This window comes from Poeciliopsis prolifica, unplaced genomic scaffold (genome assembly GCF_027474105.1).
Source record: "Poeciliopsis prolifica strain line A6 unplaced genomic scaffold, Auburn_PproV2 SCAFFOLD003, whole genome shotgun sequence".
Taxonomy (NCBI): domain Eukaryota; kingdom Metazoa; phylum Chordata; class Actinopteri; order Cyprinodontiformes; family Poeciliidae; genus Poeciliopsis; species Poeciliopsis prolifica.
In genome coordinates, this window is record NW_026562378.1 from 18,038,346 (window position 1) to 18,182,524 (window position 144,179).

Consider the following 144,179-nt stretch of genomic DNA (forward strand, 5'->3'; position numbering starts at 1 on the left):
GACGCGATCGACTCTTTCCCCCTTCAGCAGAGATAGAGAGAGCGTTTCTTTGTCATCCTGACTCTGCCATCTGTGCAGAGGATGCTGCAGAACAGCCCTGAGATGAACCAGCCAATACGGAGACACAGAATGGTGAAGAGAGGGTGGGGCTTCGTGTGAAAGGGAGCGTAGTACAGCAAATGGGAGAGAAGGAGAGGAGAAGAGGTGTCCCTGGCTCAAAATGCCCTTGCCTGAACACTGAGGGCTTGGAGAGGCTGAGAGGAAGGAGAGGGGAGCTGGGAAAGACACGCCGGCAGGTGCTGACGACAGGACAAGTGTATAGGTCAGAAATAAGAAAGCTTATTAGGGGAAGGTAGGGCAAGAGATAGAATAAATAAAAACTAAGAAAAAAGAAACTGGCCATTTTTTGGGAAAAGCTGGAGCCCACTTCTTTTTTTTAAGCCTGGTTCAATTACCTCTGCACGGATTCTCCTCTTCGTCTTCTTGTTCTTGCTCTCCTCTCTGACAGACAGCACCACCATGGAAACTGGGAGCCCCAGAAAGATTCAATTCACCGTCCCCCTGCTGGACACCCACCTGGACCCAGAGGCAGCAGAACAAGTAAGACGGAAAGCAATGGAAAATTTAAAAAGGGAAAAAAAATGGGGAAGGAAAGCTGGCTGTGTGGATTATTCAGAATCTGGATGTCTTCATGAATGGATGTTTGGAAAAGTGAAGGATCTATACTTTCAAAACAAATTGTTCAAGATTATTAGTAAGAATAAATTATTAGATTCAGACAGTTGAGTGGAATTTAACCAAGATCCATTTTTGCTGAGCTGCTCAAGAGAGTGTGTCACAAATTCTGTGTAGTCTTTGATAAAAGCACAAGAAAAACCTTTAACACTTGATGTATGTCCTGAATGCAGAGCAGTTGTAAGGCCAATTAATTTATGATTGATTTTTCCACCTACCTAGACTCACAGCTTGGGATTTTAGTAGTTGGCACTTTGGGTCCTAGCAGTGTTGAAAGTGAGGTTGGAGTTCAAACATGCCTCCCAAGGGGTTTATCTGGCCAATTGAAATCTAACATCTTTCAGACAATCAACACTTCAACATAGGAAAAGACTGCAAAATATACCTTTATGCACGTTGATTTTGAAAAAAAAAAAAAGTATATTACCGCTTTTGTCAAGATCATCTATGTTTTTCTTAAATCTATGTAACCTTAACAGCATGTTTGGTTAGGTAGCTCAGCTGGTCAGAGAGTGCTGCTAATAATGCTGAGGTCATGGGTTCAATCCCCATACTGGCCAATTGAAAAAATAAAATCAACACTTCAAAATTGGAATAGGCTGGGAAAAAAAGATCATTCATGTTGATTTTGAAAAACTCAGATTGTGAACACTTATCTCAAATAATATTTATGGTAAGATCATGTAAGTTTTATCTTAATTTCATGAAAACTCATTTTTTGTTTTCACAGATTGACTGCTCATGGTTCCAACCTTTGAAATGCCAAAATAGATTCTGTTGCATCATAGTTTAAAATTTAAATCACTATTGCTGGTGTAAGTATTTCTCCTTCCAGCCTAATAGTAACATTAGTGTTTGTCATTAGCAAACTCATAATGTTTGTTTCAAAATATGGGGTGATGTAAGAAATCTGCATTTTATGAGATAGGAGGGAATAAGGCTTAGTCAGTGGAAAATCCCCATGCGAGCAGTTCTTGTGCCTGTGGAGAATAGCGTGTGAAAATATGTCAGGTTTTCTCCTTTTTATTAATATAGAATGAAGATGACGGCTCATTCATAATGAAAGAGAGTTGCGTACAGCCAGCAAAGCTTTAAGAGTCTGCCTACATCTTCTTCTTCCCTGTATCTTTCTACTTTTCAGTGTTTTCTTCACTCTGACTGAAAAACACTGGGGAACTGTGGATGCCTGGAGACTTCTCAATGCTTTTCTGTTTATTTATTTTTACCTGTGAAATGATTGTCAGGAACTGTGTGAGGTTGTAATCAATTTCAGGTTAAGGCCAAGACAGAACATTCATAGAAAGTTGAGTGGAAGGAAAAAGCATGACACAAAAAGGTACACCAGCATCAGGGACATCCACAGACTTGAGAGCATAATCCAGCTAAATTCATTCAGAAATTTGGGAGAACTTCTTACAGGGTTGATTGACTGCAGTTTGGATTCATTTAGAAACTAAGTCTGAAGGAAGAGTGAAAAGGCACAGAATCCACATTGCTTGAAGTTCAGAGCATTTCAGTCAGTGGTGATTGTTTCTATTACAACCCAGATCCATCAATTAAGGCATGTCTGTCAGGTTCTGAGGCAGCCAAGCCCCAGACCATCACAATGTCACCACTATGTTTGACAGTTGGCACAATGTTTTTTTTTTTTTCTGAAATGCTGCATTATTAGTCTTTCCCCTTTTGTGGAAGCTATTTTAGTCTCTTTCTCTATTGTTGAATTAAGAAGGCTGAGAAAACCGAGGCATGCAGCATATCAGATTTTGTTCTGTGTTCCTCATTGATCTCCTGGATGAGTTAGGGTCATTTTGGTATACACTATTCATAAGGTTCTCCACTCCATGGAAGAACCACTCCATGGTTCCTCCATTTCTGAAGAAAATCTCATTGTCTGAAAAAATCTCAATGTCTTAAAATTGCTGTTTATCTCATTCCAGACTAATAGATGTTATGATTTAATTTCTGATCTGTCTTTGAACTTATTTACTTTGTGGCATACTGATTTTGGAGGTCTTTTGCCAATAACATGTCAGGTATGGCAATTTTAAGGCTCTCATATCACAGCTCAACTTATTCAAAATGTGTTTATAGAGAGGCTCACAATATTCTCTGATCTTGTGTTTGCTTCCTTATACTCAATAGTACACATTTCCTTTTGGCTGTGTGCAAATAAAATAAAGTTTTCTTTGACCTATAAAACCCAGATGGATTTTAGCTCACAACCTCAATACAAGCATGATGAAACCTTTCATGATGTGCCAGTGGGACTCTTCCTTTTCAGGATGCATTTTCAATTTATTTCAGCATTACTAAGAGCATCTCGCTCTCCATGCTGGTTCTCAAGTGGCGTTGTATTTTTATTATAAGTATTACTGTGACCAGAAAGCCCAGAAGGGGCAAACAAACAGAGAGGAACCTCTGAATGTGAATAAAGGATCATGTTTATAAATTTCACACCAAAGGGGTTTCACTCATGCTTCAGTAATCCTTGCCCCCTGACACCTCTCAGCATTGTAAACCAGCCATATGGAGACCTGGGGTGTCAGTCAGGGCAGTCTCAGTGGGCTCCTGATAGATAGCAGCAAAAACAGCCTCATATTTCACCAATACGCCAACATTGCATAAATAGACCTAAAAGAGCAGATTGGCAAAACTGTATAAAGGCCTAATGACTAATTGAAGACTCTCAGTTTGGGAACTCAACCTAAAGCAGAGAGAGTAAGTCCTCTACTCCAGATAAAGACTAATTGAAGACACTTTCATTGGACGTTTTAGCTGAGTTGGTGCTGTGTCCGCTACAATTATTACATTGCAAATATGCAGAAAATTTAGATCCTCTGTTTTCTATCTCAAGCTGTTGGCAGTCATTTTATGACAACTTAAATCAGCATCTTACTGTGCCATGATACACTTAGAACAACATTGATTCAAAGACTGCTCCATAGTGTTTTGTGCTTTTTGTACTTTTGGATTTTGTTGAAGGATGGCAAAGGGTGTTAGCTTGAGGAGCAGTGTACCTGCTGATTTATGTTGAAGTATCAATGAAGAAGAAAGGTACCTGCAATACTTGCAGTAATATTGTGAACCTTATGCTCATTTAATTTCAGTATTTCACCCTCTGTGCAGCAGGCATTGCTGTAATTGGAAACAGGGACATGACTGAACCCTCCTGTAGTCCACTGTGCTTAAAATTTAGGTCAATATCAACAAAACAAAGCTTATAGAATTATGTATTCTGCTAGCAAGCAGATTCAGTGTATTACAAAAGTATTCAAACATTCTTTTTGGTCAAATCAAAACTTCAACTGAAAGTTTTTCACATTCTTCTAAAAAACTAATTTATGAATGGATGAAGAACACCTGTGAGCAGTGTTCAGGTTTTGCCAGAGATTCTCAATTGTATTTAAATCTGGACTTTGATCACTTGTCAGACTAACTATGTTATGTAGTTCCTGAAATGTCTTTGTGGTCTGATTTCATCTATTTATACATGATCATGTTTGTATAGAATATTTCATTTTATTTTTGTTCATTGCCACTAATTATGCTAGTTTCTCACAGATGTCTCTTCTTTGGGTTGAATGCCTGCTTGTCTCTGATTGGCTAAGATGCCCTTTAACCTCTATATAGACACATCGTTTGTCTGAGCTCTGTAACAAGCTGACGACAGCACTTGGGTGAGTTAAATACTATTCTCCAGTGCTTGCTATCCCTATTTTTTATGCGTCTTTCAAAGGGCTGATGATTCATTGGGATTTTTTGACTCCCTGAGGAATGTTTATGTCAAAAGTACTGAAATTTCCTTCGCACTTTAGACCATGTCAGAAAAGTTTTTTTTAAAGAAAAAAGTGTCCATAACTGGAATAGATGTTGAAAAACTGCAGTATTTCAGGTTGTTTTAAGTTGACAAAATGTAAAGACATTCTGAGGAGACCAGAAATAGATCAGTAATTAAGTTATGGATGAATATATTAAGTGGTGACTCTGGACACTGTAGGAGGCTGTATTTACATCAATGCAGAGTCTCAATGATGAAAAACCTGCTTGTTATCAGAATGTGTATGAATTTTTGGTTATTGTACTGGACAATGAGAGTAAAATTGAAGTTGCCTATAAGAATCCAGAAGGTCTTTATCAACTACAAAACAACCTACTACTCCTTCATACATATGGTTCAGTTTTTAAGGGTCCTAGTCTGTGTTGCATTCAGGACGAACAACGCCCCCGGTGTTGGATGGGTGTGAGTCTGGCATGAGTGACATATCAGAACTCACCACTGATCACAGCTTATGTGTCATACTATTTTGAAGTAATAATAACCACTTGCCACTTCACAATTTGCAGTTTTAGTTTAAAATGTTTGGATTTCCTTGCTAAAGTAGCTGAAACATGCTATGAAGGTAGATCTAAAGCTACAATATGGCTCAGGACAGCTAGCAAGGTTAGATGATTTCCTGCGACCCATGCTTTCTCATTTTCTGAGCATATTTTGAACTAAAACATGTTTTTCTTGTTGCTTTAATCACAGTTACCAAAAAGGTTCAGACATCAATTGGGGTCTTTCTACGTTAAGTATGGCTTGAGTTTTCTTGGTAACATCCTTTTTCTTCCACTCCAAGTCCATAAAACATTTACTTGCCAGGTTAATAGAAGTCACAGAGATTTCAGAATGGCCTTATGCTCATGGAGTGCTTCTCTGAGTGATAATGATGAACCTTAGGGATGGGTGAAAAATAAAAAAATTAACTGAAATGGCTGATATGCATTTAACTGTATAAAAATCCCTAATTATCTCTATATAAAGTTCTGAAAAAATAGAAAGTGAAAGCCATTTATTCAGTCCAGGGTCAGAAACCTGAATTTAATTAAGAACTTTGTCAGTACTAAATAAAAATAAGTCATTATTGAAATTTGCAGATGAGCTGTGGTTTCCTGTCCGTCCGTCCGTCCGTCCGTCCGTCCGTCCATCCATCCATCCATCCATCCATCCATCCATCCATCCATCCATCCATTATTTTCTGCACACCTTTGTCCCCAGTGGGGTCGGGAGAGTTGCTGGTGCCTACATTTAATTTCTGTTCTGCTTTTGTGTCTAGTGCTAAATTTTGTTCAATTACCAACGTTTTGTGCTGAATTTAAATCATTACACTTAGTACCCAGCAGTTAATGGTAGAAGGGAAATGTTTTGCTATCAAATGAAGTACAAGAGTTCCTGTACAGAAAAATGAAGGTGATGTATGTTCCCCCTCATTAAATTTATTGCACACTGACCTTTTCTAAAGCCATCACTAATGCTGAAAAATGTTTTAATATGATCTGGACTTTGTTTTCACCCCACTTTAAATCTGATTTATGAAGTTTCATTAATTAAACGATCTTATTATCAATCTGATATTAATTATGTTGTTTTCCTTTGAATGATTATAATATTTTTGTTATGCAAACCTATTATTTCTAGTGCTTTGTTGGCTGTAACAACACTTTTCTTTAATGCCAATTTATCCAAACAAGGATTTGAATGGGTTGAATTGAAGTTGTATTTCAGTTTTTTATTTCTATTTGTACATATGTCAGAGTGACTCAGAGTTTTAAAAAGGTATAAGCCGTGCTACTTGCTACAACATAAAATACATAGGGCTATAAGTTGTAGTTCAGGCTTTTATTTAATAAAACCAAACTTGTGAGTGCAACCCTAGCAGACCTGACAAATAAGCATTGACCTTATGTTTTGTTTTTTAATGCTTATTTTGCTCATTATATCTCTCATTACATATATTTATCTTTTGATTCAAAATCTTTAGTTGTTGTACATCATTTTACTTTAATTAAATGTGATTTCCCCCCCCCCTCTTGTTATTGATGGGGAAACATAATCTTAGTAAATCACAACATGCAGACATAAGTGCTTTTTAGAAAAACTACATATAGTTAGAAGTATGTTGTTTCTTAATGGGAAAGTGACTCATGACGTTAGAAAGCCATTTATTGCATGCAATTCAGCAATGAGACTTTGTACTTTAATGTTCCCTACAATGACTTTGTCTTTCTATCTTTGTCCTTCTCCAAGAACATTCAGACCATTTAGATCATCATTAGTCTTCAGTTAATGTGCAGACCTGAAAAGACTTAGAAAGACAGAGAAAAACTGAAAGGGTATTAGAGGAATGCAAAACCCTAGGTAGTGATGTAGATGTTTCTGGAGTAATTCATCTTAATCAAATCAAAGTGAGCCCACTGTTGGAGAGTCTGAGAGATTCATTATGGAGGAGCTCTTGTCTGAACAATGCCAGGATCACATGTCAAATGACAGAATGAAAGATGAGAAATCGTAATCATCCTCCTGGACTGATATATTCTCTCCATTTTGCACAATTTCTGATCTTCTTTGGCTGCCCCAGTGACAAGCCTTGGGGAAGGTAATTTCCCCTTTTATTGATGTAGATTGTTTTCTTCTTTGGAAATATTTCATCATTGACCAAACCCCTCTGAGGAGGGATGAATCAAACACCATCTCAAAAGAGCAAATTCCTGTTCAGACATTTTAACATAGATTTATCCCGAATCCACAAAGTTTACTAAGTTTGACAATCTCTTACTGAGAAGCTAATAAGATCATTAATGTTTGAAGCCATAAAATGTGAACAATAGATTTATTTTAATTAAACTATCCTGGTTCCAATCGACCAAGATTTAAGCCAATAAAGATGTTGAGCATTCCAAATAAATCAAAGCCTATGTCTGAAGCTGAACTAAAAACCACAGAAAAGCCAGATTTTTATTTTTTTTAGTAGTTGTAAATTTTATTTACCTACAAGTTTGCTCTGATCAATGTTCATTTGGGAATAAAAACTAAAAAAGATCATGAATAAATTTCATTGTTTAGCAATGGAAATATTACACATAAAAATTGAGTCAGTGTATTCATCACTGTAGTCATTAATCCTACATATCTAAGTGATAAATGAATGCAGGGGTCTACCATTTATCTGATCTAGAACATGAAGCACTTTTTCCTCAGTCTTGTCCTTGAATCTAATTTGAATGCATCACTTTGTAAAACCAAAGAGGACCGACTTTTGCGAGGATGACTTAGAGATCAGATAAGAAAACAGAATCATCTAGTTGTAAATAAATAAATCTAGAAAGTTTTAGTTGTCCTATGAAAATAAAAAAGCATTTTGATTTATTTCCCAAGATTTGTTCTTCAGGTATTTTTTTATTTTAGCTTGAGGACAAAGAAAAATAAAAAGAATGATTAAACCACTCTAAGGTCTATTTTTGCACATGAAAAATTACAAAGCAGAGCCATGAACATACTAGTGGAGTCACAACCCTGCCATTTTTGGCTTGACCTATATTTTACAGCTTCGGCTTTTCCTGCCCACCAGTTACTTTCAAACAATGCTGCTGTCCGTTGTTTCGAGATGTGACAGGCGTTCATTATTAACAGACTGTGGGTTGAAATGCAGGCATGGTGGCTTGAAGGGCAAGTCCGTTCAGTAAGTGCTGCTGTTTGTGCAAGTGGAAGATCAGGGAGTTTTCTCTGCTGCAGGGTGAGAAGAATAACAATGACTCTGGTTGTAATCAGTGCAACACAGCCATGGTTGTCCTTTAATGTAGGCCAGTGGGTTGACTTTTTGGAATGGAAAAAAGACACAAAGCTAAAACTGTTAAAAGTGCTGTGTATATTGCACTAGATTTACAATCCAAGTGTATAAGTACTCTCATGACTGACATGGATGTCATAGGACAGATTGACGCTACTTTTAAATATCAGTAATGAATTCTCATTAACTAAACAATCTAATTATCAATCTGATATTAACTATTTTTGTTTCCCATTGAATGATTAGTTGCTTAGATATTTAAAAAGACCCGGGGTTAATCCATTTTTTAGCACTGTAATTAATTTCTGTCAGAGATAATCACTTAAGCCAAGATCATAGAAATAAAAACCCAAAACAGAAGAAGCCGCTGCTTCAATTAAAGTGTAGATTTATTTGCAATCAACATAATTTATGATTATAGAGCTTTACTGATGAGAAACATGGGCAATGGACTAAAGTAAGAAAAGCATAGAAATGCAAGAAAATACTTCATTCAAACAGCTTTGGCTGAAACAATTAACTGACCTTCATCTAATCAGTCAATAGATTCACGCTCTACGAGCTGTAAGACCTTCACAGACATTTTCTTGATCCTTTGTTTAAAGGCTTCTTGTCTCTTCTGATTACTTGTTGGTTTGTGTTTTAAACTAAAAGCATGTGTTGTTGATTCTTTGAGCAGACTGACCAGCTATTAATACTTTATCCGTCATGACTTGTGAGTGGAGGGTGGATCAAAGTCCAAAATGAATTTTGGACAAATATAAGAAAAAAATTTTTTAACAAAGAATCCAAAAATGAAGCAAACACAAAAATTATTGAGAACACAGGGAGCCAGAGCAAAAAACACTGGAGCTGGGTAAAAAGATAGGGTAAAACAAAGAAATAAGATCCAGCTAGGACTGGAAGAATAAATAGAGAAGACTGGGACTGATTAGATAATGGTAATGCTAAAGAAAAAATAATGACGCCAAAGTAAAACAACAGTTTAAACATGTTTTAAGCCAGCAACATTTTGGGTGATTGAAACAAGAATTACTTTTAGCAAGCATAACTGTATATTTAATGACACCAGAAACAAGCTTTTGTACCTGAGTTTTGATCAGACTTTCCACACATCTTGACTGTACGCATTAATATGCAACATGGTCACAATGGCTCAAATCAAAGGATGCAATCATTACAGTTAATAACTGACATCTGTTTTAAAGTGAGAATCTGGCAACTTTCTCAGAAATTACATGTAATTGTGCGCAGGAGCTGCATACCTCCGCCTGGCTGCTATCAAAAAGAAAATTCATTTATCATCACATATTCACACCCTTCTTGTTGGGCAAGGTTGTGTTTTTCATATCTGAATCACATCTCTTTGAATGTACTAAAAAGATTGATCTCACTCTGCTTCTTTTTTTTCTTTTAATCTGGTCACATTTGAACCTGGAGTCACAGAGTGAAGCTTATCAGTTCAGGTCTACAACCTTGTGAAGCTCCAAAATCTAATATCTGCAGCACATGTAAGAGAGAAAATATAAAATAAATATTAACTTGTGTTTGAAGAGAGACAGAAAGAGAGTGAAAGATTCAAGCAGCAATGAAGATTAATAAAACTGAAAGCAACAATGTTTGTTTACCACTATTAAATACATTTAGGTGCAGTTCAGAGTGATTTTACATGGTGGAAAAAAGTAAGACTTTTTGATTTCTGGTTCAGATGGATATTTTTAAGCATAATTTTAAACCATCTAATTTTAAAGTTCCTTTTTGATCATAAAAACTGATTATGTTTTGATGCTGCTTTGTTTTGGATGAGTTGTTGCGAAGCAGGCTTCCAGAACGAAGACCAGACTCGACACCCAGCATTACTCAGCAGCCTTGTCAGCTGTGGTACAATTGTTTACGCTTGTGTAAATCAAGAGGAGGAAATGTGACGGTGCTAAAATAATTAATGCTATTTAAACTAACCTTATTGTGGGGCTTTACATTAATTGAGCAATGAAATTAAAAGTAATCTCCTGCTGCTGGATTTGTCTGAGGAATAAAAATTTTTCTCTCAAGAGCATTTGAAAGAACGTATTATCAAGCAGTTCAGAAAGGTTTTTGTTTTTATTATTTAATTTTCTAAATATGTATTGATGCACATGATTAATACTGCTCTGAAGAGGCGATATTTTATTTGTTCTTGCAATTTTATGTTGATTAAGTCTCCTATATATTGATAGTTCCAAAAAGGCCTTTCTTTTATGAATGCTCTTTTTTTTTTCATTCTTCATAACACAAAAAAAATCTCAACCCTCACATTGCAACTACCCTTTCCATCTGCAGTGATCAAATAATACACTCTAAAGTTCTGCACCACTTCAGAGCCGTAATCTTTAAACATCACTGCTCAGTTATTTTCCTCTCTAAGTGAATGTTCACTAGTGAAAATCTTTCTGTAGTCACTGCATGTTGCCACTTCTGATCCCAGAAACAAGCAGGAGGTGGAGAACTATCTGATCTCAGTGCTCAGTGCAGCAGAATACAGCCTTGCGCTGGTCCAAATCAGCCATCTTCAAAGTCTACAGATTCCCAGTTTTTCTGGCCCTCCAGTCGTCTGAAAGCAGCAGGACCTGGATGCTGGGCTGACCTTATTAAGTGCTCATACTGGAAAAGGGCTGCAGCCATGCTGATAAAATCTATTCAAATAATTTGGTAAATGCAAAGCACTGCTTTTCTGACCATTGTTTTATGATTGACTGTGTGTCAAACTGAACACCTTCTGAGAACGAAGATCTCAAGAATATCGACAGAAAATGGAGAGATTTGTGAGAACGTTCATACACCCATCTGTTACTAAAACTGTGTCAATAATAATTAAATAAATTCCTGAACAAAACATTATTTTTTTCAGATCAGAAGACGCAGACCCACGCCTGCAACTCTGGTGGCATCCAGTGATCAGTCCTCACCAGGTAGGAGACACATGAAAATAACATCCTATAAAGAGACATTTTTTTTTCCCTATTTTTAGTTGTGTTTCACACACACACACACACACACACACACACACACACACACACACACACACACACACACACACACACACACACACACACACACACACACACACACACACACAAAACACAGTTTGAAATAAAATGCTTGAGTATCCTGAGTCACTATTAAATGCAACTTCATTGACTGAAGTCATTACTCCAAAATCTTGCATATTCTTCAGGCTAACATTTTAAACACAAATGAGGAAAACATATTCCTGTTTTTCAGGTTCACTGCACTTATTCTGCATCTCATTCCTTGTAACCACGAAATGAATCTTCCTGCAGCATCACAGCACCAAAACCAGCTAAGAGTTCTCTCGTGGGAACTTGACGATCAAACATAACAGCGAACCTCTGAGGACTTTTCTTGCTGTATGAGTCATCCTCCCTGGTTTCCTCACTCCCTCTGTTGATTTGGGAATATATTTATGTGTAAAGTGACCCACAACAGAATTAAAAGATGAACGCAGAGAGAATAATTTTCTCCTGCTGGTATTCTCTGAATGAGGCATGAAGTGATGAGTCATGATAAACAGAAGACTATTAGTATGCTCAAATCTCACAATTTGATATTTTCCCCACAGAAAGTCCCTCAAGGCAAACATAAATCTTGATGCATATTTAAAATTGTTTCCTTGTATATAAAAATAAAATTTTAAACCATAAAAGCCATTTTAAGAAAACCAAAGACCATCTGAAATCAATTTGCTGAATAAGTTATAACAAACTAAGGAAGCTGAGCTGAATATCTGCAGAGAATGATTAATTACATACAGGTGAGGTCAGAACATCTTAGTTTTATTCACGAGTCTCACCCAGGGCAATTTTCTCTTTCTAAGCATCCCTTAGAGTAGGACAACAAAAACAAAAAAGTGTTTTCGGTGCTTGACTCAATCCCAGGTAGCAAAAATACCACACAACATTTTAATTAGGTTTTAATGTAACCCATTCTGGGTCAAATATCTTCGCTTGGATCTGAGTTGCTTTAAATATTTTAGGTTTTCAACTAGATATGAGCAAAATGCAATCCAGATTACTAAAAAGGGTGGCCTTGTGAACAAGCACTTTGCTTTGCTGCAGAACCGAAAGCTTCACATTAGATCCAAAACATGGTTTCATTACCCAGTCTCGAGGTGCAGCAGCCATAGTTTCTATGCCGCACCTGATGGGATGTCTCTCTGGGACTTAATATATTGTTGACGTTAGTGGGTATGATGATTAGCAATCAGGAACAAGTCAAAATGGGATCAGCAAATAAACAGCAATTAAAGGTAGCCGTGAACAAATTGTCTTAGATGAAAATTATGTTGTTTTTGTAGACATTGCTCATTGTTCACAGCTATTAATGTGCTTTAAGTTTGTTTAAATTTCTTTTTAAATAGTTAGGTAAAAACCCTCACAGTAGTTTAAAGTATTAAATCTTTCTCATATTCATCTTGAGGGGATCCGTAATCACTTCTAATTGCCACAAGCAGCTAAAGAAGTTTCATTGTCGTTGAAGTGCAGCTATGTGGCTTGCTTCTTGCTTAGCTCTCATTAAACCTCCCACAAATGTCAAAACGAAATTAAAAACTGAACTAATGAGGTGGACTAAGTCAAGCAGATGCAAAGACACACTGAATCAGATGCAGACACACAATATCACAGCTGTCGTGATCAGCTTTTATGTGCTTTTGTGTGAGAGAGTAAAAGCTTGTGGGAGGGGGATGGGGCTGAACAGTTATGATGATCAGAAAGAAGAGCTGCACTGGTGCAGTAATGGTGTGCCCCACATCAGATAAATCCCTGCATTATTAAATGCGCTGCATATTGCTCTTCTCTATGCACTGTGATCCCCAAAAGCACATCAGAGGAGCAGAGACAACCAAGATACACACTGAGCATAAAATAATGAAGATCATGAAGAGACTGAGGGTGACTTCGGTTTTCTTCAAGCCTGACCCTACAAACTGGAGGGTTTCTTATGTTCACCGATTCTTGAAGTAACTCGATCAAATATGTGTGGAAGAAGTGCTGACTTGGTTCTCTCTTGAAGATTTATTAGTGAAATCTAAATTGCTTCATGCAAGTGCACAGAATTAAAAATAGCCATCATTCCTCCTAATTCAGAAAGTGTTAAATATTTTCAGCTGTCTTAAGAAATGTTATGAACATTGGAGTTGCCTGTCATATCACTTTGCTTTATATGCAATTTGTAAAACCTAAGTATTTTACATAGTGCCAGAGATTGCAAGATCTTCCTCAGTCTTGCAAAACAAAATTGATTTGTTTTTTTTTATTGGATTTTGTAGCACTTTAAAAAAATAAAGTACATTTATTACTCCCCCCGGGCCACAGATCAGTAAATAATAAGGGATTCAGTTTCCCTCCAAACTTTCAGTTATCAGTCAAATTTTCTTTGCCACAGATTCCCACCTGTCTAAATTGCAAATGTTGTGTAACCTAAGGAACGGTAAACTTAGTGAGACCGTATTCATTTTAGGTGAAGATTGAATCATAAGACAAAGAAAAAGTGAGAATTTGACTTGTCAGCAGTTTAAAAAATTTTTAATAGTAGTTTGTGTGTTTTCCATCAAAATTAAAAACATCAACAGATGTTTTGCAATGGAATATATGTTTATTATTCAATTCTTACCATCTTAGATATTAGATTTAGAGTCCTGTTTAGGATTTGTTGAAATAGCTATAACAAATAAAATGTCCAAAGGTCCACAATCTTCCCACAGTTTTCTTCTAGTTTTAGCTGATTTGTATATGAAAGGAGACATGAAGACATGAGATAAATCATGTTTCTATTTTCTTCATTGCTATCATTAATTCTGTTGTGAGCTTGCATCTGCTGCAGAAGTACACTTGGTGGTTCCAGCTTCAGCATGAAAAGAAAGGAGCCACTTCTTTGCAACAATAGACAAAACAGGCTCTTCCTTTCATACTCTGAAGGAGAAGCAGGATTACACACGAGACATTTATTCTTTAGTTTATCAAATACATCAATATTTCACTGCAGCACGAATTTTCAATCGTTTGTCAGACAATGCAATTGGTTGTATTTTCTCCTGAGCATCTTTGAACTGAAAGTAGTTTATAGTTTAAACATATTAGAGGCGACTGGCTGCGAGTCAGAGGAGTGTCTCTGTTTTCATCTTGTTGTGTTTCATCCAGTCGGCTGGGAGTTGCAGTGATGGACTCATCACTACTGGAAAAAAATTTTTTACTGGCTTTTTTCCTCATTCAGCAGCACAGATGGGCCGCACACAGAGATGAAACAATCTGATAAGCAACCATTTTAAGGCCAATCTTTATTTTTGTTGACCCAAATTGTTTTCAATTTTTGTTATAACTCAAAGTACAGCTTCTTGTTGTTTTCAGGATTTCATTCAATCTACTGTGATTTTAGCAATTGAACCATGACCACTTTGATCCTGTATAAATGCATCTGCATTTGATTATAATTTCTTAATTGCCCAGCTCCCACTATGTTGCCCATTTCCATGTTTTGATGATGAAGGCAGCTCGTCTTCTTCCACAATAATGTCTCATTTGGCTCTCAGCAGGTGTCTGATTAATTGAAATACTTGAAAACAGCTGAAAAAAGGGAACTGAATTTGCATTTTTTAAAAATGACATTCAAATGAGATTCAAAGCAAGGTTGACCCATTTCACACTTTATAAACCAGTTGTCATAAGGACCTGAAACAAGAGCAAACTCATTATTATACAGAATATAGAAAATTTTAAATGAAGGGAGAAGAGTAAATGTGGCTTTTTTGTCCTATGTTGCTTGGTTGTTGTTTAATGAACCATATTCATGTTGCTTCTCCATAGCTTTATGCAAAAGTATGAATGAAACTGAGAGAAAATTGAACTTTTCCAAAATATTTAAAACAATACTGAATTGAGTGTATTTTTGTAAAGAAAGAAAAAATGCATAACAAATATAATTAAAATAACATTTAGTAGCATTTCTGAAGGTCTTTATTCACTTCTGGATTAGAGTTTAGTGCATAAAGAAAATGAAAGAAATAAAAGCACTATCTTTTTGAACAGAGCATACGTTTAAGTAGGAATATTATATGCAAGTTGGCACGCAAGCACACTCACACGCAGACGAACATCGTTTGCAGTGCCGAGGGATGCGTAGGTTGCCAAGCAACTAGGTGGTGTCCTAGAAAAAAGTTTCAAGGCTGTAAAGCAGATTTTGATGTAAGTTAAAGATGCTCACTGTTGATCAGAGGTTTTACTGTAACAGAGTCAGCTATTTCATTTAACATGTTTTACCGCGTCAGCTCTAAGGCCTGTACTTGTACAGCACTTTCTCAAGTACAGAGAACTCCAAAGTAATTTACACCATTCAGTCATACAGATGGTGCTAAGCTACTTTGTAGCCACAGCTGCCTTGAAACGAGGCTGCCATGCATTTGGGGCCACAGGGCCAAACGGTGTCATGTAATTTGAAATTTAATCACATTTTAGAATCTCATACATCTTGTGATTTTGCAATTTTCAAAGTATTAGTAATAATTCTCCACTTTACATGGTGGAAAGTTAATTTTTTGCAATTTAATATGGAAACATGTTAAACAAGTTGAACATGCTGAACCACAAGACAGACCCAGCTCAAATATTATGTTTAAATTCACTTAAAAGGGACAAAACTAAACTGAGTTTGAGTGCCAGATGGCTCAGCCGGTAGAGTGGGGTCCTTGATGTGGTCGTCCCGTGTCTGACTCCCAATTTTGGGCAATTAGCTGGAAGTCTTTTCTCTCTCCCTGCTTCCTCTTCCTCTTATTTCATGGTCATTTACTGCTAAATAAGGGCCACTAGAAATAAAAATATCCTGTAAAATATGACAGGACAGTTAGTTGTCCAGATGTTGTTTGCGTAACTTTGGTTAAAAATGAAATACAAAAATGACAAAATTTTTAAAAAGTACATTTAAAAAGTCAAACATGATCAACATCATAGCAAATAAACTTGTCTTTTCTGACTACATAGAAAATAGGTTTACACGACTCATAAGTTGCAGGAAAGTTTTTTTGTCTTTGAAGGTGGATGTAATCGACGTGCGTCGTCGTGTTGTGAGGCTCAGTGCTGGGCAAAAATCAGGCCCTTGTATCAGATATGTGATGTGGGCGGAGGTCATCTTCTCCTCTCTGCTCTCTCTGGATGCACAGCTCCATCTACGAACACAAAATCTGAAACAGTTTTTTTTTTGTTGCAGTATTGTGTTTTTTTCTATTTCTGTATCCAGAACTAAAGTGATTGTTTGCTTTGTGACAGAAATAGATGAGGATCGGCTTCCAAACCAGCTGTACAAGGTAATTCAACCAAGCTTTCTAAAACACAGATTCACTGAAATGTGATTATTAAAAATAATTTAAAAAAAACTCCCTCGACTCAATTTTCATTAAATTGAGTTTCAGCTCTATTCCGTCTTAGTCGATATGAAATGTTGATATTTTCCAGGCTGCTCTGTTGAATTCTCCCCGACAACGAAGAAAAGGACAAAAGGGGACACCAACCATGAAAGGTACACTGTTTTATCAACCTTACTGTCTCTGTCGCATGTGTGAACTTTAAATAAATTCCTCTCCCTGAATTAGATTTTTGTTTTCAGTATGAATGACTTTTGTTTAATGAAAACATGAAGTAACATGACCAAAAAGAAGGTGCTATTGTTGCATCCCATTTCCACTTTTTAGGTTTAAATCACTTCTAGTCACTATTGTCAGCACAGTACAATCTGCATAGAGTTGGCTGGTTAGTGAGGGAAGTTATTTCTATCTTTAGGGTCCAATTTTTAACTTGGTCTGTCATTGTGGCTCTTGCTTCGCCGAGAACTCATTATGCGATTTTTAGACTGGATCTCCCCTCCAGTCTCTATGTTTTGGATTATAAAATTGGCCTACATTAGAAAAACTCTATTGGTTTTTGGAACTTTTATATGATGCTAACAGTGGAGGAAACGAATGCCAGGGAAAATGAGCAAGTTGATTTACAACAAATCAATAAAGAGGCTAAAAAAGTGCACAGTTCTGAGGGAGGGACGATCATATGTAGTCAAAGTGACAGAATTTTTTATTAGGATGAAGAATAAACATTTGGAGACATATATTTGAATGTTTGTCTTTTTGACAATTTGTTTGGGGTAATCTCTGATGGTCAGAAAATTTTAGTGGTTTAGTTTTGAACATGTTTAATCAGTGGTACATTTTTTCCCCCCTTAATAGTGCAGGTGGTTAATTTAATAGAAAACATTTTAAGCTGCTAAAAGTCTTCAGCTGGACTTCTTCGTCCTACAACAAACTCTTCATCCTTAAACTTCTTTTCTCTGTTTGGTCTTTTCGTCCCCTAATGTCTTTCTTGACGTCCCTCCTCACAGAGCTGCAGTTTCTTGTAGAACATCACCTGTACAGGCAGCAGCAGGGAGCTGGAGACGAGTGCTCCTCAGAGAGCTGCTTGTCTGACCGGCCCAGTCCCGACTCTGTTCCCACTGGTGAGGAGCTCCCACATGATGACGATGCCACTGCAGAGGCCTTTGAAAAGCTGCGCTGCCAAATGGAAGGTAAGTTAGAAACCAAAAAAAAAAAAAAAAATGCAGGGAATAGATAATAAATTGGTTATGTATGTAGTTCTTAAAACCCACTTTATAAGCAGTTATTGCGGGGTACTTTGATTGTACACTAAAATGTTAAGTCGTTATTTTTTGACACTGATTTCTTCTCTTCAAGCTATAACATTGCAAATGTTTTTGTTAAAGCCACTACATGCATAAACATCTTTGCAGATGCTGTCTGTCTGAGCTAAATTATTTTACTTTCTCTGACAAAAATAGCCTTGCCTGGCGCAACCAATTCAATGTAATGGGAGGTAGAGTTAATAGCACACACTAACAATATTTGTAATTGCCCTCGACTAATGCATTCTGAGTGTAATGGGCTTATTTTCCTGAAGCAGTAGCAGTGTTTAAATTTTATATCAGCCCACAGTGTTACATACAATACAGAAAGCCGCCTGTCAAGATTGCAAGATGATTGTCCTTTCTTTGAAACTTTCGCCAGTGGAGGCTTAAATGAAGTTCTCCGTCTGGATGAAGGAAGCAAAGCGGAAGCTGGGGAAAGCAAATCAATGACCATTAACACCAGTTCTGTCGAGTATGGATTCACTCAAAGATCAGTGGTTTAAATTTGTTGTAAGGGGTAAACAACCTTCAACTGTAAATGCCAGCTGGCATTGACTGATGAAAGGTGGAGCAGCTCTGTTCATCACTTGAAAACTACTGCTGCAGGATATCGTTTCGTCTTTAGCACGTTGAGTTTTGTCTCTGGCTGTAGTTTCTCTCTGATCAACATTCATCTGACTCTCTGCTCCCTGCAGAGTTCTCCAGGGAGAGCCTATTAGATGCTGGCGGTGAACTTGAGTGCCCCCTTTCCAAGGAGAAAAACGATTGTGTGGCCTCTGTAGCAGATCCCTCGTCCCAGAAAGAAAATGCACTAACAGGTAAACAAAGATCAACCTCGCTAAGACGCAAATCTTTTGCTCCCACATCTGTTTCTGTTTCACAAAGGGACACTTTCACTGTCCATTTACCAAGTACACATGGTTTATTTATGCAAGGTAAACAAGATTTGGTCAGTGTCAAGTAATCATGGCTTGTCAATAAACAACTGGAAAGTGGCCTTGACTTCATGTGTGAAATATCCAGGAAGAGAGTCACTCAGCTGCTGGAGGCATGTAACTGAATATCAAGGTTGAATATAGATAGATGCTAATATCTAAAGTGTTTAAACAAAATCTAAAAAATATTTGTCCTTGCCCCAGGTAAAAATCTTCAGTTTACTATTTTAAAATAATATTCCAGCTAATATGTTACTAGCTATTTTACAGGATCCTAAGCAGGACTCAAACACTCTGCAGACTGAAATAATTATTACCTTATGCAGCAGATGGCTTAAGAAACCAACAGACTATCACTGGAAAAAGGACAAAGATTGTGTGATACTTGACTGGATGCAGGATTTGCAAATCAACATGTATCAATAGGTTCTTTAAACAGTAAAATCTGCAAACATCTTGATGAAATAGCAAGGAAATAATGCTTCTTTCAACCGAACCAGAAAATGTATTCTTCATATTTTTGGTTTTCATGCATTTAAATTCCCTGGGAAAATTGAAACTTTGACATATAATCCCATCAACAGGTTCCTAAGGAGATGTCGGAAACTGTAAATATGCAAAAAGGACAAAATTTGTTTTTTCATGAAACATTGTGTGGTCTAAAATAAGTAAAATTTATTTATGTAGCACCTTGTGCAGTTGCGGATCACTAAGTAAGTACCTCACAAAGAGAAAGTAACAATTAAAAAAGAATTAAACATTGACAAAAGACAAATAATGTATTCAAAAATACTAACAATGAAAAACAAATGTTGCAATTTTTAAGTATGCTGGAATAAAAATGTTTTTGCTGCCTTTTGAATAGGGCAAAACCCTGAAGGCAATGGAAAAACAAAACAAGCTTGTTTGCTTGTTGTAAAAACAAAAAAGACTATAAGGGGATACAAGACCTGTGGTTTTACAATGAGTTAATATTGAGCATGAATATTCTTCAATAGGAAAATATTCTTATCAGTAATGTATTCAAAATATATCTGATGCTATGGAATTGACAAAGAATGCAACAACTACATATATTTATACAAAAATATTAAATGAGGTAAGATACACTTTCAAAAGAATAATATGTTACCAAATATTCATTCACTTTTCATGAAATTTCTCCAAAGAGTATTGAATCAAAATCATGCCTCCGTTTCTCAACTCTTAGTATTCGTTTGTCTGCATTTTCAGACACAAAGGCAGGAGCATCCAGTGAAGATCAGCCCTCAGGGAAGAAGACGAAGAAAGTCAGCCTCGAGACAAAGAAATAAAGACGTCTGTGGAGCCAAATGTTGTCCAGTCTGCTCAACACACTGACAAAAGATTGTCCATGCAGATTGAGGAACATCAGGGCATCGCTATACCTCTGCAGCCAGGCTTTAGTTACCACCTCAAGAATAAGACAAAATATTTCTTTATCTGTTTGTGAAAATTAAACCACATTTTTAATAGTTTTTACTGTACTGCTCTGAAGCTTGCCAATTGTGTGTCTAATCTGAGATTCATGCATCAGTGACATTCATAACTGTGCTTCATACATGATATTCCCTCGTCTTGATCAAAACAAACAACCAAAAATAGGACAAGACTTTCTTTTAGAGATGTTTTAGTTTGTGTTATGAGTTTCCTATTTCACGTCGGATCAATAAAATGGATCAGCACATCATAAACAAAGGGATCTAATGAAGTTTAAATTGTAATTAGAATAATTAGGGCCTAATTATGTGAGCAGTGTGTTGAGCGAAATTTATGCGATCACCTAAAACACATGCATCACCTAAAACACATGAGCAAATCATAACTTGCTGAGCTATGATAACTGATTAATTATTGAGTTCAAAAAGTGGCCCCCCCAAAAAGTAAAATGACTTTTAAAAATCAATTTTTCCCCATTTTTATAGTTATGCAATCCTTTTATTTATTTTTTTAACCAAACATGCACCTACATAAAAAGTATCATCACAAAGCCAGTGTTTTTTTGTCCAACATTGTTCTGAGCATTTTTTACTCATTACTGCAATGATTGTTTAGCATGATTAATAATGCTTCTGAAAGAAAAATTTACTACTTAGTAGAACTGATGAAAACATTTTCTGTGACTGGTATTAGCATTCAACCGTGCTACTAATTTTTTCCAGCAGCTACGCAAGTTTGATTAGACTTTATTTTTCCGACTTTATTTTTCCATAATTAGCATGTAGTTGCTTAAACGAGGAAAGATAGCATATTTTAAGATGAAAAACGTAATTTCTAACATTTCCCTAAATATTGCTACCACCTCACAGCATAACATACTAAAAATGTTTACTTACAGTACTGTATCAAAATCCTGATGAGGATTTTTTTTGTCCTGATGTCAACCAACTTAAGCATATAGACTGACAATTACAGCCAGTTCAATAGATGTAAATGTTTGTAAACTAACACACGACACTTAATCAGTAACAAATCACAGTTTTAACTGGACAGTCTGAAAATGCTGCTCTAATATGTAAGTTCACAAAACACTTCACACATTCATAGCTTCATTTCCTTCTGAAGATGAATCTGGATCTGGTCATACAGAAACAGTTTTTAATGAACTTAATGTTTACATTTTTGCTCCCTGTTGAACTGCTGTTCATTCCATTTTGATTTTTTATTAATTCATCATCTGTGGTTCCAGTAATTTCTGTGCACAACAAAAACAGTGGTTGTCACCGCTTTGTTTTACTTGTCCTGCAATTTAATGTCAAATGTTTAAGTTGCAGTGTGTGCAACAGTCCCCTTCACTGACAGCTGTGTGTCCTTATTCAACAAATCAAGAATACCAGGCCTCCTGACACACACAGTGACCCACTGCAACCTCTTTCTCTCTGTACAACCATCTTGGTAGATTCTCAAGTAAAAACTAGATTTGAACGACAAAATAAAGTGCATGAATTATGTTTTTCAAGTTGTAATGATTAATGAAAAATTGGCCATGCAAAAGACATTTAGTTGGTGTGGCAATAAATCAAGGAGAGGAGATAACAATGAGGAGAGTTTTGATGATTTTGTCCAAAATCAAAATGGATACTTCTCTCAAATGATTTATTTCAAATTGAACACTTGAGTTTGTGCATGTATTTTTGTGTCTGTGGTGACTCTGTGAAGGCCTGGAAACTGGCTCAGAGTTTATCTCAGTCCTGCCTAGTGACTGCTGTAATAAGCTCTAGCACACTTTTTAACAGACAACAGTCAAGTGTGGAAAATTAATCCTTTGAGTTGGACCCATGAGTATTGTACTTTCTGAAAAGAGTGACTTTTTAATGAGTATTTTATTTCACTGCATAGACAGAGTTACATGTTGCTCCTCCATATGGAAAGCAATTTAACCACCAGATTGTAAATGTGTGGCTGACAAGTTCATTACATTGGGATAAATCTGAAGATTAATTTACATATTTTGGATTAGCAAGGGGAAACTCATCTCCACTAAGCAAACTGCACCATCATTCTGAACATATCATTGCTTATTGGGAATCAGAGCAGGCCATAATAAACATCTAAATGCATGGCACTGAATGTAAAGTGATGATATTTTTAGGTCTGAATTTGAGGGATTTACTATACATTGCTGTATTTTATACAACAATCTAAATATTTAAATATGGGAACAAATTGTAATTGCTGCATTCTCTGTAAAATATTCTTCTAGTTTTGTACGTGCTAAAGAAATTATGAAGCGATCACCACTTTTTGAATTGTTCTCATCACGTTCTGAGGTCTTTGTTTCATTGCAGTGGCATTATCATGTAGATTATGTGACAATCCCTCCAAAACCTTCCCATCATATTTACCATGTCTGAAAGTAACAGAACATCTTTAGTTAACAGTTGCAGCACTGGCAATTTTCTCAACAACAAACAAAGACTGTAAAACATTCCTGTAAAAGCTTTCATTTCCCCTCCCCTGTATTTATGAACCCTGTAATGTTTGTGTTTTGGATGGTAACTGTACTTTAAATGAATTATATTTGGAAGTTTTTGTTTCTGTTTTAATTGAATGGATAGCTGATTTGGGTGTGTAATCTAGATTTGTTTGATACAATAAAATGTTTAAGTTGGTGATGGGTTATGTTTCTTTGACTCGTATCCAGGGTCACTTTCTATGGCTGACACGTTATTTCAGAGTCGCTGTCAGAGTCAGGATGTGTGCCGTAAGCACAGTTGGTCAAAAATGTCTCCTAAATTGTCAAAAATAAGAGCGAGGCTAAACTTACCACTGCACCATTTGTTGTGGGTTTACTTGGGGTAGAGTTTGACTTAACCCTAAAAATAGACCTTTTAGCTTAAATAATTCATTATATTTTTACCCAAGAGTATAAAACCACATAAATTTTTTATGAAGAAGGCAGGATTCAACAAATGCATTTTGTGACACTGCAGCAATTTAAGTTACAAGTGATACCCCTACAGACAAAAAAAACACACTATTTTTAGAGCATTTGTAGGCAAAGTACATCATCATATATACTGTATTTTTATCAGATCTATTCAGAAAAAAGAAGAGTTGTGGTTAAAATATGTTGCAAAAATTACAAAATTATGTAGTTTAGATCTATGCATGACTTACAACTTTGAGTAAACTGGAGCGCTGTGGTTATTGTTTGCATTCTTAAATCATGAACACCAGAAAATGTTTGTTATAAGCAATGAAGTGAGGTGTGAGGCAATGGTAATCTTACAATAAATGTACTACATTTAAAAAATTAAAAAAGTATTTACATATTGGAAACCATTTACATCTTAATGTCTTTAGCTTAACCTCTGCTGAAAACAATCTGAAGTTTAATACTCAGTTGTGGCAGGGTTAGAGTAAAATATGTTCCTACTCTATGCCTCCTCCTGCTGGGGGAGTAGAAAATGTCAGAAAATGGTCACATTACTTGTAAATCCTGTTTTAGTGTCACTAGTTCCTGCTCAGTACAGAAGATTGAAAGTCACAGTACCTAACATTTTACACAGCTTGTGTTTCTGCCTTTGTCCAAGTTGAATTAATTGATTTAAAATTCTTGTCTAAATCCAAATGCTGAAAGTTAGTTTTGGTTCGACTGCATACTGCTACTACTCCCCAGTCATGGATTATCTAGAGCTATGATTAAATAGTTTTTGTTGTTGTTGTTTTGTTCTTCATAGTAGTTGCAACTTGCTCAACATTTCTGAATAGCTATGGCGCCTTATTGGAGCAGCCGAATCACCAGAGCTATGGTTGCTTAAATTTCTCTCTGAAAAAAAATTGTATGTTGTCCTGTGTTTACACTTTCCAATCCTTTGGGAAAACCCAGTGAAAAACCATTTGCATCCACTAACTATAAGTATCTGTTTTTAATCCCTCAAATATAACAACTGGCTCAGTTTAGCTTTGTTTCTCTCCCAGATTAAGCCACTAGAGACTCCTGGGCCAGGATTAGAATGTTGAGTTAAGACCAAAATATTTATTCCCCTGCAGATTTAGGTTCAAAATTATCTTTGTAAATCTGCCAAAGTTACTAATTTTTGGAATGGTCCACCCAGAGACCTGGCTTTAATCACATCTAGTCCATACAACAAACCTCAGTTTTCAGCAGATCTAGAAAATAAATGTCTTTCTAGTTTTACAATCATGTAAACCACCGAACCAGAATGTATCTGTGAACTTTAAATCAGTAAGGGTGTTTAAATGTTAATATATTATTACAAAACATCAGCTTCTCCTCTAAATTCTGAAGCACAAGTCCCTTTTGCTACATTTGTAATGTCGATAGTGGAGCAAAAATATGTGACTTGTGGGTAATTAGTATGCCCGTACAGCAGGAGGCGTTGTTAGACTCAGTATTAACAAACTGTAAAAACACCTTGCTTAAAATTGTGGAGACTGAGAGTTTTGTTGGCATCTTGCAGCTATCCATCAGCCTTTCAGCACATATTAAATCACCAAACATTGCATAAACTCTTTACAAGTTTATGGATAAATATTTATTAAATGTTTATTTAACAGAACGGAGAGGCCTCAAAATCATACAGAGTCATGCAAAGTTGAAAGTGGCTTCTAGTTTTAGTCTGCCTTGGGAAAGAGCTAAATGGTGATTTCACCTGATTATACCTTGAGTGTATTTAAAAGTTGTATTAACTACAAAGTAAAACCTTACTTTGAAGTGTCAGAACTACAAAGTTTTGACACTTGAAACCTGGGCTAAATTGTTCTACACTAATAGAATTACTCACACCCAGTTCTATCTGACTTCACAGTTACAAGGTACAAATACTTTCCACCAAATACCTCCACGTGGTTACTTCAGATAAATATTAGCAAACCACCAATTTAAATGTTAGAAATATATAAAAAGTAAAAGGCCAGAATTTGAAACCAGGCATTATAAATCTGAAAACTGGTGCAAAATAAGTAAAAGTACTGCACTCAGCCCCCATAGAAACTGTTAAATAAGTCACATAAGTCAAAATGATGTATGTTTAGAGTTTAATGCAAGATAAATATGTCTGTGTAGTTCTATAACTACAACTGGAAAAAAATGTTGTGTTTAAGTGGAAATTTAAATTAAAATGTCTGACAACTAAATGACATGACCAGCATGTCGACTTTCCATTTAAATTACTGTGGTGTACTTCTTACTCTTGAAATAAGACACAATGACATAGTATGTATTGCACATCATCTTACCTTTGGAAGATGACCTTAAGTCTAATCATGCCTCCTTTTCTGCCACACATTACAACAAAAAATTGTGTGCTTTTTACAAAAAGTGATTCCCAGCCTCAGTTTAACAGTGTAGAAATTCTTGGTAACAAGCCCAAATCATAAGAATGTCTCTTCTACTGTTTTGTATTTTCACTGCTGTCTTGCAGAGATTTTTCTGACTGCTCCTCCTCCATGGATCGTTGTTCTTTTGTAACGCTGGAGTCAGAAAATCCTGGAGGAAATAAAAGGTTGGAAAAGGCATTGGAAAATTTTGATAAGCTGAAAGAAAAACAAAGAACGTTTATCTGTTAATCTCAGCATGAGATCACTCCAAAATGAATTAAGATAACAAATCAAATCAAAGGGATGGAGCCAAGATGCTTCAGCTTTGCCAGGATGGGGGATATTTTTTTTTTTACAACAAATCATCTATCAGACTGCAGAAGAAGTTTTCAAAATTGCATTTCTGGTACCATGAATTATTTTTTTACATCAAAAGAAAACATGTCAGAGTTGAATTACTTAAAAAAAAGCATTACAAAAGTGCCTATATTTTTGTTCTTTTTGTGAAGTATGTGCTTTTAGAGAAAGCAGCCATACACAGAAACCTACCATTTGAGCCACTCTCTTTCCATTTGAGCTTGTTGTCTTCTGTGTGTCGAGTCCAAGTCGAGCGAAAGCTCACCAGCTCAGCTGTGATGTGTGCCAGACTCCACTGCAGACCCCTGGAGCTCTCCTTCCAGAGATTACTGAGAGCAAATAACAATTGATTTTCATGCTGACATTCAAATGAATCCTGAACACTAAAGCAGTCCAGACTTTTATATGGACGTCCCAGGAATAGATCAATCATACATTGTTTTCCCACTGAAGAAATAGAGGAAGATCTTTAAATATGCGACAAACAATTAAATCATGGACTTTTCTATAAGTAAATTTCCCAGTATTTGTATAATTTTTTATAATTCAATTCCTAAAATACTATAAAGGAATGAACCATTGACAAAACAGTTCCAAATTGATTTTTGTCCCTTTCCAGTATAATTTATTCAGAAGTAATTAATTCACATTTATATAATTACAATAATAAACCTTTAAAGTGTAAAAGAAAACTGCTGGAACATTTGGCTTGGGGAAAAAAGAAAGAAAAGAAAAAGAGTGCAATATTGTTGATCGACTTTTTGTATTGCATAACAAAAGTAAATGAGAAAAAATGAATTCAGTTGAATTGATAAATAACATTATTTCATCATGCAAGGTAGAGTTTGGATTTAAAATTCAATTAATTTGCTTCGTTTTGGGGATTTTGTTTGGGCTGCTCAATTTTGACCTGTAGGAGAAAGGGAGTAAACAGAAAGTTAGGATCGCAAGAGAATTGCATTTTATCTTGTTAGGCCAAAAGATAAAATATGTCTATCTTTCATTAATTTTTACAATAAACATAAATATTTCCATGTCTTAATTTATCCTTATTTTTCTTTTAAAAAATACTCAGACAATTAAGTTCAGTCAAGAATAAATTATCGGTCAGTTTTTTTGTTGTTGTTTTGTTTGTTTTTATTTATTGATGGCCTCATTTCTGTGCATTGATACCCTCTTTACATTCAATTCCGTTGAACAGCAACTAAACAAAATCTAATTTACATACTGTCACATCCTCTTTCTTTCAGAGCATGTAAATGTGGGGTAAAATTGTCTGCCGTGTCTCGCTCAGTTCGGACTTCCCTTTGTCAGCAGCTGTCGTTCTCAGGCTTGGATCGGGTACATTTTGTCGACAGTGCAGATAATGTTATTGTGAAGGAGACTACAGTCTAAAGGCCCCCACATACTGAGGCGTGCTGTGCCTTAACTCACCTCTCAGTGCGGCACAGAGAATGGCAGTCACATATCAAGCACAACTGTGATCGGTGTAATAATTTGTGCAGCAATGGAAATTGAGCACAAACCCGATCATTCTTTCCTCGCCATTGTTCGAGAAAAAAAGAGAAAAGTCAGGCTCAACTTATTGGACCACCTCTCTGCTCTGCTATAAAGAAGTCTGGCATGATGTCTTATTTTTTGTTCATAGAATTCTGCATAATTCACCGTGTCAATATCGGCAGGAATTTATAAAGCTTGTTGCTGTCAAGCATTTTCGCTTACATGTCTATCACATCCCCATGACAACTTTATGTTGACTTTTATCATGTTGATGTTAACTTTGAAACAATATGAACTCACATAACCCTTATTCTGAACCTTAACAGGCCGGTGTAACATGAAAAACAGGTTGATATGAACACTGTTTTCCACCGGGTGGTTTATTGTATGACACCGAGTATGCCTACGAGGTCATAAAAATTATGCTTGCACGGACTGAAGTGTGTCCGAGTACGTTGGGGCCTTTAAGTTTCTAAGTTATTTCTGCTGAGAAAGAGACAAGTGTCTCACTTCTTTGCTTGTGGTCTGCAACAACTTTTACCGGAAAAGCATTCTGGCTTTGGTAATAATCATAGATCTCTAAAATGTTATGACCAAGTATCTCTGTCAAAAATGTTTGCATTTGGTTCACTTAAAATTCAAGCTATGGTTGAATTTATATAATAAATGCAAAACAAGTCAAAGACCATATTTCAAGACAAATAAACTTTTAAAGCTTTTAATGACGTATCTCACAAGACTAGTAAGTGTGAAAGAAGCATTTAGGTTTTGTTAATACTTTTTGTCTCTCCCTAAAGCTTGTTTCTTGTGGTTTCTACATATTAACCCAGCCCTGTTTAATATGAATTTAAATCCAAACCTTCATGTTTCAAATATAACAACTCTGGAAAGCCGTTACATTATGATCCAACTTAAGAATCAAATGTAACTTCATTCATAATTTTACAGTTTACTCACTGAGAAAAAGTTGAAATATGCCTTGTTTTACTTATATGTAATTCTGTTTTGTTATACATTAATCTGTAGGCTTAACAACATTTTGGCATGGTTTCTTTAATCTCTATTACTACATGTTCAGTCTATTTTAGGTTTAATTTTTCTGAATATTTCCACCCCTCTCCTTTCTTCCACCAGATTATTTACTTTACAGATGTTTTTTCCTACAGTACCTGTGTCTGTTGCAGGGATCTGGGGGACCTGGGTTTTCCTCCACCAAAGGAATAACAATTTTCTCTGCCATGTCCGTCAATAGGGAAAATGTAGGATACACAATGAAGTCAATGAAACCTGCAAGAACAAACGTCAGCATATAGTTACTGAGGTATCTACAGTACATCACATTATAATTAATCTATTTTGAACTACTGGGATTATGAGTTGCACACAAACACATTGTAGTTCTTAATTCTGAGATAGAAGAGAATTGTTGCACAATTTTCAAAATTTTTACAAATAATAAAAAAATCTGTAAACGCCACATTTCAGGCTTTGCCACAGTCTTTATGAAGCTGTTTGTTCACAAATGTCTGCCAACAAACCACACACAGAACAGCTGTTTTTTATACTGGTTAAATCACAAACAGGTTGATTATTTACTCTTTGGGCAAATTATAAAGGCAAATTTTTAATGTGAAAATATTTTAAAAAGTTCAACAGGTGGGGATTTATGAAGGTGACGAGAGCTGATGTGTTCATAAAGTACCTTTTGCATCAGTAAAAATAAACATTTAGAAGTTCAAAGTAAATGTTTAGACCTCAGTTAATGCAATAATGCTTGCATTGCAAGAAAGTATCATGAAGCTACAGGCTTCTTCAATTTTGAAAAATAATGACAAACGAAAAACCTGGCAAATGAGAGCATGTGTTTGTTCTTCTGCAGATGCATTGTGGACAACAAGTATATCCAGCTTAAAAGACAGGAACATAATTGAGTCATACCTATTTGGGACTCGGCTATTAAGGTACTTTTTCGATCACACAGTGGAGAGAAGGGAAGGCCGAGCTCTGCCTCTCTATCGCCCTCACAAAGATAGAGAGAACAAGAGAAGATTCAATGACATCCCACACATGACCTGAAAATAACTTTCTAAGGTTAGCTTATTCCAACAAACACCAACTGAAACTTTTAGACGGAGCATTTTGTGAGCAGGCGGTTCTGTATTTTTAGAGGTACAAAAGAGCCTATTCAGAGTTTCCACATCTTGTTTTCACAGAGATAGAAAACCTGCCCAACATCTGTCAAAAAAAAAAAAAAAAAACTGTCAAAATAATTACAAGTCTCACATCAGATTCAAGTTGAGGTAGCCTTTAAGCAAAATATGTTTTGCTTTGTTTGTAAACTGTCACTCATTTCCAGATGCACACATTTATATAGACTGACTTTCTTGTATTTACATACGGTGAATAATTACACTGTAGTTAAGACAAGTGCCATAAATATAATGATGAAAAGCTTGCAAAATTATTGTAAACATTTCAAACGTTAAACTAAAGTAGAGTGCATCTCAACTGTGTAGAGTTTTAATGGTCCAGTTGTACCCTGGTGCTCTAGTCTATTTTTGTCATTTCCTGCAATAACGTTGCTTCAAACCATACCAAAGGAAATTCTTAAATAAATCCCAGCGATTACCAGACTTTATAAAGACAACAAAACATAAACTCAATATTATTCCTGAAGGTTTTTCAGACTGTGAAACAAGAAAACTCATTTTCTCAGTACAGAAAATCCACTAACAAAAGAAATAAAAGATTCAAAGGAAGAATTCAAACATGTTTTACATTTCCAAAACTAAAAGTCTTATATCACAGGTTAGCCTCTTTAGCAACATATGGTGGACATCAGACAAAACAGGAAACAATTGGAGAGATAGTGGAAAATGTTTATAAAGTTATAGTTATCAGTTATCAGTCATCAGTCGGTGAGTTTTCAGACAACATTTGTTTTTTTAAATAATAGGAAATCTTACTGCCCTTTTTACTTGTAGATCTAGATTTACAAAGTTCTTATCACATGACAGCATTGAAACTTGGTCATGTGAACTAGTGAAAAAAGATTGAGTGATATTTCCACAACTTTGAACTTTCATTTTATCCAGGGTGAACATGACAGCTTTCTAGGAATCCCTCTGTTGCAAATGATGAAATCAAATTACTTGAGCCAAAATCTAATTGTGATCATTTAAATTAGGAGGTGAAAAGGAAAAAAAAAAAAAAAAAAAAAGCTTGTGTTAGATTAGGTCTATTCAGATGCTTACCTGTCTGAAAAACTCCTCCATTAAGGCTTTGGTCCAGCGAGAGTGCAGGGCCCAGGGCTTGGATGGATGGCTGATGTCAGCCGTGTGCAGTAACAGAGACAACGCTTTGGGCTTATCCATCCTGATGGAAAAAGCATAATACTTTGTTTATGCTGCCTGCAGAGAAAGCAGAAAAGCAGCTCTGACACAGTTCAGTAAGTATAAGATACACAGTGCTTTCATCCAGATTTTTGTTTGAAACATTTCAAACGCCTCTAAAGAGCCAATACATAAATTCTGGGTTTTGCACCTACCGCTCTTGTTGTTGTAGACAAGATTTCATTGCTTTTACTTGAAGTAGGTGGGAGGACATGTCAGTGGCCAAAACCATCTCTACAACAAGTGATCGCATCTCCCTGTAAACACACACAGACATACACAGACTTGCAGTTAACTGGCCGGCCTTGAATGATGTGACAGAACCATATAAAGTAAAAGTGGCAGGCGGGAGGACTCTGTGAGGTTGTAACCTTTTTAACTTTACTGATGGATTTCCTTGTTCTCATGGTAACACTAACTGCAAAAGGAGCCTGTTGCGGCATGCTGCTGCGTTTATTCCTGCACAGCTCCACAGTGAATATTACAGACACACCGGGTGTGTGAAGTATGAAACAAATGACTCCATTAATGCAGACGGTGTGGATGTTGTAAATTATTTCCCGACACAAACTCCACTGATGATGTTTAGGAGGCATCAGTTTTGCCTTAAAGTTAGGCATTAGTCTTTACTGTAATGGAAACTCAGCATTGCAATATCATTAACAATATCTGAGAGACGTAGATGCAGACTTAGTTGCTAGTGAACAGCTCGTTATTATAAAATTATCCTTTACAGACTCTTAGAAAATTTAAGGTGAATGTAACGTGGTAGTGTAAGAACTGATGTAATTTATTGACAATTGTGAGCCATCTTTCTTAAACACGCTACTTCAGTTCTGCCAACAAATTTTCTGTGGGACTGAGATCAGGCCTTTCTGTCCTAGACCCACTTTGTAATCAATTTGTCAGTTTAATTAATAAGATCTTTATCCATTAGGGAGACCCAGTTGTGGCTGAAATCTTGTGATGATGGTTCAACATTTCTCCATAATTTTACCTATTCATTACCTCACTCAGCTTGTGAAGTGCACTAGAATGTTCTGCAGAAAAAAACAAAACAGCCACAACAGCTTGCCACTGAGGTTCTCACACTCACAAACTTCCTCTTTTTTCTCCAAATGTAACATTATGGTCAAACACTTCTATTTTAGTTGTTTTAGACGATAGGGCCTGTTCCAGTTCACATTTCATGTTGCCTTTGGGGTGATAGCTTCTTCCTCTCTCTAGCTTTGCAGCCTATGTTGTTACAGGAATCATTTCACTGCTGCTTTGGGTAATCGACAATAGTATAGCTATGATAAAGGCCTGTCATGTTTAATGCATTAAAGTAGTCAGCTAATATCAATCATAAAGTCAGTTGAGATCTGTTTATTTTTTAGTTGACAATAAAGTAGAAATGTCACAGCCCCTCTTTTGACAACCAGTGTAAAAAACATTATGCTCGGCTTGTTTCATTATGCAGTATGATCTACCTACATTTTATCTTTCCTGTTCTCTCAAAATTAACTATAAATGTTGATCAATTTTAATATAGAATAAATGCAATTATCTTACATCCACTCTTCTCGTGTCAAATTAATGAAGATGTTCATCTGGTCGTCTTGCAGCAGGCGGAATGCTGCACTTAGGTGATGACTTTCCTGCACAGCTCTGTCATTGTAAATCAGAGCAAACTCTGATCTGGAACACAGACAGAAATATACAGACGAATTGGCAACAAACAGAAAATCTTGTGCTATCAAGGCTTTAAAATGCTTAAATGAATAAAGACACAGTCAAACAGTAAAGGGACTGTTTGGTTTTAAGAGTTTGGAAAATGTGATTAAAAGTAAAAACCTTAGGGAGCAATTAAATAACTGTGACTGCAAAACTATAATGATGACTTTCACACTGAAGAGAGCTTGAAATGTTGGGAAAAAAGGTCAGCCATGTGCATGAATGACTCACTATTATAAAGATAATTAGCAAATTATTTGATTACCTGCTTCATGTTAGGGTCTTAAAATTTGAATTAAAGGAGATTATGTGAAATTTTCTAATCAGGACGATGGAGGTGACGGTGTCAGGAGTTCACCCTGCAATTAGAGGGTTGCTGGTAAGATTCCTGTTCCACCCACCTTGGCCATTGTGTCCTTGGGTAAGACATTTCACCCGCCTTGAGGTTAGGTGAATAAAAGCTTCACATGACAGTCTGGACTTGATAAAGTGCTTTACAGACACAAACCATTAACAAGAAGGTTTTATTTCAGAGCCTCTGAAAAACTTTACACTTAAAGAAATAATTGGAAAAGAAGGACTATATGTTTGGAGATCTACACTTTTAGCAAACAAAGGCAGTTTTTGCTTTTATTGTAAAGCATCCTGTTATTTTAAAGGGGAGAATACTGAAAGTAGAAAAGTTAACAGTAACTATTGACTGACAGCAATAAACCAACATAACAATATTACATTGGACAAAAAGAACATTATTTTTCCAAGGCACTCTATTATGTTAATCACAATTTGATGTCTGCAACAACTGATCACAAACATAATGCCAAGGAAGCATGACTGACATAGAGGTAAGCATAGAAAAGTAAAGCAATTCAGAAAATATTTTAAAAGCATTAAAAAAATCCTATAAGAATAATAATTACACTGCAACATTATTCTTGTCTAATAAACTATATTCTTATATGACTTTTACATTCTTATATTACTTTTTCAGTACTGAAAGTGTTTATGTTACCCTCATTAAGATGTAATTTAATCCTTATGATGTAATGTATGATTATTGTAGACAGACATCCTCATGTTTCTTATTGTATTCCCAAAATAAGAAGCACTGAAAATGGGTGCTTGGAGGCTGTGTTGGAAAAATCTAAAAATACTGTATTTCCCTCCATGAAGCCATGTTTGCTTTAGAAAGATCTCATCTCATTCCCGAAATTCCTTAAAAGCTATATGTATATAGTTGTCCTTACTATTTCTAAATCTACTTCTATCTCTAGCTCTGTTCTAAAGTTTCATAACAGGATGTGACATTTATGCAACAGGCACTTTACAAACAATACGCAAGGTTTATAATAGATAATAAATATATAATAAAGCCAAAAAATAAATAAAAGCCAAAAAATAAATAAAGCCAACCTTGTGTGGATGTGAAAGTTGTTTGTGGTTCCAGTGTGTTCGAAGTCGTGAATGGCTGCAGCAAACAGAGAAGCCATCACTTCAAGCTCTGTCAGCCAGTGCTTGGTGAACAAAAGGGACACAATTAATGGATAAGCAACATCTCAGTTCTGAACAACATAAGAAGAAGCTTTTCAGACAAGACAAAAAAGAAGAAACATCAGAATAACCAAGAATTTGCTATGATTTTTCTGGGAAATGGAAAGAAAATGTATGGAAAAACTCAAATTTTGGGGGGCATTCTATTAACATGCTGGCTGAAATTTGATTTTTCCATCCAAGCCCTCTTTAAAGAACTACGTAGTTAATAGATGAAAAAATGAACAAACCCTTTTCAATTCAAGTCAGTCACAACTTCTGACACAATTTTGCCAATAAGAATCCCTGATTCCTATTTTGGCTCTAAGGAGTGCTTTTATAAAAATGTTTTTGAATGCTGAGTGTTTTAATTCTACATTCAGTTGAGGATCACGCTATTGAAAGCACCACTTTGAAATAAATTCTCTTGAAGCCACTCAGTGCTGACCCAGAAATCATGGATCATTTATTGAGTCTGACACTCAAAGGATAAATCAGAGGGGTTCTTCTGAATACAAAAAAAAACTTAGAAAAATATAATTTCATTGATGCGTGTTATGTAATGTGTTCTTATTTCTGAATCACAGACAAAATGTAAAACAGAGAATTTTGGTAAACGTACATAGGTAAACAGAAAGATGAGTTTTGTGGGCGATATTAGCCACAAATATCCCTCCGAAAACAGACGATTGAAATAAAGTGGGTGGAGTCAGTGATAATTTTGAGTGAACTGTACCACGAGTCCAGAGCGCAGCAGCAGACAGTGCATGGTCTGAGTCACATCGGCCGCATGAACGAGGTTGTGATAGGGATTGCTGTATTTGCAGTATCCTTTTTCCAGGGCAGATAGAAATTCAGTCAGGCATGAGATGGGAATCTAGAGAAAGCGTTATGTAATCAATTAACATTTGTGCCTGGATTAAACTCAGAAAACAACCTGAATTAGGTAAAAATGTTAAAAGGTGCACATGATACAAAGATCATTTTCAAGTACTATAAAATGGAACAATCCTTCTATCTGAATATTTTCTACATATTACAAACAATTAGTAGTGAGAGTTCATGTCTCTGAGGGACGTTTTGTCCAATGTCATGCTTGCATATTAAAAATAAATTTGCTAAAAGTCAGCTCGATACAGCATCAGTTACAGACCTTAAAGCGGCTGTTGAGGTCATATCTTGTGATCAGTTCAAAGAACAGAGTTTGTAGTGCGTGATCAGAGCTAGCGGAGTTCAGAGCAAAAACATCAAAGCTCCAACGGTCCACATCCTGAAGAGAAAGAGGGAAAAAGTGGCAGCCCCACTGGAGCATACCTGCACTGATCCTTTTTCTAAGAATGTGCCATTTGTCAAATAAACATGCTGCACACTCTGAGGTAGCAGATTAGTGTGGACTTACCCTAAGGCAGTTTACGACTGCCTCAGGTTGGTCTGGCATAGTTGCTGTGTAGGCCCTCTTGAACATCCTGGAATAATGCAGTGTTTATGTTGAGTTCAGTTAAAGTTCAGATGTTGACATTGTGCAGCAAACTTGACTCAGGAGGTGTTTATACTAATCTCCTAAAGCCCCTGTTCTCAGTGTAAGAATGTTTTCCAGGAAATAAATGAAGGCTAATGTTTCACAGTTTAAATCTGCAGTTGTAAAATGAACTTAATGAATGTTACGAGTCAGAACACTAAGACAGGAAACAAATAATTCACAGCTTTAGCAAAATGGCTTAAAGAATACAGCCAAGTGGTACTGTTGGTTTCCTGCAGGAGGTTGTGCTGTTTGCAAAACACCCACTTATATCCTTGATTTGGTGACACAGGTCCAAATGGAAAGTTTGAACTAACATACCTCTCCACAAATATGCCAGCCTGTACTGCATGCACAATGCTGCGAAACTTGGGCTTCTCATCTGAACGTCTCAAAGGCCGTCGAATCCTCTGGGTGAAGGTGGATGCCAGCCAGTCAGTGACCTCCGATGGCACCCCGTCTGACTGCAGCTGCTGAAGATCGTCCTCTGATTCCAGACACTGTCTAAGATCACACATTGATTATTTGGACGGAAACAGGAGTAAGATCAAAAAATAATAAAGGAACAATCTGTTCTCATTGGACTAATTTCTGATCGCAAAGGTCAACGTATTGAATAACAAGCAAAACCTTGGCTCATGAAAAATATGCACTCTTCTTGTCTGCATTTCACACAGACAGCCACTCACTCCTCCCAGGTGACAGGTACAGGATTAGACTGCATGTTTCCAACAGTGTCAGCAGGGTTCCTGGGGTCTCTACCTTTTGTTTTGAGCAAGTAGGAGAAATTGTTGGTGTCATGCAGTTCCACCAGCTGTCAGCTATCAGTCCTTTGCAAGTGATGCATGATCCTTCTTTCAAACTGATGCAGAGTTTTATTGTCTGAAGTAGTCTTGAGTGCTCATATCATCCCCTCAAACTTAGTTGGTGTGCAAATCTATGAAACATCCAGAACCTAAGTCATGGTAAAACCTTTTTTATCTAGACTTTTCAAGATTTTATAGTTTTATGATTCATACATCTGAACTTAGAAACACTGGAGATACAACTGTAAACAAATGGTAGAAAGTGAGCAAACAACGTAATACAATAACTTACTGTAAAACCAAAGCTGTTCTATGAATGTCCTGAGGTGCTTCACATGTCGATACAAATAACATTTGAGATAATCTGTTTTTAAAATGTTTACAAGGGAACATGTGATTATTATTTAGAGAAATCCTGCTGTTGATTCTGATGTCCAGGAGTTAATACTGGCGTAGCAGAGACAACCATATTGCCGACACAGATTTTTTTATTTGTACATTTGTAACCCTGACCTTTGGTGCAGCTGTTAAAATATTGGGGGTGTCCTCTTGGTGTGGTGCACCAAAGGATTGTTTTTTTAACAAGCATCATGGACCTGTTGACGTGCCTTGATAACCTTGATAAGGATTGTGGTCTCCTCAGCTGTAAAGTAAATCAAGTTGAGCTGCAGGATTATTTGTAGATTTTAGTTTTCACTGAAGATGCATTTTAGGACAGTATTTTTAAATTATGCCTAAATCCATAAATTTTTGCAGCCCTATAGCTTTATTTTGCCTACGCATTGTAATCTTCATAAAGCCAAAGCTGCAGCTACATAATAATAAGTGCTACTTTGGACATCAGACCACATCTTAAACAGCAATTTGAGCAAATAATTTATTTTCTATTTTACCAATTAATTGCACAGTTTATTTGAACCATTTCCAAAAAACTCCACACACTTTGACTAGGATCGGTCTGGTGAGCAGCCGAGGTGGGTCGACAGAATCGACACATAACAACCTTACATAATGAGTGCTACTGTGATTTGAAGGCTCCCGTAGTTTTGTGAATCACAGATACTTCTGAGGAGTTTTTTATTGGTAAATGTAAATTTGCATTTGCAGATAATCTTGCCAGTTTTACTCCAACAAGACTGAGATGGAAAGTGAGACTGACATTAGCCCTTTTTACACAGAAGAAGATGAAAAATCACCATCAACCTGTCTTGATTGTTCTTGATCAGCGGCTTGTAGTTCATGCTGTGAAAGTGTCCCATTGCAATTTTGAATTTTAAATATGTTAAGAGCCTCAAATAGCTTGCAGACTCTTTCAACACATCAAGTTCAAAAGGCTCAGAAATTAAGAATCACAAGAGAATAAGTCTTGAAAATTGTAAAATGTAATTTCAATAAGGATTTTTTTTCCTTTTTTTTTCAAAATTACATGATCGTTGTGTAAAATGTCAGTTTAGGACATATTTAATACATATTTAAGTCCAATGAAGTTTGGAGTATTTTTTTTTTAATTGTAAAGAGTGACTGACTGGTGACCTTGTTTCCTCTTGTTTCCTCTCAATTAACTGAATAGTAGGATCCTCTTTGAATTTCTATTTATTGTCTTACCTTGATCCATCAAGATATACTGCCTCCAGTAACGATGCTGTGAAATCCAAATTTTTTTTTATTTCTTCAAAATCGACATCCTTCTCCTCAATCTGCTTTAGCATGCTTCTCAGCCTGAAAACAGAAATTACAATCAAGCTCTGGGGAATTCATATCAGCTAAATGAAATGGTAGATTGACCAGCTAAATGTACCAGCGCTCACAACAGTTGAGATAAGGAGGAACAATAAAAACCTTTTGAAGAACTTTGTATTGCATAACGCAGTCCTTTATAAATTAACTTAAACTTTGAGAAATTCAATAAAATAAAAGCTTTATAAATTGACAGCTCTTTCTTTTTGCCATGATCGAGTGAAAAGTGCACTGCAATCTCAACAAGCAGAAATGAATCATTGGGAAATTACATAAATGTCAAACTATCCAGAGACAGCCGGTGGTAAAAGGGCACCATCAGAGCCAAGTTTTCCATGAGAGGGAAAACATTCCCTTGTTTAGGGTATTATGTAACAAAGGTTAAGTCAGAATATACTGAATAAAGAAAAATAACCCTGCTTGAATTTTGAGGACCTTTCAGGCCAAATTGCTCATTCCAAATTGGTTTTGAAACTTTTTAATCACGTTATGACTGAGAACTGAGGGGGAAAAAAATAAGTCCCCTGCAGTGGAACAAAAAGCAAATGCTTGCAGCATGTGTCACCTACATTTTAACCACCTCCTGTTTTTAGGCTTAATTTCAAATGTGACACGTGATAAAGAAAAAAAGGTGTCTCAGTTTGCAAAACAAGACGTTTTTACTGTCATAACAATTATCTATCATTAATAATTTTTCTAAAACACTCTCATTAACCACCCATATGGCGTTGAAACTGCGCTGGGCCCATATATGGGAGCCAGTTCCTGCGGATGAGATGCTTGCAGGTTTTTCAAGTGTTTATCACACTGGCAAGAGCTTTCAAAAGCTGAGGAGTCATAAAAATAGAATGCCTCAGAATGCTACGGCTCACTTTCAATCTCACATAATCTCTCCTGATAAGCTAGTCTTTTTTGTTTTGTCTGGCCAGAAGTGGAGAACCTCTGACAGGACTTTTGCTGGAGATTACCAGTCAAGAACGCTCATACAACCATGTGCATTGAAAATAAATAGAAATCCGCTTTTGTCAGATAATTTAAGTTTGTGCTGTGTCATCCTGATATAGTATTAGTTGCAATGTGTGGAAGATAAGGTGCAGAGTCATTTCACTTTCTCTGTCTTTTGCAAGTAGATCAAGAAAAAAAATACTATTGTTATACATGAATAAATTATACATAAGAATTTGCATCCAACCTATGCTGTTAAAATGCATCCCAGCATTATGTATTACACAGAAAGCTTTGAGCTGTGACCCTTACCTACAATTGTACATCAGTGTGTAACCAAAACAAAAACCACATGACCCACCACTTCTGCAGCAGCTTTTCCTCCCACACCAAAGGCATGGGCAAGACAAGTTTTTACGCCTGCAGCAAGTGATATAAAGAACTTTTCTAAGAAATCCACTTACACCTAAAGCAAACAGCAGGCAAGCGACTTTCTAAGGTAGAAAAATACTATCTAGTTCTTTGCTCCTACGTGGCAGACTTAATATCTGCTGAAAACATCTGTACCAGAGTTTTTTTTTTGAGTCACAAGTTTCCATTTCTGCTAAACAAGAAACCGCCACCTGGAGAGATATGAAACTTATGGGAAAGAACATTTGCTGTGTCTCCAATTCAGCTCTTTAGCATTTTCTGTCTTATAGTATGTGCAGATGTTGAATTCAGTTTAAGCGTTTAATTTCATCTGTATTAATGAAAACCCTACGTCTTACCTAGAGATAGGTATTTGGAGCCTTTTCTTTCGAATTCGCACCAGTTCAGCCATTCCACACTCAGGTTCTGATCTAATGGACCCCAGAGTTCAATAAAAAAAAATCAAGTTGATGAAAAGGAAAGTTGTTTTAAAGGAGTAGTAAGCTGAAAAGTTCTGCAAACCACCAACGCAAACTTTATGAGTCCTGAAACAGCTGCAGCAACTCTCCCACCCACTTCTTGGGGGACTTACTCCACTTCTCTCTGATTGGTTAGTCAGCCCCAAACTGTGTCAGTATGCGTGTGCTTGCGTGTGTGTGAAAGAGAGAGACACAGAGAGGGAGAGAGAGAGCTGCTGTTTTTATTTCTTCAGTGACTGAGTGTTTGTGTATCTGTGTACACCCGTTGTATGAAGTGTGAGAGAGTTGACCTCACTTACTGATTAAGTGTTGACTGCAAAGCTTTCAAGCTGTGTACGCGGGTGCGCATGTGTGCCTGCGTGCGTGAGTGTGTGTGTGTGTGTGTGTGGGGGGGGGGGTGTGTGTGTGTGTGTGTGTGTGTGTGTGTGTGTGTGTGGGTGTGGGTGTGTGTGTGTGTGTGTGTTTGTGTGGGGGTGTGTGGTGTGTGTGTGTGTGTGTGTGCGTGTGTGTGTGTGTGTGTGTGTGTGTGTGTGTGTGTGTGTGTGTGTGTGTGTGTGTGTGTGTGTGTATATCCAAATCCCCAAGGAGAATTTTCCACCATAGCCACAAAACAGGGAAGTGCACAAGGAGGCTTTCACTGACACCCACCAGAGCCACCCAAAACCAAAACACACAAACAAATATTGTCTAGGAAAGAAAATCCAAGATTTACACCACTTAAATGGTTCATTTTAATTAAAAATGTTAATACATTGATATGTAATTGCATATGACAGACAAACATAAACTCTTGCTTTTTCTTACACAAAAGAAAAATATCACAATTTTAAGTTTGTTTTTTTTTCTAATTAAGAATCTAAAACATACAGAGTACGTCAAGTCTGTGGGGGTATTTTTCTACCAGTTTTGCGTGTTTAGAGGGTTTTTTATTCTTTATTTTCAAAGTAGCTCAAACTGAGTCTGATTGCATGAAGAGCATGTGCAAACACCAATTTTCTAAAATGGATGAAGTGGTTGGCTTTGACTAGACCATTCTGACATATGCATATGATTTGATTTGAACCATTCCATTACAGCTCTGACTTTATGTTTAGTTTTGTCCTGCTGGAAGGTGAAGCTGTTTTAAAATTTCTGGTGGATTTTTTTTTTTTTTGAGAATTGCCTGTCCATCCTCCCAGTAGAACTGATCGGCTTTGTTGTTGCTACCGAAGAAATGCATCACCACAGCATGATGCATCCACTACCATGATTCACAGGATTGTGTGTTCACACAAAAAATCAAGTTGATGAAAAAGAAAGTTGTTTTAAAGGAGTAGTAAGCTGAAAAGTTTATTACTTTTCAGCTTACTACCACACAGGGGTTTAAGTTTTTTTGCCAAAAACTTTAATATTTATACCAATCATGACTTCTGAATGCAAATGGTTGCAATGGATTATATTTAGGTGTGTCAGGTTCAAATTGGCTTATTAAAATAAAACAACATGAAAGCTACGAGTCATTTTACTTCCACGTTAAAATTGTGACACTTTATGTTGAACAAAGTGTTTTGAGATCCAGATAGACAACATGCATGACTAAAAATGGACTTTTGTATCTTTTAGGCCCCACATAAGGACATCAGACAACTGTGCAATGCAGTGTAGACATCAATAGTTGTTTCTGAACATTTTACAGTTGCAGGTCTTAAATCTATTAGTAGTCTATATTTATAGTGTTGTGAAAGCAGTCTGACTGCTTGGCCTGGGAAAACCCCTGCCTGCTGTCCTTCTCCTGCCTTGCCTGATGGGTCAGAGTGACTCTCATGCTCTCATGCTCTTTGACATGCCACAACAAACGGTGGACAAGGAGGGAAGTAACATCGAAACATGTTACTCTTCATCCCCTTCAACGCAAATGAAGTAGAAGAAGACAATGCACGGAAAGACTTTTACTCACAAAAAGTGTTTCTCTTCCTTTCAGAATATTTTTTTATTTGTCATTTTTTAAACAGACATGTCATAATTGCTCTCTTTTCAAAAACTATTTGAGCCATTTCTTATTCACCACTTCATTGGAAAGAAGAGAGGGTGAGGGAGAAAGTGAAAAGAGCAGAAAGGAGAAAACGGGTAAACAATTTTTGGTGAAACACAAACTGTGAGAAGCTTTATAATATGACAGACGACTGTCTTTTTTAAAAAAATAAATCTGGGTTTTGTTATTGTTTGTGTTGCTCAGGCATTCAAATGCCTGAATAAAATATTTTTATTTAAAGTGCCCATTCAGTAAAACTATAATACATTGAGGTACTATCAGACAGTGGAATTTCTTATATTTGAATAGATTAAAAAAACACATGTACAATAACATTTATCGACTTAATAGTGAATAAATTGCAGTAAGTTTTGTTTTCCTTTAAGTCATACTCCGGTCTTTGAAAATCCATAAAAAATTTGGCAGAAAAGAGAAACCAAGCGTTTCTTGTCTGTAGCTGAAATGTAAATTTCCATGACCTGGATTAAACTTCAAATATTTTAAACTTAATCTAAAATACCACAAAATAAGTAATGAGGGTGTAATTATGTCTATTCGCCTTGAGAAATTAATTTATGCATTTTTTACAGTGAAATAAATCCTCAGTGAATGGGATTTCAAACACAAATATGTACAAACAAATTCATTATAAAGATTTTCATAAACCTCATTTGGATGCATGTGCTTTTCAGTATTGTTTTTATTCAGAGGGGTTAGTTGCATCAGCTGTAAGGCTGATGAGACTGTAGTACAAAGAAAGAATCAAAATGTTTTGTCTTTGTGCAATTTTTTGTTTTACTTTCTCACATTGTCTTCTATTGAGCAAAATGTTAAAGTCAAGTTTGTTGCTAAAATAACAATACAGAAAAATAACAACATACCTACAGGCATCATATATAGATCCTCATGACTGAGGATCTATTTGAAAAATAGGTTTATTTTTGGCCTTATTAATGGATTCAGCAAAACCAAAATAGATATCTTATTTCCACTGACAACAGGACTGTAATTATTATAATGTGGACTTCACGTTGATAAGTCAAACTAAAACAATACCCAAAAGACTAATTGTTTATATAATAAATCTCAATCGTTATAAATGACAACATCAAATGCAGTTTAAAAATCAATATTTTTAATGGAAATAAAACTTGTAAAAAATAAAACCTTACCGTTCCAGAGTCATCATCCACATCACAACGCTCAGATTTCTATCAGCTCTTCTGTGTATCTTGCAATCAAGTGTCATAACTCCTTTTTCCAGATCACGTACATGTGTGTATTTGTCAGTGTCGTACAGAAGCACAGAGTGAGTTTATTCCTCTATGTGTCTCTGTAAATCCGACACGTGATTATCTGATGTGTGTAAACTGCTGCAGTTTATGTTTTTCAGTGCCTTTGACGCTCACACCTTCACATAGCTCTCCTCTGTGTATTGAGGAGTCTGTGTGGTTTGTGCTAAAGTGTGTGAGTGTGTAATCCTTGGTGCATAACAACTCAACAGAAGATGCACTGTGTCACCAACACCATCAGCAGAGAGTCCGTATGTTGGGACCAGAGTTTCCATCATTAAGTGTCCCACTAGGCCTCAGACCTTGGAGCCGCAAGGAGAACATTTTGCTTTCTTGCAAAACCTAAACATGCAGAAACGTTACAAGGTAACAGTTGCTTTTCTCTATGTCTACCTATTCTAGGATTTTACAGAACACAATCTATATGGCAAATGATTGCTGCATTTTGAGTTTACAATTGTAAACAATTGTAAACTGCATTTTGAGTTTACAATTGTAAACTCAAAATGCAGCAAACACAATATCTGGCCAAGTATTTCACCTGCTTCTGCTTAAAGTTAAGTGAAAAAGTATTTGCTGCCAGGTTTCTTTTCTTGCTCTTTTTTTCATGTTAGATGAATATAAGATGATGAACTACAAAAAATATTTGATATCATTATTTCATAAATAAAGGTAAAAAAGGACATTTATGCAAACATTTGTGGCTTTATAATGAAAAGAAGGAACTGTCCCTAATTGCTAGCTAGTAAGTGGTTTGATCAACGTAGACATCAAGTTTTATGTTGGTTAAATTTTTGTGAAGAAATTTTGGTCCTCTCTACATTGAATAATTTTTGAAAGTCCATCCACATTTTTTGCAAAAATCTCAATTGGCTTTATTTGCAGTCTTTGAGAAAGACTCTTGTTTAAAATAATTCCAATGACCAAATTTTACTGTAAAAAAGTCAAGCAAATATTCTAATTTTCAATTAAACACTGTTACCAAGAAATGAGCCAGCATTCGGTAGTATCCTAGACGTGGTGTGTGCTCTGAACAATTTACAGCTTTGTTGACACAACAAACACTAACAGTGGCACAACCATGCTATAGAAATAGAAGCAAACTATTCCTTTAAAATTTGACAGAATTTGGAAATAGCATGAAGTTTCTCCCAAAGCTTGGAATTAAACAGTGATGAAACCTCCTGATTTATGTTGGCTCTCTTAATATAAAAATAGGAAAACATACTAAGCTGAGATGTAAATGTGTATAGCATTGCAAAAGCAATGTTAAACAAACATTAGTCCACTGCTGTAGCAATTCTGCTTCTGATTCTGCAATATTATTCTTTGAAGTGTTGTTTTCATGCTTTCTCATCTGTGTATTCATGCAAATGTTCCCTCAAGTGGGAATCAAACCTCTTCAGCCCTCAAGAGGAGGCTCAGCCTAAGATACTGAAAACCTAAATACATTCACCAAGACGCGCAAACACATAAATGCTTGAGCTAGATAAATCTGTGCGTCTCTTGTGTGGAAACTGAGCAGACACACAGTAGCTGCAGCTCTAGTTGAATGGGAAAGGAGGAGGAAGCAGAAAAGGAAAAGAATGGGGAGACACGGCTGATTTACAGAAGATAATTACAAAAAGGAATGCCTTCAATTATTCACAAGCATTACTGCTTGTACAAAAGCAATATTGCTTGTGGAACCATTATTGCTTTGATAAGCAATAATGCATAATGAAAATTTGTATCATTTGCATTATACAAATTATATATGAAGCATGAAGACACAACAAAAAGGCTTATGTGTCACTTTTTCGCTTTATTCATAAAAAAACAAAAAACAAAACAAAAAAAAAACACTGTGAATGATTTTGGAGATAAAATATTAAAAATTATATTTTTTGTGCAGAACATACCTGTTTTACTGCTTTAAATAATTTAAGATGATATTAGAGACAGGAAAGCTGTATACCTATTCAACCCAAATGACAGTTACATTGCATATGTCTGTCTTAAACTCAAATTAAAATGGATTAACGTTTTACTGTAAGTAAATAAAATGCATTTTCTCAGCAATCAACATATCGAAAGTCAAAGTTATGATTAGCCAACATAGAGACATGGGTGAATCCAAAGCAGAAAGGAAATGCAAGCTAAACATACATGTATGAAAATAATATTTTGGGTAAGCAAAGGATCTGGACAAAATGTCTTCAGGCCGTAGGCATGAAGACAGCCTTGTGCACCTCCCTGTAGGCATTTCGGAGAAGAACGTATGGGAAGCAGCTTTCCAGCATGTCTTGGCTCAGAAACGGAGAGTCTTCCACAACCTAGATCAATCAGAAACGAAAAGATTGTTTCATTCAAGCAATGTTATGATTTCTAGAGCAGCATACAGATTACCAGTTCACCATGTGCAGGAGCAAGTAGATGGACTCTCGGTTTTTCACTTCAACTCGTTCCACGTTTTGTCCCAGCTGAAGCAGAGTGGAGGAGGCTAGCTGTAGCAAGACACAGGGGTAAAAAAGAGAAACATCAACGAACTAGAACAAGTTTTTGATACTGATCATGACAAGAAATGAGTCAAAAGAGAAAGCTTCTTTTATTTTACCTCAAATATTTTAGGGTAGTACATAAAAACATCCAATTTTTTTTTTATCTCATTGAAGTGGTTGAAGCTTTATTCAAATTTAGTGTATAAGCAGTACGACACAATAAAACCAATCTGAGTCTATAATGACTGTTGCCCCATTATTGAAGACACTTGATTTATTTCGTGGCTTTCATTTTTAATCATTTTCATCTGGATATAGTTTAGAGGATTACGCTGCAAACAGTATTTCTGATTAACTAAAAGGAGCACTGTAAGTAGCTGAGTGTAAGTACCACTACAGGTAATACCTCAGTGGGTAACTGAAATGTACAAAGTAAACCAGTAACCTAGTCTAAATGTAACCTACAAGAGTTTGATACACTCCGCTATGTCAAACAAAACAAACCCTTTGAGCAACTTGTTTACCCCCTCAGTTGCGGTGGCACTGTACCAAGAAAACGACACAAAGACCTCTGAAAAAGACATTAGCTCACCTTCCTTATTCACAAAATGTAAGCAAAAAATGGAGTGGCGTCAGATTGGAGCAGTTATAGAATTTATCTTTCATCTTTGGCACAAGAAGCCATTTTGTCTGCGAGCACTAGATTTTTATCCAGAATGTCCTGCGCTAAAGTCCGCTTCCTGCTTTGGGAGCGATCTCCATTTCACTTGGCATTCACATATGCATTCAAACGACACCAGAGTTTACTTCAACTGAGCTGAATCCCAGGGTTTAAGGCAGACCAGAGGTTGATGATCTGGTCCACATCAGGGGTTTGATTGTGCATTCATAGCTTCCCAAACAAAACAGACTTTCAAAGGAAAAAAAAAAACAGAGATTGATCAAAGCAGACAAACCAGGGCGAGTGTGAATGCACCCTAAGTAGCCCAATTTGCACCCTGTAAACACTGCAGAAGTACCCTAACATTTCCTTGTAAGTACCCATGGGTATCAAAAAATTGTTTTGCTCCAAGGAATGTTTTTGCTTACCAGGAGAAACTCTTTGAGTTGCTGCTCAATGTTCTTGTTCTGGACAGTGAACATGGCAGCAGCCAGTTGATTGATTGCTGCAGCTAAACAGTGGATGTTGTTGTTGTGACCTAAGAAAAAAAAGAAAAAAATTGTCACCAGAAATGACTGGAAAAGAATGTGGTCCACTTACGCTGTGGGTAGATGATATTTTTTTGGCTGGAGTGATTGGAGAAATCTTTTTAATGACTTGTAACTTCAGAGGAAGCTTGCTGAGCATATTTCCACAGACTCACAGGGTTAATTTATTTCATTTATGTCAATGGAAAATAAGGACAAAGAAAATAATCAGAGACTAAAGCCACTGTATGATAGAAATCTTGGTAATTTGCTGCTCTTAATGTTTCAGTCTAGGCTCAAAGCCAAGCAGTTAGGGTCATCAGGGCTGCATGCCAGGAGTAACTGCATCAATGCACGTCAGCCAGAGTTATCTGTAAACGAAAGCCTCTCAACAAAATGTGTTTCTTATTAACGTACGGGCTTTGCTCTGGACCGTGTCAGACTGGAAAGTATGATGCTAGTCTTTCAGGGTGGAGTACCCCTTTTATACACTATCAGCAGCTGGTGAATAATTACTCAAGGAACAACTGATTAGTGTTTACTTGTCTGTCTGGTGAGAAATTACTGTCAAGCAAAGTCGACAGCCTCTGAAATGAGCAAGTGGTTTTGCACCTCCGTGTTCTTGACTATACAAGGAGTTGGGGTCCAGAGCCAGGGTAGGCAGCGACACAGCGACGTAGACCAGTAACAAACGAGACAGCTTGAACTCTTCTTCAACTGATGTGTTATCTGCAAGTTTTTGACACAATAAAAGTGTTAAGTCCTTGATTAAGTTAATTATTTGTAGCACGGTATGCTGTGTAAAAAAGGAGAACAAACATTTTACCTGTTTGCATATTGCTAATAGCTGCAACAAGGGCAGGGTCAATGTCACATTTCAGTCCTGCAGCAGAAGCCAGCTCAAAAATACTCAGAGTCACCTGCAGGAGCATCGACATACAAATTTCAAACCTTTAAATGTAAATAAAAAATTCACAGGAAGTTCATTTAACCGCTCACGGTCATCAGTTTCCCTTGTCAAGATCACTAAGGTTCAAATATAAAGTATTAAAGGTTTGAGTGTCGCTGGACTATCCCCTTCATCTGAAAACAGTCAGAGGGTCTGGAATTTACACATTTACTCAGAAAAGTGAGCACACCTTTTCACATACTTTGGTCTACAAAATGTCAATAAATCAGTGGTAGGTGTCTTTGTCTTGATAAGACTTTTGATCTTGGCCTATTTCTGGTTGCATGCAAAGTCAGCCTGTCTAGGCAGAATGTTTCCACTGATGTGGTTCAGAGTGCAGCGCTGTAGCCACGATCAGTCTCTCTCTCACGGAGGCATGAGAGAGCTGCTGACGTCTTTGGGGTTATCCTGGCCCAGGCTATGGCACGGCTGTCATGCCTCACTCAGAAGGCAGACGTAAGTAGGGGGCAGGAGAGTTCATGAGTCACAGTCACGAAGATTGCCCCAGAGGGAAATCAGGAATTCAGTTTGGTGGGTACTGAAGAACTGATACATCTCGTTCCTCTCAGGCTTCCAAACTCAAATTTGCTGTTAAATATCATCCATTATTTAGATGCTCTTTGCGTCATAACAACACTACGTTCTGCAAAAAGACATCTCACTTTCATTGTGGCTCTTAGGAAGAAATTTTAAATACGTTTAATTAGCTTAGATTAAACATTTAAGAATTTGTACTCCTTATTACATCTCTTTACTTATGAATGCCTTTTTTTTAAAAAATCAGCCAACTTAAATACAGGAGTTATTACCTTGATGTCTGTTTCAGGAGAGATGAAGTTCCTTAGACATTCAATGGGTGCCATCAGGTACGGACAGTGTTTCCGCAGGATCTAGATTACAGCATCACAAAAAAGAAAAAAAATCTTATTGCAATGTGGCGAGAAAGTACTAGGACTATAGGGACTATATAAAGAGTTCTTCATTTTTTTCTCTTTGTCATATTTTGAACTGTGTTTGACTACATTTTGAATAACCATAGTTAAATTTAGAAAGACCCAAGTGTAGAGTGACCTGGAGAATCAAGAAATCACTTTTACAAAATTTGGTTGACAACATGAAGTAGGCAAATAGATGTTGACAAAGCAACAAAATACGCCTTAATAAAGAAATTCAATCCAGATAAGAAGCAGTCAAAGGCATCTATTAGTTTGGAGACGGTTACAAAGCAATTTAAAGCTTTGAAACTACTAAGATATAAAGTGAGAGTCATTGTACATAGGAGAGTTGCTCCTATATGATCATTTGCTTATCATTTTACCCCAAAATTATTACAAGTAAGATCTTGTAATAATTTTGCTTCACCAAAATTACTACAAGAGCACTCTGACAACCCTTCAACAGGTTGGGCAAATTACTGCACAAAAATGCAAAAGACTTGATCATGCTTGACTGTAAAAGCAGTTAATGTAACAGGCAGATTCCTTATTCACATACAACCACTTAGGCTTTATGGAAAAAAACAAAAAAAAATCAAATTTAAGTGGCCATACATTTTGTTGCAGCACCAAACATACTGGTTGTTTATTTAAAATTGTTTTCCTGTTCTCATATATAATATTTATTTTAAATTGATGTTCCAAAAGAGAGCAAATGTACTGAAAAGATGAGGAAAACATGCACAGAAAGGCTTGCACAGCAAAGATTGCACCTAAAACTTTGTTGGTGTGAAGGTGCTGTGGTAACCAAACCACAATGGCTCTATGGTTACTTAAGCTATTTGGTTACTCTGAAAAAACACCAAAGATAAAATCTTTATAACCTGATGATTGGAAAATGTTTAAAATCTTTCATTTCTGACATTTACTAATGCAATGTTTGCATAATTGATGTTCAGGGTTTATGTCTTATAGCTGATTTGTATCTAAATAGAAAAATATAAATGAAATCATTTTAGCAGTATTCTAGGTGCAATTCTAACATCAGTTTTATGATAGAAAAACTTTACATCTTTCAGGCAGTTCATTGCCATGGATCTGTATGAGAGGATCACTCCGATGATGGTCATCCTTTTCAGGACATTTTCTCCTCCTGGAAGAGCACAGAAAACTCATCAGTATGTCTGAAAGGTGGTTGCATGTAGACACACTGGCTGTGAGATCCAGCAGTATGGCTGATTGTGAAACAACTTGTGTTATTTAGCATCTTCTATCAACCCTCTCAGGCTCAAATTACTTGAAAAGACTGGCTGAGGTGTTGCAAATCTGCAACACCTGCCTGGAGAGGGTTAATATGCAAGTAGTAGACATCTGATATGATCATTTGCTTATCATTTAACCTCAAAAGCTGACATATGAGAAAGAGCATAAACAAAATTTGCAAAAAGTGTTTAACACACATTCATGTAAGTTACGTTTAAGCTCTTGTGAACATCCTTCTCATCTTTTTCTTCTTTTCTCTTGCTTTTCAGCTGACCTCTTGGTGTCTCTCAGCTCAATTTTCACAAGTCTCTCTCTTATCCCCTCATCGCCACTTCTCACCTGTCAGCTTCTTTTTTAGATTGATCATTTCCTCGGGCTTGTCAAAGTTGTTTTTCATCTGTACCAGGATGTCCATGTTCTCAATCACCATTTTCTGACAGATAAGAATAAAGTGAAAAAAGAGATAAAACCACCACCTTCAAGTTTGAGGTATGAAAAGTTGTAACAGTCATAGCTTTGACTGATTTCTTTAACAGTATTCCCTTGCTTCAATCCCAGGGGAAGATGGTATTAACTGCTCTCTTATATGTAGGAATCAACTATTTAGCAAAAACCTTGTAGGCTCATAAAGATTTGGCACATCAAATTGAGATGAAAATCATTATCAGTAAAGTTTTCCACTGAGTGAAGTTCAATTAACTCCCTCTAAGACTGTCAGGAGGGAACAACTTACTGTCTCTGAGCTCATATCCTCAACCACATATTTGTCCATATAAGTAACATTGTAGTGGACTTAGAAAAAAAACAGGTTTAACACAATCTGAGCGAAGCACTGAACGTTAAGCTGATTACCTCTGAAATGGAGCATGATGAGAGTTTTCCGTTTCAGAGCAGCTGATCAAAGTAAGTTTGATCAACTGATTTAAGTGTGTGCACATAGACGAAAAGAAAAAAGCCAAAATTATTGGAGCTCAGATACTGTAAGTAACCACAGCACTTGGCACTAAACGAGCAGAGTCAAGCCTTTATTTTATGATGGTCTTTTCAAATTACTGGATAATGTATGGCAATACAGTGCACCGTTTCAGAATTTACCCATCTTTTTAAAAATATGTTGATAGTTATTAGGTCTTAGTTGTGATTCAAAGGCTCAAAAAAATGATAAGATGTCATATGTTGGATGTAGATTCTCTACAAACACATTTAACAGGAATACACACCTGAGAAAGATGAGTCTGCACCCAAGAGATACCGTTTCGATAATGGAAAAGAGTTCGGCTTGACCTCTTAGACTCTGGGACGCGCATCCCATAAATTTACCACCTGTATCTCAGAGGACTTCTGTCACGTTTTGTGACAACGTTTGGCGTTATAATCTTAATAAATGTTTGGATTCCTGTTTCACAACGTCAGTGAATATTTTTATTTTAATATTTTAAATCTATGCCTTTCATCAACATTCATGTTTTTTCTTGCGTATATTTAAACTAAAGTTTTTTTTTCTGGAACATTCAATTCCTCGGTGGCCAATATTAGTTTTTCTATTCATCAACAATGGCCGATGAATAGAATCACCCATTGTCGACTATTTGAATTTTTTTTTTCTAAATATTTTTAGCCTAACTATCTTTATTTCACGTCACACTGTACCTTCAGCTCGCTGACTTGAGAAGTAATGTGCCACATCAGGTTCTCCCCTAGAAACTTCATGCCATATGGACCAATAAGTTCTGCCAGGGCCTGTAACTCTGTAGAAAACATTTGATTAAGTTAACAATTACGCTGTTCAGAGATGGTGGAACAAAGGTTGACTTACCTCGCTATAACTCCAGTAAAGTGACACTGTTTCCTAATGTGCTGTTTCACATAAATTCAATAAGGAACTTGACTCCCAGTCTCACCTTGCACACAATAAATTTGATCAGGGAGTGCAGCTTAATCAATGAACCGAGAAAACTGTAGCTCTTACACTTTTCACCAAGCCGAATAAGACAATGAATATAGATTGGTACATGTGTGGTTTAGAGTCAATGTGCCACCTACTCCCTACTCTCATCTATTATGACTAAGCTCTACATTTAGTAAGGGAAAAGCAGAGCACTGAACTAATATGATGGAACATCAATTGGTCATGGGTTTAGATATATGGATGACACCTAGGTTAAAATTGTAGCCAAAGGAGTGGAAGCCTTTCCTGGAAGGTATCATGCTTCCTTCAACAGCTAGGATGGGTCTATGGGCTATACAAAGCATGTTGATTATATTTTTTGTACAAAATCCCCCTTAGATAATGAGTCACTTCTACCTGTTTTGAGTTTCGTTCGGAATGAGCTGTTTTAGGGCCACTTTACACTTTAAACCCAAATGTGCTGCTGCTAGTCACAACTAACTCAACGTTTAAACCTGCATGTGAAAATGGCTGCAAACAGATTCATAATTATACAACTGTGTAGCCAAACAGGTCCCCACAAAGAGGAACAGAAACAACAAAAAAAGTATACAATCAAGAAAGCAAATGCACATGTTCAAGCATTCGAAAGTTCAAGAAAACAGTCAACTAAGGCCAGTGTATGAAGGAAGAAGAGGAGGCAGAAGAATATTAGCATACATGTTCTTCTTATAGGAAGAACATATATGTCTGCACATGTATGCAGACATGTGGTAGGAATGTTGGAAAAATTAAGAAGAATCTTTTCTAAACACAATATTTTGGTACATTTTAAATCTTGGTAACACTTTCAGACGGAGAGTACTTCAACCTTAGGGACAAAACACCCAAACATAAGGTCAGTGGTATGGTATATGCAGTCCAGTTTGGAGAATAATGTTGAGCCCTCTGCATTGGAGAAACAAAACATAGCTATGCAAGATGATAGTGCAACACTCCAACTCGTCAGGTTAGGGTTCAGCAATTTATCTACATCTCAAGGACAGAGGGCAATCACTTGAACACAAAAATGTACACATTTGGACAGGGAAGACAAATTGGTTTGAGAGAGGAGTGGAAAAAGCAATCTGTGAAGAACTTGAAAAGCCAATCGTGAACAAACACAATGACCTAAGGTTCAAAATTTTTTGCATCTACAGTGCAGCCTTGACTCGTCTCCTCAGGCTGTTTCATTGAACCTCACACCTTGAAACATGACCAAAGCAGTGCACATGCTAGCAGTGTTGGGAACTCGTTAGAATCGCCAGAGTTAACAACACTTGGAGGGAAATGAATAGAGGTTAGGGCCACAGTCTCATGTGGCCTCATTAGTGACGTTAGTGATCTCTATTGCCTAATCAGTGTGTCTGTTCTGAAATCTAGTTTCATAACTGAACCGAAGAGGAAGGGCAAGAGGTGAAACATCTTCCAGGTATCAAGAGAAGAGAAGTTGCCTTCATACGTGTCTCTCAGGATTGCTATGTCGTAAATAACTCAGGATCTACACCAATGTAATACAGTAGGTTATGGACTGGACTGGGAGGAAGAGTAAAAATAGAAAGCAGGAATGACAACACTTCTAGAAGCAGTGGAGGCATTACCGAAGCATAGAGGCGTCCTTGTGATGCATGTGCAATGTTCAAGCTTGCCAGTGTAAACATTAAAATGCGTGTGCAGTAGAGTGAATACAGCCTTCATGGGAAGCTCAACCACTGCTTTGAGGTATTGTGGAGGTGGAATGAGAAGCTGTGTGGAGGAGAGACACAAGTGAAGCTATTGTAGTTATGTGGAAGGGCCAGAAGAGGATGGTAAATAATAGGCAACGACATTTATGTAAACCAGGCAATGTCAGGATAAGCTGACAAGCGGTAAGAAAGAAACCAATGCACACCAACACAAATGCAAACTCCACATCCTATTGAGCAACAGAGCTCATTTTACATGCACACTATTGACAGACATCTGAAGTTTTGCTTTTTGCAAACTGTGAGTCATTTCTGGAACCTGTGGGCTTTTGGTAACGCAACAGAATGTTTCTTCCCGAATTAAATAACTATTAAAAAGACAAAAACGAACAAAAAATTATTCTTGTGCTTATTTTGTTATTTTCCAATGATATAATTGAGAGAAAAAGAAAGTGTAAGAAGGCCATGCACCCTCTAATAATAACTCAATGCCTTAAAGGAGCTCTATTGAAACATTTTCATTAAATTGTTTTGCATAAAATCATTCTCATGATAGAAATAAAATTTCACCCTCTATGTTCTGCCTATTTTGATCTCCTTTAAGCATGAGCTGTTTTAGGACCTCTGGCCTCGGCCCCCCGACTCAACCTTGGACTTGCCCTTTCGTACGCATGAAAATGGGTGAAAACAGATGCATGATTGTGCAACAGAACTTCCTTGACTCTGAGTCAGACCCAGAAGCAGACGATTTGGTTTCTGGGGGTTTTTTTGTGTGTTTTTTTAGTAATAGTTGGTTGCTGTGTATGGCAGACTTCTGCTCAGGTCCCTCTTGAAAATGAGATCTATATCTCAACGGGGCTTACCTGGTTAAATAAAGGAAATAAAAAGAAATAAAAAATCAACAGCAAAATACTTGCCATTTTCAGAAGTTGTTGTATAGCCAGACAGTAATAAAACCATCTGACCAGGTCTGCTATGGTTGCTAGATGAAGGACACCTAGCATTTGTGATGTTATAATTGCAAGGTTTTTGAAATGGCTTGTTCTCCAGACACCAAAAAAACATTTGGACTGTTTCTAGAAGTAGTAGAGACCCAAATGGAAGTTAAAAAAAAAACTAGCAAAAAGTGTATTTTGTGTAATATAATCCATGTAAGGATATAAGTGAAAAGGTTGCCTTTTAATTTATAAGTTAAATAAATAAAAATAGATTTGAACAGGTTTATATTTTTCAGCTGATAATGTTTACACATTGAAAAGATACAGTTTTGGTGCTGGCCTGGGAAAAGGGTTGTACTTTGCCCGTGTGAAGATTATTGGGCTGGAGATCAGATGAAAGGCATCCCTCAGGGTAGTAGTACTTCAGGCAAGAATCATCACTGTGATGATGTTCACTAGCACTGCAGAACGTTTTTGTCTTTTATCTTTAGGTTTGCGTCTGATCTACTAATGGGTTGAATGTCAGGTTTTTTTGTTTTTTTTGTGTTAAAGCTTAACTGGAAATATGCGGTAGAAAGTTTCCTTCAGCAATGAAAACTGAAGAGACAGACTATTGAAATGTGCTGCCAGAAAATATTCTGTTTTGGTTTTTACTGACAGTAGATTAATATTTCATATTTGCACGTCATTAAAGCTCTGCAGCCTGACCTGATACGTCTGAGAACTCCTCTGCTCTGAAGTTTAGTTCGTTGTCGGGAGTCTGGCTGACGAAGCACTGCATCGTAGGACACTGGACGATCAAGGAACTGCTCGCTTGACGTAAAAGAGCCTCCAGATACCTGAGGTGTGGAAAACAAAACATAACAAAGCAGAAAAATGCTTTTGATCTTTACAAGACTGGTTGAAATGAATACATTAATTAAAAGATCACTTCTCTGGATGACTCAGAAGATAACATGGTAGAGAAGCTAAGGGTACAGTTAATATTTATCTGAATCCACATGCATAAAGTACACCTACAGAGCCCTGCAAAGTTTTCATTTCCTTTAAAAAATGTTTTATTTTGTGATGTGACAGCCTCAAACTTTCATTTGTTTTAATGGGGTTTATATGTAATGGACAAACACAAAGTAGTACAAAACTCATAAAGAAAAGTTACAGGATTTTTTTACAATCAAAATCTCAGAAATGTGGTTTGCATTTATATTCAACTCCCCGGAGGCAATTCTTTGTAGAGTTGGTGTGAAAGTAGAACCACTTTTTGTTGCAGTTACAGCTGCGAGTCTTTTGGGTATTTCTTTAAGGATTCACACAGTGAAACTGAAATAGTCTTTTTTTTTTCTTTCCAGAAAAGATCAAACTTTGTCAGTCTTGGCACCAATGCTCAGTTGTAAACAGATGTGACCTTTGATTGGGTCAATCTAATACTTGACTATGCTTTGATCTAAACTTTAAACCATTCCATTGAAGTTCTGGTATTTAGGGTATTTTTCCTTTTTCACAGCCTCCAACTCTATGATGTATATAATGTGCCAGTTGCACATTATGAAGCTCTCCATAAATTGCCTGCACTGTAAAAAAAAAACATTTCAAGGAGAGGAATCCAGAGCAGAATGAGGTAGACATTAGATATTAATGTATTATTAGTATTTAGTAGCATAGCCAACATGGACTGAAAGGCTTTGTTCATTTCCTCTGCTGCCTTTGCTAAAACTAAAGGCAAACTACAATTGTAAAATTGGCATAATCTTTCATAACTTCTCCTGTTCGATGATTGACCAAGTTGAAATTCTACCAGAGGGATTCATGTCACAGGGAGAAAACCCAGAAGGAGCACTAAAAAGAAATGAGAGGAGAGCAGAATTGCATAGGAAGGCAATAGGCAGGTCAGGATTTATATTGTGATTAAATGAATCCAATTAGACCTTTTACTTTACTAATTAGGTGTCTTCTTAAGGCCATTTGATGCAATGCATTTTGTTTAGATGTACGTGAGTGAAAGAGGCTTAATTAATATGCATGCCACACCTTTCAGTTGTCCTTTTAAAAAAAGTTGCAAAATATGTATCCTTTCTCTTTCATTTATGCGCTACTTTGTGTAGAACAGTCAAATAAAACCCCATTGAAATATTGTTAATGGATGTGAAATCACACTACAAAGGGTAATGAACAGTTTAGCAAGAAGCTGCACACCCACCACGTTGTGTAGTAGTGTGTAACCGTAGCTCCTCCGCGGGAGTCCAGCGGCTGCGTCTGCTGCAGCAGAACACTCTTCACCAGCCGGGTGACATCCAGGTTGATGTAGCCTGCGAGGCTGTGCATGCTGGCTGTGTAGGATCTTATCCCTGCCAGCAGGTCAGAGGGACGTGTTATTTCCTGGGTGGTCTGGTTGTAATTGGTCATCTTGATGATGATTCTGGAGAAACATGTTTAAACAGTGTCACTTGTCTGCATGCTGACAGTTCTCAGATGGGATCTTAAACGTGGTGAGACGAGCGATGGTGGCTTGGCAGAGAAAGTCACTGGGCCTTCACTTCACTTTAAGAAAATTAGTTTACTTCTTCGTCGAGGCCTGGCTTTCTCTCACTTTCTCTCACTTATTTTATTTATAGCTTGAACCACAGAGGTCGTTCACTGGAAGAATGCTGCTACTCAAGGGAATCAACTTTGATGTGACAAGGAAGATAGTCATCAACTATGACATAGAGACAAAACAGAACATATTCAGAGAATCATTAAGTCACCCTGGGACCAAAAGCTTAAACAAACTGTTAGAACCTAAACAGGAAGAGCCAAGAAATGACATCAGGGATCTCTGCTTAGATTTTTAGGTGTGTTTAACACAGCTTAACGTGAAAGATTTATAAAGTAAACCAGACTTCATCACTGAGCTGAGGAAAAACATTTTCCCCATTGACAGATTATTTGGACATGAATGAAAGAAAAGGAACGAAACAGTACATATAAAAAAGGTTGATAGTTTTAGAAGAATGAAACATGATTAATAGTTTAAGGGCACCATGTCACATTCTGCTATGAACCACACAATATTTCATTCTTTCTGTATATACTTAAAGCATTTATTTATATTATCGATCACTTTGTTGAGTGGGAGACTTAAACAAGGGAGCTTAGTGGACAACTAAGCAAAATGTTACTTCCGGGACATTATAACCATTGTTAAGATTCATTAGGTCACTTTACTCTCCTAGGTTTTAGTCTTACTCTGTCAGACGCATCTCCAGCTGGGAAAGGAGGAACTCTGTTGGAACGACAAGATGCTCAAAAACCATAATGTCTGTGCTGAGACTGTAGGAGGAGCACAGCTCTGTCAGCATCATGTGCAACTTGTCCATGCTAGAAGATAGAGAGACACAGGGAGGACATTTCAATTCTCGAGGAGGTCAGGAGAAGTATTTTAACAATGACTTTAGCTTTGATGTTCTGTCACACACAAATAAGGTAATAAACACAGAACTGAGAGCATCTTTTCAAACTGAACAGACGGACAAGAAAAAAAAGAACATGTTTAAATTTCTCACTTAGGTTGTGGTTAAATATAAACAGAAAGGGTAACAAACTATAAAAACAGTAAAATAAAACACTGCCAGTAAATTTGTGCAGTGCATTTATATATAATGGGCAGCGGGGTTTTCTTTCTTATTTTAATAAACTGGGGTAATCTCCTGTAAATCGACGTTATGTCTTTTAGGTAAGGGCCTCTTTAGTAACAACAGAAAAAAAAATGGCACCATAAGAGTAACAAATCTTTTGAAAATGTCAAAACACATCTTAAATCTGACATATTCAACAAAACAAGGTGGTAGAGTTTATTACAAATTTTGTTCATGACTGAGCCATTTTACATCTCATGCTCATAAGCAACATCAAAAGCGTTTTGGTGGCAAATTAGCAGTTTGCGACTTGAGCACTTTTTAAAGTAAAAGTTGTAAATTAGTTTCCCCTTAAACATTTTTTCAGTTGCTTATTGATATGTCTAATCAGTATGATGTAGGCGAGTCCTGGGGTTGATTTTTCACCCCCAGGTGAAATAACATGACTAAACATTGAGGTTGGCTAAAGTTACGATCAGAGTTTGTAGCTTTTGATTTGGCAGATTAGTAAAAAAGAATAATCAATGCTTTTAATGGTTTGAAACCAAATTCAATAATCTCTTTCAAAAATCTAAAATGATCATGTTTATAACATTTTGAACTTTTTTTTCAGCATTGTTTGGCCACAGAAGAAAAGACAACATGACAACAGTAATTTTCTACTCTATTCAGTGTCAGAGGTTTATAAAGAAGGATTTGGGAGAAAAAATTCACATTTTGACAAATACTGAATTGTGTGCTTTAGCAACAAATATTTAAATCACTGAGAAACATAGTATTACTTCTTTACATAATGAGAGTAAATACCGAAATATACTTTGATTAGTACATTAATGAGGTCACTGGATTTATGTGTTTGAATTATGTAAAGGGAATCTCATCTGAAAATCTGTTTTATAAAATCAGGAGATAGTTTTGTCTCTTCTGTTTGTTAGAAGAAAATTGAAGCCATCTTTAACAGTAAATAGTTTACATATTTAAACTTTCTAAGTGGGCAGTGTCGAATTTTTTATGGTTCTATTTTTAAAAAGATAAAACTTTTCTAGAAAGTGGAACTGCGTCAAGGTAATTTTGTATTGCAGAAGTGGTTTATCTGTTTGACTGGGTTGATTATGCTGTACATTTCTGAAAATCAGACCTCCACCACCTCAAATATCTGCTGCGTTAAAATGTTTTTAAGGAGCCACACAGTGAAAAAATGGCAGGAACATTATTATTAGAAGGAAAACGTAGTAAAAGCTCACTTGGTGGTCACCGTCCGGTCTTTTCTCAGGCTCTCAGCACCTGGTTTTTCTTTCTGAACCTCTCCTTTCTTTGGCAAAGGTTTCTTCTGCTTTCTGTAGCGAGCAGCACTGATGGACTCAGCACAGTGCTTAGGCAGCAACTTATTCATGATGTAAATAGGGGCAAAGAAGGAGAAAAGGGGGAAAGAAAGAAAAGGAAGGATAAGGCAGAGGAATTAAACCCGATCTACAAAAGAACAGTCAGCTTCTTTTTTCTCACACTGCTGGAAAAAAAAGAAAAATGTGCTATCTTAACATCGCAGGGAATTAGAAAATGAATACAGCAAAATTCCCTCATCCTTCTGGAAATTTCCAGGTTTGCTCTCTGCCTCCAGCTAAACACACACATGCCAAGTTGTGGTGAGTTCGATTAAGTGTGGATGTAGACTTTGGCAGAAACAAGCTCTTCTGAATAATTAGTTTTCTGAAACTTGAAATAGACTCAGACTCCACCTGGTCATTGAGATTGCGCTGCTCAGCACATATCTCCAACACAACACCGCTCGTCTGCTTCGCTATCTGCTCCAGGAAGGTCACACACAGGCGCAGACTTCGCTTCTCCAGTATCTCTGTCTGCACAAAAAACACAGCCAACAAGGGCAGAGTTTGGTTTTACAAAAAGAGGTCATAAATATTTTTCTCACTTTTTAAGAATCCATCGCAGATATATTCTTTAAAATTTTTTTTTTTTAAAAGTTGACTGAAAATACAAAATTCACAACAAATATATGTATTTTAGTTTTAATAATTTTTACCATTGTGGTGGTAATTTATGAGCCTTCATACAAAGAGTAATTTATTTTTCCAACTGTTGTCAAGCATGAGATTTCAAACAGATGACATAATACTGACCTCTTCTGGGCAGAGTGGGTGTCCACACTGACTGAAGTGAGAACAGACAGAAGGGAAGGACATGAGGTACCGTTTCATGGTCATCTCCTCACTGCTCTGGGTGAACATCTTCTCAAAGACACGAGGAAAGAAGCTGGGGAAAACAATAATGAATATCCCCTTTGAATATGCAGTAAATGGTAGAAAACTCAAAGCAGAAGAACAGAGAGCGGAGGCTGACCACAATATGGAGAGCTCTGACGATTCATAGAGCATTTCTTCCACACTGTCCACCATCCTGGTGTGAAACTGGATCATGTTCATCACTTTCGCCAAGTCAGGATAGTCTTTCAGTGAAAGAGGTGCCTTATTTACACTCGTATAAGCCTGGAGTCAAATTACAAGCCATGCTTATTAGAAAAAAATTAACCTTTACTCTCAGTTTTCTTTTTGTAAATACATGTGAAAAAGCACTTAAACAAGGAAACCTGTAGCCTCAGCCAGTCCATGCGCAGTCCTCTGAAATCAAACTCCTCTTTGTTGTCCACTGTACAGAAAAACACTTTCAAATATATGTCTCATACAACACATGTTTATAAAATAGTGTGAATGTTTATTCAATCACTTATTTTATGTCAATTATTTCAAATTAACTGTTATTGTTTGTGTAGAAATCAGTTTTCCCTGTCTCATTAAAGTTTTTGTTTTATAATTATTATTGATCCTGCTTGATTTGCAACAGCAAAAAAAAGTGCAACTTCAAAGCAGGTCATGCTTTTAATAGGTACTATAGTCTGGGATGATACATCATTACAACCAGCAAGATTATTGATTTAGATAATATTCCTCTGACTGATGGTTCAACATATTAATTAAATTTGAGAGAAAAATCGTGTCAGGTCAAATGAAATGAACTATTAATAGAATATGTTTCCCTTTAAAGTAAATTTATTCATCCCAGGATATTGTAAAAACCTATGAAATATTCTTCAATGAATACCGTACTACTACTTTTATTTTTAGGTTTTTGGAAATAATTCTATTAACATGCATGGTGTTGATATACTGCATGGTGTTGATATACAGCTTGTTAAATTTTAAAATAAATTGCCTTAGTTAAGCATTTTTTCACTAGTTAAAAAAAATAAATAAATTGGTATGGATAAAAAAAAAATCTTGCTTCTGTTATTTTCACATCTTAGATCATGTTTTTGTGGGAATTACCTTGTTTAATAGAAAGAGCAGAAAGAGTGGAGACAAATGAGCTCATCAGAACCGACTCCTCCTCTGGACAAACATATATGTTCTGAAAGACCAAAAAAAAGAGTCATCATTAATGTTGCTGATGTAAATCAATTAAATGCCTCGTTCAGAATCCTTATCTTTTCCCCAGTTTTGGCCTGGAGACTTATAAAACATGCCTGGACCTGCTGTTAACGTTCTGTACCTGTATGGTATCATTGAGAAGCAAGGCATCAAACTGTGCCAGATACTGAACATGGTAGCGCTGGACTACTTGGTTGTACTTTTTCATCAGTCCTCTTAACTTCTCCATAAAATACAGCAGCTCAGCCATCTGACTGAAAAAAAAAACAGAGAAAAAACATATTAGACTCAGACCTATTCTGGCAGCTTCTTGTTCATCACTTGAGATAATGATAATTATCTCAGTGAGGGTTCATGAAAAACTAAAACAGATAGTTTAGATACGCTTCATTTACTCCAGAGATGGCGCCTTTTGACAGACAAAGCTTCAGTTTACCAATGACAGATATCTGCACGCTTGTATGACTGCAACAACAGCATGTAGTTGCAGCGGTCTAGGGTTAACGTTCTGGGCACCTACTTGTCATTGTAGTCATCAAGAGTCTTCATCTTTGGCATGTTCTCCGAGTGTCTGACGAGCCACATGACCTCGTCACGGGAAAATGACAAAGCCATCATGACAAATAGGGCCTTTGGGATTTGATTAGTCCAAAGAGCAGAAAAAAAAGAGAATATTAGGAAAGGTCAACTTTTTCAGTGGATGGAAACTGGAAACACTTTAGTCCTCCAGCTTCTCATGCATTTCCCACCTTTGGTCCAAGAAGTCCAGGTTCATCTTCCAGAACTTTGAACAATTCCTTCAGTGCTACTCTTAGAAAATGCCTCCGCTCTCTGTGCATTGCTCCACTGATAACATACAGTAAAGCAAATCATTAAGCCTAAAAACATCGCACTGAATAGTTTCAAAAACAAACAGGGGAATATTCTTTTACCAATTGGCAAGAACGTGCTCACGACATTCCTTGATGTCTGCAATGCGTTTGCTGTATCTGATTAAGAAAGAGGGAAGCAGTGACAAGCAGTTCATGGTTCATAGAAGGACTTAACTTAGCTCTGGCAATACTCTTTACTTCGACATAATAAGATGTTCAATGCAGAAATATGGCACAAACTGTGCTGTGATCTGTAAAACATATTCATTATCACACCTTTCCTTTGAAGAGAACTTTTTATAATTGCTTGTCAACTTTGATTTTTTTCACTCTCATAATGTAATGTTCCAAAGCTGTCAATGTGGGAGGAATGATTAAAAAATGATGGCCTCTGTGCTTCCCAAACATTTTCAAAAAGCGTTTGTCATATTATGTTACCATTAATTTCTGATCTGATGTAAAACCATTCCTCCAAAAATATGAAAAATTCTAAAATACTAATCTAAAACAATTCAATCAAAGCAAAAACAATTTCTGTAAAGTTTTCAAATGGTGGTCAGATGGGGATCTCTTGGGATGGCACACCAAAAGTTTTATGAAAATGTTTGCCATGTGTAAAGGGCTGAAGTGATGAATGTTTGCTTTGAATGAAATCAAATCTCTGTGGATAATGCATGTTGTTAACATATTTTCTGTTTCTTTTAGACTTTTCTTTTACAGACATGTCTGAAACAAACTAAAGTAAACAACTGAATAAATATTGTGACTTTGTAAAACTAATTTGTTGTTCTCCTACTCTGGATTTAATGATATTTAAAAAAAAAAACTTGCATAAAGTCATATGTCCTCATGGTGGCGCCAGTGATCAATGTGAGAATTAAGAAGCAGAATTGAAATGGAAGGTTCTGAACACATTTTGTCTATGGGTTGATATTAAGAGAATCAAGATCATCGGTGAAGACTGTGTACCCTTTCATGCCATCAAAGAGGTCCTCAGAGACTTTGTGAATGTTGAGGACTTCTTCTCTGGTGAGGTTAAGGAAGAGGCCGCTCCGCAGAGCCATCTTCCAAAGCTCCTGGGAGGCCTGGTTTGTGTTCAGACTGCTGTGGCACAACAGGAAACCAACTAAAGAAGAAACATCAGTAGTGGTGATCAAAAATGTTTGACAATCTTATTTTTCTATAAGTCACTACATAGTCTAAATTCTTTATACAGTATTAACCAAATCTAAGTTCACTACCATTTTGTCAAAATCTGTCGTGATAGAAGATACATTTTAGAAAGCTGAAACTATTTTGAGTGCTTTAAAAAAAACTTTTTACCTGATGATGTCTAAATAGATAATAAAATATCTCAGGAAAACCTGTTTAAATTAACATGTTTTTCTGTATCATCTGACTTTGAAACAAAATGGAGCTATAAGTTGTGCCCAAACTTCCTAAGGTTATTTATCTCAATTTGAAATTTGATTTTGCATCAAGCCTATCTTATATTATTTAGCAATTCAGACAAAGGCTTCGTTCAGAATAAGAATGACTTACTAATGATCCAGCGCTCCATTATTTCCATAGACAGGTATTCACATGCCATCTGTGGGGATAATAGTTCATTAGACACCAACACACATTAACATTCTTTATCTGAGAGTCATGAATAGAAATTAAGCTGTCATACAATCTGTTAAAAGAATCCCCACTGAGTGAAAGTCTGTTCTTCATTAGGAAATGTTTATATGTTAATGTCTAATCATGTGCTTTTTATCTTTGGGAAATAAAGTGATATAATTGCATTCATGCAAACAATTAACCTTCTCTTATTTATTAAACAAGACATGTTTCTTAACCAAGAAAAAAGTTGGGACACTCTATCCCATAACAGCTAGTGCTACCCCCTTTGGCTAAAATAACTGCACTGAAATGCTTTTCGCAGTGCTCTACTGCTCTGATGTTGTTCTCCCAATCCCCCCATTCAACTATGAGATGTTGGAGGAGTTTCTGGTCTGTCCATGTTTTAACATCCCACATCCCTCAGTGACATCGAGGCCTTTGACTTGGGCTATGATTTCCATTTCCTAGTTTTCAACCTTTGAACGTCTTTGTCACCTCTTTCTATCTTTTATCTACTCCAAAATTAATGTATTTTAAACATTTATTCCCTTTTTGCAAACTGTTTGCTCGTTAGCTATTATGGTTCCTCCTGTTAAAGCCTGTGATTTTTTTTTATGACATTCTTGTTTTCTCTGTTGGCTTTTGGTTCCTTGATTGGTGTTTTTCTTCTTCTCTGGCTCTAAGGGCTCTCTGTAATTTCTGTTTTTTTTTTTTTTTTTTTGCTTTTTCTTTTTTAATTAAATTTAAATCAACACAACATTTCAGCCTGCTGCGTTTGGTCCTCATCACCAACATTCACCATGACACACATTTCATTGGCTTCAATGTAAGAGGGCTGATTTACTTCTCTTACATTGTATTACTTTTTGCAGAAAACTTTGAAAAGTCTGTTCTCTAGTTTACTTTGCTTACATTTTTAAATTATAGTAAATAATCCTGTTTCCAAATATATTTGAAAATGCCATTTAAGCACAATGGTAATTTCTTATTTTATTTATTTTATTTTATCTATATTTCTTTTTGCTAAATCAAAATTAAGATTCTTGGTGAACCAGGTACTTTTGAAATTAACATTCATAAATATCTGTGAAAATTAATGAAATAACAAACAAAGCAAACAAAAACATATGTAAGTGCTCCAGTCACCCAAGCAAAACTTTGCATGTATCCATTTTTGGTAAAGTCACTGCAGTTGTAAACAGCAGAAGTAACAGGATCAGGAAGTTGGACTCACAGTTTCGCAGCAAGCCGGGTCCAGCATGGAAGCTGGAGTGCTGAGTAAGCTGAGGAGCTGAGCGCTCCTCCATTGCTCTGCAGGCAGGTTCCTCCGAGGGTAGACCATCTTTAGTGAAAGCAATGCTGCTGTCACAGACTAGGGATGAGACAAAAGACGAAAGACTGATTTACGAAAAAAAACTTTAAAGATGCAAACATTCGGTATGCTATGCATTACGATTTTATGCAACGCTTAATAAAACTACATGTGACTTGAATTTACCCTTGTGTGAGGGCCAAACTCTTCAGTCAGCTTCTTCCATGGATGGTCATATTCCACAAACATCTGTCCAAGCCGTGGATATGAGGGATCGCTGCAGGATTTTAGCGTGGCAAGCAGAAATACAAGAAATAAAAGGAGAAACACATGATTAAAGCTTGAGAGCAAAATACAAAAGATTTTTTTTTTTAAATCCAGTTTGAATTAATGATCTAAAAGGCTATTGAGATATAAAAAGCTCTGTCCTTTTTATTCATGAAGCTTATACAAAAACACTGTATAAGCTTCAGTTAAACAGTGTTTAACTGAATACTGTTTAGTTAAAACATTAAGTAGATTATATTTATAGTTAAACAAGGTAAATGAGTTTTGCAACTCTGGTTTGTTTTGGTCAATAAATACTAATTTGAAGGTTGAAATTAAATTATTTCAACGTTCAAGTGTAAAAAATATCCCTGATGAAACAAACAACTCATGTTTTTATGTGTGAAGTGAAACAGTGATGCAGATATAAGATCCCTTCTGCAATTTTCTCACCTGCTGCCATTGGTCATCTCATGAGCACAGTTGAACATTCCCACCAAAGCCTTTTTGTCATCAATGCGAGAGAGCAAGATGATAACAGATGCATAGGTGCTTATCAGATCCAGATAGCTTTTGGTGAAATCGAAGTTGTAAGCCTAAATTGAAAAAAAAAGCAGCATGTAACCATACCTTCAGTTTATCCCACACTACCTTAAAACTTAGCTTTTGAGATCTTACACACAAGATCAAGAGGCAATGTTTAAAGTTTTAAGGTTTTGACAAAGCAACTCTGTAGGTACATACAATATCAAAGAAGCACTGGCAGGCATCAATGGAGTTCAGCAGTTCATAAACATGATCCTGAAATGAAAGCAGAGAATGATGTTTTTGAACAACAGTAACGACAATAATAAAGTAAGTTTTTTCAAGCAATATTTAAAAAAATAATTTGCTCTTTTTTCTAAACAACTGTGATATATAGTTTATTGGCATTAGGAATAAATCTCTTTAATGTTATTATTCACCTCTCATCACATTTTCATGGCTTCTCTTCAAGGCCAAAACATTCATCAGAGGATTTGACTTAATAATTTAAGTCCCAAATCAATGTGAGGAGATAATATTTTTTATAACAATAATGATTTTTTTTTTATCTCAACTGTATGCATGACAGACAGGCAGACAAATGGAAATAAGTCAAACTCTAATATTTTTCCAATATTTTGTTATATTCATCCTGGTGTAAAGTAACTAAACCAGTTCAGTAATCGCATCATCTACTGATCAAACGAGGTTACTGCAACATCTAAAGCAAACCCACTTAAATCTGATTAGTTATGGTTCTTTCAGGTTCTTATTTGCTTTTTTTGGATTTTTTGGGGATTTTTTTTATCCTGTGATAAAAAATTAAAAAAAAATCTTTGTATGATTTAATAAACAACTTGTGAGAAAATGAGAATCATGTTTTTTTTTTCAGCCTCAAACATTTGGAAACTGAAGGACGACATATAACTTGTCAGATTTCTGTTCAAGAAACATTCATCAGAGTCAAAGTGATGTAAAAGTTATAATGATTTTATTTATGGAAAAATGTCACTGAGCAGGAGGAAGAAAAAAATATATAATTACCCTGAACTCTATGACATCAAGGAAGGAGTCGTAGAAGCTCGCTGCGGCTGCCAATACCTCAGATTTTTGTCGCTGGATGCAAGTCAGATGTTGCTGAAATATTGAAAATAAGAATTACTGGTGATAAGTAAAGGTACTGAATTTATATGCCCAAATAACTAAGTCAATGAAGACAAACATAATATCATAGGAGGTAATTAAATCTGCTTACAATGTTTCCTCTGAAGTCAATATTTGGAAATTTCTTATTGATATACTTGACAGCAGGTTCCATCGCTTTATCTGTGAGGAAGCCTGGACGCAGCTTGGGATCTGCACATAGCTAGAGAAAGGAAAAAAATGAAAACAAATGATTAAATAATTAATGTTGCAATTATAGGAAGTGATTAAAATATCAATGAGGAATGTTTTAGATATAAGCAACTTCTAGATAAAAGTTAAAACATGTCAGTTCCCTCTCACTGACAAGTATAAATCTTTGGCATAATGATCATCAAATAATATATTGACACAAAAATATATTGTGTTGGAGGAGAGTTGAAGCAAACATCAACTTAATAAAAATGAACAATAACACATCAGCCACTAGTATTATCAGTGGCACTTTCAGCTGCCCCTTCTGTTCATGTACCCATCAATCAATATCAATTATGTATATAAAAATATATATTCACATCAAATACATAAATCCAGATTGAACATCAAACATGGTGTTTCTCCAGTCATTTTACAAGCGTTCTTTTTAAACGTTTCACAAGTAGTTCTCTTAAATCAGCCATGAGCTAAAAACAACAATCTTCTACATTTCTAATAAAATTGTAAGTATTTTATATGTTAGACTTCTGTCTTTGTTTTTATTTTTCTGGGGATTTTTTTTGCCTTTGTTTGTGTCAACCAAATGTCTGGTTGTCACCTCTTGCAGCTCAGAATAACTGAAATTTCAGATGACAGACACCGCTGACTTCCTGTTTGCACTTCCTTTTTGGAGAAAGAAGCTCACTTGCAGTTTGCAAACTGCACTCCCCACAGTTTGAGCTCAGAAGGACAAATCAGTTCGAAATAGCAGAAAGTTAACATTAATTTGCCTTGTTGGAACCTGATCATGGTGTCAGCTCAGAGTGGGTTCAAGAACTTCTGCAGTTTTTAGCATGACTATTGAAACACATGAGTGAGAGTCTTCTCAGCGACCGTGTAATAAACAAAACGTTTGTCAATGAGACAGACATTTGTACAACCTGATTGTTTTAGAGATGAACAATAGTAGCTAAACAACATTGATTAATCTTTCTAATTAAAAATGAAAATAAATATTTATAAGGTACCAGTAAATAACAACGGCATGCAAGTCATGACTTGTCTTATTACTTTGTAGTGTCATTTTTAATAAAAACCTTGATTAAATGTCTTTATTTCATTTAAAAAACAAATTCCAGGAAATGTAAGAAGTTCCTTATTTCTTGTCTTGTTCATCCCTTACATCATTTGAAACTTTCTTCTTCCCCTTACCTTCTTAATGTAGTTCATACGTATCAACACCCCACTGCCCCTCTCATTGAGGATGGTAAGTTTTTCAGCCAGTTTCTGCTGGTAATCCATGGTTTGGGGTGAACAGAACCTCTCCCACCGGTAAAAACCCTGGCCTCCTGGTTCTGTAAAGAAGTTGAACCCACAGAAACAAGTGCGCTCGGAGCCTCTCCCTGTCACTAAGTCACATGGGACTGATGGGGGGGAGGTGGAGCCAAATGTTGAGCTAATGCTCACATGCTGTGGCTAAAAAAAGTAAATATGCAAAACTTACAAAAACTAATTAGATAAAGTTAAGAATTATTTTTCAGTTTAAAATATTGATTTTGTGTTGGAGATTTAAGCTACTTTGATCAAACTGTTGCAATGTAAGTCTATCACACAGCCATGCTTCCTCAAATCTAAATTTATTCTGTTGTGTTTATTTCTAAAGTCAAATACTTCCTTATTTTTTTTAAATGAAATGAAGCCTTCAACAAACATAGCACAAAAGTACAGAACATTGAAGTGGGTTACAGTGATTTAATGATTACCAAAGCTACTGTAAAATCAAATATATTGTTTGAACAACTGCATGAGTAATTCAATGCTAAAGTGATACTCAGACAAATTAATTACTTGAATAATTGTATATGTATTACTTTTAATCTAAATTTTATTAATCAGGATGTTGTAATATGGCAGAACACAAATTAAAATGTTTTCAATCCAGAAATGTTACATTATGACAGAGACAGTCGCTGCAACATCTGACAGTCTTTGAAACTCACTAAAGAAACTAGTCATTTTTACAGATAGTTTTATCCAAGCATATTTATGGAAATTAGCAGGACCATCAAAATCTACAAAAATCCTTGTCTGAAATAAATCTGTATAACATGTGAACCTCATTGAATCAATTAAATAAATTACATTTTTTAATGATTTGTCACTTTATTGAGATTGTGCTGTGCTGGAGAAATCACCAGCACAAGCTATGCTTTTTTTTCTTTTTTGTTTAACCACAAGATGGCAGTATTTAACTACTGAAGTTTCCTGCTTCAGTTGACAAAGGCTCCATACAAGAAAAGCTAAATGTTCCCATTTATGGAGTATTATAAAATTGCCTGAGATAAAATTAATAAAATAAATTAAAACAATACATTGAATCTAAAAAAAATTTGCAAAATTTGATGTAAGCGTATTTAAACCTATCCAAGAACTGCTTTACTGACAATGGCTGTCTGTCTTCTGTAAATTCCAGTTTGTGTGACATCTGGGAACAGCCTAAGTTAATTAAGAGGCCCGGCAGTGCTATGAAAACATATTTGTCCCTTTTTCCCTTCTGTTTTCTCATTTTCATCACACTTAGATATTACAGATCATTAAATAGATGTTCACGTTGGACAAAGATAATTACAGTAAATAGTTAAATCATAATTTAATGCATTAGGTCGGAAAGGGCATCAAAACCAACATGACCTTTTGTGAAACTTTGATAAAACTGCCCAAAAATTAAGTAACAATTCTGTAAAGAAGAATCAGTCAAAATTTTATCACATCAACATGTAAAAAACTTACTGCCAATTAATGCAAATGGTTGATAGTTGTTAATGGTTGCAGCCATGGATGACACAATTAGGGCCAAGGGGTGGAGGTGGGGATCATATTTTTCTCTGGACAGATTTATAGATTATCTTTGTCTGATATAAGTTGTTGTTGTTTGATAATCAATCATATTTAAACTGGGCAAAAAACACTTGTATTTAATTTTTCTGTAGATTCCTACAGAAGCTCTCTGTACTAGCAGTCCTGTTCTAAATTACTCAGACAAATATACTTTGTCATGTAAACTAGAGAGTCCCAAAGTTATTCCACATCCAAGTGTTGTTTCCTCTTTCCCCCACAGGACTCCAGGAACTTCTCTTGAAGGGTTCAGAGCATATTGTAAAGCCCTTCTCTTAATAACCTTTACTGAAAGCAACTTTTACTTGGAGCCAAATAAATAATCTGTTTATCATTTCCACATTGGCAGAAGCAGAGAGCTGCAGGCTAGTTAATTGGGCTGCTAACAGAGTAAAACAGGAAATTGGTGATAATGGTGAATCAGGACTTTCTTTCTTCCTGTGATCAAATGAAAACAAACACAGACTTCCCTGGTTGGACACTTGTGATCTTGTCAGCCAATTGCATTACCCTGTTGATCTCACAACTAGTTTATAAATTTGTGAATATTAACAAAAATAAGACATCATTACAAAGTGTGCACACAAAGAGAAACACCACAATGTTACTGTAAAACAAATGAGATTAGTAATTACAATTAGACATGTGAAATTCATGAATTCAGCAATTCAAACATCTTCTTTTTATTTTGCTAATCCTCCTTTTTCTTCAGCTTAAGCTCAAAATGGAATAGTTTGGTGCCATATATCTAATTTATTTAACAACTAATCATGATGTAAAATATTTCTAAATTAAAATTGTTTCACTTATACATTTAGATTAATAAAGAATGCATATACTGAAGACATTTCTGCAATCTGTTATGGTAATGATAGAGGAAGTGCAGCCAGCCTCGGCTGCAGCCCATATGTGAGTGGAGGAAGAAAGAAGATAAAACACATGGTCTGTCTAATGAACAAAATGTGGGCACACTGAACTGAAGCTGCTCTAGGCTACTGGTTGTGAAATCTAGCTGGCATCATTTCTACATTTGCAAAAATTTCACACAATTTAATCCATGTTCTACGTAATTAAATTTTCCTATATTTAGGCAAAATGAAGGAGCAAGAGGACATATTTTAAAAGTGGCATTGCTATGGTTTGTCTGTTCATGAGTTTAAGAGTCTTAGAGCTTCAGAATGAATCTGTTTCTGAATCTACACTTGTTGCTCTGCATCCTCCTTCCTAAGGGCACCAGAGTAAGAACTGTGAGAGCTTAACAATGCGTATGGCTCTCTTTCTTCTTCTTGAGGTTTATATGTCCACGGTGTTGGGTAGATTGACTCCAGCAGCCCTCTGTGCAGCCCTCTATCCTCTGTGGAGTAGATCCTGCACTACACATGGATGCTAGTTCAGAACAGAAGTAGAGCTGCTCATGTGTCTTCCTAATCAGACACGAAGTGATGTCGTCCCCATACGAGGTTGTTGCTCACGTGCACACTTCCACTGCAAATCCATATGTGCATAGGATTTTAATCATATGGACAAGATAGTGAGGGGATTGTGACAGAGAGTTTAGCTGAGTACAGAAAGACATCTTCTGCATAGTGCTAAGCTGACCGATATGTCAAGCCTTTCCCCAGTCTCACTACTACAGCTTTGTGCTCCAAAACTCCACATAGCCCAATGATTTTAGCAGGTGAACATGAATGATGGGAATGATGAAAGTGGTCTGCAAAAAGAAGCTATAATCTTAAAGGGGCTTATGAAATACTCTTTCAGATTATCTGCAACTTTCTCCTTGTCTGACTAAGAGCTGGAATTTCTTTTAATATTAGACAGGTAAATGTTGTGCCTCTGGCTACAGCACACAATACTGCATATAATTATACATCTAAATGTTAAAACCTTTAGAGGAGTTGAAAGCGTCGACATTCTTTCTTGGCACGTTGGGACATGGCACAGAGACAGAAAGTAAAGGGCTGGAAGAGGCTAATATATGTAGTAGAGGTCAAAAATAAATTAGCACGCTGGTTAAGGATGATAGTAGGGCAACAGAGAAATAATAACGTTTCAACCAGGTGTGAATATCATCTCTGAACAACACTCTCAGACTTGAAGCAGATGGGCTGAGACCACACCAGATACTCTTCATGCCAGGAAAGAACTGGAACATGAGTGAGCAGTTTACCAAAATTGGATTAAAACATATCGAAAAACCATAAAAGTTTCATAATTTTATGACCACCAAGTAACTCTAGACGAATGAAATCTTAAGGTCAAATCAATTCAAATTGGTGAAACTTCTATACTCTTGTGGCCTTCACAGAATTCACATCTGTCCAAAAGAACCATTTTAGGATTGCTTCCCCAATGTGCAAACAGCAAATCTGCTGCAAACATGACATAATATGATGTCAAAATTGATAAGGGGATCCAACTCAATATTTGTTATGTGTGAGTATAAATCTAAAATTGTTTGAAATAATCAAAAGAGAATTAGGCATAAAGCACAGAAAAATGTCCCAAAAAAAAGTATATAATTTTCCCTTTGTAAGCCATTTATATCTATTTCTACTCACAAGCCTTTTTGTGTTAACTCATCAGGGCTCATTTAGCCAGGGTGGGACCACTAACCATTGTACAAGGCACTTTCCAAAAGTCAATTTGGAGCTTTATTTATAGAGCAAATATACTTCGTAGAACAATCCCCACCTCAGCCTACTTTGTCTCGATGTGCTGAGCAAGATGATGTTTTGCCTGCCAGAACCCAGAAATACAAAATGTAAGATCCAAGTCTGGATAAAAACAACAATCCTGTGCTTAAAAGATTATTACTGCTATTTGTCTTTGAGGTTGATGTATTTGAAAAATTGTCAAAGCCTCAGTAAAAAGAATGCAAATTGCTCCCAGACAGTTTGGCTCCACATCAGAAACAGGTCAGCTGCTTACCCTCGTCTCAGCAGGTGGTTCAGATTTAAAAACAGCTCCTTTCATTTGATTTGTATTTTTTTCTGTTTATTTTCATAATTATCACATGAGTAAAGACTTTAAGAAATAATTAAGTTATTGTACTTGCAGTGTCTTGAGCAGAAAAATTATTTTGTATCTTCAACAATATGAAATCTTTCAGTCAGTACTGTCACAATTATAGTACTTTCCCATGAAAACCTACTGCTTTTTATTTGTTTTGAAAATATTTAGGAGTGACTTGGTATGAGCACAGCAAATGCCTAACATGTAAAATGTAAAATGATAATGAAAGTTGGAGGAACTACAAGAAAAAAAGTCCAAGAAATGATGAAAAAGGTGGGAAAATCGATGCAGAGTAAGTGAAACCATGGTGGAATGTAAAAAGTGAGAGAGAGTGAAGAGGAATTGAAAACGGAAGACAGGGAAAGATAAAAATGAGAAAAATTCCTACGTCAATGGTAGGTTTGCTTCCCCACATGAAATGTGGCAGCAACGCAGTGAGTGTCTGCAATGCAATGCTACTGTGTGCATGATCTGCGCTTTATGTAACACTCGGCAATTTTTCCATTACAGAAAACTAAATCTTCGGAGCTCTCTCCTTCCCATCTCTCTTCTTTCCTCCTGTTAGTCAAAATGTCTCATCAAGAGCAGCAAAGTTTTGCCAAAAGGAAATACCTGCAGCATGGAGCACAACCAGACCTTCTAAGAGCTGCGGCAGAGCAAGCCTATTTCTTGCAAAAAAACAAAAGTCCATAAAAAGGCAGCAGTTTTGTACCACTAGTGCTAAGATTGGTTGGATTAATTAATCAATAATGTTCTGCCTATCACACACACAAGTCAAAACATTTGAGTTGAGGAGAATTAATGCAATTTTGTCATATCATTATATATGTTTTTATGCAAAAGTATCAAAATAGATGCTGGCTTGTTGTACAAATAAATGAAAAAAGTTGAAGTGAGAATTATAACCACATTTACTGAACTATGTCAGCTTCAACCACAAGATTTCAATCAGAAAGAGGTCTGGACTTTCACTTTTCAGGAAACCTTTCAGTTAGTCTCTTGAAGATTTATTGATATAGTTTGTGTCATCGTCCCATTGCATGAACTGATTTTGAACAAACTTCAGCTTTCAAAAATATGGCCTCACATTTAACTGTAGAATATGCTGATACACAAAGGAATTCATGGTCGATTATAACTGCAAGGAGTTTAGCCCATGTCATCATTCCTCCTACACCATGCTTCATAGAAGGCCTGAGGTGTTTCAGCTGATATTACTTTATCAGTTCAAGGATTGTTGTTCCAGAAGATGTGAAGTTCAAATCATGCAAATAAGTTATGCTATGTTACTTTCAGAAAGATGTGTTTTTTTTTCTTCTGTCACACCTTTTTTTTTTTTTTTAAACTGTTCTTCATGTTGTACTATTATGACTTATGCTATCTAACCTTGCTAACCAAGATGGCTGGAAAAATGTTATAGATAAAGCAGTGTGTTTCTTCCCATTTTAATTCCTGTTCCTGCCTGTAGGTGACAGACTTTTCCTGGCAGACAGACTAGCTGAGCCTTGTGGTTCAGTAGGTAGACCTGTGGCTTTGGCCAACTGTCTGTTTTGTATGAGGCCTTTGTACAGATGAGGTAAAGACAGCATCTCTAATTAGACATCACCTTTATAGGCACAGAGAACCCAATGTTCCCATCCAGCAGCCCATTAATAAAATCTCAGCGAATGGCTGATGGTTCTATTCCCTCTCTCCCGCTCTTTCTGCTTTGTTATCTTTTTTTCCCCCATCCCTAATTTCTTCCTCTGTTGTAGTGTTTCTGATCTTATTGCCTCCAATGACCTCGACACAATTAGAGCTTCATCAGCAAACTCACATCAGTGATTTATAATCCACCATATGCATGTGAAGTGTGCTTAACTACTGATAGAAAGCAGCAGACTGATACAATGAGAGGAAGTCAAAAAATAATACAAGTTGAACTGAATCTAGGTGACTTACCTAATTAAAAATTTCTGTGGGTTACACACCAATGACATTCTTGGTTAAATCTAATAATTTTGTTGGAGTTTTGTATGTCTACCCTAATTTTCTATACTTTTTTGTACTGTTTCTTTCAACAGGCTTAGGATATGAATGAGGAGCCACTGGCATGCTGAGCTGGGAGAAATGGGTAGTCTGGAACAGCAGAGTAGCTCTATGGTTGCTCATGGCAGTACCAGCCACACAGGAATGCCTCAACATCATCACCAGCAGGAACTAAAAAAACACTTATGGCAAGAACTGCATCTCAGAGAACTACCATTAGAGAGATCATTATTTCAGTTATTACATTTTGTTTAGGTTTGACTTACAATCTATTCAAATAACTCATAATCAAGAACTTAGAATATGCATGTTGTCTGATGTTATATTCTAATCTTTAATGTCATGCTTCCAGTAGTTGTAAGCAGAAAACCATCGTAATTAACAGAAATATAGACTTGGGCTGAACAGTGGTGCAGGTGTTGCCTTTCAGCAATAAGGTCCTGCGTTTGAATGCTGGCCTGGCAATATGTACTTAAAAAGCAATATGTCCTTGAAAACAAATAGAAAATACTAAATGAAACATTTTCCCCTTAAATAAGTGGGAATGTTCACAGACAACTAATTAGCACATTTTTATACTATCAATGTCAAGGAATAATGCCTAGTAGCATAAAACTAAAGGCAGACAGCAACAACTTTTAAACCTTGGATGTAAAACAAGAAACATATCTTCAAATTTATCTCTAATTTACTCATTGGTGCTTTGAATGATGATTTACTAATCTGGCAGTTTATTTGGGAAGTCCCTCGAAATACCTTGTATAAAATGTCATTTTCAAAGGACTGAAAATCACCCAGCTGCATATCCCTGCACTCCAGAGCTGATGTGCAAAGAACCTGTTAACCAGTGATTCTTAACTAGTATTAGCTGGTGTCTGCTTATCTATATCAAGTATGTTATTGTTCTGGTGACATGAACAAGGTGTTCCCTGCTTTCACATGTTGGAAAATGGAAGATAGTTTAATCGTGACACTAAATTTTTTCCATAAACCCTGCATAAACCTTTGACATGAATAGTTATCTGTTTCCATGGTATCCTTAACCCCTCAGCTGGAGGTCAAACCGGGTGTCTATTAAGTTGTCATCACATGTTCATGGCTTCTGATGAGGTTGCTGCAGGTGGAAAGTGATGAATGACAGGTAATTGTCTCTGGCAGACTGAGAGTGATCTAATGATCAGGTGGAGCATCCACATTTAGTGAAGTACGCCGCACAGATATGTACCCAGGTAGTCAGTTACTTTATACAAGGAAACTGCAAAATGAACAAGCACATAAGGAGAGTCTGCACTGCTGCACAGCATGTTTGCTTCTTTCACATTTGTAGCTTTTCCCGGGATTTTACATTCCAAAGTAATTGTTTTGAGAAAAAGACAATCATATACTTTCTATAAGAGGAGATATATTCAAGTCATACCTACCTAAAACCCAGCCCAGCCACATTTCCTCTATTCAGCCTCATCTTAATACACTCAAATTACTGCATTCCTTACCCCCTAATCTGCTTCTTAGAGTTTTAGTGTGAAGGGGAGGATGCCTGTTTTAGACCAGTCTGTGCATGACAAACACTGAAACATAAAAATAATTGTTTCAGTTGACACATGAGAATTATGTTCTTATATACACTCATGTTTTTAACAGGGAAGATAAAGTTCCACTTTTACAGCAGGCATTGAATCTTCATATTAAATAAAATAAAATGAATACTTTACCTATGTAGCTATAGCAGCTGTTGAGGAATGGCTGCTTTTGATGGGTTGCTTTCTGATCAGAGCTTATGGGGGAGTGCAGCTCTGGCTGGCACCCTTGACCTTTACACCCTGAAATTCCTCAAGATTCCTTGAATTGTTTAGGGATATTATGAACTGCAGAGGGAGAAATGTGCTAATCCCTTCCAATCCTATTTTGTGAAACATTGTTTGTAGACCTTATAATACTTTTCTAACACATTTTGCTTCATTATATAAATACTTAGCCTGCAATTAAAACTACTTTTGTTATTTATCATGTCTTCAATATACTGTTGACAATACTTGACTAAGTTTCTTTCACCACTTGGCTGTATTAAAACCATTTTGAACATTTTTTAAAAATTGCTGTAAAATGTGTTTATATCAGAGGTTTAGAAAAGTTCAGGCTAAATATTTAAAAAGAAAAAAAAAGTATCACTCCTCTTATTCTGGCATCTGGGAAAAACAAAAGGTTGCATTGAAAGTTCTCTGTATTCAATGGTCTCATTGAAGTTATTTTCTCCTCATTTTATTCGACAAGAAAATTTATTTAATTTAATTTTTTAAAAAGGAGGCTTTGTTTAAAAATGGAAAAAGGAGCTATTGTTCAGATGGATAAAGATTGGATAAAGATTATATTTATATGTTGCAGAGTTTCAAAAGAGGCTCTGCATTGTTCTTACAGAAATGTGAGTGCACATTTTGTGTTCTTGGCTTCACAAGTCATTTATTCAAATTGTTCTGGCAACCAACTGCGATGATTTTTTTTTTTTTCTTTTAAGTCACAAGTTCAAACTTATTGAGACATACAGACGTTGCATGAACTCTGCCTTGATAGATAATCCAGGGCAGCATGGACACGCTCATAAATGCTCTGGAGTCCTTCCTGCTCTAGTTGCACACAGCTCAAGTGGTTGAAAATCAACAGACAATTGAATGATCTCCTCTCACATGCAAAATGTTCTAACAAATATGTTATAATCAGTAAAATAAAGTGAGGATCGAAAGTTACAGATTGCAGATAAGTAACTGGAATATTTTTGTCATTTTGTATGAACAGAGTGCGAAAGTATTTCTGGTTAGATTACTTCCAAAATCATTCCTTTTGAACGACGAAAGAAAAAAACTTTCTCAATTTTTATTTCTCCAGGATTTTGCACACTGACAGCCAGTCTTTGATACACTGACCATACTAGTGTAGTTATCTTCTGCTGGACACTTTCATCTCACATCCAAGCACAACTCAAACACGTTTTTATTTAACACATCAACAATCATGGCCTTCAACTTTGTCCAGCACTGTAGGGAACTCCCCAGGACAGAAAGAGGGGAGAGACAAACATCTTTCCCTCAGGAAACAGGATGTCCAGGCTCAGGCTGGTGCCCATAGAAAACCTAGACCCCCCTAAACATAATAAAGCTTTTTCCAAAACACAATATGGGGCAATCGGAAGCGCTAAGGCCACCCAAAGCTCGTTCCCCCTTTTGATCATCGTCCCATCTTTGTCTTTCATATTACTGTAAGAGCAGATGTGCTGCCAATGTAAACAGGCTTTCATCAAACTCATTCACAAGAGAGAGATTGTGCTTTGATTAGAAAAAAATGTTGATTTTGGATTATCTGTTGATCAAGGACGTCTGGGCCTCGGATGGCATTCTTTGCACAATTCAACACCACGAAAGAAATTTTTCCTTCTGAATCTGGGACAGTGAAGTAACAAATTGTCATCATTTGACATCTACTCAAGTACTTATCAAAGATCTGCATAATATACAGTAAATTTAAAGATTGATTAATGATTCAAACATACAGCTGGTAGTATGACAGGCTACCAGCTGTGATACTGGTAGCCTGTATCAAATTCTATATGCTCCTTCATCCTATGGAGAAAAAGGTCTGGCCTTTTATATCCTCCATGCAGTTCTGTGGGCTGCAGATTCATGGCTACTTTTGCCTGTTTGACTATTTGAATGTGACTGACAACAAGCACAGCGTGTGTTGTCTTAGCAGATCTGCTCAGGCTCTGCTTTCAGTGTTTAATAAGAAAATGCCTTCTCTAAGAAGGAGAATGAATGGTAGTTTTGTTAGAGGATCTCCATTAGGTTAGGGCTTTGAGTTCCCCACATGATAACCATCAATACCTCACAAAAGTCAATCCATTATCCATACTTGCTTATTCTTGCAGGGTGGTGGGAGGGTGGGTTTTTAACTTTAGCAGATATTGGGTGAGAAGTGGGGTACATCTTGGACAGGTTGCTATTCCATTACAGGAAAAAATACAGGAAAAAAAAAACATGCCTACACACTCTTCTCACAAAAAATGGTTAATTATCTGTACTTGTTAAGTGCTTTATCAAATACAGAAAACTCCAAAGCCATTCGCACTGAGAGAAGTGAGGCTGCATGCTCCAATGCCACTGTCCATCTACCCACCAACAGCAGGCAAGGTAGTTGAAGTGTCTTGCCTAAAGATGGATAAAAGATGTAGAGTGGGTGTAAAATATTAAAAAATAGCATCTTTTATCCAACTGTTTGTTTTTCTTGTCACATGAGAAAAAAACTACATTCAGGACAAATGAAGCTTTGATCCAGATGTGACAATCTGAAAGCATGAGTAAGACCCAAGAGTATGATTCAACAAAAGAGTCTCAGTCCTGAGCCAAACCTTCTATTCTATACAATGCATGATTTCATCTCTTGTGAAACAACTGATGCATTCTCTGCTGAGAAACACCCTCCTGATTTCTGACCTCTTGAGCCACAAATTGATGATTATATTATTTTTGCTGGTTATGCTATTTTACCACAAACCAGACATCGCCTGGATATTGGAACAATGTGGGCTCATCTGGCCATCATTCTCCTGCAAAACTTTTCAAGTTATTTGAAAGATTTATATTCAAATAGTTTGGTTTGTACCACTTATATATCACCAAATATTTACAACTTAAAATAAAAAATTGAGACATCTAATTCACACAAATTCACACGTCTAATTTAAGAACAATTGTGCAAATTGAGGGTTTGAGCACAAACTTCTTACGGAAAAAAATAACTCGTAAATACAATACATACTTTGCCACCATCATGTTAGCAGATACAATTTTGATACTTCCCATGAAGGTTAAGAAAGATCAATTCTCCACTCAGTCTGCAAAATATTCTCTATGAAATGCTCTGCTTATATTTTGGGTAATATTCAGATGTAAGTGTCTGCAAATGTTCAAAACTACAACCAAACAAAGTAATTTTTTTTTTAACACATCATGCGCTTGAGTCACTTTCTGGAAGGTCAATATTGGTCATGGAGGTCCCTGATGTTGACCTCAACTTGTGGGAGGACCAGGAGTATCCAGGGAAACTGCAGGAAAAACATGATGGGGGGTGAGAGAGGTTAGAGGGAAACAAGCAGAGTTGAGGTTCAGTTTGTTTGAGATTCCTGAGAAGAGATAGCAGTTAACAAAGCCTTTCTAATGCTAACCAACTGAGCACTTGTAAGCCAATAGCCAAGCAGGAATAATACGACTGGGGCAAGGGCTTTGCACTCGTTCTGTACATTTGGAGGGAGGCTTCTGAATTTGCACAGAGGTTAAAGCAGAGGTAATTCAGCTGTGCATTCCAATATTGAACTAACAAACCCTAAAAACTCCCTAGGTCAATGTTTTTACAGCACATAAAAATAGCATGAACTTGCCTGCTTTCTAAAACTTTCTTTTCATACTTTCTAGGTCAAAAAACAGAAAGGTTCTCCACTGTCAGCCATTTTGTAGTCAACTACTTATTAATATAATTTCTTTAACTTGCCTGCAAATGTTAGTTTTTTCTTTTCTCTCTTGAAATAAGTAAAGATTTGCTTCTTTTTCCATCGGTTTGAATTTTGCACACAAATCTAATGAAGGTTTAGAGAACTACAGTTTCACCACAGTGTTTGAGGTATGTTTTCTGGTTTCTAAATGTATGTTATTAATGTGGCTGAAGACTAACAATGAAGGCTACACATAAACCAATAGTTCTTTCTGCTATACAGGATTAGTCTGGAACTGTTGCTGTTTTTAAATAAATGACATATTTTATCCAGATCGGCACAACTTGCAGAATCTCAAAAAATCAGTCTCATAAAAGCTGTTTCTTGAAAATATAAAATGACATTCTTGTAGATTTGCATTAAGGCTGATCTAAAGAAAACTAAAGTTTGTAAGAGAAGGAATTTGACACCCAGTCTCACACGCAATCAGTTGTTGGATTGCTTTCCCAGAAGACTTTCTGGGGGATAAAATAATCAAGACTGGCACCCTAAGAGGGTTAATCAGCTTCTTCCTTTTTTCTCCTCATTGTTTAGAACAAAAACATGAGGCGGATATTTATGTAACTCCACTTCAAGTTTTCCTTTTCCTCCTTTTAATGAGATGTGAAAATTACCCAAATAAAACTGATGAGATGGGACCTACTGATGCTCAGTGCAGCTGACAAAGATTTTCTTAATATGTGGATTATTGTAGTGTTCATCAAAATTGCCAACTGCCATAGATTATGTAATACAAGGTCAGGGAGGTAACAAATCTAACAAGGAAACGTGGACATACCCTAACTATACACATACTTTCCAGGTCAGTAGAATACACCAAGACAGAAGGGCCATAAACTTAAAGACCACTTCACAGTATTAGGACACATGGAAGCACTTCAAGGCATTCAAGCATCTAAATGTTGTAAACACAACTTGTAAAAGTTTGAACTGAGTATCTGAATCAAGAAGAAAGAGTTTTCAAGTCTTCCATGGTTAATGATGGCAGATGGGATAGTTTTTTTTTTTTAAACTGCTAATCTGCTGGGATGTTTTAACACAACCGAAATGGGCAGTCTGGTTTGAGATTAAAGAAAGGCATCTGAATAGCCACTCCCTGTAACTCAGGCATGCCAGCTACCTTCATTGTATGCACAACAAATAAAACATTGAAACAGGAGCTAAGAATTTAAGCTATAACTTGCACAAATTCATAAAAATTTACACAGTGAAATTCTTTGCTGGTTCAAAAAGTCTCAATTTCATCTACATTATTTTTATGGTAGAGTCAGGATTTGATTTAAATAGGTAGAAAGCATGGGGAAATAATTTGTTGCATCAACAGGTCTGGCTGATGATGGTGATGTAATGGTGTGAGGGTTCTTTTATAGCCCACTGTGATATTTTCTGACATTGAGCTGTCTTTATGGAAGGAAGTCTTTATTTCAAGGCCAATACTGCCATTCCAGATACTTTTCTTGATAAGAATGTAAATGACTGTTTAATTTTCTTTAATTTACAGTCTGTAATTTGTGCCTCTACTTCTTGCCAACCAGGATAATAAATCTTGGTTTAATAACAAACCATTTTGCGGCCTCACACGTTTCCATAGAGTGCATTAAATACTGGTGCCATTTATCCAAGGATGTTAGACACACACACACACACACACACACACACACACACACACACACACACACACACACACACACACACACACACACACACACACACACACACACACACACACACACCCACACACACACACACACACACACATCTCTCACAAGTACTTTGTTTTGACTTCCATCCATTTTTCAATCATTTCTAACTTAGCCTAAGACTAAACCTGACCATTACCAGTACATGGCTGACCATAAATCTAATCTAAACTCATTGCACACCTTAGTTCTAGACCTAACCCTTATGGTGTCCAGGCTTTGGACCTCATGAAGAGCAGGAAGTTCTCACAATACCGTATGTGTTACAATATAGCAAATACAAGGCCACACACACACGCAGTTTATTTCCACACACGCAGTTTATTTCTTCACTCATTGGGTTTATTCAGATGGATTTGAATTGAAGTCTTATACTTGAACACACAACCTGATTATTGTTCATCGTCACAGAATTAAACATCAGAGCCCACATTTTTCCACACTTAGCCTTCAAGTTTCTGTGAAAACATTATATGGTTATCAGAACCATAAGTACAGTACATTAACTTAAACATGTCCACAACATGGATCTTTTGTCCGCCCATGTATGTTCTCATCTAAGCTGGTCCAATGACCCACTTCCTGCCTTGGTCAGAGTTTACAGTGTTTCTCTGCATTGCTGGATTTAGATACAATTATTTAAATATACAGACCTCTGAACAAACTCTTTTAATTCTTCAAGGCAGCTTCGCTATATTATAGCGAAAAGAAAAAGGCATACTCAAAAGTTATATCAGTCTGACTCTTCGTTTTGGGAAGAGTCAGACTTGAAGAGCTCTAGTATTTTTTTCAAAAATGGGAATAATTAAAAACAGATTGTTAATGTGTCCTTTTCAGAAGGGAGGATGTTTCCAATTTTAAACAACTCAAGTTGAATGAATGTAGATAAACCTGAAAGATTTAAAAAATGTTTGTTTGCTTCTTTTTTTTTGCGTTCTTAATTTTAAAACATTTTTTTATTATTATTTTTAAGTATTACAGCATCTACATCAATTTGAAAACACTACAAAATCTTTGAAATATGCAACAGTTAAAAAGAGAAAAATACAGCACCTTGATTTAAAAAAAACAATCAAAAGAGCTTTTGAAAAAGTGATTTTGCTGCAAAATACATAAGTAAGGGGGTTTCCAGAAATTCTTTAAGGCTCATTGACTTTCTGTTCCCAAGGTCGAGGATAACGTCCTTTGTGAGTTTTTCACAGTCAATAATAGCACAACTTGTTTTTTAAAGTTTACTGCATCCAGTGGAAATACGATTTTAAAAGAGTGATTTTTTTGTACCTGACATGTCTGAAAATAACAGAACTGCAGTTCACAAAAACATGGATTTGAAGCACTTTAGTATGAGCTAAACTTTTTTTGGCTTTGTTGCAGTCTGTAACAGATGTTCTTTAGTTTTGTTCTTGTAGTAATTGTTGCACATTTATTAGTTGTGTCATAAAAATATCATTGCTACAGAGATACTGTTCATATGGTTAAGTGCAAAACTACATAAAGTTAGATAAAGCATCATAATCATAAATCATAATGTTGCCAGAGAGCAAACACACACAAAAAATAAAAAACTGAAAAAATTTTTATTTACAAAACATTTTAGTTGATTTTTTAGTCCATGAAATATGTAAATGTTGATACTCCTCAAAAAAGTCAGCATTTTTAGTGTAGGTCCTGTCTGCTGATTACTTCTGAAACATTAACAAAAACTTTTTTTAGTTTGTCACTCAGCTTCATACTCTCAGACTTTTGGCTCTTAAACATCTGCTTTGTCTTGGGTACCTCCGTTCTTTTACTTGCTATCTTTCCCCCTTCTTACTGTCAATGTACTGTAAATGAAACACATGTGCTGTATGCAAACTTCCCAACTGTGTCCTGTAAACACTGTAGTAGGTTTGTTGTCTGGTAAACATGTGGTAATATTTCAGATGTCTGGAGATTCCAAACTTAAATAGTTTCACATTTCAGACATGATGTTATTTTAAAATGACCATCTGAACATTAATTATAGCACTGGTATAAGTGTGAATGATATAAAAATGATGCCATCAGTTTGAAATGAAATGTATATTTTTTCATTTCCTGCTATTTACATGGTTTTTGAGTCAAAATGTCGACCTGTCTTAGCAATGAAACCACCTCCAGTTAAATAACAAGCAAGATAATTTTATCCTCTTTAATCTCTGAGTTTTCCAAGCTCTTGACCCTAATGGTGATTCATCACTGTTTCATCATAGGAACATTTTTGACAGATACTGACCACTGCACACCAGAAACGTTCCACAAGAGCAAGAGCTTGAGAGATGCTCAGACTCAGTCACTGAGTCATTATAACACTTGTAAAATCATAATACTTCCTTTCATTTCCTCAGTTTGACTTTCAGGGAAAAAAGTTTTTTTTTGCATTAATTTCAAATATCTGTGGTCAATTATGTTTAGGATGTTGTTGTTTTTCTCTTGATTTGCATCTTATGAATTATAGAAAACGTTATTCCCTATAACCTTGATAATGCCGATTGAACATTTTTACCCAGTGTTGTTATCCAGACCTGGTATGCTCCAAAACTCAGCAGTTCAATGATAGGCTCTTTCAATCTTAAAAGTACCTATTCAATAAGTTCAATATGCCTCCAAAAAGCTGACACTCTTACATAGTGGACTTTTAGTAGTTCACTTATTGACAATGCATTTGGTTTATATTCAGTACTGAAGACATGGTGACTAATTAAAAGAGCTGATTGCTTCAAATCTTTAATAGAATGTTATACAGTAAGATCTCTTAGGCAGAATACAATAGACATCATTTTTATTTATTTCTTTTTTCTTTTTTCAAAGAGGCATTTACAATACTTCCTTATCTTCTTGGTGTTTAGCTGAGTTAAAATAAAAATACATCAAAAACCATAAGCCCTGAATTCAATTAAAACAAGGAAAAATGCATCACTGCAAAGGTAAACATATCAAATACATTTGAGGAACAGGAACAGGTATTTAAAGTTGACAAAAAAGAAAATATAAAAACAAACAATGGCTGCTTTCAGTTTGAACCAGCTGCAGTTTTGTACAGCATAGTGTATTATTACTAAATATTCTTCATCATCCATATCTATTACCCACACACCCTTCCCTTCATACCTTGCTCTCTCCCCAAAGTCCACCTTTCCCTTCGCTTTTCCACAGCCTGACATCTCCCAGCATTCCTGACGTTCACCACACAGAGCTCCTTTGTGTCAGAGCATCAAGGAGGGAGCACAAGGTCCAGCCTCTTACTATGTCCTGCTGCAGCAGCTCACCTTAGGATACCAGAGAGTACTGTACAACCTTTTTACAAACACATATGCACACATTCTGCCTTAATTTCTTCCCTCCCTAGTTGTTCATTCATTCCAACTTCTGTTCACTTTTTCTTTGCCCTAAAAACCACTGCTTTTGGAAACTGGCCACCATCAACAGTTTTTACCTTCTTCTTTTAAACCTGTGTTTATGACTAAACAAACCCAATAAAAAGGCTATTGATGAGACTCTGAGGTTACCAAGCAGGAGTTCTAGAAAGAGCAGAGGAGGAGGATGGATTAAAGGTAACAGGAATGAGGAGATACTGTCCTGCATAAAATACTTGAGCTGCCACAGTACAGACCTCCACCCTGTTCCTTCATTCTGGTCTCTTGCCAGGAGCAAAGAACCCACACTGCTTTCCGAAAGTTCGGATTTCAGACCCAACAATATGATCATGAAGTTGTTAAAAATTTTTACGTGTCACCAGTAAAAAAACACAAAAGGGCAACACGTTTTTTCCAAAAAGTTTACTTAATTGAAAAAGACATTAAGACCCCTTTTCACTGGTTATTTTTCAAGTCTTTCTCCCTGTAATAGGCTGGTGACATGTTGAAAGTGTACCTCGTTTCTACAGACTATTTTACAGATAACATCAACACATTGGTTGTAATGTCAAGTAAACATGCTTTGAAATTGACTTCAAAATGATTTGCTAGCTGTTTTTACATACGCTGAGTATCTGCGCACATGTTCACCCCTGAAAGTTAGAAGTGACCCATTTCATTGCTCTCTGGGTTAATGAGTTCAGCTGGACCCATTTGTGACACGTGTGCCTCAGAACCATAATTCTGTAAGAATCTGAAGGCCCAAAAGGGAGAAGAGTTTGAATAGAAATGTTTCCATTCACAGCAAAACTTATTGGTCAGCATACACTTTTAAAGAAAAACACTGATGTGTATTTCTCTGCACATTGCATTGTTAACGGACTTCTGCAGATAATTGCACTGCAGATAATCAGAATAAATGACTCATGACCGTGAAAAAAAAAAACAAATGGCACGACATCTTATACTGCTCATGCCCACTTTGCACACTGAGAGTTCAGCATTCCTCAGAAGCTTAGGTCCCGGCTGAAAAGAATGAGTAGTCACACAGAGGGATCTCCTCACGAGATGGTGAGCCATGTGGCCTCCTTTCAGCCAGATTACAGAGTCAGCCAGAGCACTGAGCGTGACCTGTCGACTGGATGGAATGAACTGAAAGAGAAATAAGCTGGCACCACTTCTCAAAACAAGCAGATTGGGGAGCAGAGTTAAACTATATTATTGTTAATTTGCACTGCGCCATTCTTGGTGTATTTTTGTATTTCAGCACCAGAAACTAAATGAAGCTTCTATTCACTTTGAAAATACATCTTGGTCAGATTTGCAGCGGCCTTGTGTTAAAACATGAAATTATGCATGCAAAACAAGCAACAAAAAACAGGCAGCAGTAAAAAACATTTTATTTATTAACATTCTTTTCTTAGCGTTAAGCTCTAAGAGGCAATTTTATGACATTTTATTGCTAATTAAGTATTACCATCTGCAATATAAACATTTTAAGCCATCCATTAGTTGTTTGTACTCACTAACTCCTTGTCTGGGACACTGGGGTGGAGGCAAAACCCTGGACAGATCAGAGGTACTGACAAATCAGATAAACTGTCAATTTTAAATCAAAACTCTTAAGCTCCAAAGATAAAGAAGACCCAAAAATTACAAATTCTCTTTTTATGTCATAAATATATTCATTTGCCAAACTGTAATGAGTCAAAAGGTCAGATTTGTACATGTCCTGTCTAACAAGACCTTTTTACTGCTGCACAGTTGCTGCTGCTGCTGATTGGACTGTAAACCAACCAGCCTTGTGCTCTCCTGGATGATCATCTGCATTTTCTTAAATATCCAAGCTTTGATAGTTGGCTGGGATTTGTTGCAGAAGTTTGACTGTGTGTCTATCATTCAGTGGTGAAATAGTTGTTTGTTTGGGAGAATGCACTTGATAGGAGATTAATACTGATCATGTCACTCAGAATGTGTTCAGGATTAGATGTAGGATCAGACTTATTATCCCCACCAAATATGATGTCAAAAGAGGAATGAATCTCTGGAGACATTTAATAAGGTCATATGTGTAATGGGACTGATGTGTAAGAGGGCACAGCTCCAAGCAAAGAGCTGAGAAATTCATTTGGGTGTGAGGAATGTTTGTGTTTGGGAATGGTCTGGTGTCTTGTATGTGTGAGTGTGTAACTGAGTCTGTGTGACTTTCCCTGACTCTATGACTAAGCATATATTTGTGTGTGAGTGTATGGGAGAGAGCGCATGTTGTTGAGTGGGCTGGGGTCAGGAGTGCACCATTGTGACAGCGGAAGGCTTATATTGATTCAGCTGGAGCAAGATGGCTGCAGCAAGGTTGTGTTCAAAAGACATAATTCACTACAAGTTTCAATGTTGGGCAAACACACTGCAAGGCCCAAATGGTTATTTATGTGAAGGTTCCATAAGTTTTTTTTCACCACCAAAATGGGCAGTGGGGGTTTCCCATCTGTCAATGACTACTATAGATCCATTTGATAAATTAGAATATTATTATAAGGTCCATTCAGGACCTTTATCACTAAATGAAACACATTGAATAGATTTATTATGGACAGATGGATGTTTGAAAGCCTTTACTTCAGCTCATTTTTATGATTTTCTGCCTACTGTTAATGAAAACATATTTAAATTAGAATATTACATCACAGCAATTAAAAAAGAGAACATCATTGGTATGTACATTCTTATTTATTGGCTATGACTGTAAAATAAAAAAAGCTATAGCTGCTTGTCCTGTTGTTCTCACATGACTGTACATACCTCAGTAAAAATATAACAAAAAGCTGCAACTTAAGATAGAATAAACTTGAAATTTTTGAACAAAGAAAAATAATTATCAATATATGAACATATTGATTTGTATTGTTTTTTTTCTTATCTCTCAAAAAAAGTTATTACTGAAAAAACTGCCAAAATCATCATGAAACAAATGATTTTGGACTGTCCATCCCACCTGTTACATATCATGTTTGGGTTATTATTAGAATAGAATAGAATAGAATAGAATAGAATAGAATAGAACAGAATAGAATAGAATAGAAGACTTTGTAATTTGTTTTCCTCAAAATGTTTACTCCAACAGTTATTTGCAACTAATTTAACAACAGTTTCAGAGCTGACTTCCAAACATCACAGACTTTTTGTCTTTTGAGTTTTTTCTTTCCATGTATTGATTGCTTTTTCTTTTGTTTTGTTTTTTGTTTGTTTTTTTCCAGATCTGCAGGAGTATTGCAGCTGTGCTGACAGCAATAGACTGCAGAGCGCCTCAGCTGAACTTATTTTAAGAAAATGAGTCTAGAAGGATGCCAAGATGAGTTGGGGTGATGAGAAACTTCAAAGCTGTTCATGAGGAATGACACTACTGACTGCCCAATTTTAAGAAAGTGAAAGTCAGAAGCATTTTTTGTTGATTTACTTATGTCTGAGAACAGCAAATCAAGTGCAGCAAATTTTAAGAGACACATAAAAAAGACAACAATTTCATGTTCTATTCTAAATGAACATTTCCCTATTTTTTCTCATACTTGAGACACAGGAAAACAGTCTATTTCCCCCCAGAACTTAAGCACACCACTCACTGTGTCTTTGTTTTCCAAAGCAAAAAACTCTCCCTCTTTTCCCTTTTCCTGATCTGTTTCTTTTGACAACCTCTGTGTAAAACTCCTCAGAGGATCAAACCTGGCCTGGATGGCTGTTATGCCAAGAGTTTATCTGTTTTCCATAACACCTGTCTTTTTTGCTCTTTTTCTCTTCCCTCTCTTTCCTCTTGGATGTATGTGACTCTCATGATTCATTGTTTTTGGCCAAGCAATGCTACTGAGTAGTTTCCATTTTCACAATTGCATTTTTGCCATGAAATGATGCAACCCATTTGTGGCTTTCCAAACTTTTTAGGAGACTCTTTAGGGGATGTGAGGATCCCCTAAAGATTTATCACATCACACTTTTTGATGCATGAGTTTATGAGGTGCTGCATCAAAACTTTATACAAAGGCTTCTGTAGCTCAAAGAAAAGTTTCAAACAGTGATAAAATGACTTCTTGCTCTAATAAGTGTGGTCTGTTTAGGATTTAAAATTATTTGAAAATCCCTGTTTTTACTTGAGGGGAGCAATTTGACGAGAGCTCCCCTCTATCTGGAAGGAAAAAAAGTCTCACACAAATTATTTAAAACTTCTGCAAATACAGCACATAAGTGAAGGTCAGTAATGTTGAAAAGTAACATTACTGCCTTTCAATTCTCTGAAAGGCAGTTTTTATTGTTTTTATCCTTTTGATTTCCAAGTAGTGTTCAGGCTCCGTGAAAAGCTGTGACAGGTTTGCCCAGGAATGCTTTTCAAAGAGAAAAGGTGTAGCATCAACAATGTGCAAAACAAATTCTTTCAAGCTATTTTTCTTATCTGGAGGCGTATCAGAGGCGTTGGGCAGGATTGATGGGCAATAATGCAGCTGTGGCAGGCAAATTAGTGGATTCTAATACAATATAGAAACATAGAGACAGACATCTATGTACACTCAAAAGTAATTTAAAACCACTAATTAATCTTACATAAATCCCTTTGAACTGTGAGGGAAAACTGTAGTACATTGAAAAGGTGTCTACAGGTAAAAACATGTAATCTCCACACAAGAAAGTCTCAGATTGTCATCTTATGGTTTCTCCTTTAGGTCGGCATGGGGGGGGTTAAATAATAATGAATTTTGTTTCCATAAATTCAATAGAGAATAAACTTGTAACCTTCAGGAGCAGGCAAAATAGAGAATATATTTTATTTATTATATGTGATTATGTTCCCTCTCATCTTCTAACTTAGGAAGCAAACCTGACGTTACTCACAGTAATTTATTTTTGGTTTTAACCCCTTTAAATTTCCACTAGCTTCTTTCATCAGCAAGGGCTTCTGAAACCTTGAAGAGGCCTATTCATGTACCCAGCTTCAACTGATCTGCTGCAGGAAATTGGCTCCAAACATACCAGCCACACCACATCTGACAGATATGGCTTCCAATGTTTTCACTGTATCATGGTACTCATTTATAACATGAATCCAATGTAGGACATGTTTCTAATATACTGAGCTTTGTTTATTTCTGCACAGCCATGATGACATGTCACCTGAACAGATTACTGACTGATGAGGTCAAAGCTGGGGTGTCTACTCTCTTAACTTTTATGGTGATATACATTGTTCTGTATTAGTTTTTATAGCTGAATACATAGAATTCATTTTTCTAGAGTGAGAACATTAATAAATACAGTTAAAGCCACATACAGGATTTTTCACTAAATCCTTTCTAAACTCTTAAAAGATAAAATAACAACATTTAATAATAGTGACAAATAGTCTTCTAAAAAAATCTCCTTAAAAAGAACATTCTATTGATTTTTTTCAATGCATTCATTTCAATTATAGCAGAAAAAACACTTGTGGGCCTACAGATCATGCATGTTCTTAATGATCTGATTGTTTGTGTTACGAATTAGAACAGAAACCACCCAGGTTTGCTAAGCTTTCACCAAATGGAGCTGAAACTTTCAGTACATGTTCACAGTTTAGACAATGTTTATGCTTGAAGAACTTGATTTAAACCCACCATTTCCTGGAACATGCAACAACTTTGCATTAAGCTATTTTAATCACTCTTCCTTTGTTTAGCTCAGAACATGTTTGCACAGTGTCATAAATAAGTGGAGTTACTCCTCTATAAACACACAAGGACACATCAAACAGTGCTAAGAGTGAACCTTTCTGACGTTAACATGTTTGTTGTCGACAGGATTCATACTTTAAACCTGACCCATTGCTTCTAGAATTGTCTTAATTCTTCACAACTAAGATTCAACAAGATGCTGCAAACATTCTTCAGGGATTTTGGTTCATCTTGAGATTTTATTGAATCACTCAGATGCTGCAGATTTATGAGCTGCACATTATTCGAGTCTCTTGTTCCACCATTTCCAGAAGTTGCTGTCATAGATGAATGTATTCAGAATGCAGAGAACTCATTGTCATGTTTGGGAAATCAATTTGAGATGATTTAAAGTGACAAAAATGAAAGGGATGAAAGCAACAATATTCAAGTAGTCTGTCGTATTGAAATGTAGCCTGGGGATCCAAGTGAAGTATTTGATGCATCTTTATACCACCCAGTTGATTTAAGGCAGGATGAATCCATACTTTGAGCTGAAACCAAGAGTCAGTGGAATGGGCAACTTTTTCCTATCTTGAAGAAAATCCTGGTAAGTCTTTGTGGATTTTATCCTCTGTTCTAAGCTGACTGGAGTGACAATCAGTGTGGACTTCCGCTGCTGCAGCCTCGCTGCTGTTTTCTCCATTCTGATGGTCGGATTGAACTTTAAACAAGTCATCTAAGCTATGTGCAGATACTAAAAGCATTGAGTGGTTTCTTATCATTGACTGATATCTTATATGTTATTTACTCGAATGTCCATATGCTTACATACCACTCCTTAGGTGTAAAGACCTAGATCGTCATTGTGATTGTGTCACACTAACTGATCAGTTTTGATCTATTTTTCTCTACAGCAGCAAAAAATATTTTTTTGTCCAAAACCAGTTTCTGCAAGTGAGCCATAAGACATTTCTCTAACATAAGATGCTTTGTTTAAAACACTCATGAACTGAAATGGACAAATCCATCTTAAAAGATGGATTTGTTGTTTGTTGTATTTTCTTGGGAGATTTCTTTCAAAAAGTATTACCTCAAGGATAGATTATTGACTAAAAGGAAAATGTTGGCTAGTGGGTAGTTTACAGTTCAGCTAAATGCCAACTCTTCAACTGTTGGGAATCTCAAGAGGACATGAGAAACAGATGAAAGCATTTGGCATAGCAATTTGACTATGAAGCATTTTTCTTTAGCACACCAAGCCAGTAAATCTGCAGGAAACAGTATGTAATGTACAGTATAGATGATATGTGTATATATTTAATTGATGACTTCCACAAACAAAAAAGCACATTTTATTTTCTAAAATGTTTTTGCATAAGTCTTCCCACTTAAGGCTATTATGTAAGGCTAAAATGTTTTGAGAGTGGAAGACCTTCTGAAAATCTCACACCCCTGCAAGAAGTTGAACCCAACAGGAATGTAGGAACACCGATCACTCTGATGGACAAAGCAGACGGATGCGAGAGAAAGAAAAAAAAACAGAAACGAGTTCCGTTGACGAAATAGATGTAAATATATTATATAAAGTATAAATACATTATACTTTATATTTGAGTTAAACTACAAAATTAAGGTATTTTCAGTTTCTCTCAACTGAGTGAAACATACAAATATGTGCAACAAAATAATGTAGGTATGTCATACTTTTTAACTTGTTGAGATTTTCTCTGTTAAAATACTCTGAAAAATGCAAAAATTCAGAGAAATATGCAAAGCAGTTCAGTTATGTCTTTGAATACAAACTACTCCTGAATTTTCCACTTCTCCTTCCTCCCTCCCCTTATTCCTCATCATCATTGCTCCTCTCTCTCTTTCTCTGGCGCTCACAGAGCACTCTCAAAACACATGCTTCCACCAGTAAACTCTTCCAGAGATCTGGACTATTCCACACTCTTCCCACTCTGAACCACTTCAAGAGGTTTCCACTGATTGTGCCACAAATTTTTCCCTTTTTTTTATCACTTTTGACTCCTCAACTGTTCTGGCTTTCACTATGAAAACATTTCTTTACACCTTTTTAAAAGTGCTGCAAACAAAAAAAATTGAAGCAAAAATCAACAACACACCATAAATTGTTTTTAGCTGCATAATGCTTTACAGCTAAGTGTAAAAATAGAGGACACACCCACAATTTATCACAGCAGACAATCATAATGACATAATTTGTTGTGACTTTGGATCATAGAAATTTACTTCCACGTTTTCTGATTTTCATCAAATATTCAACAAGACATTTGATATCTGTAAAATACAGAGAACTTACAACCACTCCACTTCAAGCCCATTTCAAAACAGCTGAAATATCACCTCAAGCTACAGTTAGGGCCAGAAATATTTGGACAGTAACACAATTTTCGTGAGTTGGGCTCTGCATGCCACCGTATTGGATTTGAAATGAAACCGCTACAACAAAATTCAAGTGCAGATTGTAACGTTTAATTTAAAGGGTTGAACAAAAATATCTGATAGAAAATGTAGGAATTGTACACATTTGTTTACAAACACTCCACATTTTAGGAGCTCAAATGTAATTGGACATATAAACATAACCCAAACAAAAAAGTTTTTTCTCAATATTTTGTTGCGAATCCTTTGGAGGCAATCACTGCCTTAAGTCTGGAACCCATGGACATCACCAAACGCTGGGTTTCCTCCTTCTTAATGCTTTGCCAGGCCTTTACAGCCGCAGCCTTCAGGTCTTGCTTGTTAGTGGGTCTTTCCATCTGAAGTCTGGATTTGAGCAAGTGAAATGCATGCTCAATTGGGTTAAGATCTGGTGATTGACTTGGCCATTGCAGAATATTCCACCTTTTTGCTCTCATGAACTCCTGGGTAGCTTTGGCTGTATGCTTGGGGTCATTATCCATCTGTACTGTGAAGCGCCGTCCGATCAACTTTGCAGCATTTGGCTGAATCTGGGCTGACAGTATATCCCGGTACACTTCAGAATTCATCCGGCTACTCTTGTCTGCTGTTATGTCAGCAATAAACACAAGTCACCCAGTGCCATTGAAAGCCATGCATGCCCATGCCATCACGTTGCCTCCACCATGTTTTACAGAGGATGTGGTGTGCCTTGGATCATGTGCCGTTCCCTTTCTCTCCAAACTTTTTTCTTCCCATCATTCTGGTACAGGTTGATCTTTGTCTCATCTGTCCATAGAATACTTTTCCAGAACTGGGCTGGCTTCTTGAGGTGTTTTTTGGGCAAATTTAACTCTGGCCTGTCTATTTTTGAATTGATGAATGGTTTGCATCTACATGTGAACCCTTTGTATTTGCTTTCATGGAGTCTTCTCTTTACTGTTGACTTAGAGACAGATACACCTACTTCCCTGAGAGTGTTCTGGACCTCAGTTGATGTTGTGAACGGGTTCTTCTTCACCAAAGAAAGTATGCGGCGATCATCCACCACTGTTGTCTTCCGTGGACGCCCAGGCCTTTTTGAGTTCCCAAGCTCACCAGTCAATTCCTTTTTCCTCAGAATGTACCAGACTGTTGATTTTGCTACTCCAAGCATGTCTGCTATCTCTCTGATGGATTTTTTTCTTTTTTTTCAGCCTCAGGATGTTCTGCTTCACCTCAATTGAGAGCTCCTTTGACCGCATGTTGTCTGGTCACAGCAACAGCTTCCAAATGCAAAACCACACACCTGGAAACAACCCCAGACCTTTTAACTACTTAATTGATTACAGGTTAACGAGGGAAAGGCCTTTTGAGTTACTTGCAGCCTTTAGAGTCCATTGTCCAATTACTTTTGGTCCCTTGAAAAAGAGAGACTCTGCATTACAGAGCTATGATTCCTAAACCCTTTCTCCGATTTGGATGTGGAAACTCTCATATTGCAGCTGGGAGTGTGCACTTTCAGCCCATACTATATATAAATTGTATTTCTGAACATATTTTTGTCAACAGCTAAAATAACAAAACCTGTGTCACTGTCCAAATATTTCTGGCCCTAACTGTATGTTCACACTTTGACGTCAGCTGCTATGGATTTGTGTGAGACAGAGAGTGGCCTCTGTAAACATGGGTGTTCTGTATTGTTGACAAATGAGCTCTAAATCAGACAGGACTGTCTCTGAGTCTGATTCATGACCCGAGCGATCCATGAAAACAAACAAACTCAAGCAAACAAACAAGAATGAGAAAAAGTGATCCAGAGATCCCACAGCTCCCAAGGTGGTGATGAATACAAAAAACCAGACCTTTAATCAAAGAGGACCAAGATATTACTTTAACATTTAAGTGAAAGTGTGCAACTAGGGGCAGCTGTTTCTTTCTCAGAGCTGTATAAGACCTCTAATTTCTAAATATGGAGAAGTAAAACTGCTCTTTAAAATCCAAAAAGATTTTAGTATTCTGCATTTTTTAAACAGGAAAATACCAGTTGCATGTAAAATAAACAATTAAGCCTAGAAAATATCCTTAACATCTTTAATTAATTATTTTCACAGTGATGTTAAAAATCAATAGACCACACGGTGTTCTGCTGATACCGTTTATTTGGTCAGGGTGGAAACACATTTGTCTACAAGTTCCCAGCCCCTTTTCAAGTCCCATTCATAAACACTCAAGTTTATGTGCCAAGACGGCAGATTTTATTGGTCTTAATTAAAAACTGGTGGAGAAAAATATACCAGCTTGTTTATATCTTGTGATTCTTTGCTCTATTTCTTTGGTCACTATATTACTTTTAAATACAACAACAACAAAAAACTCTATTGAGTGTCCCAGATTACACTGCTGGAGAGCCTTTTGACTTATATTATATTTCTTGTTTTCATTAATTTGTGGCCTAAAATAAAAGCCTAATGCTTAACTCTAAATTATTAAAATACATTTTATATTTTTGGGAATACAAAATTAAATCCATGTTAACCTTACTTTTGATAGTAATAATGTAACAAGGCAGTGAGTGTGTTTTGGATATGCCCTTGTGGAAGGAACCAGGCTATTGGAAGTAATGTTATTGTGCCTATAGGTCGTCTTTCAGTGCCAACCCAGCTTGTGATGTCATGGCTTTTGTTATTTCTGCAGCAGTCTCACATGGCTTCAGTTAAAGCTCTGTGTGCCTGCGGATCTCATCCTTGGTATCCCACGTTCTCCCCTTTTTCAGTTGTCTTTTCTCTCCCTTCCTCCTGCATTCCAACTTTCCCACCCACCTTACCTCTTACTCTGCCTCACATTTTCAACAATTTTGCACCTCCCTTCTCTGTCTGCTTTTCTCTCTGCTTTTCTTTGTCCCAAACTTTTTGATTGTCTTTCCAGGCAGACTTCATTCCTAAACAGCTGCAAAGCTTCTCTAGCCTCATGTTTTTCTATCCTGAGACCAGCTTAGAATTGTTTTTTAATGTTTTATTTTGTTGAGATTTTATTCCCTTCCAAGTAAAGGATGTCTGGTCTCTGGCTCCGGTGTTCACTCATGCCATGTGTTTTATTTTTGAAAGATCTGTGCAGGTTTAACCTATCACTTTGAAGCACACACATCTGTTGGCAAAGATCTTTACTCCCTCCTCCCCTACAATGGCACATCGCCCCACACTTTGGGAAGCACCGGTTTAACATACAGAGCTCACAATTACTAAAATCAATGCCTGTAAAAATGTGTACAATTATTTTTAAAACATTATTTTGTGTTGCGGTAGTGTAATTTTTTATTCAAATTTTCAATCAATAAACACATTTATTCTACCAGTAAAAATGTAGGTGCCGATATGCACAAACACAGCCAGCATCTCTACAAAAAATTAATTAAAGTAAGAGTTGCCAAACTTTTTAACTTATGATCAACAAAATTACAATGAAAGAAGCTTGTAAGCTTAACTACTCATTGAGTTAGAAGTTTCTCATCCAAAGTCAACTAAAAATTGGCAACAGGTTCAGTAAAACATTTGCAACTATTATGTTGACCAATATTTTGTTTCGATCTGAATACTGGTGCTGTTTTTTATTTTATTTATGGCATAAGCATTTCATCATTATCATTGTTTGTTATTTTATTACATATGTGACAACATCTGACCTGTTCAAACCTTAAAATTGTAAAAATTTAAGGTTTAAAAAGAGAATGGCATGTAGCCAGTCAGTCTACAACAATGCCAAACCAAAACACTACTCGTCTTTTTCTGCCTCTGCCCTATGAATTGATAATTGTCAGTTTAGTGACATTTTGCCTTTGATCCCAGAGCTACAAAGGGTTTGAGATCCAACCACAAGATCCCAAAAGAAAAATAACTATATTATTATTCACAAAAGACTTACAGACTGAGATGATACATTTGTGCTCCACAATCTGCCAAAACATGACTAGAAATTCACAAAATTACAACTTCAGCAAATTCAAGTCAGTTAATAAAAAAAGACAAAATATGATTTATTTGGCCAATAAACGTATTGGGTGGTTTTTGTTGAAGACAGAAATAAAATGGCTCAATTTAACATTTTATTAATTTGGTACAAATTTAACTGTGTTAGTTTCCAGTGGTCCACTTGCTCAACACTCATCTCATGTAAACCAATTATCAAGCTCACTGATTTACAAAGCTTTTCAGGTGATAACCTCCGTTCTCCTTGGACGCCTCATCATCAGCCCTATTGCATTCTCAGGAGACACCAGCTGCGTCTGGCTCCAACAAAGTGTGGTAGGTCAAACGTCAAAGCTCAAAGGTCGCAACCTGTAAAGACCTGAGATCTCTTGACGATGCAACAAAATTGTCATCTGCTACCCACAAATGGCTTTTGGTGGAATCTTAGTGTCTGATGGGACAGGTGAAAGCCTGAACAGGTCAAACTCCAGGGCCTGTCCGTGGCTCTGATGAGAAATTCTACGCTGTTCTGGAAGGCCATCTGCCATCTCAGAGGAAGGAGTCCAGAAATTGAGCATATGAAGCAGTCAGATGTTCCTGCTATTAATTAAAACTGAAAATTAGAAGAATTTCTCTAATGGTCAACTAACTGTTTATGCAATGTTTTAGACCCAGGGCATTTCATCCAAATGTCACACATGTTTTGATCGTGCAGTTTTTTCAGTGAAATATCAATTTGAAGTTGCACAGGTTGAGATTAGTCATGTCTGTTTTGTATGCTGACATTGGTGCTGTATAAATAAAACTGAATAGAATTTAATTGAACCTGTCCCAGCTCATTTTTATTAATTATTTCTGTATCAGCGTAGTGTGGCATGGAGCGTATCAGTGTGTTGCTCTGTTAACCCTTATGTTGTGATTGTTGACTTTTTTCACTTTTAATGTCGTTAATTCAGCAGTAATTACTTCACATTTATATAATTCCAATAATAAACTCTTACTGTGTAGAAGAAAACTTATGACAGTTGGTTTGTCATAAAAAGAAAAGAAAGTATAATATTGTTATCATTTTTTTGTATTGTGTAACAAAAAATGTCATGATAAAATGAATTAATTGAGTTGAATTGATTAATAACAGATTGTTTCATCATGCAAAATAGATTTTGGATTTCTAATTAAAGTAAACTGCTTTAGTGTGGGGATTTTATTAGGGGAGTAAACAGAAAGATAAGATCGCAGAAGGGTTAAGGCAGCAGTGTTACACTGAACTTCAAGGTTCAGGTTGGTGTCTCTGATCTTCTTCAGGATAACAATCCAAAGTTTCTCCATGAGGTTTAAGTTATTAAAAAATAATGATGGTCTATTTTAATAGTCATTAAAACACCTATTGGTACTTTTGTCAGAGGAGTACAGGCCCTGTTTGTAAATGAAATGATTATCAGAAAATTCAAACCTTCCTGAACTCTGCTAATTGATTCCAAAATGAAACTGAAAATATACTGGACATCTGAAAAGATTGTTGTGGGTCTAATTACACTGAATACTAAGGTCCTTTCAATCATTTCTTTTTTCTTTGCTCAGTTAAGGCTTCTGAGGTTCATAACACAAATACATTTGTACCCCATTTCTAGGACACTTCTGTAATTCCAAAGTCTCCCACCAACTCTTGAATGCACTGCTCTCATCTACTTGCTTGTGCGCCATTTTCTGTCACTTTTTCCTTCCACTTAACTTTCCAGTGATAAGCTAGAATACACCTCTAAGGGAGAACTCTATCAGTAAGAAATAAGCTTTTGTGGCTTGATCATGTGTGGTATTCAAAATTACTGAATATACTGAAATTTGGGTTTGTGATTGTATTTATTTATATATCTATTATAGCCTAATTTATTTTATGCTATTAAGACGTGCACGTGTATTGGGGTTTTGAGCGCTAACATTACAACAGAATGGTACTTTTCAGAGCAAAAGACGTTTTGTGATGGGTGTACAGTCGGCTTCATGTGCAAAAAATTAGTTACAGTCTAGGCACCTGTATCACTAAATGTCAAAGAAGTGCCGCAATTTGCAGGAACCAAACCACGCTGGCTCTCTCCCGATGAGTGAGGTGAAGGTGAGACTGCATTCAAACAGGAAAAGAGTAAAAATAAGTTTGCGTCTTTTTCGGGCTCCTGTCCACACGTGAGGAAAGGAGTGGTCTAGAAGTGGGATAATGGAACCTGGGAGACCGACTGGGAGGGAAAAATAAAGGGGAGTCAAATTTCAGCCTGACAGGGGGGTTAAAGGGGGCCGGGCTGGTATTTTGGAATATACGAGGATTCATTGAAGACAACGGGGACATAAAACTACAGCGTCTGGCCTGGAGCGGTCGGTGCTGAGTTTGTGCTGCAGGTCCGGGTCCTGCCGCTGGATTCCCCCCTCATCGATTATCATCCGGGAAGGGTAAAAGTCGAATGGTCCGTTTTTTGTAACTGGGACATAAAACACTAAAAATTACTGAGAGAAGCCTTCGCACCCTTCTCTCTCCGCGCTGCATGTCTAATATTTAGACATGCTGAGCTTCATGGATTCCAGGACTGTACTGCTTCTTGTAGCATCCCAAGTTTGTCTATTAGCCCTTGTGAGATGTCAACTGGAAGATGACCGTAAGTGACTAACATGTGTAACTTTGTCATAATGTTCGAGTGAAGTTTTTCGTTGATGCAAGATTATGAAATAATTTGCTTTTATGGCGATTTGATGTGGTCATTGCACCTTCAAGGGAAATATCAAATTTTTATTGCGCAAAATCTTGCAGGATTTAAAGTGCAAAGATGATACAGAAAATTTTCTGCCTATAAAATGCACAGGTGCTTGCTCAGAAGGCTGATGGAGATCTTTGCAACTGGAATATGATCTTGCCTCTTTGGATGCTATTTCCAAGTTTTCTCTGTTATTCTACCTAATAAAAGTTGTATTAGTTGCTTTTAGTTTTAAGACAAAATAATAAATGAGTGACACATTGGGCTTCCTTGTAGCCCGGCAGCTTTTTCCTATCACCACGGCTCTTCTCTCTGGAAGTTGAACTGCCTGACACCTGCAGGTTGCTTTAGGGGCCTTGACAGACTATTCTTTAAAACTGCAGATTCACTTAATAAAGAGGGGTAGGGAGGCAGAAAAAAAACTGAAAAGTGGTCAGGCTCAAGGGCCTTTGGTAAAATGTGTTCACATTCCATCGCTGTCAGAGGGCATCCAGACAAATCCTGGCATGTTGAGGCAAAAAGGTGATACTGTCACTAAAAATACTCTTAAAAACACTTCACAGTTGTGAACTTGTTGACCTTTCTGAAATTAGAGCAATATCATTTTCCATTATTAAATAATTCCTAATATTTCCCAATTTAATTTATAAAGGTGAAGTGGAACGTACCTGCATTGTTGTTTAATTTTAGCACTCACAAGAAATGTTAGAAGGCCAACAGGGCAAAAATATAATTTTATGTGATATTTTAGTTCTTCCATTTGGAAGATTAAGCTGTGACAGCAAGAGACAGAGAGAGGAAGAGAGAGAGAGGGGGAAAGAGAGAGAATGAGCCAGAAGGGAATAGCGCTAAGACAGGCAAGTAAATTATTTTTATCTGCGCAAGAAAAAGAAGAAGAGGGCTCAATCTTTAAAGCAAATAAAAGGTGTATTTTCTCAGAGGAAAGGGGAGAAAAGAAAGAAGGTAGCTGTGCTAAAGTCATTTGAAGTGTCAAATTACCCTCTCCGGGAAATAAGAGTCTTGATATAATGCAAGCCTTCTTCTCTAGCTGGAGGAGAAATCTTTCTAGAAGAAATAGTGAAGAGGTCATATTTTGACTTTTCAGTCATGAATTTTAGATGCATAAAAATAAAAAAGTTACATTACACTTTTTATAAAGGTGAAACTTTTATGACACTAGGAAACATCAGGATTTCTATTTCAAGTGTTCATTTTAGTCCCATAAAAATTACCCTTGGGAGCCAATGCTTTTCTATTTATATTCCATAATCAGAAACTTCTGAAATTTCAGCTTTCAAGTATATGGAGCTGGACTGGTATTAATGTATCCCATATCAGAATAATCATTCATATGTGAGCCAATAGAAGGGCAGGTGCAGGCTTCGATAATATCTGACCCTGTAAAGTTAAACATGAAAACCTCAAGGAATGCACATGAAAGCCACCATTTTCCTCCCTCTAATGTGTTTGAACTGGCATCTGACGCAGCCACGGCCTGTGTATGGGGGTTGAAATGCTCCCCATGTTTATACAAGCCAATAGTTGGTCAATTGTCCACTGGGTCCCCTTTCCAGAAAGACCCCATTCATTGCTGCTGTGGTCTGTTACGTTAGCTAGACTTAAGCATTGCTAAAAGGTAAATACAGCTACTGTTCTCGTTCCTTCACTTCTTATCCTCTCTTACCAGTTCATACCTTTAGGCCTAACTTTTGCTGTGTCTGTTGCCTCTAACCCGTCTGCACAGGTTCATTGACTCCAGTCAGATAATTTCTCTCAGCAGGTGTTCCTGCCAGTCTCTACCAGTCTGGAAAATATGCCTGTTCTGTCCGTTGTCAGATTTACTTTATTTAATCAGATTTGTATCACATGCAGTCACTTCTTGTTAAAACATTCATCATATTCCTTCTGTTCTCCTTGGCAGGTTGTGGTCTAAAGGCAAACTTTTTCTTTTCCCGTATTTGAAGTCATTCTCTTATGCAATAAATGTGGGTGTTTCCCACAATGTAGGCTAGCTCTATTTTTAGCTTGTTAAGCCTTCAGCTACTGGTGCTACTCATGTTATTTATTGGAGGTTTCCTGCAACTATTGCTCAGGCTAAATAGAAGTCTGTGGTTTTACACCGCCACCCTGTGGCTACTGTAAAGGTTGCATGCATCCCCTTAATGATGGGGGATGCATGAAATCCTCTCTGAGAAAGGGATTTCTCAGATACATAAGACTAGAGATGGAACAGCCTTTCTTCAAATTTATTGATCATGTTAGAGACTGAGATTAATTCATTTCTGCCTTGATACAAAGTAAATGTAAAATAAAACAAATCCTTACAAATTCTTTCTACATACTTTCATAGGCTTAACTTCTGGAGTTCTTAGTCCACATTAGCACATTCTTAAGGTTTAAATATAAGTTAGTTATGGATGGATGGAACTTTTAAATAACAGAAAAGAGAATCTAGAAATATGCCACATTTGATAATTTGACCGTTCAGGAGTGCTGCTACCGTATTTTCCGGACTATCGAGCGCACTTCGCTATAAGCCGCACCCACAAACTTTTTAAAAAACTGGAAATGTGCATGTATAAGCTGCATCAGGGTACAAGCCGCATGGTTCCAAACATAGGGAGAAAGTAGTGGCTTAAAAATATGGCAATAATCATGGAAAATTTGCTTCTTTTTTAAAACAGCAAGCATACTGTTCTTCATTAAGTATGTTATAATATTTGATTTATACCTCATGTTGACTTCAAATCTCAAATTGCACTATGTAAACTAGAATACAAAACAATCAATTGCAATTTTGGAGATTTGATGACTCATAAGCTGAGAGTTCATGTTTTTAAATCAATGCTGTATTCAAATTTTTTTGATGAAAAGGAATCAATATTAGTAACATAATTCTCTGACAGTTTACATGCATATATTTCAGGGTATGTTTGCTTATTCAGTAATAATGAGATAAATTTTCCATATATCACTTCAGACAATTACATTTTTAAATGAATAATACAAGGTATTTTTGCATTGAACTATCTCCTAAATGTCTTTAATTATCACTGTTGAGGAGTGATTGTAGAGAGAAACATTATATTTTGTGATTTTTCACTTAATGCCAGCTGTTATTATGGGTTAATCTCCTTCTTCCCTCCTACCTGCACCCTCCTCTCTGTGCCCCTTGACTGGGATCTCAAACAGAGGACGATGCTTCTGCCTGTAGACACGAAGGACAGCTTTATAACGACAAGGACATATGGAAACCAGAGCCTTGTCGCATCTGTGTGTGCGACACGGGAACGGTTCTGTGTGATGACATTGTCTGCGAGGAGCTAAGAGACTGCCCCAAACCTGAAATCCCATTTGGAGAGTGTTGCCCCATCTGCCCTGCTGACCAGCCGCCACCTTTTGGTTGTAATTTATTTATCTTACCTCTCTTATAAATAAATTACTGTATGGGATCATGCTGTTTGTTTTGGAGGGATGACAATGAAAGAACACCTGGAATATTTGATGTTACAATTAATCTGAACACACTTTTCTGTCCCCAAAGCAAACAGATGATGAGAAAAAGCAGTGACACCCAGACAGGGTTTCAGTGAAAAGCTTAATCTGGCCGCTGTTTTTCCATAGCTGGTGCACCTTGGCCTCATCTTGTTTAAATACGCTCCTTCTCTGAGTATCATAAAAACATGTGGTAGTGATTAAGGAAATACCTCAGTGAAGCAGCCACGGCCTCACATTTCTGCTCTATATCCTCTCTGTGGATTTCTGCAGATCTGATGGCAAGAAAATAACCCAACTCTCTACTGAGAGTACAGAGTATATGAAGGAGGCCATTCAGGCCACTCGCCTCCAAAGTGTCATGGCTTCCTGATAAACAAAGGCCTCAGTGTCCCAACACCAATGGCCAGCTTTGGAAATGTAAATAAAATCGGCTGAGGAGCATCAGTGAAACCAGAGGTGTCACTGTTTGCAATGCATGCTTGTGGGTTAAATGCTAGAAAAACATTTGAAGGCAAACATAGTTGCTTTTTAAGAAGTATGTAACAAAGAATAATTCATCTTCAGCATAAATAGAAATAAGGCTGGTTACCGAAATTGAATGATCATTTGTAGCCTTCATACGGAAAAATTCTACTAAAAGGAGTAAAGGTTTCATAACTGGACTGATGACGGATTTGCTCCTTTGAAATTTGGTCAAGCATAATTTTACTGAATATGAAAACATGACCAGTCTTATTTAAAACTAAGCACAATTTAAGCTTTGGAGTAACTAATTTTTTTGCAAAAAAATTACCAGCAAAATACTAAAATCCTTACATTAAGTGCTACAAATTTAAGCCCTTCTTGTTGAAACATGCTCTACAGAAGCTTGTTTGGTTTCTGCTGCTTCCATTAAATGCACCTGTTTCAGGCTTTTGTGAGATGGTGAGAAAAACAACACTTGTTCTCTCGTAATGGGCTTTTTTGTGTAAACACTATGATTTGGTGGTGGTCTTTCGAATAGTTTCTGTGTTTGATACAAGTATTCCTTTATTCTGCTGTGGAATGCTGTATTGATTTTATGGATTTATGGTGCGATCTGTTCACTAACTGTGATCTATTTCCATCTCAAACTTGGGTGAACATCTAACAGGAGGACCAGGAGCCAAGGTGAGACACAAAATAACTGTGTTTCTGATCATGACTGTCTGTGTCTGTGAAGTCAAGCCTCTGTTTTTCCCTGATTGATAGGTAGGAAGAACTACTCATTTAAGGATTTAGATATGTGTTTGATGTAAATGAGTGTTGCCAGATGAGGAATAGGTTTTTCTTGTACACACTATGCCATAGTCATATACTCAGCAGCAAACATGGGTCTTTTTAACACTTATTGAAAAGAATAAAGATTTTTCTTCAAAATGTGGTGACACATAGTATTTAAGCCACATTAATCATTGTATTTCTGCTATACTTCTCTTTCATCAGGGTCAGAAAGGTGAACCCGGAGACATTACAGATGTAAGTTGACATTGCACAGTATTGCAATTTTAGCTTTGGATTTGGATTTAGAATATACAGTTCTTACGTAAAACACTGTAAATGTAGGAAAAAAAGATATATATTGTATATTTGAATATGCTGTATTTGTTTAAAGGGGTAGTATAATCTGTTTCTGAGCTTTAAATCATTCTATAATGTTATTCCTTCTTCCAAAAATACCTGGAGTGTTGCCTTGATTCTTTCATGCATGTTTGAGAAATCCTTTAATCTCCTATGGTAACCATTGAGGTAACCATTGAGCTCTGTAAAACCCCTGGGTGGACTGATCACTGCCTTTGAGACACAACTCCTCCTTGGAGCTGCAGTTTCCAAGCCTCCAAGCTCTTCCCTCACAGAGCACTCCTCCCCCTGCCCCTTCAGACTAGCCAGCATCAATCAGTAAACTCCTGGGTGGAACTGCGCATCAGATGGAATCACTTCTCACTGAAGCGCTCGTAAAATCCTCAAATGGTTAACAGAAGAGCAATGTTGTGATGACATCCTGTTGGCGGAGTTTCAGAAAGAGCAGGAGTTTTTAAAGAGACAGTGGCCCAAATTTCAGATGTTAAATTATAAAGTCACATTTTTTCAAGTCATATTTGAAATTGTCTTATAACAATTAAAGACAACATACATACATATATATATATGTATGTATGTATGTGTATATATGCTTAACTCTTTTATATATACAAAAAGAGTTAAGCAAGTTAAGCCTCAAAGTACATAAAACCAGTTGTAGTCAGGAAAAGCCTAAGTTGGTCCTTTTATTGAGATTAGTATGTTTATCTTCCTTGGGCGTTTAATCCTAAAAGAAACGGGTGTAAAACCAACCGCTGGAAACGTATTAGAAATGCAAATGCCCAACTACCCTTAAATTAACTTCAAGCTTTAAATTAGCTTTTTGGGTGTGACTTTAAAAACAGTGATTGTAATTTAACAGTAAGTTGTAAAGCAGCTTAAAAAAAAAAAAAAAAAACACATCAACGAGACAAGAAGAGGATAGCTTGTGTATTCAAGTCCAACACTGCCTTAGTACATTCAAGTTCCTAACAGAGGATAGAGTAAACTCCTCACTGCTGCTGCTGCACCTGGAAGTGTTTTGTGCTTCAGTTCATTGCAGGAAATAAAAGGCCATTGTTTACTGTATGTTTCTCCTTTCGCTTTGCCTGAAGAAATAAGCAATTAGCTAGTCAACTTTTGATTGGGGGAAGATCATGTTTTTGCTTGCCTTTTGCACTTAACTGGAGAATATATCCAGTTAAGTGCAAACCTTCTGCAGAACCAGTTAAATGAAAGTTATTTATATGAAATATATATTTGTTTAATTATTATTTTTTTTAAACATAGGTTGTAGGACCAAGAGGACCATCCGGCCCCATGGTATCTAACTTTCTTCCATTTTATTGCTTAAAAAAACTGGCTTTTGATTGAGTCATGTAGAGTCTAGTCCATATATGGCATTTGTTTTAGCAATTATCAAAGTTTAGAATAGCATGGCTCTATTCCCTCCTAATTAAATATCTAAAATTGAGTTGATTTTAATATCTTACACTCAGAACGCAATGTTCCCAATAAAAATACTTTTTTTGTATGTTCTTTGCTGTCTGGAAGTGCATGCACACACCTGCAGATGTTTCATGGACAGATGTCACTCCAGGTGAACTCTGGAAGTTTCAGAACAAGAAACTCATTAGGAAAAAACTGAAAAGTGTTCTTTCCTATCTTATTTACTTATTTACTTGACATATTTGAGTTTGTGGTTTACATATTTAAAGCTTGACCACTGTAGAAATATTTGGAGGGAATATAAAAAATTTAGTTTTTATAATCGTCTGTCAAAATAGGTGGAACATTTAACAAAACATTGAAAAGTTTTGAATTTCAAAGGAAAATATCTGGAAACCCTGAGATTGAATTAACAATTTAATTCAAGTTTCATCTCTTTAACACCATCAGAGTTTAAATTCAAAAGCTGCTTCTTTCACCTGTATGGAAATAAATCCTAACCTCATTTACTTCCATCATGTTCATCCAGGGCCCACCAGGAGAGCAAGGACCCCGAGGACCAAGAGGAGAAAAAGGAGAAAAAGTTGGTTTCATACACATTAAAATAAGAAAAATCTCCCAGAAGCTTAAAAAAAAACTTTACTTCTTTCCTGCTCTGTTAATGAGTACAGTATGTCTGATTGAATTTGATAGCTGCGGCTCCTGGAGGGTGGGCGTGTGGGGCTGCGTGTGGGGCTGCGTGTGCATGCGCGCGTATGTGTGTGTGTGTATGTTATAAGATAATAGTAGCCTTTCACTGAGCACTACACTCAGTCATGTGTCATTTCCATTAGGCCCTGTGGTCTGGGTTGTTTAACAGATGCAAGACTGTTGGGAGACTCAGAATGTAAATGTTGGCTTCTCTTGGCGGCCTCCCAGTCGCTTGGTGTGGGAAATCTGCATCTGCTTTGATCGCCTCATTAATGTAACAAGGCGGATGTGATAGTAGGCTGCAGGCGAGCAGTTTATGTCATGTAGTTATCTTGTTTATGCAGATTTAAACATGAGCTGGATTTATTTTTAGCGAGCTGTAGGTCTGCAGCCTTTTTAGATATTCTGTACATTTTTTGTTTTGGAATAACTTGCTCGGTGATTTGTCACTACATGCACAGAGGTATGCTGGGTTGGCCTGAGAAATCACAAGTATGCAACACAACCTGTAATGAAAGTGCTTTGAATGGATGTCTAAACCAGAAATGTTTTGTTTTGTTGAGTCTCAATACCATATTTCACTCAGTATTCCTTGTTGATAGAAACCGGCAAGTCAGATCATTTCATGATAAACTGAGCTGTGGGCTTCTGTCAGCAGTAGCTAACTAATACTGTCCATGTTGTTTTACTTACTGCCAGTGGATATGAATATATGAATTGTTCCTGAGCTCAGAGATTGGCACAGTAACTTAAAAATAATTGAATCTTTGGTCATAAAAACTGTTCTTTTAGACCCTTCTCCCCTACATAAGAAAATAAAGACAATATTATTATTTATATCCATAATACCATAAATATGAGAATACGGATGTTTACTAACTAACCAAATAAAACTTTCTTTATGCTAACATTTGTTCTTATTCCTATTATTTGCATTATTAATCATTTCATTTATTCTTAAAGCTTATATATTTTTGATAAACGTCCAGTTTATTTTTTATTAGAAAAGGGTTTTATGAACACATTTAACTATTTTTTGTTCTTTTCTAAGTATCTTTTAGGTTTATTTGAACTCTTTCTGTTTCCTTCAGGGGAGCCCTGGTCCTCGTGGCAGAGATGGTGAACCTGGCACCCCTGGAAACCCTGGACCCCCTGGGCCTCCAGGACCTAATGGACCCCCTGGACTTGGTGGAGTAAGTATCTCATATTTTGGCTGCAACATAAAGGAGCTCAACACATATTCAAGGCTGACAGTAGAGTCAGGCTAGCAACTGCCGAGAATTAGGAGAAAAAGGGGGTAAAGAACAGCAGAAAATAGTCCAAAAAGGACAAAAGATGTGTGAAAGTGCAGGAGATGGGAGGGGGCAGAGATACAACGGCATGGATGCTGAGAGAGAATGGACAAATGCTTCTCATTCTTTGCAGGAGAAAGGACAGAGGGGAGACAAAAGGGGGGGTGATGTGCTGAGATAGACCTAAGGAGGGGAATGCAAGGAGCTTTTTCAGCAGAGGGGTGAGAAGAGTCTTTGTGAAAAAGGTTCACATGCCCTCTGTCTCTCCTTTGTCTGTATCATGATTCACATGATACCCAGAGGCTTGCGATCTCTTAGAAGCTGATTCCCACTGCGGCCAAAATGATGCAAAAAGCTTCAGTTCAGTATAGAAACAGATTATGCCAACAAAGATAATTAGATTTAGGTAAGTTAAAGCTTACCTTTAAGTTAGGTGGGACATTAGCACACATAAACCATTATGAATGTATAATAACAATCTTTTAATCTGCCTAATTGTAACTGTTTAAGTTTTATGTGCACTCCTAAACCCTGGAAACACATTTTAAGATGTTTCCAGACCAACAGACAGATAAATAGAGGTGTCTTTTTTATATTCTTTGAAGCACTCTGGTTTGTTGTTTTGCATGAAAAGTCCTGCGGAAATAATATTTCATTGACTGATTGGTCGTTTGTGGTCTATTTTTTTTATGCCTGCTCCAGAACTTTGCTGCTCAGATGGCCGGTGGTTTCGATGAGAAGGCCGGAGGTGCACAGATGGGTGTGATGCAAGGACCAATGGTGAGAAAGAGGCCACACAGAGACGGCCATGCTCTGCCATGTGAAGCTAAAACAAATCCAGGGAAATATTCTGAGTCTCATTCAAACCTGGGGACAAGATTCATCTCCATATTAGAGTGAAAAGTTTATCTCAGTTCAGACTATCGTAGAAAAACGTACATTATTGTCTTCCTTTTTCTATTGTAAGCTGAAGTTGAATAGTAAACGAGCCATACATTTTAACTTCAAGCAGCTTTTAAAGCAACTATTTCTACCACTTCACCCAAAACATTAAGAAAATTATGCTTACAAGTAATTTTTGGGAAATCAATATAAACCATGTTGTTGTGATTTAGTTAGTTGTTGTAAGACTGTTGTATGACAAGTAAAAACAGAGAAAACTAAGCTAACAGTTTTCTATCAGTCTTAAACATGTTCACCTTATCTGCACTTTACCATAATTGGACCTGCTGCTTCTTCTTTGGTGTGGTTGAGTGCCTTTAGTTAATTTTAGTTGTATATAATATTATTATTATTGTGTGTTTGTTTATTTAATATTGTATATTTTGACTTTTTGCACGGGAGTGGCAATAGAAATTTTGTTGAATCCTGTTCAATGACAATAAATGCTATTCTATTCTATTTCTATTCTATTCCTTTGATGACAAATTACATCTTGGAGTCCAATGCATCTTTATCATGATCCATGTCAGATTGTAATTCAATAACAAGCAGGAAAACCAATAATGTCATTATGAAATAATGTGGGTATTAGATTAAGAAGTAAAAGTGACACATTAAGAAGTAAAAGTGACACATTTATCAAACGGCGCAAAATCCTGATTCCTGCTGGAAAATTAGGGTTTCAGTAAAGGATGGGTGATTACTGAAACAGCTATTGATCATCATTATATTTCAAACTCACAAAAAGCGACCGCTGGCATTCTTGAAATGCAGTGAGGAGTATTCTGGAAGCTATTTAAGGATCCAGCTTGGCAGAGTTGCAGCACAGCTGGCGTCTGTGGCTGGAGAGAGGGAGAGAGGGTGGGAGTGACTGGAGTGGATCACATCCCGACTTTTCACTTTGCTCGTCCTGATGCTCTCACCACATGTCCGTCTGATAGATCTCCACTATTCTCTGCCCTTGTGAAGCCGGCTCACATTTGCGTTGGCAGTTTTTCAGCTCCCTGGAGGGAAGGCAGCTGACCTGGACTGATGCTTTATGGAGCCCTTAATCATTTACTTCAACATCAATCCTGCATATATATACATGCCAAACACTCTAGTAGTATTTGTACTGAAATGCAGACACACTTAAACACATATTCAGACATCCTGAGCACAAAAAGCCCCATTGATAAGCTTCTGCTCACTCTGGTTTGGGCTTCCAATTCCCACTGAAAGGTGACTTTCATTCACGTTCAAAGACCACTGTACAGTTCTGTGACATTTTCTTTGGCCAGGTTCCAAAATTTTTGATTGAGGAAGCATAAGCACAGCACTAATGAAGGGGGGCATGCTGTCATGAAGGAGAATGACTGTCAGAAGTAAGAGTTGAGGGGGTGAGTTTGTTATTTTTATAATTAACATTATAGTGGTAACTATTTTAGCACAAAGTTGCTGCTGTCTCCCATTTCTTTCATTATGGATTTCTCTTTCATTTATCAGACAGAAAAGCAATTAGGAATGTCACACATTACCCCTCAGAGTATAATTGCTGACTAGTGATGCATGAAGTTAACGTAAAAATTATTTTGGCGTGTGAATCCAGGCAGAAATTCTCACTGAGCAGATTAAGCTGCAGCCTGACAGCGCTGAGCGGGATACATTAACCCTCAGATTTTTTTTTTTCAGACAAATGTGGTGGGATGGTTTGTGTTTCCTCTTTTGGAAGATCAGAAGCACATCTAATGGGCTTAAACATATAGAAACGCACTACAAGTAGAAACAAAGCTAAAAACGGATCTGGGTAAGAGCTTAAAAGCTAAAAAGAAGGATTGGAACGAAGAGAAGTTCTTTATGCCACTGAGGAATTTCTAACGATTTATGGCTTTGACAGGTAGAGCTGTTGAGTTTTATGTAGCTTTGGGGCAAAGCAGGTGATGAGCCTCTAAAGCTGCGAGCGACTCAAGTGGATATGTTGGTTATATTTCCCTCCAAAATATTCAAACAGAAACAAGAGAATAAATCGAATATTTTTCAGTGAAAATCATGTTTTTATGTTGTACCTGTTTTGCTGACTCCCTGTTGATGTTGCTTCTCTGGTTTCCTCTCTGTCTCAGGGCCCCATGGGACCCAGAGGACCACCTGGGCCCTCAGGAGCACCTGTAAGTACCTGCTTTACTCTGAACACACCACCCAAGCTGGGAGTGACCATAGATGCTGATTAACACAGTGTACTCATGCTACGGTCTTATATTTGTAAAAGTGCATGCTGCATTGCATGCGCTCTTTATGAACCACCTCAAACAGCTGTACTGACCTTCATATTATCACAGAGTTTTCAGACTCCAGGGAGGATAGCATATCACAAGCTGGCAGACATCTTTTAAATGAGACTGTGGCTTTTTTTTTCTGCTACCTTAGAAGACTTTCGTCTCCCAGCTGCAGCCTGCGAGGCTTTTTCCTGTGCCACATCCCCGACAGATTGCTGAACACCTGACAATTTACCTTTCATACTGCCCAGTGGGCTTACAAAACCCCGCCTCCAGACACACACATGCACACAAACACACCTTTCCTCTTTCCACTACAACCACACTTTAGCGCTTTCAGCACTTCCTGCCAGCTTGCAGACAGCACCACCTGCCCCGCCTCTGTCCTTTGGTTTAATTACAGTGATGAGCTCAGATTCAGACGTTTGTCAACTTAACATGTGATGCACATACATGGTGGAGTCTTATGAAAGGCCTGACTTCTTTTTTTCACTGGAAACAGCTATTATTTAAAAACTATATTAGTTATTGCTATTTAGTGCTTTTCTCATAAAAATTTGAGAAAAATGGAAAAAAAAGAGCCTGATGCCTCAATTTTCAGAAGCCAGACAGAACAACATTTGAATAGTTGTTGATTTTTGTCATATTTCTGATTTTTTATAGAATCAGCAATTAACAGCAGTTGTGTTTGTGAGTGAAACAGATCTTACTCTTATCTGATCACCTTTCGTCTCTCTCATCTTCTCAGGGCCCACAAGGTTTCCAAGGCAGCCCAGGAGAGGCTGGAGAGCCTGGACCATCTGTAAGTACCCTGCTGTGAAATGTTCCTTCTCTTCGAAATGCTCTGCAGGATTTGATTCTTTAATATTAGCCTCTGTTATAACCTTCTGTCTGCTTTTTTACCGCCTTTGTAGGCAGTTTGATTTAGGTTTTTTTCTACTTCTTGTTCATGGCTTTCACATTTCTAAAGAAATTGATCTAAATAAGTCATTCTGAGGCTCATTGTTGTTCCAAAAGTGAAAAAAACAATAAGCCTCTTTAAGTCAGTATTTGTGTTTGAGAAGTGCAGTTTATCTGACTGTGCTACATTTCTTGACAACTCGTATCTAATTTTTTTGTGCCCATCTAGTCGCCACATTTTAATGCCTCAGATTATCTTCAGTGCTCCATTAGGTCTCAGATTCTGTGACACAAACTTGTCATCCCACTGGGAAAAGTTTGGCAGTCTCTTTTCTTTCTGTCTCGGTTTCTTTTAACAGTAAACAAGTTTGTTTTTCTCCAGTAAGAATATAGTTTTGAGATGTTATTGTTTTCTCTTCTTTTCTTCTGGAGTCAATCACTACCCAAAACTCCCTAAGCTCCTGTTATCCATCTTTTCCCATCCTCCCTTCTCCCCTCAGCAGGTCGACAGGACGAAGTCTCCCCACTGCTGTGATAATCTGCTCATGTGGAGATTACACAGACATGACTTCTCTTTTTAAAATGTGCCAGCACATCATTAAGTGTGATTAGAATCAAAAATCAGCTCCAGAAAATGATTGGAGAAGTCATAGTTTTGGCAGTGTGCAGTTCAGTGAATCTGAAATATTTGTCCTGGTGTTTCCTGTTAGAATATAAAATTATGAATGCATTGCACTTAATTAGCTTGAAAAGATCATAACTTATCTGGAATACTAATATAGGGTGCCCTGCATAGAGATCAAACATTGACACAGATTGATCTCTAGCATGAGATAAAATATCAAGTAAAAACTGTCAGCAAGAATGGATGAACATGACAGCAATAAAATTACAGAATAACTGTAATTGTTTCAGTCATACGATAAATGACTGAAATTACAGGAAAGGTAAACAAAATACAAGGCAACCTGAAATTTGTATTTTTATATTTATGTTATTTTGTCCACATTTTTTTGATTTCTTATGTTTTGCTATTTTTTTTAATTTAAATTAGTTAATTGAACCATTTCTTATTGTGAAATGCAGAATAAAGCTAGAACAATGTCACTGCTAAGGATTTTCTTATACAATACAAACTTAGCAATTCAGAGATAGCATTAAGTCATGTTTATAAACTTATTGTGATTTAATAAATACCAATAAAGGTAAGAACTTAATTAAAGTGAAATGTTTTACTTGTGTCTTTCTTTTTCTGTTTGTATAAGACCTGATCACAAAGAGAAAAGCAGCTACTATTGTCACCACTCATCAGTTAAAAATATAGACTGTGTGCCGTTGCCTCCTGCTGGCTATAAATGGGAACTGTGACTCATCTTTGTTTTTTCTTGTGCCTCCTACACAAACAGGGCTCCATGGGTCCCCGTGGCCCCTCCGGTCCTCCTGGAAAACCCGGAGATGATGTAAGTGAAATTTATTTATTTAAAAATAATAATAATTATTATAATAATAATTTGTATTTCAATAAAGTTTTTTATGTATATCGTAACTATTTAATTAACTATTTAATTAAGAACTTGTAAATTACAGCAAATTGTCATAGTAATGAGATATTAAACAATTATTTTTACTTGCAAGACAAATTGTGCAATGTGTCAAAATGTGTGAACTGTACTGGTTTCCCAATTTAATGGGATAGCAATAACATTTACATTGCATTGTTTAATTGTTATTGATTTTACATTTTATTTATTTAAACAATCAAAACTGTCATGTTTGTGACATTGAGTGCATTCAATATTTCTTTATAATTAGTTGATTTTAATTCTTCTTCCCTGTTTAACTATATGTTTTACTCAGCTAGGCACTTTACTTGCGCCAATACATTTTTCCTACTGATCAGTGCTATTTCTGTTTATTAAGAGGCAAAGTGTCTTAGAGTGTTTTAAGAAAACTTATTGGGATAGATTATACAACATATGAAGCTGATATCCAATTCAGTGGTAAAACATATTAAATAAATCATCTTTATTCATAATTGATTTCATTTATAATCTAGAATACAACTTGTTCAAATGCCTGTTCAATGTAATATCCCTTTCTGTCCACATGATGGCAGTAGACATGATCAAAGATTTTGTCCACTAGGAGTGCTCATTGCAGGTGTCAGCATTTGCAAAAACAAAACAAACGCATGCAGAAAGACTAAGAATACATGTTTTTAATATGTTTCTATTTTAGGGTGAACCAGGGAAACCAGGGAAACCAGGTGACCGTGGGCCCACCGGACCTCAGGTGAGTCCTTTCAGTCAGCTACTTTTTTCGAAAAATCTCTGACTGTGCAAGCTCAAAAAATACATTTTTAACTTAGAAAATGTTACAATGTGCATTGATTATTGTAAACAAAATGAGTTAATGATACATTTCGTTTTCATGTTTTGACACTTTGTTACTGCTAAATATCAGTCACAATAAATGTAACCTGAACTAAATAACAGCATTCAACTTGCATAACAAAAAACGTTTTTTTTTTCAGATCTATATCTAAGTACTTCCCATGGCTTCTCTGTAAATTGTAAATCACCTGCCTTATTTACTCATCACAAGATTTAGCACTCACTAAATAAGATTAATTATGTCAGAAGGTGGGCAAATTTGATCAGTCTGAGAACAATTTTGTATTTAAGCACTGAATGAACCTACTGTAATTCATTAGCATTCTTTGTCTATTTTCCTTTTGTTTAAAGCATAAAATTAATTTAAAATAAAAAGCATAGACTTTGCCTTCATTTCCTTTACTGCAGTGACCTCCTCCAATGTTCTTCTTCCTTTTGTTGCACAGGGAGCTCGTGGTTTCCCAGGAACTCCTGGTCTGCCAGGCATCAAGGGACACAGAGTGAGTTTGTCACCTCAAAGATTTTCTCCCCAAACATGGAGCTAATTATTCTCTGATTTTAACTGTAGCTTCTCTGCATTATCATTTTCTCAGGGTTATTCAGGTCTTGACGGTGCAAAGGGAGAAACTGGTGCTGTTGGTGCAAAGGTGGGAATTTGTTTCCAGGTTGGACCTTTGTCAAGGTTGTACTTGTTACACAACATTTGAAAGCCACATTGGCTACAGCATCAGTTGGTCTAACACTGAGTTTACCAGGTACCACAATACTGTTAGGAAAGAAAATAAAAGCTTATTCCTTTTGACTGAATGTTTCAGAATGTCAAAATTTCTTTCTTAAAGTAAGAATTTCAAGCTTCTTTGATTTCAGAAGAACAACAGAAAAGACATATATGTCTATGACCAACTTCAATTCAAATTTTCAATATCGCTGCGAAAGCTGCACATCCACTAGTTTGTATATATCTAATTTGTGTTAAATCTTTCCCATACAACATGTATATGTGCTTTTATTTATTGGTATGATGCATAAAGTGAAAACAGTCATTCAAGCCCACCCGGCCTGTTCTCTATCAGGCACAAGTCAAAGCCAAAGTATTGAGTTCAGTCTGATAAATTTGTTTTGATTTCTAAATTCTTTTTCAAATTTATACTCATTTTACTGTTTTCTAATCCTTTAAAATATCATTGTCTCATTTTTTTATTAGAAAGAAAGTTATTTTTTTAATTAAAATAATCTGGAATCTAAATCTACCAAGGTTATTAATATACTGACCTAAATCTACGTGGCTCTTAGGATTTGTTGTTATTCTGGTTATGGAGTAGAAAAAAATGAAACCTCCCACTGGTTTTCTGACTTATAGCCAGAACCTTGTTATGCTGAGCTTGAAGTTTTTTGTTCCAGTCTCACTTTCCTAAAATCCTTGCTGAATGGAGTGCAGCAGAAGCATCCACTGGTACTTCTCGGTTCTCCTCCAGCTTCTGCCAGATCTCAAAATATTCTCAGCTTCACTTCCTTTTTGAGTGATTTATATTTAAATGCAAAAATGAAAATGCTTTAATGACTCATCTTTTAGCTGTTTGGTTTTATGCTAACATTATAGATAAATGAGATGATATTAAGCTAAGCAAACATACATTAAGGTGTTTTATAAAGTGCTTAGACATTAAGCTTCTAAGCACTTATCTTAAGTGTTGACTAAATTAAGACAGGCAATAGATGGCAACTAGAAATAATAATAAAAAAAAAACACTTTTATATATTTTTGTGAAATTATCTTGCCATGTTAAGAACTAGATGTTTCTTTTGTAGGGTGAGGCTGGTGCTCCCGGCGAGAGTGGCGCTCCTGGACCCATGGTGTGTGTTTATTGGCCATACAAAAGCAGCACATAGAAAATCATTTATTCACAGATAATAAGAATGGTAAATTAATATTCAAAGTGTCTTATTTCATTTTCTTTCTTGCAAAGGGACCACGTGGTTTGCCTGGGGAGAGAGGACGTCCTGGATCCACTGGAGCTGCTGTAGGGGCAACTTTCTTCTCTAAAGGCCCGCTCTGAATTTGGATTTAACACGTTGTTTTGCTGTCTTTTTTTGAGCAATAAATTAAGACTGGTGAAGTGAAAATTACAGACTGTAGTTTTGCTGTAAATTACTGTGTTCTGGGCTCAGGGTGCACGTGGAAACGATGGCTTGCCTGGTCCTGCTGGTCCTCCAGTAAGTATAATTTAAAATATATTTTAATCAATTTAAAATATTTGTATTTAACAGGGAATAAGTTGAGTTTACTGTGTGAAATTTGTATTTTTACCCCCACTTTGCTAATGTGAGTCTGGACTAACAGCTACACGTGTCACCTATTTTTCCTCTTGTTTTAGGGCCCTGTTGGTCCAGCTGGAGCTCCAGGCTTCCCCGGATCTCCTGGTGCAAAGGTAGGCCATAAAATTAGCAAATGTAACACCAACTCACTTTTTATAGATATTTTCACTCAGGGTCTATTCAGACCACATAGTCCGGCAGACTCGATTTAAGTGGGGACTAAAATTGCAACATTTTTACATTCAGAACTCTAGTTCGCATTCACACTGCACTGACAAACGATGCTGCACCAAGAACTACTGAAGGAATCGACACAAAACCTCTGAAGAAGGCCACCACAACTTTCTTCTTCACAAGAAGTAAACAAAAACTGAATAGTGTCAGATTTTAGCGGTTGTAGGATTTTTTCATTGATATACATTACTGGTTTGGACGTCGCCTGTTAGTCGCTAATGCTAGCGACGCTCCTGGAGGCGCCATTACAACACCTTGAGTCTGTCCACTAAACCAGGCTGTTCAAATGGGATGAGCAGGAGTCACAGAAATGATTGCAGAGCCTTTATTTCTTACCCGATTTCTACAAACGTGGCTTAAATTAAAGTTGAGGAAATTGCGGATGTTTGTGAGTATGCTCCTTTGATATAAACATTTAAACAGTTTGGTTTCTATCAAGATGCAAGAGAGGACTAAGCAAATTCCTCCATCCTATTTGATGATTATGTTCAAACAAATGAGGCAATTAATTCAGTTTTTGTCATTTATTCAAGGTTTAAAATTTACAGAAACTGCAGAGTGCCACAGCAATGGGACAATAAGCTAATAAAAAGTTGTAAAATAACTTCAAACCATTTATATTCTGCTTTTTCTTGCTTAGTGTCAGCACACAAACCCGTTGATATGACAACCGACACAACATCTTCGTTATCCCACAGAGCAGAGACTAATATATTGGCCAGAATGTCCTCCACTCTCTCTAACTTCCTACTTTTGAAAAGTTCTCTAGTAAGGTCGCATTTACACAGATTTTCTACCGTTTTACCAGTTACCACTTCAACCGGACCGAGACCTACCACTTCAACCGGACCGAGACCTAGAGTCTTAGGCGGATCAGAGTTCGGTTTTTAAGACCGTTTTGGATTTCAAGTTTGCATTCAGACCTCCCCAAAAACTCGGACTTTCTGGACAAACGGATTAGAGCCTGATTCAAGACTCTAATCCTGGGTTGGTCTAAAGTGTTATTTATTTTATAAGTCTTTTTCTGTATTTTCAAATCGTTGACTGTTAATTGTTTTCTGAAAGAAACATACTAACATATGTTGAAAGATTCATATTGACTTTAGGGAACATTTTCTGAGGGGATATAATGAGATTTTGAAACAGGGGAACTTTGCTCTGCCTCCATCTGGGTTGTAAAATGTTTTTTTTGTTTGTTTGTTTTCATCTTCATCTTTTGATCTCCAACACTGTATTTTCATGTCTTTTCTCTCTATGATTTATTCTTGCATGATGGCAGAGAGACAGGACTCTCTTTTGTTTGGAAAGTCTTCTAGGAATTGTAAATAGAGGATTTATTTTGTGTAAGAGCTTCACTTGAATTTTTCATAGCAAAGACTGGAAAGAAGAGGGCTTTTAATGCATTTTGATGACACAAAATACTTTAAAACACCTGAAGTATTTTGCTTGCACAGGAGTGTGAGAAACATTATGTGAGTTTTTGTGGAAAATGTAAAAAAAAAAAAAAAATCATATTATTTTCTGCGATTCTTTGAGGATTGTTTTTTGAGACCTGCTTTTCTGTCTTTAGCATTTATTTATTAAGTATCATCTTACTGTATCTTCTTTGTTTCTTTGAACCTTATGAGGAAAACTTTAAACGGACTCCAACATAGAAAAAAGTTGGCTGCAGCACAACTATCTGAACTCCTGAAAAGAAAAAAAGAGACAGTTTTATTTAGCTTTCTTTATTTATAGCTGAATCTCCTGAAGTGTACATTTTTACTATCTATTTAAAGTAAAAAATGGCATGATCATATTTTGCATAGTACTCTCATCCTCATTTTTGTGTCAGTAAAAATGTAGACACTCGAAGTAACTTTGTCAAAGTGAAAAGAAACTTGTCTATTCAATCCAAATAGTTTTGCACACAAGTGTTTATGTCACAACATTAGGTCAGCAACATTTGTTGCTCTTATTTTCATTTTACTACTAAAGGAATTCCATTCACCACATTGAGGCTGCATACCAGGAGTAAAATGTTGGCCCTGTCTTCACAGAAAGAGAGTTCCCAGAATAACGTTTTTGAATAGAGGCCAAAGTTTTTTCAGTGCTGAATCAAATCTGCTACATATGATCTACTTGGGTTGGTTGAATAAACTACAGAGAGGCCTAAAAACATAAAAATATTAAGTGTTTTGTCCATTTTAACTATATTTTAGCAATAAACTGCAACTCAGCATACCTCATGATTTAATAGTTAGCATCTTCAGACTTTGTTAGTTTCTTTCATGTCTGTGGAGAAATCTCATCTCATGATACTTCAGTTTTTATAAAGTTAGCTGGCGTTAGTTTATGCACAGTCATCTAAACTTCTTGTCACTGCATTTCAATCAGGTTGAGGTCTGGGCTTCAACTAAGTCATTGAAAATCTTTTATTTTTTATCATCAAAATATTTATCATTTTATTTTTTTTCCGGCAATTATGTAATAATTTCCTTCTATATTTGTGATTGCTGTCCGGCTTAGGATTTAGATCGGGTTAAACTTAAGCTATTAGACACCTTGCCTCACATTAGACTGCAGAATAATTTAGTAAACAGCAAAGTTAATCATCTTACTAAATGACTACTACTCCTCTTCTCTGTGGCTTAAGGATGAGCCCACATTATAAACACTTCACCACCATACCTGACAGTAGTCATTCTGTGATTGGACAGAATTTCTCCAGCAAGTGCATTTTGGCCAAACATCTATACTTTCATCTTACAACCTAACATTTCACGGTTCATTCAGATGGAAGTTTGCAAATGGAAATCATGTTGCCATGTTCTTTTGCATAATAGAAAATTCTTTATCATGGCAATCCCTCCAAACAAACCATAAATGCTCTCTGTTTTTGTAATTTTACTGTCATAAACCTTAATATTTGACTTGTTTACTGAGAGTGTGAGATTTCTTAGGTTTTTTTGTTTGTTTGTTTGTTTTGCTAATTCTGGCATGAATTGGCTCCTTGCAACTGTTTGTTTTGCACATATGAATAACTTTTCTCTCTGTAGCATTAAATACTTAATTTTGTTATATGGTCCCAAAAGTTCCCATGTTTTCCACATTGATGGGCATTAATTGTCAAAATAAATGGAAGGATGCATGGTAAGGAAGTTACAAAGAAAATAGAGGTGCCAGATGACTGGACAAGTACAGCAAAGGTTGTGAGGTAAAGTTATTTGATTTGGATAGATCAGGAATCTATATGAAAAAAAATTGTGTTCAATTTTCTTCCACAATATCTTGACAAATATGGAAAGTCCAATCACATAGAAAGACAGATTCAGTTTTGTGTGATTATTTTTAACATAATCTAATCACATTCTGTTGATTTTGTCATGCTTGCTGAAAGATGTTTGTCCAGGGAAGTATTGCATTTCATCATTTCAGAGGGTGCTGTATGACAAGCTGAAAAAAAGGAAGGAGAAAGGAAATTATTTTAATTGGATAAAAGACATTAGGCTCAAACTGACGTACTTGTGATTAAGAATGAAAATAGAAATGTGCTAATTAGTGAAAGAAGTGGGCTGAGAATATGAGAAGAGTAGACTCAGGAGCTAAATAATAAAAATAAGAGAGTAAAGAGGACAGATTGTTCTGTGCTTTGTGCTTCAGCTTTATTCTCAGACTACAGGACAGATCAGAGACTTTAATAACAAATTGGCCTCGTCAGATATTATTTGAAATTGATTGAAGAGAAGGAAGATTAGGATTAGGATGTTTGGTTAGTATGGATTTAATTAAAGCAATCTGTGATCGTCTTTTCAACAAGATGTACTGATAACAGCTGATGAGATCACCTGATACGCTGATGCATGAACTGAGTTTCACTCTTTGGTTTCCAAGAATAAGCAGTTTCTGGTAGCCACACATTTCTGTGACTCTCCAAAATTATTTTGTTCTTTCTGTTGCCATTTGAAAAAAGATGAGACAGATAAAAGATTGCTACTCTCTGTGGTGCTTTCTGATATGGGTGACACTGGCAACTTATTTCTGATAGCTGCAAAGGTGGTTCGCCCAGGGCACCAAACGGGCTGGGTCTGCATCTGGCTACTCTTCTTTGAAATGCAGTCACATAAGATGTGTGAATGCTGTTGCACTACACCAAGCAAATACAATCATGCAGAAGATGCAGAGCCAGTTTTGTACTTCTTCAATTACAATTCTGTTAATTACAAAAAAGTATATATATACATACACATATGTGAATAAAATCAGTGTTTTGTCTAAATAGTGTCCTCATAGGGCAGTATAATTTGTTAACATACAGCTGAAAAAACTTAAAGTTTTGTTCCTTCTCTAAATTCCTTCTCATAATAGTTCATTTTAATTGAATGATCAATGAATACCTCGTTTTCTGGGACACTTCAGAAATATTTTTTTTTAACTTTTGAAAGGTTATCAAAGTTTAGTAAAATCAATTGCATGTGGTCAACACAAGTTAATGAATGATTGTCTTTTTATCTGTGTTGTACTTAGGGTGAAGCTGGTCCTACTGGCGCCCGAGGTCCTGAAGGAGCTCAGGGACCCCGTGGAGAGTCAGGCACTCCTGGATCACCTGGACCCTCTGGTGCTTCTGTAAGGGATTCAATAAAAACACATTTGAAAATAAACCCTGACACCAGTCAGTTCAAAACACATTTAATTAAGAAGATGATTTATTTCAGCATGTTTGTTTGTTTTGTCTCCTTTTCCTGCAGGGTAACCCTGGCACTGACGGTATCCCTGGAGCTAAAGGCTCAGCAGTAAGTTTTTATTTTCTTTTTTCTGTTGTTTGTGTCCATTTCTCATTTTTGTTTGGCCACTATATGTCAAAATGTAAATTATGTTTTACACTAGTTACACTAGAGTACGAAATACACATTCTGATACATCTGAATCTTTAATACACCGATCTACATCATAATAGAATCAAAGTCCTTTTTCATAGGTCCTTTGTGTAAAATAGAGACTGAACATCACTTAGATCACAGTTTAGGTCAGTAATGCTTAAACACAGATAAACATAAATCTTAACAGTCACTTATTTGGTCTTAACTTACAGATCAGTGGTAAAAACAGACAGCAAACAAATGTCTTTTTGATCAGTCAGCCAGTCGACTTCACTTCCTTTTCTCTTTCTCTCTGTAGGGTGCTCCAGGTATCGCAGGTGCTCCTGGCTTCCCTGGACCTCGCGGGCCTCCTGGACCTCAGGGAGCAACTGGACCTCTTGGGCCAAAAGGAACATCTGTACATACTTTATGACAGTATATACTTTATTGGAGCTCTGTTGTTTAGAAACTACTGTTGTTTAGAAGCTTCTAATTTGGATTTCAGTACAGAAATTATGTTTGCTGCTAATTTGTCTTTCAGAATGATTAATCTGGAAAATGTCATCCCTTCTTATTACTTCTTTTTATCTCCTCTCTGGTTTTAGGGAGATCCAGGTATCCCTGGATTCAAGGGTGAAGCTGGACCAAAGGGAGAAATTGTGAGTTCTGTTTTTATTTCATTTTGAATGTCAAATTTATTTTTTGTTTCAAAGCAAATAAGAAATGTTATGTTCTTTCAGATAAGGCTTTTAATATTTAATATGGTGTTTTTTCTGCACAAATTGAATTTGTTGACAGGGACCAGCTGGACTTCAGGGAGCCCCGGGCCCTCAAGGAGAAGAAGGCAAGAGAGGACCCAGAGGTGAGCCTGGTGCTGCTGGACCTCTTGGACCTCCAGGAGAAAGAGTAAGTATCAAAAATCTAATTAAACTGGCTACTTTGAAGAAAATACAACAAGTTCAAAGTTAAAATTTCTGTTAAATTAATACTTAACCTTTTTCATAAAGCATGCCATGGTTACATCATAATGACAGTTTCAGTTTTTATTTTAAACTGATAAAACAGTTTTAAACTTTCATTAGCTTCTGTTTCTGATGTAATTTGGGTCCACCTGGGAATCTCTTAAATGTATATTTAAATCTGATTTTTTTTTTGTTTGTTTTTTCTTCATAGGGAGCTCCTGGTAACCGTGGTTTCCCTGGTCAGGATGGTCTGGCTGGTCAAAAGGTGAGCTAAGGTCACAGAATAATATGAAAGTAATATGTAACAAACATGATTCTCAACCTCAATACCAACAGTGTGGGGGTGTTGTGGTGGCGCAGGGAAAAAGCACAACCCAACTATTGAGGCCTTAGTCTTCGTGGCGGTAGTTGCAGGTTCAATTCCCGGCCTGGCAACATTTGCTGCATGTCCTCCTTCTCTCTCGCAACTCTGTTTCCTGTCGAACAAACACCATGAGAGCCAACAAAACCTTAAAAAAAGACTGAGAACATAAATTACATTTGAAAAGAATAATTTCTATTCAACAGATATGATTTCACCTCAAGCGATACTTAATCTGTGCTGTGATCCACCATTTGCTGATTGGTCCCAATTGATCTCAATCTGCAAAGTTGACAACTGGGACATGTTTTGTTAATTATTGTCTATCAAACAAGAATCAGTGACATTTCTGTGATTTTTTTTATTGTTCCCCAGAGAACATCGATTGAAAATGCTTTATAAGCAAATTATCATTTTACCATTATCAATAACACTATTTTTTGTACTAGTAGAAGAAGTAATATTTCAAGTCCCAGATGAAATTTCTAAGATATAATTTTACAATTCTTTATAATTCTTAGATTGATTTAAGTTGAATAAAGCAGAATATAACTAATTAAATAACAAGGTTGATGGCATGTGTAACGAGTCTCTTGACACCTTAGAGTTGACTGATCTCAAATCAGGTTTTCACTCCTAAGTTAATAAAGATTGAGGAAAATATTCCTCTCCTGATTTCAGTCTTATTTTCACCACCATTTAATGTAATTCTACTTTGTGGCCACCAGATGGAAGCATAGTTCACAGCCCCATCATGCCTGTAGTTGACCTACATGCCATATCACATAGGCCAATGTCTCATTTAACATGATCTTATCATAGACAGTTTCATTTAAAATAAAATGAATCTATCACAATTTAAGTTTATCATCCTCAGCAGATCAATAGGAACTGCTGAAGAACACTTATTCCCTTACAGGTAGAAAGAAAATTGTGCCACCCGACAATGTGGGCCTAACTGAATGATTTTCTCTTTTTTCTTTTTTTTACAGGGTGCCCCAGGTGAGCGCGGACCCCCTGGGGCCAGCGGTGCCAAGGGGGCCACAGGCGACCCTGGCCGTCCAGGAGAGCCTGGTCTTCCTGGTGCAAGGGTAAATTACACTTACAGTGTTCTGTCAGTTCACACTTCACAAATCTCCCTGGTTTAATCCTAATTAAGTCTTATTTATAGTTCATCACCTAAACATCTAGTTTACAACGTGACCTATTTTTTATTCATTCATCTTAAATGAGATAAAGCCTTTAAAATATGTAGAGCATGACATCATTTATGCTCTACATGTTGGCTCTACAAATAATTGGCTCTACATAACCAATTATTTTATTTAATAGTATCTGCAACCATGCTCCTGCAGCTTATTTACATCGGTTAAATAATTTTCTTCTCTTCTAACTGACAAATAAAAATATCAGTAAAGCTGCTCTCATCCACATTCACAGAACGCTTTATTGAAGTCCTGATTCTGCCACAGTGGAAAAAAAATATTTTACATAATTTAAATACATCTGCGCTGTTATTTTGGTTGTGCTTGCTAAAACAGAACATGGAAATCTACTGCTGTTCTCACTCCCTTCCTGCAACAGGCACCTCTGTGGAAACAAGTGAAGCTGGATTAAAGTTTGGCCTGAAAGTCTCTGAAAAAGCCAACATATTCCTAACAATTACAGCTGCAGCAGGAAGTATGTGCAGCAGAGGAAGCAGCCACATTTACAAACTTGAGAGTTATCTTCTCTATCTTAGCATTTAAGTCGATGTCATGTTAAATAAATAACAGCAAATGGTTACTTTGCATTTAGGAGATAAGTAAAAGAAGGTATGAAATACAATACATTAAACACATGTAATTAAAGTCACAAACAGATTTAATGCAAGGTTTTGGATTTCATGTGTTTGTCTTCACCGTGTTTGTCGTTCTCTCAGCTTTTTTTATTAACTCTTTTGTATTGTAGCTTTCATATTTAGCACTCCATCACTGTTAACCAGGTGGTGCTCTAACAGCAGGTAGACAGGACATATAAATCAAGCTTGTTCCTCAACGCTTGATCAAAATGAGTAATTTTAATTCTCACTTGCACAGCACTTTTTCTAGCTCCTGCAGTGATTAAACCGCTTCACTCTTGCATAAATACACAGTTAACTTCCTTTGCTCTCATTCACATGTCATTTTTTTCTTAATTATTGAACTGCTGCTTCCTGCATAAATTACCAGTCTGATGTGTAAATGCTGTTTTCCACAGGGATTTGTTTTTTTTTTCTACCAACAATGTTTTTGGTGTGTTTTAATAGTCATCTCTTGGTTCATATGGGTTTTTTTTGTTTGTTTGTTTGTTTTCAATCTCTGACAGGGTCTGACTGGTCGTCCTGGTGATGCTGGACCTCAGGGCAAAGTTGGGCCTTCTGTAAGTGCAATTTGGTGTATTTTTTATTTTTTTAATTGTTAGCTCATTGTTAGCTGTAATACTGACTTAAACAAACCTTGATGTGCTTTAAAACTAATATTTAACAGAAAATACAACTATGTTATTAATTTTGAATGAACTCTGTGTGCTCCTATTTATCTCACTATTGTTCCATTTCATTATTTAATACTTTATTTCTCTTTTAGTTAAGAAAAGAAACTCAGAGATCTTCTAAACTTGAAATGCAGTTTAATTTATCTGTACACAATTTTCCAAAGCCTTCCTATGACTTTATATTTTCAATTATTTCAATTCTAAACACTGTTTGGACCAACTCAGAACAAACTGTTGGCAGACATTTTTATATGAAGACATAAAAACACATTTGTTTCCAAAATGATCCCTTTTATGATTCCATTTTACAACCAAACATAGTATAAAAGGATGCAAATTGAAATTACAAAAGGCTAAAATGACCAGGAACAAATAATAGTTTTTTCTCAATAAAGAGCTTCTTTAAAGTTGTAGCAGTCTTCCATAAACTTGCATTGTCCAAATTAAATGAGAGGTGGTGAACATTTCCACTTACACACTTTCATGTCATTCAGCCCCATAGAAGCTGCAAACAATTGCAAGGTTTTGTCTCTAATAGGACTATATTATCCACTAAACAATAAAAGAAAATGTAATGTGTTTATATTTTTTCTAATCTGTCAGCCCACGCATCCGTGTGTTTGTTTAATATCTCAGATAAAACACCCAGGAAGGGATTTGTAATTCAGTTTTAACTGTACAAAATGTGCACAGCCATTATTCATCTGCTTTAATGTGATTATAGCCACAACATTTTCATGAAAACTCACTAATAAATCATTCTGACTCCGCTCAGACATTTTCTATCTTCATTTGATATTTTCCCTCAACATTGGCTTTATGTCTCTGGAACTTTAGCTTTTCTGTCACGTCTTAAACATTTCAATCTTGATCCACTGTTTGTGTCTTTGATTTGATTTGATTTTATCATGAATTTGCCAGGGAGCTCCAGGTGAGGACGGACGTCCAGGACCCCCCGGCCCTCAGGGAGCCAGAGGACAGCCTGGTGTCATGGGGTTCCCTGGACCCAAAGGAGCAACTGTAAGTCTTGCAAGCAAAGTTAAATGTGTCCTCTATGTGACAAGAGTATTTATCTGATCATTGTATCTGTTTGAACATAGTGCAAATGATAGATGATTTTCTGAAAATATATTTCTGAGACAAAATCATACAGTAGACTGGATTAGCTCCACCATCTGACTTGCTCTGCTGCAGCAACATATGCAGCTTCTCCTCTCTATAAATAGGTGCAGCACTGAGCTCGGCCGCAGTGGCTTATTGACTGACAGGTGCTTCTTATTTTTACTGTTAACAGGGTGAATCTGGCAAATCTGGTGAGAAAGGACTGGCCGGAGCTCCTGGTCTGAGAGTAAGTTGATGTTTTCTGTGTTAATTAATATGCGAAAATTTATTTCTGAGGATTTTAAGGAAGAAATCATATTGCTAATACCATATAGTGTCTGCTATAAAGTACATGGTAGAATTTCTTTCACAAAGATCAGTATGAAGTATTGATTAATTGTGGAAAGCAACTATTTTTAGATTATTTTCAGTTCAAAGCCCAGCATTTTGCACATCTTCTATTGCATGTATCTGTCATTTTCTATTGAACTCTGACTCGGCTGGAGAATTGTGTTGAAAAAGCTCAGTTATAACTCTGAGATGTCTGTCAGCTAATAGCATCACCTTTGGCTTTGGCTAAACTCATGATATTTATCTTTTCCCTCTCTTCAGGGTCTTCCTGGAAAAGATGGAGAAACGGGCGCGGCTGGACCCCCTGGCCCTGCTGTATGTATTTTCATCCCCCCACCCGACTGAGTTCAGCTTCAACACTGATGCTATCGCTTCCTTTTAGAAGTCTGCACTTGGAAACATCATTCAGTATCTCAATTTCCCCAGACGAGGTCTACAATAGCTCTGTCTGGAACAAAAAAAGTCCTTGACACTTATGTCTGAGTATTATGGGATGGCAAAAGTGACTCACAAACCAGCAGCCAACATGAATTTTTTTTTTCCAAGGCATTAATGCATATTTCACCTAAAAGAATATTTCTCAGGAGATTCATGACATCATTGTGACATGTTTTGATGTTTTTTCATCATCATAAAATCTACATGAATTGCATTAATTGACTGTGTGTTTAGGGTCCTGCTGGTGAGAGAGGAGAGCAAGGACAGCCTGGTCCCTCTGGTTTCCAGGTCAGTCTATACTTAATTTATACTTAAATTCATTTATTTAGCTTTTTGAATGATATGAATTCCATAGTTAATTTTCTGGATTCAGGAGTTCATCTGTCAACCATTTCTTCTACTTTTCTTTGTGCAGGGTCTTCCAGGACCTCCTGGCCCTCCCGGTGAGGGAGGCAAACCGGGAGACCAGGTTGGTACAATTTTTTTGAGTACAGTTGAAAGGTCACAACTTGCTCAGTAACACAGAAAAACAAGCTTTGCATGGAATTCACAGAAACGTTCTTACATCTTTCTGCAGCTATGCATTAGTTTACACTGGTTTACAGTGTAAACATGCACATCCTCTAATTAGTGACGCGCATGAATGGATGAACGAGATTCCCTAACTCCCATCCAGCGAAACCACTGCCAAGGGATCGGGCTTGGCAGAACCAGTGGGGATCCCACTACTCTTATTATCGTAGTGGCACTAGGAGAAACACTCCTGTTTCTCCTGGTATCTCCAGATTCTAAATAATAACGTGTGTCATGGCTTACAGAAATAAATAAATCTGTCAACATATTTCTTTTTTTCTAAATCTATGTTTAGAAAAAAGTTCAGTGTCTTTTTCTAAACTCCTGCTGTATCTAGCTGTACAACATTGCAATGCTGGCTTTTATATTAACAAAAAGTGGAGATTTAGTTTTAGCCATCTCTTCATCAAGTGTTTTGCAAAATATGTTAGAATTTGCATCCAAGAAAAATGTGCTTTTGCTGCAGTTTAGTATTTCAACAGGAGAGTTTTTCTGCTCTCTCCTGTTGCCTCAAACGTAGGTGGCTGCTGCCCCTTACTCTCCATGCTAATTATAGTGCCAGGAGAAACAGCAGCAGTTTTCAGACAGAAGCTTAAACACAGTTCATCTTTATCAGAACCTGCAGCTGTTCTAACTTTAACCAAGTTCTGCTTAAAAGGTTTTGACACCAAAAGCAAAAAGCAAAAAAAATAGCTTATATTTTTTAAAAGTTATCAATTACCTTCTGTTAACATGAGTCAGAGAGCATTTATATTAGAGCAATATAATTCTACACTCAATAGTTGCACTGTTGACATTCAAACATCCTGATCTTCTGCTCTTTACTGTCTGCTTGTCCCTTTAGGGCGTTCCAGGAGAAGCTGGAGCTGCTGGTGCCACTGGACCCAGAGTAAGTCCCTTCAATTTCACCTAAACTGGTCGGTCAGGTAGTTACCACAAAGGGTTATAAAGATGTGTCATTAAAAGGTTATGGTCAATTTCTGATATCTGATTTTTGACAACTTTTTACCTGCCGATTCTTAGTTTGGCCAATTTCAACGCAAAAAGATACATGAGCATCATCGAAAAGCCTTTGGCTGTCATTAGTGATATTACAAGCAGAAGCAAAGCCATATCTTTTGTGTGTGAGAGAAAAATCACTGTAAAACACAGATATTTCAAAGTAAGAATTGCAGGATTTTACACTCATTTATATTAGCCTGGTTAGAGTGGTCAACATTTCTTGGTGAAATAGATCTTTGCTTTAGATCTCAGATTTCCAAAGGGCTGTAAACATTTTTTGATGGGGTGAAAAACTCAATATGTAAAACAGAACAAACTTGCAAAACGTCCTGCTCTCTCTCACTTTCCAACAGACTGAATCAACATGTTTTATTTCCTTTTAAACTGCTTCTTACATGTCTGTTCATTTGTAAACCTCTGCCACTGAAAATAGCTTACTGAGTGTTTTTCACTCAGTAAGGGCATCCAAAGAGATTTGCCAGGGGGACATGCCAGCTCATACATAATGTGGCTTCAAATCAATAAAGTATTTTAGCTTTTAGTTTCCCTATCCATTTCTAGCCAATAGTTGCTTTTTCTGTGTGCTACTGATGGTTTTTAATTGTTGCTGTGCCCCTTTTCAGGGAGAGCGTGGTTTTCCAGGAGAGAGAGGAGCTGCTGGACCGCAAGGTTTGCAGGGGCCCAGAGGTCTGCCTGGAACTCCTGGAACTGACGGACCCAAGGTGAAGTTCAGAGTTCAGACCAGGATTGTTATCCAGTAAACAGGTTTCGATCAGGTGCGCCTACACAGCTAGCAAACCTGTTATTAGGCATTTTTATCACAGCCGACACAGAGCAACCTGAGGAGATGAGTGACTGACTAATTACATTTTCTGTTTTTGTGTTTTATATAATATTACTTTTGGTGATTTCCTAAGAACGTTATTGGGAGAGTTACCTCACCCCAATCTAGTTCTTAATTGTCTGGTGATTTGTCAGAAGATGACAGTCTAATGGAAGTCTAAATTACCTCTGGGTCATGAAACAGCACCCCCGTTCAGTATTCTTGATGACGAACATTTCATTTCATAAAAGGGAATTAACTTTGTGGTGCCTTAGTGACTCCGAGGCAGCTCTTACCAAATTGTAGCTCATGGGTTTGAGGTTATTAAAAGGGGTTCTGAGGGAAAAACTCGGTTCTGTTTCTAATTGTACCCTGAAATTCAAAAAATAATCCAAATTGAGTTTGACAAAGCATCCCTGCTGCTGTTTTTAAGACCTGAAAAAGTTGTTTTACTTGTGCTACGGTTAGAGTTCCAGCAAATGTCCAGACTTGGATTGTTGCACTTCTGGACCTTATAAATCTCTCCCTCTTGCTCATATTTCTTTTCCTAGTTTATGTACTGTCCAATGCCATCAGCTTTGCTGATGTTTTTATTGTCTGTGCAATAAAAACAGGAAACCTCAGTTTTTTATTCAAATCATGCATTTTTGCATCTCTGTCAATTCCTTCTGCAGTAGTAATTTGTCACTTTCGAGGGTGGAAAGAGCTCCCAGCAGTTGCAGCTCTCTATCGTTCGGTTTATTATCCGCTCAGATTTTAATCCCAGTTTATAGATTTTTTTTTTTCTGTGAGGTCAGACAGGAGCGGATAGACAGGATGAGGATTAGAGCCAGCATGAGTACGATGATGGTGATGGGGGTGGGGTGAACAGACATTCTGTGGGTGGTATTAAAAAAAAGAAAGCATCAGATTTATTGCACAAGCCCCACTGCTCTGCACGTCACTCCCTTGGCCTTGAGTAAACAGTAGCTTGAAAGTACCCAAAGGAAAAATTGCTGCAGCGTTAGCCCTGCTGTTAGCCGTAATAACACGAGATAGGATCGAGATACGCTGTGCATCTGAAGCCGAGCAGAATAGACTCTGTATAAATCTTACAAGTTCTAACCAGGAGTGGGCCTGATGCAGCCACTTCAAAAAAAATTTAAAAATAAAAATCAAAGACTGCCTTTTCCATAATTTGTTTTGGGGTTTTTTGCCTTTGATCTGCAGAATAGTTTGTCCTGACAAGACTCACCTTTCTTTTACTAAAAGAGCAATAAAGGGCTACATATAACTCTAATTTTATTTGTGATTAAGTGACTGACTTATAAACATAAGGTATTACTTCTACTTTGGTGTAATTTGGATCAAGTTCTTTTATTTTTCCAGTCCTTTGATAGCTTTGGAAACAAAGCACCACATCAGAAATGGGTTTGGTTTTTTGATGAAGAAGACAGATTTTTTTTTTTTCTCACCCTGAGATGTCATCATTATTTTATTATGTTTTCAACCAACTGAGAAGTTTTAGCAAAAGCAATTGAAAATGTGTCAGAAAACACAAAAGTCTCTTTTTGAATTAGATGTAAGCACCTGGTGCAGAAACTTTCAAAGAGTTATTCATGAACTGAAAGATTGAAGTATGTTTTTAATGACTGTCTCAACTCACTGCTGCTCCGAGTCTGAGCTGTCTGCTTTAATCCATGATCTGAAACAGGGAGCCATTGGGCCTGCCGGAGGTCCAGGAGCTCAGGGTCCACCAGGCCTGCAGGGTATGCCAGGAGAGAGAGGAGCTGCTGGCATTCCTGGTCCCAAAGGAGACAGAGTAAGCTCTGATGGCACCATGTCTTTTAAAAATGAAGGATAGTTGGACATAACACATGATTGATTGACTATTTATTAACCTCTTCTCCCTGCAGGGTGATGTTGGAGAGAAAGGACCTGAAGGTGCTCCCGGCAAAGATGGCGCCAGAGTATGGGATAGTCATTTATTACATTTTTTATAAATAATATAACTTCCTAAAAATAATTGAAAGGACATAACAATTTCAATGGCCAATGCTTAATTGGCCTTAAAAGTAAGAGTCTTAATTTTTCAGCGATCACAACAAGCTAAATATTTTTCAGCGATCACAACAAGCGATCACAACAAGCGATCACAACAAGCTAAATAAATATTAATTGTTTTTCTTTCTGATTTGCAGGGTCTTACTGGTCCAATTGGTCCTCCTGGTCCTGGTGGTCCAAATGGCGAGAAGGTAAGTAATATTTCTTTCTTTTTGGAAGCGCTTTATTGCTGAAATAAACAATTAAAGCTATGAAGCAGCCACTGACTGCATATTAACAAGTTATATCACGTGTTTTGCTGGTGATATATATGTGATTCTTGTAGGGTGAATCTGGACCTGCTGGACCATCTGGACCTGCAGGTGTTCGTGGTGCACCTGTGAGTTTTGCCTTTCCAGACAGTTTAAATTTATTTAAAAAAATTAACAGTTTCAGCTATACAATAAGGTGCATTAACTGTACTTGAGTTAATTATTTAGAATCTTCATTAGTCATAAGGTTACAAATCTTCTTTGATAACTGAGAGAACAGGAATGTTCTTTCAATGAACGTTTTTGCCTTATCTTCATCTTTCAGGGAGACAGAGGAGAGACGGGACCTCCGGGGCCTGCTGGGTTTGCTGGATCTCCTGTAAGTTTAATTAAAAACAAGAATACGATTGTCCTAATATTGTCTTGTACTGCAAAATTTGACTGGAGAACAAAAAAATAGAAAAAAATAAATGTTAGAGATTCCAATCCCATTATAAATTGTAATAATTACTCACTGTAGCGTGCAACTTGATTATATTTATGATAGTAATGTAAACAACAAATGCTTGAAAGTGAGAAAGACAGAGTTTAACTGTAATAGCAGGTCAGTGTAGAGACTCAGATGTTTGTACTATTGTTTTACTATTGTTTGATGTGCAGAATTACCTGATTAAAATAAGCAAAACCTTAAATGAAAATAGACAGTTAGAGGATTCAGTAGGTCAGTAAACAGAGAAAACCATAAACGTAAATGTCACTTATTTCTGTAAATGGAGTCCATGTTGCCCTATTAGAAAGGATACTGCTACCTTTGATGTTTTGTTGTTGACTTCAAATAGTCCACAAATGGGATTTATAAATTTCAAAAGCAAAATTATAAGTTCAATTTACTCAAAGTACCTGATATATTTAATCTTATTTCACTCTTGAAAGATGAGCATCGTTGCCTTGGTATCTAGTGTATTTTGTGTGTTTTTTTTGTTTTGTTTTGTTTTGTTTTTTTGATGCACTGAGTAACTGTCCTAAGATGGTTGTTTTCAGAAGTGTTCCTGAACTCTGCTCTCCATTGGAAGAAATGTTTTTGTTTGTGCTGCAGTGCTGCCTGAGGCCCTATAGATCACAGGCACTCAGGATAGATTTTCCATTCGCCACCTTGCCTCTTGTCCCCCTGAGATGTTTGATGTAGTTCGATTCTTTTGATGATGTTGGGAGCTGTAGATAATGTGACTCCATTACAGGTGGACACATCAGACTATTTTCTCATACCTATAGCTAAAATATATATTTAAATATACTGCCTAATTATATAATTTATGTAAACACCCAGCTTCATCTACAGAATCCAACTCTATTTTTCTAAAATATAATACATTCTAATGCAGAATAGGAGAAGATACACTTCACTGTCCCCAAATAGAAAAACGTACATAAATTTTACGCATAATAGATCACAATAACAAACTTCTATTTTGTTTGATATCTTTTTTTACATGTTAATCCAAGATGAAAGATAAACTTTTCTTATACTGATTCAGGATGTGTGTCTGGTTATCATGATATTCTGCATACCCCTAAGCACACACTGACCATAGGTAATTTACACTCTACTACATTTATTGTTACTGCAACCAGATTGCTGTTCTAAGCTTAAAACACAATAATACTCTCAGTCTGTTAGGAGTTCCTTTGAATTTTTCGCTCAGATCTCACACAATTTCAGATAATCTGAATTCAGTTTATTTGAATCTCAAGGTAATTTGTAAACATTCATATACAAATATTTGTATACTCTCTAGATACATTTTAGATCTAAATTCAGTTCTAATCCATCTAAATTACTCCAGTACAGTCCAGTAACATATTCAGATCCAACTTTACTCAATGCATTCATAGTATAATGAAATATCATCGGTGTCACTTCATTATTGATTATCAAAAGGTAGGAGTCATCTGTCTAAAGAGGTCTGGTCAAGTCATTGAGAATCATTCAGCCTTAGCAAGCATGCGGCGACAGTGGAGTGAAATCACTATGTCTTACCAGAAGAAAATATCTGAATAAAGACCAACTGTCCACAAGATGTTAGCGTGAAAATATTTTTTCAACTATAATTACTAAAATTAAATGTGGTCAGTCTAGCAAGCTTATTAGCCTCCAAATTCTCATTAAAGTAAATTTCTCAACATGCTTTAAACTTGAAACTGCACACATCCTTTTCATCTTTATAATTGGATTACTGCACTGAAATCGGTTTGGCATCATTTGTCATTCTCTGTGTTAATGAGAGAAGACAAAAAAAAAAGTTGCCATTTTGATCACGTAGAAGTGAGAATCCAGGTTTCATTAACTTCCCTTTCCCTATAAAACAGAGACGTTCTCCACATTATGACATGACATCTACCTGACACATCATTTCCTTTTCATTGACACTATCTGAAAACACTCAGATGTGACGCTGCCTTTGCCAGTTTAATTACTCTGTCCTGTTTCTTTAGTGTATAATTATGTGGAAATATATGAGTTTACAGACTTTCAGAAGCCATAGCTTCTATCATTTATTTTATTTTTATACTCCAGACAGAAATCCCTGGAATGGTTTTCGTAAGCCGCATCCTTTCAAATGGATTTCATCAATATATTTGTTAGAACAACATTTATCTCAAGGCTTTTTCCTCTACAGAATACAACTATGATTAATTATAGATTTTATGTCAGCCTGAATACTCCTGCAACCTCTGTAAATATTCTCTATTCACAGCTTACATACTGTAACATCACAGCTTATCACCCGAAACACTGAAGACAGACAACCAAAAGTTTGTGCAGCCTTTTTTTTAAAGCTTTTGTCAGTTTTACCTTGGAGCCTGTCACATTTTTAATCAAGTTTACATCTGCTTACTGGGCTGTGCAAAAAGATTGATGTCGTTTGAAGCATTTCACATTTTGTAAAGCTGCAGCCACAAACTTCAGTGCATTTCATTGAACTTTTATGTGATAGACCAGTGCAAACTAGTGGTTAATTGTGAAGTGAAGTGGAAAGAAGGATTTATGGAGGGTTTTCTCGCTGAGCTCTGTATAGTCTGTCATCCAAAAACGTAAAGACTGTGGCAAAACTGCAAACCCTCCAAGATGTAGCTGACAACCTAAGCTGACAGTCCAGGCAAGGAGAGCATTAATCATAGCGCCGTCAAAATGCTTTTGTTAACGGTGGAGGACCTGCAGAGATCCACTGCTCTCTGTCAAGAGGACAACCATTAGTCATTCACTCCACAAATCTGGCTTTTATGGAAAAGGGGAATGCAAACAGCCATTGTTCAATGTAGATTACAAGGGTTGTCATTTAGAATGCACTACAAGCCATGTAGATGATGATATAAATATTTGTAAAGAAGTGCTCTGGTGAGGTAACAAAGATTAAAAACCTTCATAACATCCTGGACACACTTTCTCCACTGTGAAGCATGGGGATGGTACAAACATGCAGTGTGGAAACTATTCCTAACAGAGACAACAGGACATGAAATAACTTAAAATATAGGCAGAGGTTCACCTCCTAGCAGAACAAAGACCTGAGAAATACAGCCTGGCCTTGGACAGCATATGTGAATACAGTTTGTATGTAAGCATATGCATTTGCTGGAATGGCCCAAGAACAATTGGGACCTTAAATATTGGTCACAGACCCTCCTCATCCAGTCTGGCTGAGCAGGAGCTTTTTGCAAGGAAAAGTCGCCAATAAAATTCAGTTTTTAAGTTTTGTAGAACTAATAGAGACATATGTCAGTGTTCAGTCAGAAGTGCAGAAACCAACATACAAAATCAACTGATCACTAGTTTACATCATGCTTATTAAATGCTGAAAATGAGAAAAAGCTTGATGTATACACATCTTGTTTTATTCTTAGGGAGCCGATGGTCAGCCTGGAACCAAGGGAGAGCAGGGAGAAGCTGGACAGAAGGGAGATGCTGGAGCCCCTGGACCCCAAGGACCATCCGGTGCCCCTGGCCCTGCGGTAAGTTTCATTATCAACCCAGCTGCTAATCTGCAACATTTAGCTTTGTTCGGATCTAAATGAATGGGGATTTAACCCTAAAGGCTGCTTGACTGCTGCTATAGGGAAAGCAGAGGCACTTCCTGATTGATTGTCACTTTATTCTGATAAGTGACAATCAAGCAGAAATCTCCTTTTTATCACTTTGTTGAACATTCATATACAGCAAACAGTAATGAATTGTTCTACACCTGCCATGAAACATAAAAATGTTCATGAAACAAAACAAAAAAAATAAGATCATGTTCTGATTTACAGTTCTGCTTTGATCCTAGGGTCCTACAGGTGTTTCTGGACCTAAAGGTGCTCGAGGTGCCCAGGGTCCTCCTGTAAGTGTCTTTTTGAAAATATATGATTTTGTTGGCTGCTTCTTGTTAACTTGCTGCTCTCACTTATATGACATTTCTGAGTGACGATACTATTGCGTACTCTGTTAGGGTGCCACTGGTTTCCCTGGAGCTGCTGGGCGAGTTGGACCTCCTGGCCCCAACGTAAGTTCACCGCTTTGTTCACTCTACTTAACTCTGTAATGAAAACAGTAGTATTATTAATTAAATATAATGCAGCATAAATCCAATCACACAGACAAGAAAAAAGTGCTGGAAAAATATTTAGAAATGCTTATCAGCTTTTTCATAACTCCTCTTATCTTTGATTTGACTTCCAGTCAGAAACAGATGCTGGTCGCAATAAACTATTAATATAAACCTGACTCTGTTGGAGGTATAAATTAATTTGGGTTGAAGTATAGCTGCAGGGCGTTTTGTGCCATCTTTGATATCTTGGATAAATGTGTTTCCTGCCTCTTAGGCTAAAAGAAATATAAACTGTGTGCTATCAGCATGGAAACAAAAAATCATACTATGTCTGCAGATAACATGTCACAGACATGGCAAATACAAAGTAAAGATGGGAGGTCTAAAAATAAACCTCTGAAGGACTCCAAAGGTCATCTTCATTTGGGATAACTGACATTTAATAACAACCACACTAAGGCATCTCTCCTGCAAATAACCTTCACTATTATTTGAAATAATTTAATAAAATCTAGTGATCCAGTGATTAGATAGAAATATACCCTCTTTTTTAACGATGGAATTGTAGATAGTGTATGATGGGGTTGGATAGTGGTAGTTTTTGACATTGTCAATTTGAGTTAAGTATCAAATGCTGATCTTTAGAATATTAGGTTCATTTTCCCAGCCTGATTTGCTATTCTATAAGTAACTGTAAAGCATTTACCTTTCCTGACCCGACATCCACACGCACACACACACACTTTGCCGTAACTGTTTGTCTAAAGCAGCACAACTTTCTTTAGATAATTCCTAACAATAAAGTGTGTCCTTGAGCTTTTAGCCTTGTCAAAATGTTGAAAATACTTTTTATTGTCGCTGTGTATGGATAATATTTATCTGTCAACTTAAGCTCAAAATGAGATCTACTTTATATGTTTTATTCAACTTGTTGGTAGGGTAACCCTGGACCTGCAGGTCCTGCTGGCCCCCCTGGTAAAGACGGACCAAAAGGAGTGAGAGGAGACGGTGGACCTCCAGGCAGACAGGGTGATGCTGGACTACGCGGTCCTGCAGGACCTCCAGGAGAGAAGGGCGACCCTGGAGAGGACGGTCCTCCTGTGAGTGTGCTGCACCTCCTCCTATAAGCACCAGGAGACAGGCTTTTACATAATGTGGAAATCTGTGACCTTGTTAGGCTGACAATAACACTATGGTTCCCGTTGCACCCACCTAATGTTGCATGTAGGTGCAAGTCTAAAGAGAAGAAAATATTTAAATGTATTTGTTTTCTGCATTTTGAGCCACTTTTATGTTTTCCTTTCAAGCCGGACAGCCAATTTTAGCAGTAATGGACACGCTCACCACTAATACACAGAGCTGTCAGTGTCCATCACTGACTCTAATAGCAGGCTAAAATGTGACGGCACAAGGCAGCACAATCCGGTGACAGTGTAAGAATGGAACCCCAGCCTTTTACTTCAGAGTTGCACACAAACACACATACACACCAGTTACAAATAGATGACAAGTTCTGTCAAGATAATGACAGGTTGTGTCCTGAGGGCGGAGGGAGGGTGGGAGCATCCTGCTCCAACTCTCAGACAGTGCTGTATTGAGTCCATCTCTTCCTATAGATTTCATCCTGAGTGTAAAATCCTGAGCATAGCATTGGCGCATCAAAGCTTTGTCTGCCTCATGGTGCATCTCAGCTGTCACTTACAGTCAGGTGTTCACTGTGAACATGATTTCAGGAGCTGCAAGACATTTTGACAGGGCAGCCTCTGGAGCTGAGGATGACGTAGACCAAAGAGGTGATGGAGAAATTCATTTGCAACTCCGACTGGGAATAAAATATTGCGTCGAGAGTGATGGAAGACATACACTATCACGCCTCGGAAGTGATTTATAAGAAAAAAATAATGACCAAGTGGCTCAAGATGTGTTATGTGAGAGACGTATACCACAGTAGCGATGAGTTTTCTGTTGTTTTTATTTTCCACTCAGGGTCCACTAGGTCCCTCAGGTCCTCAGGGATTGGCTGGACAGCGCGGTATTGTTGGTCTGCCTGGACAGAGGGGGGAAAGAGGTTTCCCTGGTTTGCCTGGACCTTCTGTAAGTAAAATGAAATCACATGATCAAGCACATAGATTCAAAACTATATTCTACAAGTGAAATACAGGTGGAGATGAACAAAGCAGAAAAAAAAGACATAAATTTAAACGTGAGCAGAAAAAAGCACAAAACAAACAAAAAATCAAAACAAGAGCACATTATATGTCATCAGACATACTTTGCTTGTCCTTTCTTCTAATTCATATTAAAATATTTCAAACAGTTGAGTCAGACCGGTGAGAGGATGACCTTTACTGGGCTGTTATAAAACTGGTCATGAGGAAGATGTAAAATGTGATGTAGCATATTTTAAATACATAACTTTTTTTTTCTTAGACAAATGAACAAAACAAATACAACTTTAAAATATAAAAAGGTACACAAACTCAAATATTAGGTCTTGGGATGCTAAATTGAAAACACAACTCAGTCCACATTGTGATTTTAGACATGCACCAATAAAATCTTATGCCAGTTTCTTTTGCAAGGTTTTAACAGACACATAAACACCTTCAAAAGACACCCAGCTCCTGCAAGGGTGTGCATGTCTCCACAAAAACATTGTCTTTCGAGGCCAAGACACACACAGGCAGACAGCCAGAAGGTGAAAGCATCATCAACCCTGCTGTCACAGCTGTTAATAAATATTAATGAATCTGCCATATGAGCACAATACTGACTGTTTTGGCATTCTGTAAAGTAAATGTGGGGAATCAGCAGATGTGCTCTGGACTGACAATCTGCTGTGTCCTAATTTGATCAGTCAGAACTCATCTGACATCAACCCGGGCTTTTCCCCTCATGTTTCTGTCTGATGGAGATTACACCTCGACATGTGACTGAAGAACTTTCCCTGCTTACATCCAGCATTTTTTATATATGACATGAACCACGTCCCCTACTTACAACATCTCAGCGGGCATGTCCCCACCATCAATTATTCACCAGCGTGCATGAAGGGGATTCCAGTAAATCAAAATAAACCCACCAAGGAATGAGCTTTCAGTGACAGATGGGACTGCAGATTAGGCTTTATGTTCTCCGAATACATAGCTTTGGTGATCAAATAAAATGCAAAGTGTGATTTCTTTTGTGGTCAAATACTAATTGTTACAGTTCTAAACTGTTTGAACCCAACAGATCAGTGTATGTATTTAAATTATTTGATCTAAATGAGATTAGATGATTTTTTTTTTTTTTTTTCTGAACAAAGAATAGAAAAAACACAATTCTACTAAGAATTTTTTTTTTTTTTCATACAATAAAAGATAATGACATGACAAGTCGCTACAAAAAAATTCTGGAGTTAGCAAATAAATTTTGAATATGTATAAACTCCAATTTTGCACCGACAGCAGTGAAATTAGGATCCATGGTGAGTGTCCAAGCACAAGAAAGTGTTGAAGATAAAAACTATCTTGAGTGTAGGAATCGCTCTTCTTTTTAGTTTCTTAGCTATGTATTTCTAATTCTTTCATTAAATCTTTAGATTCCTCTGAAGATTTATCTTTCTTTCTATTGTTAAAAATACTTAAATGTATACGCAACCTGAAGCTGGTGAAAATTTACAGAGTTGTATTTCTTTTTTTCATTTTTCAACATGTAACAATGAGTCCTTATTCCTGGCAGGGTGAGCCTGGAAAGCAGGGAGCTGCTGGTGGTCCTGGAGACCGTGGACCACCAGGACCAGTCGGACCACCTGGGCTCACTGGTCCAGCTGGAGAACCTGGTAGAGAGGTAAAGGAAAATCACAGGCACATTGAATCAGGAATGGAAATTCAAATTTCAGACACATAACTGAGTCAAAGACTTCTGATTTGACTCAGACTCAGAAGTAAAGGCAGGTTGGCAAACAGGCTCCATATGCGTATATTTTCTTTCAAAAGGGATGAAGTTGAATCGTTGCGTGTTCACATTAGCTGTGGCTTTATAATAATGTCCAGACAATAGAAGTGGGTGGATTGATCCGAAACATTGATAATATTGATACCAAGGCGAAACCAGGAGCAGATCAATACTAGTGTGGTGAGATCGACACTTTAGTTTCAGATTCTGTCTTGAAATTTTATTTTGATTTTATGTAATAGTTTCTCAACACTACCTTTAAAATGATTTTGTTTTGATATGCTCATATATGATACATTTTTTTGCACTTTATTTAGGTAAAATGTGCATAAATTGGTTTTTACATTTTTTCTGTTTATCATGTTAATATGTTCTTAAAAGAAAAAATTCAAAGGAAATACTATAAAACACCTGAAGGTCAGAATTGTTATCAAGCCTAAAAATTCAAAAGTATTGCTATTGGTGTCACAATAGACTTTGTCTTTAGACAAAGTTGAATATTTATATTTCTAATGAATTGGCGACTCATTGATTTTCAGAGTAATTTAAAGCAGCTCATAAAAGCTTTTGATTATTACATTTTCAAAGATTAGAATGTATTTGCTAAATATTTGTGCTGAAATAAGCAAAAGAAAAAACATACAGGCTTTGAATTTCCAACCTACAACAATGGATTCTTAAAGAGAGACTAGATGGCATGCATCTGAAAATGCTCATCAAAGACTTTAGAGTTTGACCTTCAAACACTTGAGACTTGACTTTGACTTGGGAAAATATTATTGTAAATATCTCTGGACTGGATACGCAGCTGTCAATCCACTTCCTGTTTTATGTGAGCCATTGAAATTCTCCACACTTTGCATCACTCATCCATTTGCATGTTGTCCTATTATTTGGCTGCAGTGGGACTCATTATATACCCAATATTCATTCAGTAGGACACATAATTAGAATTAATTAACCCTTCATGTTGTCTGACAGGGCAATCCTGGATCTGATGGACCTCCTGGTAGAGATGGTTCTCCTGGAATTAAGGTACAATTACAAGAGGTCAAATCACCTGTTGTATGATTTTACTGTATATTTTGATGACAATGATGCACACCTGCCATTACCATCAAAGCAAGTCAGAATTGTCAGAGAAATACTGACAGTTCTGCAGGATAAAATAACTGGATCATTCATTCTTTATGGAATCCCACAGATGTCATTATATTTCTACCAGATGAGTCAGAGAAACACTTAATCTCTGCCATGTTCTTCTGGTCCTTCCTGGGCAAATCTGAGCAGGATCTACTCATTATCCTGCCAATAACAGTATCCATGCCATAGGGAAGAGTTGATACCTTGTAGGGACACTGACTGTATTGAAATAATTGAAATGGAAGAGTCCAAACAATGTTCAAAGAAAGATTAGATGCAAGTTATGTTTGGAGAGTTTGCTGTTAAAAGAGCAGGGTCAGTGTTACAACTAATATTTTTGTAACTTTCTACTCCATTTTTATGTAAGACATTTGAAATTAATATATTTTAGCAAATGAATTCACGCTTGCTGTCTCCACAGTCTTTATGTCACTTTTATTTAACAAAATCTCCTCAAAGTGGTGGCTGGAATAAGTCAAAAACATTGACCTGGCTATTGTGATTTCCAACTTGTACTCTTTTTGCTGCAGGGTGACCGTGGCAACAC

The 144,179-nt window shown here is 36.7% G+C and overlaps 4 protein-coding genes across 6 annotated transcripts in view; 2 read left to right on the forward strand and 2 right to left on the reverse strand.

The window, feature by feature from the left end:
* Nucleotides 1-204: 204 nt before the first annotated feature.
* On the forward strand, nucleotides 205-23,124 carry LOC129358153 (protein phosphatase 1 regulatory subunit 1A-like). 2 transcript variants are annotated; one of them, XM_055027018.1, is made up of 7 exons: nucleotides 205-600; nucleotides 11,230-11,290; nucleotides 16,658-16,695; nucleotides 16,844-16,907; nucleotides 17,760-17,942; nucleotides 18,755-18,877; nucleotides 20,228-23,124. In XM_055027018.1, the coding sequence occupies exons 1-7, from the start codon at nucleotides 520-522 to the stop codon at nucleotides 20,305-20,307; spliced, it is 630 nt and encodes a 209-aa protein (XP_054882993.1). In that variant the 5' UTR covers nucleotides 205-519; the 3' UTR covers nucleotides 20,308-23,124. The 2 variants fall into 2 exon arrangements, with proteins under 2 accessions (XP_054882993.1, XP_054882994.1); XM_055027019.1 differs by having other exon boundaries at nucleotides 16,664-16,695.
* Nucleotides 23,125-24,991: 1,867 nt separating this feature from the next.
* On the reverse strand, nucleotides 24,992-40,227 carry LOC129358148 (dual specificity calcium/calmodulin-dependent 3',5'-cyclic nucleotide phosphodiesterase 1B-like). Its single transcript, XM_055027012.1, has 14 exons — nucleotides 40,071-40,227; nucleotides 38,224-38,337; nucleotides 36,134-36,316; nucleotides 35,693-35,759; nucleotides 35,447-35,563; nucleotides 35,030-35,170; nucleotides 34,177-34,277; nucleotides 32,602-32,727; nucleotides 31,203-31,304; nucleotides 30,910-31,030; nucleotides 29,594-29,675; nucleotides 28,825-28,942; nucleotides 26,348-26,484; nucleotides 24,992-25,967 (listed from the first exon to the last, which is right to left on the reverse strand). The coding sequence occupies exons 1-14, from the start codon at nucleotides 40,121-40,123 to the stop codon at nucleotides 25,870-25,872; spliced, it is 1,560 nt and encodes a 519-aa protein (XP_054882987.1). The 5' UTR covers nucleotides 40,124-40,227; the 3' UTR covers nucleotides 24,992-25,869.
* Nucleotides 40,228-45,277: 5,050 nt separating this feature from the next.
* Nucleotides 45,278-69,223, reverse strand: nckap1l (NCK associated protein 1 like). Its single transcript, XM_055027441.1, has 31 exons — nucleotides 69,047-69,223; nucleotides 67,752-67,862; nucleotides 67,541-67,633; nucleotides 66,716-66,772; nucleotides 66,425-66,567; nucleotides 65,891-65,981; nucleotides 65,627-65,764; nucleotides 64,327-64,375; nucleotides 63,754-63,910; nucleotides 62,845-62,901; nucleotides 62,662-62,758; nucleotides 62,433-62,542; nucleotides 62,034-62,166; nucleotides 61,811-61,892; nucleotides 61,075-61,133; nucleotides 60,828-60,973; nucleotides 60,608-60,740; nucleotides 60,209-60,328; nucleotides 59,717-59,856; nucleotides 58,084-58,215; nucleotides 57,056-57,274; nucleotides 55,567-55,697; nucleotides 51,959-52,056; nucleotides 50,648-50,741; nucleotides 50,116-50,198; nucleotides 48,920-49,000; nucleotides 47,988-48,081; nucleotides 47,774-47,890; nucleotides 47,063-47,172; nucleotides 45,890-45,979; nucleotides 45,278-45,808 (listed from the first exon to the last, which is right to left on the reverse strand). Exons 1-31 carry the CDS (start codon nucleotides 69,134-69,136, stop codon nucleotides 45,692-45,694), a joined length of 3,372 nt encoding a protein of 1,123 aa, XP_054883416.1. The 5' UTR covers nucleotides 69,137-69,223; the 3' UTR covers nucleotides 45,278-45,691.
* Nucleotides 69,224-100,776: 31,553 nt separating this feature from the next.
* Nucleotides 100,777-144,179, forward strand: part of col2a1b (collagen, type II, alpha 1b) — a 49,576-nt gene continuing 6,173 nt past the window's right edge. Inside the window, exons 1-46 of one of the 2 annotated variants that reach the window (XM_055023353.1) lie at nucleotides 100,777-101,067; nucleotides 104,356-104,565; nucleotides 105,794-105,810; nucleotides 106,126-106,158; nucleotides 107,530-107,562; nucleotides 108,218-108,271; nucleotides 109,470-109,571; nucleotides 110,373-110,450; nucleotides 112,712-112,756; nucleotides 113,613-113,666; nucleotides 115,171-115,224; nucleotides 116,003-116,056; nucleotides 116,604-116,657; nucleotides 116,751-116,804; nucleotides 117,967-118,011; nucleotides 118,125-118,178; nucleotides 118,327-118,371; nucleotides 118,533-118,586; nucleotides 123,214-123,312; nucleotides 123,435-123,479; nucleotides 123,865-123,963; nucleotides 124,151-124,204; nucleotides 124,344-124,451; nucleotides 124,719-124,772; nucleotides 125,861-125,959; nucleotides 127,215-127,268; nucleotides 128,304-128,402; nucleotides 128,677-128,730; nucleotides 129,096-129,149; nucleotides 129,507-129,560; nucleotides 129,688-129,741; nucleotides 130,690-130,734; nucleotides 131,471-131,569; nucleotides 133,364-133,471; nucleotides 133,566-133,619; nucleotides 133,851-133,904; nucleotides 134,039-134,092; nucleotides 134,290-134,343; nucleotides 137,868-137,975; nucleotides 138,290-138,343; nucleotides 138,452-138,505; nucleotides 139,489-139,650; nucleotides 140,537-140,644; nucleotides 142,274-142,381; nucleotides 143,471-143,524; nucleotides 144,163-144,179. The exon at nucleotides 144,163-144,179 is cut by the window's right edge and continues 91 nt beyond it. In XM_055023353.1, coding sequence (XP_054879328.1) covers nucleotides 100,974-101,067; nucleotides 104,356-104,565; nucleotides 105,794-105,810; nucleotides 106,126-106,158; nucleotides 107,530-107,562; nucleotides 108,218-108,271; nucleotides 109,470-109,571; nucleotides 110,373-110,450; nucleotides 112,712-112,756; nucleotides 113,613-113,666; nucleotides 115,171-115,224; nucleotides 116,003-116,056; nucleotides 116,604-116,657; nucleotides 116,751-116,804; nucleotides 117,967-118,011; nucleotides 118,125-118,178; nucleotides 118,327-118,371; nucleotides 118,533-118,586; nucleotides 123,214-123,312; nucleotides 123,435-123,479; nucleotides 123,865-123,963; nucleotides 124,151-124,204; nucleotides 124,344-124,451; nucleotides 124,719-124,772; nucleotides 125,861-125,959; nucleotides 127,215-127,268; nucleotides 128,304-128,402; nucleotides 128,677-128,730; nucleotides 129,096-129,149; nucleotides 129,507-129,560; nucleotides 129,688-129,741; nucleotides 130,690-130,734; nucleotides 131,471-131,569; nucleotides 133,364-133,471; nucleotides 133,566-133,619; nucleotides 133,851-133,904; nucleotides 134,039-134,092; nucleotides 134,290-134,343; nucleotides 137,868-137,975; nucleotides 138,290-138,343; nucleotides 138,452-138,505; nucleotides 139,489-139,650; nucleotides 140,537-140,644; nucleotides 142,274-142,381; nucleotides 143,471-143,524; nucleotides 144,163-144,179 — 3,194 coding nt within the window. In that variant the 5' untranslated portion in view covers nucleotides 100,777-100,973. The remainder of the gene's footprint in view (nucleotides 101,068-104,355; nucleotides 104,566-105,793; nucleotides 105,811-106,125; nucleotides 106,159-107,529; nucleotides 107,563-108,217; nucleotides 108,272-109,469; nucleotides 109,572-110,372; nucleotides 110,451-112,711; nucleotides 112,757-113,612; nucleotides 113,667-115,170; nucleotides 115,225-116,002; nucleotides 116,057-116,603; nucleotides 116,658-116,750; nucleotides 116,805-117,966; nucleotides 118,012-118,124; nucleotides 118,179-118,326; nucleotides 118,372-118,532; nucleotides 118,587-123,213; nucleotides 123,313-123,434; nucleotides 123,480-123,864; nucleotides 123,964-124,150; nucleotides 124,205-124,343; nucleotides 124,452-124,718; nucleotides 124,773-125,860; nucleotides 125,960-127,214; nucleotides 127,269-128,303; nucleotides 128,403-128,676; nucleotides 128,731-129,095; nucleotides 129,150-129,506; nucleotides 129,561-129,687; nucleotides 129,742-130,689; nucleotides 130,735-131,470; nucleotides 131,570-133,363; nucleotides 133,472-133,565; nucleotides 133,620-133,850; nucleotides 133,905-134,038; nucleotides 134,093-134,289; nucleotides 134,344-137,867; nucleotides 137,976-138,289; nucleotides 138,344-138,451; nucleotides 138,506-139,488; nucleotides 139,651-140,536; nucleotides 140,645-142,273; nucleotides 142,382-143,470; nucleotides 143,525-144,162) is intronic. The other variant, XM_055023354.1, reaches the window with a different exon arrangement.

Excerpts from the sequence above, each read along its gene's own strand:
- LOC129358153 (XM_055027018.1), top strand. The coding sequence starts at position 520 with ATGGAAACTGGGAGCCCCAGAAAGATTCAATTCACCGTCCCCCTGCTG. Across the intron at positions 601-11,229 it reads ACCCAGAGGCAGCAGAACAA|ATCAGAAGACGCAGACCCAC; the intron begins GTAAGACGGAAA and ends TATTTTTTTCAG. Across the intron at positions 16,696-16,843 it reads TTCCAAACCAGCTGTACAAG|GCTGCTCTGTTGAATTCTCC; the intron begins GTAATTCAACCA and ends GATATTTTCCAG.
- LOC129358148 (XM_055027012.1), bottom strand. The coding sequence starts at position 40,123 with ATGGCTGAACTGGTGCGAATTCGAAAGAAAAGGCTCCAAATACCTATC. Across the intron at positions 29,676-30,909 it reads TGGAGGAGTTTTTCAGACAG|GGCGATAGAGAGGCAGAGCT; the intron begins GTAAGCATCTGA and ends TATCTTTGTGAG. Across the intron at positions 28,943-29,593 it reads AATAGCCGAGTCCCAAATAG|GTTTCATTGACTTCATTGTG; the intron begins GTATGACTCAAT and ends TTGTTCTTGCAG.
- nckap1l (XM_055027441.1), bottom strand. The coding sequence starts at position 69,136 with ATGGATTACCAGCAGAAACTGGCTGAAAAACTTACCATCCTCAATGAG. Across the intron at positions 64,376-65,626 it reads ACCCGGCTTGCTGCGAAACT|ATGGCATGTGAATACCTGTC; the intron begins GTGAGTCCAACT and ends TTATCCCCACAG. Across the intron at positions 59,857-60,208 it reads AGCGCAATCTCAATGACCAG|TTGCTGCCTAAGCACTGTGC; the intron begins GTGGAGTCTGAG and ends ATCATGAATAAG.